This window comes from Drosophila subpulchrella, chromosome 2R (genome assembly GCF_014743375.2).
Source record: "Drosophila subpulchrella strain 33 F10 #4 breed RU33 chromosome 2R, RU_Dsub_v1.1 Primary Assembly, whole genome shotgun sequence".
Classification (NCBI taxonomy): Eukaryota; Metazoa; Arthropoda; class Insecta; order Diptera; family Drosophilidae; genus Drosophila; species Drosophila subpulchrella.
This window is the reverse complement of record NC_050611.1, coordinates 6,013,695-6,115,268: the sequence shown is the minus strand read 5'-3', so window position 1 is coordinate 6,115,268 and position 101,574 is coordinate 6,013,695. Positions and strand designations below refer to the sequence as shown.

Sequence of the window (101,574 nt, the reverse complement as noted above, 5' to 3'; positions counted from 1 at the left end):
AGCACAAACGGCGAAAGCCACATCGGCAGAAGCTTCACAAGTTGCTGTTGCGGTTTGACACTTGCTTACACAGGGAGAAAATGGGTTATGATTTAATTTAACATTTTACTTAAGTATAACATGGATTTTATATTAAACAATCATTATCCTTGACATATTTATAAAGCTTTGATAACTTTGTTAACTGCTTTGTTATTTTAATTTGTTATGGAAAAAGTATGGGACACATTAAGAATATATAGATAGGTTTTAATTTACTCGTCAAAATCTATTTACATTTACGTACCCGTTTTCCCTTTATCATCGTAAAATAGAAAAAAATACTACAATCCAAAAAGACTGACTGAAAAATACTAAAATCAAAAAAGTTTGACTGTTAATAAAAGAGCGAGAAAGACGATTTCGAACTGTCCTATTTTGAACATTACTCATTCTAATGGTATTATAATATGTATAATTTCTTATTATTTTTTCGAATGTTTAATGTTGTTTTAGCACTGTTCTAGCTTTTCAATTTAAAGTTCTTCCCAACTTAAATCCAATAAATTATAATCGAAAGTGACCTTGATTTCTTACGAATCATATCTCCTCTTAATCTGAATTGTTTCCTGTGTATGCCAGAATTGTTTATATTTAGGCACGAAGTGCTTGGCTCAGAAGGAACTGCAATGCAGCACAGACAGTTGCCAGGACATTATGATTTACTTGGCCATCGTGGCCGGATTCCTCGGCTGAATTATTAACCTAATTGGCCCCCAAAGATGTACGAGTGCACATCAAATGTCAGAGTTGAAGTAAACATCGGGCTGAATCGCGTTACACAACTGACAAAACCACATAGATGCGGTTGGGTTTGGTGGGTGGGTTCTATGTTTTGGGGAACTGCAGCGGGATGACATTGAAATGCGACGCCGCATGACGGGAAATTGGGAAATTCCATTTGAATTTGATTTTGAATTCAGTTGCATACTTCAAAGCAGCACATTGTTGATTGTTATGATTTGATTTGATTTGATTTCGGGATTATGAGGCATCATTGTTTCGAACAGCAATTTGCATGATTTTAATTAGGACTCGATTTTGTTGGGGTTTCTATTTCCGGTAAAAATGGGGCTAAAACTCAGGCGGACAATGGCGAATTTTTGTGGCTCCAGTTACCCCATTTTTATTACTCCTTTGTTGTGCTTACCTTTGGCTTACCTTTCCACTTTACCTTCTCCCAAATCCCCCCATTGTTCTTGGCAGCTTATTGCTGGTTGTGTAATTTTAAACTTTTCCACTTCCCCCGAGCGGCAATGGAATTCAATTTAAAGTTAAGCTCTTCGAGGATTAACCTTGAACCTGCAACTGCTGCACATGCTGCCATTCCTAATTCTATTTCAGTTCATTAAGCGGGATTTTCAGCACGTTATTTACGCAGCGCAGTTTCGAGGAACTCGGGGAAAAGCAGTTGGCACAATTCCCGACTATAAGTGCTTGACGACGTGCTGACATCCCCGTTTCCGCTCCCAGAGATTCATCTCATTTAACTTTGCCAAGTGGCATTTGCCGGGCAAAACGGCTCTGTGTTGCTCCATGTGTTGCAATTAGTTTGTCTGCCTTGCAGTTCAGAGCCAAGTTTTAAAGTCCCGAGTTTATTAAGTCCCGGCTCGGCGCCGCCTGAAACTCGTAAGGTGTTCGATTGCGAACCAAAGTTTGCCCTTAGATCGTGAAAGGACTTTCTAATAAACTTACCACTTGCAATAGGATAAGTTGTTGAGCGATGGAAATATAAGCTTAATTGAAATACCGAGTGAGTAGGGAAAGTGTCATTCACACAATCACATTACGGTCTAGTTGAATGGTGTGGCAGTATTACAAAGTGGTTCAATTTTCGTTAGGCAGACCAAATGCAATTTAAGGAAACTTTATGGATAAGTAATTAATATTTAACCTAATGGTAATATCAATATCCATTTGCTAGTACAAAGTGAAGATAAGCCACATGTTATGCATTAATTTAGATTTATCGCTTCAAAAGCTTACTAGCAGTTTATGAAATTATATTCCAATTATTATTTAATTATTAAGAATACTAATAACAAATATTGTTACTTTGTCGGTATCGAACCCTCCGCACAAGGGACTGTAGGTAATATTCCATCTTCCTTCTGCCAAGCCCAAATGACAAAGCGAACACAATATGTAAATTAGTCAGTCGAAAATCAACAGCATGGCCCACGTAATAATTGCCTTTGTGCTGGGTTGGCAGCCTAATGAAATTTTAACAAAGGTAAATGTAACTGAAAGTTTATCTTTCGGTTAATCGAAAACCCCAGAGCCCCGGGCTTTGAGCAAACTACACGGAGACACGCAGGGCGGTGGGTGGTCCAAAGTGGGAGTGGCAGGTAGACAGGACCCAAACACATTTGTCAAATAACAAACAGCAAACACACAAACACACATGCCGTGGCATACGTTCTCGTGCTCAATTGTTTGTGCTGACAGCTAAATGGAGGAGGCTCAGTCAAATGGATGCTACCCAGTGCCTAGTGCCATCTAAACAGGAAAAAAATATACCCCAATTACCATTAGAAATATCGCAAATCCTGAATAGGTCAAAAATTAAAGAAATAATTAGGAACGTAAAAAAATATTATTAATGATTTTTTAAGTTAATTGATTTTTAAATATAAAAATATATAAAAAAAAGTTTTTAGTCTATAAATAGTGCTTATTTCATTATTTAAAATTTATTAGGTCACACAAAAAAAGATAGTTTCTGAAGAATTCGCGGGTTCAGATGATGGGATAATTAAACACAGTTTTGATAGCAAGCTGTGTCTAACGACTAACATCATAATTTTAAATTCTTTGTGCTATACTTATATGTTAACCATTTTTAAAGAACTAATAAATCACATAATGAGATAGTTTAAAGTTTTTTTTAGCATACAGCGTCTAAGGACTAACACCATAAATTTGAATTTTTTGTGTAATACAAAGATGCTAACAATTTTTTAGAGCATTTTGTTGTGTGAACATTTTAGGTTGTAATACTCATGAAATCTTCAGTATTTTAAGATATTTAATATAAATTATGCCAATGTTTTTTATTATTAAGAGTATTTTTACTATTTTTTCCCAGCGCATTTTAGTGCTTTTCCAGCTTTTCGGGCTCCTGCTCACCGCAGAACATTAGCATGGAAATTGTTAAATTGAAATTGTCATTCACATTTCCGATGCTTGAGTGGGTTTTTTGCGCTTGGCTCTCTCTTGGATCAGGCCAATCACGGATCGATGATGGCTGGCCTGGCACGTCATCGCACCTGATTTACCCCTGTCATTTCACTTAGTCCTGATTCGGCTTAAATCCTAATTGTAGCCACCTGAAATGACCATAATTAGTGCGCTGGTTAGATGGCAGGCAACTAAAATCGATACGATTGACCAAACTGAAATGGCGGGTAGACCAAAAATAAACACAAATTACACGGACTTTGATTGAGAGCTGACTGTGTGGACTGTGGGGATTGCCAGGGGAAATAGACAGACAGGTGAGCCGCTGGGACTGCGATTACGAACCCACGAAATGGGCATTTAATTGAGCGTCTTAATAATTCTAATATCGCATCGGTGGCGGTGGCAACGCTAATTGGATTCCTAATTAAGCATACCGCCGGAAATCGGAAATCGGGCGTTGTCAGGGAAACCAAAGCTCGCAGGCCTGCAACTCGACCAATTATCGTTAACGTGGCTCTAATGGAGAAGCCTCCTTCTCCTCTTTCACCGTTGGAAACTACGTGCCACTGGAGATGCATCGCTATCGCGGTAGTGTAACAATGACAGTGGCCCCTGACCCGTAATTAAAACTCAATTATGTGGCTACAAAGTTGACAAAGTGGCCACGTCAAAGTAGATAAATTTCATTTACCGCCTGAAAGTGCAAACATTGCGCTTGGGACAACTTCGCTCTGCCCTTCCGTTCACACTTGATGGGTCAAAGTGCAGAGGTTGCAAGGGCGTCGATTGCAATTTCCCAAAGTTTCCAATCAGAAGTTTTCTCAATAATTGAGCGGACCCAAGGTGCTATATGTATGCCTGTGTGAGCCAGTCCTGCGGCGAATGCCATCCGCATCCACAATGAGGCATCCCCGGAACGTGTCCTTGTCATCCCAGCAACAAGTACGCACTTCCTGCGATACGCATCGTTAAAAAAGAAACGGAAAAGAGGCTATCTGCCGCCAACCGGAGACTAAAATGCCAGATAAACTCATATTTGGTCAAGGATACATTAGTATAGCTTCAGGAGCACGTGAATAATATTGTTCTTAATGATTACGGATATCTAAAAAATATATATTGTTAAAAATGGCTTCTAAAATTATAATTACTTCCGTCGTTGATGATTATATCATAAATAATAAATATTTGGTCAAGGATACATTCGTATAGCTTCTAGAGCTCGTAAATAATATTGTTCTTCAAGATTTCGGATATCTAAAAAATATACATTGTAAAAAATGGTTTGTAAAATTATCCGTCGATCATGATTATTCCACTAAAATTATAAAATAAATATTAAATATATAAAAATTTGGTCAAGGACTCGTATTAAATATTGTTCTTCAAGATTGCGGGCTACCTTAAAAAATATAATGTGTAAAATGGTTTGTAAAATGTTATTTACATCTGTTGGTTCATGATTTTTCCAGTAACATTATAAAATTACTTATGATTAATATCAGTTTTACTTGGATATATTTTGATATAAGTATTCGGAATTTAAGTTTTTATATTTACAATTTTAATAGCTACATTTGAAATATGACATACAAAAATGAATTGAATCAATCCTGTTTTTTCAATCCCTTTAGAATTTCTTGCAACTTAACGTTTGACATTCCTTATCTCTTTGATGTAAAGTACGTATAGAAAAATCATGTCTCTTATTGTAGAATTAATTGTTCTAACCTATTTAAATTTTTTAATACACAAACAAAGTACAATTTGAATTGGTTTACTAAGAAAAATTACGTGCAAGAATGGATTGAATCAATATTTTTATTTAAACACCTCAACCAATTCTACTAACGTAACATTTGACATACTTTTTCCGCAACTCTTTGACAACAAGTGAGTGTATCAAAGGACCACGTTTTATAGATGGAATTTGTAGCCAAGTTATTTATTTTGTTGCTGTCTCCCTTGTTGTGGTCTGCTCCTGGACGAGTTCATTTACTTGACGAATGTGGACGTGCAGGGCGAAGGTCCAACGCTTCTGGCTTCATTAATATTTATAAGTTGGCCTCTCTAGCAGGAGCTTAGCCAAAGCCGCAATAATTCCCCCGACCACGCAATCTAAATCAACCCTCTTTGGAAATTCCGTTGGCTGGAGACAGCCACTTGGTCCGCTTAACAATTTCAATTTCAATCTAATCTAAATTACATGATATGCGCACAATTTGAACGCTAATGAGCAAGGAATTTGCGGTAAGATGTTGGCTGTGTAACGCTGCGTATGCGCAACATATTGCGTGTGAATTTTAATTAAAAAGTTTTCTCACTTTCCAACCAAGATAATCTGGGGGATCCCCTTTCGCCTTCCCCCGTCCCCCAGCATTTTCCCGCTTTTCCTCTAAATCTCCCACAGCGAATCGGATGTCCTTTCGTGTTGTTGCTTCGATTGCATCGATTTTCTGCTTACTTTGAACGCCATTTGAAAGGAGCTTAAGCTTGTTTCTTTTATTTGCGCTACCTTGGGGCGAAACCTGATTCCAGAAGCGGCTAAAAGGACCTGGTTAGTTACGGAATTCTGGCAGTTATTTAACGACTAGCGGTTGGGGTAAACAACTTTTTATAATCTCTGAAAGTCGTTCAAGGGAGAAGAAGGTCCGGCTGACCATTTGTGTATCAAAGTAAACTGGGAATTACATTATTTACCAGGTTTATTAGAGTAAAACATATGGTTTCATAAAAATAATCTGAGCTGGGAAGCCTGTAATTTATAGAAAGCAAAACTTTATATGTTTACTTTTATAGTTTCAGCAAGGTGAAGTTGGGAAAATTAGTTGGTTTACTCGGTTAGTAAACGATTGTTTAGTTTTTGCTAAGCTCAAATAATAAAGTAAATATATTTTTATATTAAAGGGAAACCCTAAGATCTAGGCGAATATGTTTTTGTATAGATCAGCTAGTGGAGCCATTTAGTTTGTTTAGTGAGGTAAAAGTATTTCTTTATCTAAGAATATTATTCGTCATGCATTTTTATTTATTTACCGAACAATAAATAAATAATGAATGTATTAATATTGTAACTCGAAACCTTTCTTCAATCGTATGGAAAAGATTATTGATGGTTTCTGAATAATGGACTAAAGATGTATACATTTTCAAGTTCGATAAGTAATTTTGTTTAACGAAATATACTAATTCTCTACCAAAAGTCATGTAGTAAAACACATAAAATTTGGGATCTTAAGGTAACTAATTAGAATTACCTAATATATGGGTTCAAGAAATATAACTTGCACTCTATTTATCATTAAAAAGGACATCCACGATTCGTTGCATTCCATCTGCTCTGTGACCTGCTAAGTTGGTTTTAATTTACACTTAATTACGTGCATTGCCAGTGCGTAAAAGTGCAACAGATTGCCTCCTAGGTGTTCCATTAATTGTCCTTTGTTGTGGCCTCTGACCCCCTTTCTCGACCTTTCCCCCCCCCCCCCCCCCCCATAACACATTACCAAGTTGCTGGTGGTGGGTGCTATTTACTGTGGTCACATGTCGGGGGAGGGGAAGAGCATTAACTTATGACCTGTGAAAGGTGGCGCGTCACTTGGCTGTCCAAACAAATGGCTCCATGTCGAAGAAGTTCCATTAATCGATTATGAGGCGGTCGAATAATACATTAGTAATGCAATTAATTAGTAGAGAATTCAGAATTGCCACCGCCTTGGGCGCCAGATGATTAACTTCCAGGGCGATTGTTTTGCTTTGGCTTTGGAACCAACCACTTGCTTGATTCCTGCCACTTGGCTGCTCTTTTCTGGCCAAGAGCAGCCAAATGCTCTTTGGAATCCATGGGCCTCGTTCTCTTCGCTTTTGCCACGCAGTCGCAGCTGTGGGATTCCGAAAATAAAGCAGCCGACCTGTGGACATTGCGTATACGCAGAGTTGTCGGCGCTGCTCGTTTGGAATCACTGTGTTCAGTCGCTAGCTGGACGTGATGTTGGCCGGAAGGGCAGCACGGCAAAAAAAAGGAAACGAAAGGCAAAGAAAAAGACTTTCAGCCAAACATTTAAACTCTGGGCCGTAACAAGTGTGGCAGAAGTGAGGTGTTCGTGCCGCTGAAACAACAAGTATCCGCAGTACTTTCTCTTTCGCTCGGTTCCGTCGGTTTTTCGTCGTGTGTGTGTGTAAGTGTTGTGTGCGTGTTGGCCCTGTGAATCCGCTGTGTTTTGGATGCAAATCAAAGCGCAGCTCAGCTGAAAAGTATGCTTTAAATTTCTACTATCGCCCGCTCCGCTTTTTTTGTGCGCTTGTAACTCTGTAAACTTTTTTTATTTGACTGCCTCGGCGCATTTACATAAGTGAACTTTGGCATGCGCGCAGCCTGCTCCACATGACGACGACTTTTGCACTGAATAATTAATGCAATCAAGCCATTTGAGCCCGCTGCGCCGTGGAGTGGGCCTGTTTCGGTGCTAGAACGGTTTCAACGTGACCATAAAGCCGCCTAAATAGCCCACAAACAAAAAAACAAGCCTAAGAAAGAGATAACCTGACCAAAACTCATCCAAACCAAATATCCAAAGCCTGAGGAACAAGGAAACAAGGAGGGAAGACTATACATATTTTTCGAAAGCACTATACTATACTATACTATAACAAAGAGAGAGCCTACTATATATACTACATGTGCTAACTGACCACGCATATTCCAATCATAAATTATCGTGATAAAAATTCTTAGGCGCTGAAAGCCCATTTCAATTTTCACCCAAAAAAAGCAAGAAGAAGAACACAGAGAGAGAGAGGGAGAAAGAAAGAGTAGCACTGTCTGCAGATCCACCAATTACTAAGAATAATTTTCAAAATTTAAACGACAACAAAAGCGAGACAAACAAACATATACAACAAGATTGCGGGTATATAGCGAAAAGTAGACAGCCTGGCAAATGTATTTCGATTAAAATATAAACCAAATTGAACTGGACAGAGCTTTGACACGAAAACCAAATCGCTTGCCAAGTGTCTCTGCCAACGGATTTCGCAAACACGCACGAATTTCGCTTGATTATTGCCGCAACAACAGAGATAAGATTCGCAATCGGGAAAAGCGTTTAAGTGGCTGGGGAAAAGCAGCCAACAGGTTGTCGACGGCAGATAAGGCCGACATTCTTTCGAAATTGGTAAGTCCAAACAGTCCAGCAAAGTGTGGCGCTAATGAAAAATAATAAATCTGGCATTTGATTTTCCCCAACTAGGGAGAACCGTTTGATCTTGAAGTTTATTAATTGGTCTAAAAAGTTTTGTCAACGATAATATTTTTCTTTGAGCTTTGCTGTGAGCTAATAAATGAGCTTAATCTTTGAAAACTTAATTGAAACTGAATTTGTGTTTCCTTGAGACTCATCAATTTTGTCAAAATAAAACAATTTCTTAAATAAAAGGAGACAGTTTTCTAAGGCGGTTCTAAGCATTTAATACCATAACTGAATTTTTGTTTGACAAGCTTTTAAATTCTTTGAAAACTAAATATAATAAAATTTCTTGCAGAGGTATATTTGTGGCTTCAACTTAAATAACAATTTTAATTTTTCTTATTCAATTCAAAGAAACGTTTGGTTCTATAAGCTCTAAACCTTAAAAATATATTTATTCAGGTCAGCCACGACTGATAAATGTGATTAAAACATCGCCTTTCCTTTGAGGAATTTAAGTGCCAAGGGTGAATACCTGCACTCCTCCAAATGTCGCGTTTTTGCAAAGGTGCTGAGCATTGCTGGCCAAATCCCCCATCCATTATCCCCGTAATACCGTAATCCAACTCCTCGGGGCTTCCCATCCGTCAAATCTGATTCCCACCCAGCAGCAACATGTAAATGCTCCTGTAGTTCCGCTCGTAACATATGTGGACGGAATGAAAAGTTCCCAAGGAGTAAACTGTAAAAATACTGACCATGTCGCAAAGTGCCATAAACAATTTTACAACATTTTTGCTGTCATAAGATTAAATGTGCATAAACTGTAGGGGCAAGGACAAGGGAAGCGAAGCGAAGTCCTCGGCTGGAGGAAAAACAAAAAAAACTGAAAGTGGGAAAAGAAAGGCGAGGAGAAAGCTGGGCGATAGAGCGTTGCGATGGGTGAAAGCGAAACAAAAGCAATAACTATAAAACAAACACGACAATTCGCTTCAACTTTGGGGCTACAAAAAAATGGCTGAGCACACACACAGAAGCAAACCGACTTTATGGTAGAAAGAAAACAACACCAACGGCAGAACAGCACAACAACAGGGAAACCCAGATAGGCTTACACTGGGGGAAAACGGATGATTTAAACTACGCAATAAAGTATTGATTTAAGAGTGCTCAACTACGGTGCACTGCAAATAGTTTTGGGCAGGGTTATTTACTTAAATGCTATAAAATCCATTTTTAGATGTATTTTGAAAAACATGTTCCAATTTACAGTCAGCTTAGGGTTTATTCTAGATTTTTCTTTGAAACCCAAGATTATAATCGATAATTATCGATACCACTTTCACATTGAGACTGTAACTTCTTTTAAAGCCATTGTCATCCTTTTTTAATCTATACTAACACAATTTGATTAAATGCAATTCACTTTAATAAAATAAAAAATATACCTAAATCTGAACCCAATTTTTTCTGAATTTCAAATCTATACCTTAAATATACCTTTGTGAAAAAAAATGGTATATTTTGGTCTTAATCTGCCTAACTTGACTTCTTAAATAAGAAAATAAATTTCAAAACCGACATTTAATCAACTACAGTAAATCTATAGTAGAAGAGACCACGATTTTAAACCTTTATCTTAATTTAAAAATTTTATTCTTTTAAATAATTATGTTTATACCTCTTCAGTCCTTCCGAGCTTACCATCACAATTAACTTATTAAAAATGAGAATGAAACTGAATCTCAAGGCATATATTTCTCTTATTTTCGCAGTGCACACATACCTACACCAGCTCATATGCATTCATTCCGAGCTTCTTTTTTATAGCCGCGGGCAGTGGGTGGTCTGATACGGTATGGTATGGTATTGTTAAGGGTCGACTGTGCTATAAAGGTATGCAGCAGCCAACAGACGACAGCATCCAATTACAAAAGTGAATATTTCGAGACTGGTTGGTCTGACTCCCGCTCCTGTCGTATCTCGGTCTCCTTCCATGTTGACCTTAACATTTATTTCATCTGCCTTATTCTCGGCTTTTTGTTGCTGCCTTTAAGTGACTTTCAAGTTGTTGTTGCTGACCTGATTCTGATTTCTTCTTCAGTTGCACGAAAACGAGACCACCAAAACACCCGGGCCATTCCGAAATGAAAACATTACGTGGGTTTTCAGGGGGTTTTAGGGGGTTTTAGGGGTCTTCGGGGTCTTCGGGGTCTCTGGGGGAATAATGAGGCACGCGACCGTGCCCACTTGAGCACGTTTTACATGAACTGCCGCCCCAGCCGGCGATGATGATGGCATGCTAATAACGACCAACGACCACCTTGCTGAGTGGCCGAAAAACAACACGGAAAAAGCTGTTAAAACCACCAACGTTTTAGCATTTATGCATGGCTTGTCATTTTCACATTATTCACGCGAATATCCCCCACTGGCTATCGATGCGATGGCTATCCTATCCTGCTGTTATTTGGCTTTGGGGCTTTCCCTGAAATTCGGTGGGCCAACAAGTGTCCGCCTCAATGTTTGGCCAGCTGTGTGAAATTTAATTAGATTTGCAACGGCTTTGTGTTCCTCAAACACTGTGTTCGCTCACCCACTGCGTATACGCAATGTCCAGGAAGCAATCACCTGCTGACCAAAGGCAACAAAGAGCACATTGTCCCCGGCCTTTGTGCCATGATTTTCGGGCACTTTGTATGCCTGCCGACATGTGACAGGTGGGCTTTGTTCCACATTGGCTTATGGCATTGGCTCTTTTCGAAAAAAAAAAAAATGAAAAAAGGAAGCAGTGAAATGGCAGCACGTCCTTTGAGCCATATGACGTGTGGCAATCACAAGGCAGCTCAATAAAGGACGAATCGAATTTTTAGGCTGAGGCTGCAGTCGAGCTCTGACTATCAAAAGAGCACCATTTTTGAGTGATATGCTTCTCGGAGCCTACGGTTTTATTGTCTACTCGAAAATTTCCCCTTCCATTTGCCATCCAAGTTTTGATTAACTGCCAGGGTGGCTTAGGGAAAATTATGGTTTTCGTTCATGACGGAAAGACAAACAAAAATATTTTCACAGTAGACACTGTGCCAATAGAAGCCGGCCCGTTGTAACAGGATATGTGTCCCCGAGGATAACTAAACAAATGGGGGACAAAGGTAGTAGTTCGAATAGAGGGTATCCTGTAAATATCATTTAAACTGAATTTAAAAGAATTGAAAATTATGAATAAGCTAAGTCTTTAAAATCTTGTTTTTTAAAACTATTCTGAAATGCTTATCAAATTGAAAATATAAAGAAACTTTTTTTTTACATATTTCGAGAATGGATTTATCAAGAGTGCAGTAACATAGTTTAATCACATTTTAATTCTGATAGTGACATAATTTTCCTGAAATACCTATATAGAAATGGTATAATGGGTAGAACAAATACGCCTGGGCTATTATTTTTGTGGAATGCCTAGAGACACAATGGCATTTGTTGGTTCTGTGGCAGGAAAGCGAAGTGGCGGGCCGAAAAGGCCCGTTAAGGAAATTGCAAAGTTAATAAAAGAGTAGTCGGCGAGGCTTGTGCGGTTGGCATTTAGCTTTAAACGCGTCATTAGCTGCTTAAATAGCAACATGTGCGCCAGTGAGATGGTGTGTGTGCGGGCCCTGAGTGTGCTCATTATCACCTGTCCGCCCGGGACGCACACAAGGATACCGACAAAGCGAATATGATGCCCGGGGGTATGTGAAGGACCTCCCCAACCCCGCAGGATGCTGACATCGCACCACGCTCCTCTAAGTGCTTCATCTTGTCTGAATAACATTTGGGGCAGGACCTAAGCTGGAACAGAAGCATTTACCTCATTTCCATGCCCCCAGCTCCCAGCCTGCAGATTCCAGATCCCAGATCACAGCTCTTGGCCCCCAGATCCACCCATTTACCCCCCAGAAATGAGCTGGCGCATTTATGGCAGCCATTTTCGGGACGAGGAACTGGCATTTAGTGCTCCGCCAGAATTCCAGTCCTTCATACGTATTTAATGAACTTTGTATTCTTGTTTGGAGCCCGCCTAAATAGCTCTTGTTTCGAGCTTCGGGTTAGGTTACCTGGCCCATCAGCCCATCCCCGGAGCTTATTTATGATTGCCCCTGCAAGAGCGAAATGCATATTTACGAGGCTGCCTATTTCGGGCGGGCTTCCTTTGCATTTCGGAGCGTTCTCTGCCACTTTATTGATCCGAGTCCCTGAGTTATGGACGTACCTCAGCCTCTGCGAACTTGGCAACAATAAACCCAGAAACTCATTTTGCATGCTAAATGTATAAATTACCTTTTCCCTAGTCTTTGACGGCCATAAGAGTAATATTTCATATAATGGCTTCTAAAAGCATAACTGAGCCAAAAATATGTGGGCACAAATTAGTTGGCAAAGTGAGGTGCATTTACAAAAAGTTAAGTTGGCATTTAGTTTTTCAGCCATCGTATACTATTTCATATGGTCATTATGGTCCAAATAAAAGTTATGTTTGTGGAAACACACAAAAAATTATGAATATCCATTACCAAAATAATTAATAAAATATATTGTACAAGGCATAAGCATGGCACATGGAGCTTATCTTTCATTTGTAGCAAATTTTGTTGAACCAATTCAGGCTTTACCGTCCTATTTCTGAAATCCATTAAGCTGTCGACTCACAATTAGAATAAATCCCTTTTGTGTTTCCCAGAAATTTGCTTGTATACACGTACAATATATTTACCCAAACAAAAAAGAGCTTTATTAGATTTTATTATGAAACAATTATGCGCAACAAAAAGAACTTGGGTTTATTGACTGATAAAAGTTTGTCCATCAGCTGTCGGCAAATTGTATCGCCTGCCAGTGATTTACTTTGAAATTCGAAAACAACAAACTCTCGCCGACTTCATGATGAATATGCAAAAGATTTGCTTTCGAGTGTTGCCACACACATAATTAGAATTTATTTTTTAATGATTTCTTAGCTGTCATTCGGGCGTCAAGGCCGTATCGATTTGGCATTTTAAAAGTCCAAAAAACCCGGCGTCGTCGGGTGTTTCACCTTCGATTTGGTATCCGTTTCCTAGGAACGGTGCGAAAACATTTTCCGCCACTCTGCAGGTTGACAACTTTTCATGTTTTCAATTGAATTGCCTCCATCTGAGGCTCTTATCGGCTCGAATTCGAGTTTTCATAGTCGTGCGATTTTTCCAAAAATATTAACTTTGCCTGCTTGCGGGTGGGGTGGTGGTAGCAATATAAATATAATTTTTTTTTTGCTTGTAACTCTTGTTACGGTCGTTAGCCCCCGGGGGCGTAACTTTGGGCGGAGGGGGCGTGGCCCTTGAGTTTAGCCTGCTCAACAACGATTTGCAAGAAACATTTCAAAATGTCAGGCACAGCTACAAAATGAATGCCAAGCGAAATGGTAAAAGCAAAAGTTGAATATTCTTTTTGCACCAGCCAAGCTCAAATTTCTTAGCCTAGTTCTTGGTCGAAAAGTCGACTTTGGCTGCCATTTGCCGTCAGGGCCAACAAGAAACGGCAGTGATTGATTGACTAATGCCTCAATTTAACTCAATTTCTGCTGTCTCCCTGCTGTTTACATTCAGAATCTATTCGGCTGTTTACGCGCAAGCCAAACATTTATTTTTTAATGCCCAAACCATGAAAACGGATTAATTTTATTTGGAATTCTGTTTGATTTATTTTTGATTTATTGGCGGTGAAGAGAACATAAAGGCAATTTTCGTAAACCGATTTTGAAGGCTGAGATCAATTCAAATCGATTTGATAAACAAAACTTTTTTATGTTTACTGTTTGTCTTTCTGGTGTTTTTTTTCGTAGTTTCTGAAGCGGAAATTGCGTCAATCAATGCAGCTTTGATGGTTTTGCCAGTCAGGCGTTTTTAAAGCTTAATGAGCCGTGACTATAAGTCCTTTTTACCCCCTAAGAGTAAGCACACAAACAATAAAATGCAAGTGAAAAATTACTCAAAACGTCATCCGAGTCATTTATAAGGCAGCCCCCCTTTTATTCCAGTACCAGGCTGCTGTAGGAAAACTAACAAAGTGCTCTAATCGAGCCAAGGGGCAATTGCCGTGCTGCACCAGCCGCACTTCCCCATCCGTATCCCTGCCTTAGAAGCACACTTCCAAGTGGGTTTGTAGGTGCACTGCAAAAAGTAAAGCTTACACTTAATAACCTTTTAAATTTATAAGTCACTGAATTTGAATTTAAGCGAAGAAATACTTCTTATGAGTGAGTAATCACTCGTTAAGTTTTGAGTAATACTTTTTCCTTGGTATTAAACATAAAAAATTAATAACTTGATTGATTTTAGGTCAACTAGATGGCTTTGTTTTAAGAATTCATGGCAATTTATGAAAAAAGAGTCTACAGCTTAGCAGAATTTTTCGAAATTATATTTTATACCACATTAATGATGCATTTTTAAAATAAATTCAGTCCGTTTACGATAATCAAGCTTGTGTCATATGATCTCTGTAATTAAGATGGGATTAAAATTGATTTATTTTTGTTGGAAGATAGAATACAGAAATATTTTATTTGTGCACTATGAATTAACAGAATTTATGTATTAAACCATCTTTATGTTGCACTTTAAAGATAAATATTGTTTGCTTATCAAAAATCAAGCTAGTGTCATAAGACCTCTATCATTAAGTTGATTTGTTAAAAGGCAGGATACATAAATATGTTATATGTGCACTATGAATTAAAATACTGTCGCCATATTTTATACTACCCATATTTTATACTACTATAATAAAATTTTTAATCTTTTGATCAAAATAATAATTTTTCTAAAATACTATTGTACACACAACGAATTGTTTGCTTAAAATTGACCAATACGTATAGTTATATAATGACAGGTTAACAACTATTAAAAAGAGTGAAGTGTATTTTATTGTTGCTTTCATCACTATTTAATAGAATGTTTTGTATATTTTGTTGATGCTAGATTAACTATATCGTTGGTCAAATTTACAAATCGATGGGTTAGAACCCAATTCAATAAATTCAATATCAATTTCACCTAATTTGTTTTGTGTGTAGCTTTTGCTGATAGTTTTTTTCCAGTGCACTGCTTAGAAGGCGGAAGCTGGAGGCGGCGCTGGGCAGTGGGCGTGGCTCCGTGTTGACGCATGTTGACTTTGCCTTTGAAAGGCTGCCTTGGCTGTTTGGTCGGGTAATTTGCAATGCAGAAAAACCAGCAAGGCGCTGAAGCCGAGTGTTTTCGGAGGACGTGAGGCGGGCGGTGGATTCGCTGGGGCAACATAAATATTCAGCGAGAAACGTCATATTTACATTTAGTCTAGGCTGATAATCCCCCGGCTCCGTGGGGGCGTCCCCTTTTGGGATGGCAGTGGGATCCCCTGGCCGCAATAGGTTATCTCTGCCCCTGACATTTGGTCGTCATTCATTCGGCTGCTTATCGCAGCAGTTCAAATAAAAAGTCCCCAATCTGCGACTCGTTTGTCTGGGTCTCTCGGGCTATAAAAGCCCCGCTCCTCAGCAGCTCAAGGCATCAATCAATTCCCATCACCGAGCAAAGATGCAACTCAATCTTGGAGCGATTTTTCTGGCCCTGCTGGGAGTGATGGCCACTATGGCTCCGTCGGTGCTGTCAGAACCCCATCGGCACCAGGGACCCATTTTCGATACGAGGCCGTCGCCCTTCAATCCCAACCAACCTAGACCTAGACCTGGAGTTTACTAAAAATATGGCAAATGCATACCTTCTGATGTCGTTAACACATTGACTAAGTTAATACAATTAAAACGGAACTGAACATCAAAGCTGTGACACTGTGTAATTTAATTAATTCATTGCTGATGGTGGAAAAGGGGGGACCCAGGGCAATCAGGAATCCACTTTCACTGAACTGGAGAATTATGAGGGGGTTCCCCTGATTGCTCGCCATTTAAGGAGCCTTCAACATACATTTGAAACTATGCTTGAGCCAACATTGAGATGCAAAGCATGCCAATGCAATTTAATTTGCATTTGGCATCTGCTCGGCTCTCGGGGCGTATGAGTAATCACAGTTGCCATCGATTGCCATACACTACACACTACACTTGTGGTGCATATATATATTTAGATGCGAATAAAAATTGAGTACGCGCAAACATTTCAATGAGCTTCACACACAAAAACGACAATTTTCCTTCCTCACCCTCTGTGTGTTCATTCGATTTTTTTCTATTTTCCTTCTATTTTCTATTTTCAGCTGGCGATCCAAGAAAAGCGCTAAGAAAAACACTTGCAAAAATTAGCAGCAGCAGCTGATGAACGGCGGTTCAGCGGAGCTGCTCGGTGCGGGAGGCCTTTCGTCTATAAATATAGCTTTTGAACACTTTCTGCGCGTGACAGCTGTGACAGCAGCAGCAGCGGCAGCCATGACGTCATTGGCTGGATAAGCCACGTCACGGATGCGGTATAAACTGGTCTGGCTGAGGCCAATAAAGCGGCATATCGCGCATACGCCGCATTGACCCACCACGGCAATCAAAGCAAAGTGGGCAGCGCCATAATGGCAGCAGCATGATATTATCAACAGCAGCAACATGCGTACAGCCAGCAGCAGCAGCAACATCAACAGGAGCAACATTTGCAGCAGCAACAGCACAACCAGCAGCAACAGCAACAGCAGCAACAGCAACAGCAGCAACAGCAGCAACATCAACAGTAGAGCAGCCATGAGAATCGCGAGAAAGCACAGCAAGAAGAAAGAGCGGCAGAGCAGAAGAATCACAGAAAATTGTCAAAATATTTAAATGCTTACAGCTGCTCGAGAATCAGTCTAAATTCGTCGTCGATCGGTCGTAGTTCCTGTTGTTGTTATTATTATCATTATTATTATTTGTTGTGTGTGCTGTGTGTGCGCCAGGCGACATAAATAATTAAAGAAAATTGCAAAAAATTAAGGAAGTGCCACTGAAGCGACTCGAAACGAAACGAAACTTAACCAAAAACCCGAAAACCAGACCAAAAGTCATCCCTATAGACCACATTCATGTGCCACATATGTAAACCCAGTGAATCGGACAAGCGACAACAGTGCGTGTGTTGTGTAAACAAACAAATATTTGTGCTACATTCAAATTTAAAGCGGCATACTGAAATGTCAACCCAACGACTCGATAAGAACACAACATCGCTGTAGATTCTTAGAACGGTGAGTTGGGAATCTTGTTTATGATATAATTTATATTGAATTATTTTTGGTAGTTTAATAATATTATTATTTGGTTATTACTTGCTGCCCAATTTGTTTAGTTTAATAAAATAAGTGGGTTTGCCGTTTATTTATTTAGTATCAAGTTTATTTTTTGGTTGCCAGGCTATTAGAGAGGATTTTTCCACCTGGATTTTCGTATTCAATTTTTAATTAATACGTACCATGTTTGCCTAACGTTTTAATTATTTGTTTTTATATTTTTTTATTGAATTTGCTTGTACATCAAATGAATTTTATTTCTAGTATATAATTCGGTTGGCAAACCTTTAGGTAGATTTTTCACCTGCGATATAGACAGGTCCTGTTTAATTATCCTAATGTATATTCCATCCCCGAAACTCGTTCAGGGTCCCAAAATGTCGGGTTTGGGCTTGTGTCAGAGTGTGCATGTCAGACGGAATTTCAATTCGAGTGGGGACCCATCCCGCCAACCCATCGAGATCCCAACCCTGCTCGGGTGGCTCTGCATGGGGCCCACGTTGCGAATACGCAATTTGTGTGCCCAAGCTGAAGCCGAAGCTGCTCCATGTTTTGCCTGCCTCTTCGAGCGCTTTTCTCATAAATTGAGTTTACTCTTTTCGACGGCTTTGTTTGCCCAGCCTTCGCAGCGAAAGCCCCCATCTGCTGCACCTAATTTCCTTTTGCATAAGTATCACATGTCTATGCTACCTGTATCATTGTGACTTTGTGTATTTTTACCCGCCTGTTTTTGATGTTTGGGCCATCTCAATGTGTATGGGAGTTATGGCGAATTATGGCTCACACAAATCGGCACAAAACTTTATTGTGGCCCGTGTTTTCTCAGCTGGAGTACAAAACTGCTGGCATAGAATTGATTGAGGCATTATATGAGGGGCTTTCCTCCTGATCAAAGTTTTTTGTACTTCATAGCAAACTGAATGTCTTTAGAATTGTTTTAGAATTTTAGTTGCATATCAAATACAGTAGCTCAGTTTTAATATGCACATTGTTTTATTCATTTTTCAAATAAAATAAGAATGCCATATTCTTCCTAGAAGTTCCCAAGTTTTTATTTTATTTTCCTTGACCTTTGCTTAGGATTTCTTGTTTTCTGTTTGTGAAGAACATATTCAAGAATTTGTGTTATTTGCAAGACAAATAACTTCAAATGCCGACTCACTTAATTGTATTTGTTTAAATGTTCTTCAATTGAAGGATTAAAATAAGCCACTCAAGCAGGTTTTATGGGAAATTGAGAAGCAAGGATAAATGTTCTTAATAAACACTTTAGGTATTTTCACTCTCCATTAAAGACAAGCAGCTTAATTTACTGTGTTTCTTAAAGCTGGGTCAAAACCATATGTTATGCTGATGTGCTTATACCCAGCAAACCAAATATTTACATATATGCGGTTAAATTAAATTAAGAACATAGAAAGAAAGAAAAGAGCTTGGGTGGAATTCAAAAGCAGGGTCAAAGGCATCCAACTACGTTGCCTTGATCTTTGCTCGTTCTCGTATTTTCATAGCAAGTCGCAAGGAATTCGGTTAATTTGTGTTCTCATAGCAAGCACCGAATACCTCGGCGTGCAGACCCACTATAATACATTTGTTTATATGCTTTTAAATATAAATATGTTCTGTTCTGGGCTCACTGCCATGTAATTATGTATGTCGCTGGCCGAGAGCAAGTGCATCGCATGGGCGCCTTCACATTGCTCCTCCTAGCTGTTTTTCTATTTCTTTTTTTTCTTTGGTTTTTTTCTGGCCCGCCTTGACAATGCACTTGAGTCAAGTTTGCTTCCTCTAGCTGGCCGGCTTTTCCTGGGCATTTCCTCGGCATCTTAGCATCTCAGCATCTCAGCATCTGAGCATCTTAGGATCTCAGTGCCTCTTGCCAATATGCAGCTAGCCAAAACGAGGGGTTCGTCTGCTTGTTTATTTATAACATTTTGTTTGCTGCTTCTGCCACGGCTGGCTTCCTCGTTCTGATAAGCGAATTGCCATTGCTCTTCAGGCTTCATTGTTTTCCGTAGTTAATTAATTTTAATACTAGTAGTTGCCATTTGCCCTTTTATGGCTCCGAAGTAGGGAGCTGCTGTTTGTGCATTTTCGCAAAATTGCTTTCAGTTGGTTTTTCCCCCCGGCTGGAAAAGGTTGAAAAAGGCTTTTAAAATGCCAGTCCTTGCCGGAGGATAGAGGAATTTCCTCCTCGTTCCCTCGATGCTTTCACAACTTTGAGCCGGAGAAAGGGAGAATGGAGCCAGGAAACTGGGAAACTGGGAAACTTTCTCTTTGTCCGCCACCGCCCACTTTCACTTACTCTCACCCCGTTTGATTGATCAATGTTGACAGATTTAACGAGCTGGTAAAGTGCAGCAAAACAATTCAATTATGTGCATATAAACGTGTGCGTGTGGGTGAGTGAAAGTCGGAAGGGGGCGCGGATGAAAAGGAAATATTTGCGTACCCATTGGATAGTGTCATCGGTGTATCCCCCCGCATTTCCTTCGGCCTTCGAAACCCACAACCGCCTCGCCATCAAATGTAGGGGGAATTATTCATGCGCCCGCCCCTTTCTGGCAGCTAATAAATAATTCACATTGAATTAAATTGCGTGATTTCTTTTCGGCTCGCCTTGCCACAAGCTGTAGCCCCCCATTTATGAAATGCAATTTCTGTCTTGGCTTTGGTGTTCCTCATACTCGTGTTCGTGCCCCTGTGAATTTCCCTCCCCATCCACCATCATCATCTCATCGCATTCTTGTTGTAAGTTTTCTTTTCGGGTTTTCCTCATTTTCACATACGCACACGCAAGGCCGCCGTGCGCGATATTTATATATGAGTTTAATCTCCACCGATTTCCCGTGTCGTAATGCGATTTTAATGCCGGCCAAGGACCCGCCCTCTCTCATTCCGTGGGTGAATATTATTGGGTCAGTATCCATTATATATCAATTATGCAAATGGTAAATTTATAATGAAATTTTTAAATACGGGGTTTACCGGCTCGAGAAGCCTCGAACTAAGCCTTTAGAATTAAAAATGGAAATCAATTGTTTTCACAAAAGATTCTTAAGACCTTTGGTATTTGATAAAGCTTATAATCTGCTTAGTTTATCATTTTGATACACTTACAAATTGCTGCATTGTTGCTAAACATTTTCTTTTTAAAGTTAGATATACTTAAACGTTTTTTTTAATGCTTTCATTTTTCCATTCGTTGGGTAACCAATAGTATTATGTCTTAAAGGTGTCTTAACTCTTATATATTTTAGATCCAATTGTTATATTAATTTGTGGCCTAAATAGTAATTGATGATTCCGGAAAAACACTTAACAAACACTCTTCCTTTAATTCGTTATTAATTGCTGCAGTTTTATAGTATTCCGCGTATCTAATATCATATTGGAGAAACCGATATAATGTCCGTCATTTCCACGCCCATAAACTTCGCCCTAGAAGACAAGACAATGGCAGTCTATAATCACTCATCCAGTTAATTCTGATCCGATAATTAAAGCGCCGTGTAACCGTCGGTTATCATGAATATTTAATGCAAATTTAATTGATATGGGCCAATCGATTGGCCATAAAATGGCATAATAATAAGCCTTGCATGCGGCGAGTCCGTAATTTGCCCACCTCCCAACCCACCAGATGTTTCGACACGCACAAACTTTGAGCTCAGGCTGTCAGTGCCAATTCCTGTTAATTTGTGTTAGAGTCCCCGCCCTCCCAGTATAAAATGAGTTGACCCAGTACTTTTCTTAAGGGGTAGAATTAAACAAAGAAGGAAATGAAATCATTTATTTCGAGGTTTTCAAGTATTATCTCTTGAAATGTAATGTAGTACAAATTTATAAATGTAAAAAAAGTCTTACATTTTGTAAGTAAATTTAAGAAAACTTTGTAGACTTCGAAGCTGGAATGGAATATTTGACAAAAATATTGGGATAATAGGAACATTTAAATTTTTATCAGTTCTTTAAGTCGTTTGTTCATTTGTTTTCAAAGTGAAATTAAATATTTTTTATACATACATTTAAATATTACAAATTTAAAATTCACTATAATGATTACGGTTCCCACAGCAAAAAAGCATTATAGATTGTTCACATTAAATAAAGTCACAATCATATTAAGCTTACATCCAACTAAGGTTTAAAAAAGTTGTATCTCCCAAAGTTCTTCACTATAATAATGCTTAAAATAAACCTTTGTGAATAATGGGCACTAACGGCTTTATAACAATGACTCGTATTTACCATTAAAAATATGGTAAGTGCCTTTGTTTTTTTTTCTACCATTTTCGTACACATTTGGCACCCTGACAATTAACCACCTGGCCCCTGGGTTCTTTGGGCCTTGGCCTTGGCCATGCGAACCTGCCCAAAAATTCGCTCTCTGTCAAACTTTGTTTGCCAACTTGCGGGGAATGAGTGCCCAAAGTTTGACCTAAATCCTGACCCTGGAGCAGTAACTTCTGCTCTTCCAGGGAAACAAAACAATTTAATGAGCAAAGCGGAAAGACTCGCATGAGTGAGTGACCAGCACAAAGAAACGTTTTTAATGAGGCTGCCAAACTTTTGTTTTATGTTCTAAAAATGTAACATCCAGTAATTACGACTAATTAATCTAACGCTTGTTTTCCTTGTTCTTTCCATTTCAGTATCGTCTTCAAGCATCGACAATATGCAGCGATCCAAATGACAGCACGTCCCCGAGAAATAAAATAAAACTTAAACTCACTTTGTGATATAACCGAATAGCAGAAAGTACGTTAAGTCCTAGTTGTAGACGAACCTAGATACGCCACATATCTATATTGTTTTGGTAACTTAAAGCACTTTAGTTAGACAACCCACAAAAGACAGACAGCTGACAGCACTGCTAACAGAGAACCCCAAAAAAGACAGGACCTTACAATCCTTAAAACCCAAGAAACAGAGACCCACCGAACCCAGAACGTATGTAGTTACCCCAGAAACCAAGAGATAACCTAGCCAACAGCTGAGATCCACTTAGCACAGTGCCACCATGCCACATGGGGACCGTGAGGAATGTACGTAATATACCCCGCCGATGAGCTCATCTGTATGACCTATGGTTTCTTTGCGCCACGTGTGAAACCGCGACCCTCACTCGACTGCCTGCCCGAGCCGCTCGTGCCGCTCGAGTATCCAGCCAGAGCCACCACCAGTTGCCTCGTAGCCAGCACCACCAAGATCCCAACCACCGCCGCCGTCCACTTCGAGACAATCACCGCCAGCACTCCGCCCATTGCCATCCAGCCAGCGACCGCTCCGGCAGCACTAACCAGTTTCTATCCGGGATCACCGCCTGCCTCTCCGCCGTTTACCTATTCAGGATCACCTGTGCCCTCATCCTTCTTCAGCTTCGACGAGCCACCGCAGAGCCAATTCCAGAACCAATCCCAGAGCCTGCCGCCCACGCCCACCCGCCGCACATCGCGCGCCTCCTTGACCCACTCCAACAACTCGAATCTCTCCAACCAGGGCTCCACCAAGAGGAGCAGCCTACGGAGGAGCCAACAGCGTCCGCCCGCTGCGTCCATGTATAATGATTATAATGATGCCAGCCAGATGCAGGGAAGCAGTAGTGCCACTGGACCAGGACGAGCACCATTCCAGCGCAGCAGCGCCGCCTACGAACAGGATTCGGCAGGACTAGGAGCAGGAGGAGCAGGGCTCCCCCTGGAGTATGGAGATCCCCGCTCGAGAAGCCCCAGTATCTTTCTGGAGCCACCCACGCCGGATCCCACGCATGCCCACTTCGGACCGGGATGGGGTCGACCCATGTCGCCCATGGATCTGCCGCCGGAGAGATCCTCGGCCAGCGGATCCGGCAGCAAGTCGCCCACCGGCAAGTCGCGGCTGCGGCCCAAGCTCCACCTGCCGCTGGGGCGACTGGGCCGCTCCAGCTCCTCGGACACGAGGGAGAGCAACAGACTGCGCGAGGATGTCCATGTGCATGTGGAGAATCCGGTCTTCAGCAGCGAGAATCTGCGCCAGAACAACTTCGATGCATTCTTCGAGGCCCGCGAGCCGGTCATCAAGCTGCAGCCGCGAACCCCCCACACTGCGCCAGCGGATGGGAGTGGGAGGGGCTACTCGCCGCCCCTGGAGAACTATGCGGGTGTCTACGATTCGCCGAGGACGCGGAGTCCGGCGGGCAAGGGCGGCGGCAGCGGGGGCGGACTGTTTGCGCGGTCGCCTCGCGAGGATCGGGAGAGGATGGCCGGCGCAAGGTCACGCAGCGCGGATCAGTGCGACGGGGCGGTGGGTGGAGGAGGAGGAGGAGCAGCAGGTGGCCAGCCCAGTGGATCCAACTCAGCGGGCGGCGGCGGAGGGGGCGGGGCCAGCTCAGCTGGAGCGCACTCCAAAGGTGACAGGTGCCTTCCAAGTCTACTCTTGCACCTGCTAATCGAATCGTTTACAGTTGTTTGCCGCGCGACTCGTAGAGATCGACCTTGGGTCGATCGCCATAACATGCAGCATATGCGGAAGTGTTCGGGGTTTCCCATTCTAGGGATCTGGGGGAATTCGATTTGATATCATCTCGCCATTTTACAAATGCAAATGGAATTCTTTTAAGATCTGGAAATGAGAAAACCCAAGCATTTCTGTTAGCCACGTTTCATCTGCAGCAAGTTTGATTCGCAGTTTTGAGTTATGTTAAAGTTTGATACTGCCTTAAAACACCGCCATTATATAAGGTATCCTTGGATCATACACTTTAAATAACACTTAAGGGAACCAAAATATTTAAATTAGTTTTTTTTAAATAGTCTGCTAATGTCTGTTTTAGTACAATATACAAAATATATCGAAAGAGTTGTCTGACTCTATCAAATATCCTCTAGAACCTTGCTGTTAAAACTATATGTCTTACATAAACCTATCTTTTTATGATACGTTTTCTTTATTGAATCTAGTTTTACAGATATGATAGTCCTAAAAGGTTGATTCTTCTGAAACTTATGAAGTGCAAAATGTAATAGTTGTACCTTTGTTATTTTCTTGTTGAAAGATTAGTTGCCACTCAGACCACTAATACTATTAGTTGGTACCCAAATCAGTGAGAGTGGGCTTACTTATATAGTGTTAGCTCTAATGTAGGCCCCACATTATGTTCGTAAACCTTTTTTTTCCTATTCCCATCACTAAAACCTTTCAATTAGCTGCATTACGCACACGTTCAATTGCCAACTGGCGCACAATGAAAGCACAATCCTCACAATGGACTCTCAGATTTTGCACTCGCAGCTTGTTTTCCAAGGATACGCAACCTTTGGCCCGGCCAGAGTTCGCTTCCCCATCCTTTGTTCCGCCCTCGCTTGGCTAACTTTCGGTACTAAACACACACACAAAGGCGAGGGGTTAACTTAAAGTGCTTAGGATGCCTGACTTTCAGCCCGCCCGTTCGCCATCTGCATATCCATCGCGCCACCTTATCGCTTGGGTGGGGTCCACAGCTGCTCCTCGCATGCATAATTGGATTACCTGTGCCCGTGGATGTGGATGTTGATGTGGATGTGGATGTGGATGTGGATGCAACTGCTTCGCGTGCCCCGAGCGCATTCTACAAATGCAAGCACGCACATAATTCCTTTAAAAACTAGAAGGATCCGGTGGAGCAGGAGCTGGGGGAGCTGGAGGAGCAGCACATCCTGCTGTGACTGGCGTCCCAAAATGAATGCCAGCTTAGCAGCGCGTGAAGTGTAATCAACAACAGCGATAACGACATCCTTGCAGCTGGCACGTGAGCTGGAACCGCCTGAGATCCTGCCGAGCCACCAAGCCAAGAAAGTCAACAACCCACCACCTCAACCACCCACTCGAATTCATTTCAAAGTTCACAGCGCGGCAAATTTGATGACCAGCGGCAAAGTAAATCAAGAGCTACGTGATCGCCGGCAATCTCGGACACGCCTTGTTTGTCCCGCTTCAAATTGGACGGGATGGCTGAGCCATAAGGATGCGACAGCCGAGTCCTTTAATAATTTCCAAAGCACACTTACGTGGGCCATGCGCTGCAGCTCCTGCATATTTCATTTAGACAAACCCGTCGGACAGTAATTGAGCCTCGTGTGAGCTTGGGCAAACAAACACGGCTAAGGCCAACTCAAAGCCACCGACAGACACTTTGGACACTTGGACACTTGGTTAAGACGGGGATCCGGGTGGTGGGTGGTGGTCAGCGGCCAGTCCGAATGAAACAATCACAAGACATACCAAAACAAACGGGCCCTCGAGTCTTTTTAGCTGCGAGTGTGCTCGAAACGAAATCTCGACTCTCGCCGCGGCAATGAAATTACGCTTCATTTATTGATTGAATTTTAAATGAAGGGAGTCCCATCTGCCCCGACTTTCCGTTTGGCCACCAACCAGAGACCGAAAGAGCCAAACACCAGCTAGCCAAAGGAACCTACATACAGTTGCGCTTAAAGTTATAGGACTTGAAGTAGCCCCTGGTTATTTATCCTTCTAATGAATTACATGTTTATAAAATGAGAAAGGGCTAAAAAAACTCTCTCTTTAATGAAATTATTGTTAAGATTTTCACATAAACACTATCACATTATCAAGGGACCTTAAAGTTTTACATTTTTTAGTTAAAAAATTGATCTAAGCTTAGCGAATGTTAAAAAATGTAGGACAGTGCTCTTCTCTTTTTCTAAACAAGTATTTTAGAATCTATTTCTAAACCAACTATCGATGCAATCACTTTTTTAAGTCTTCAAAAACTTAGTTAAATTTGAAAAGATTTACCAAAACAGAAATGAAATATCTGAAATAATCTCCATTTAGGTCCGATTTCTCAATGTCATGTTTAATTCAAAGCAAAATTTAATTTTTAAATATCATGCTATGTTTCATTTGACTGGAAGCTCTTACCTAGAGGTAGTGTTCCGTTAAATTTGGCCGTCGACAGAAATAACTGACAATAAAATATGTTTTTGATTCATGTGTTAACAGAACTCGTTCGTAATAATAACATCACATTGAGAAATTGAATCTTCTTTTTTTGCAGAATTAAAAGTTAAATTTTATCATGTTTCTCTGACAGACAACAAACCAGAAATTTAACATGACATTTAGAAATCGGTTCTAGTTATTAATTTATTTATTTACACACCAACAGAAATTGAGTTTAATTGAATTTAAAATTAATAAAATAATTCCTTCATACTGAATTCCTGAACTTAAAGAGTAGGACCATCATTTTGGCCGCTCCTGTTTGGGTTCTCTTGTTGACTTTGGTAATGGGGCTCGGGTTTAGGCCCTGTCTTGGACTGAAACACTCGAATTTCCGCCTTGGCCCAGAACGAAAATAGAAGCGAAAGGAAAGTGGGTTGGATGGGCTGCCTCCCCTCATTATTTATGCATAAATACAAAAGGCAGCGATCTGTTTGATTGCCCAAAAGGGGGAACGGGGGAAAAGCGACTTGTGCATTTATCACGGCGTGGCCAAAATAATTCCTGACATTGCCCGACGGATACTTTACTCCATCCACCCCGAATCAAATCACATTTCTTTTGAAAATTCTCATTTGTTTGCTTTCAATTCGGTTTGTTTTGTTTGGAATTTGCGTTGCGTTCTGTTTGTTTCCTCTCTTTAATTCCCCTTAATTGTTTGGTTTTACGAGTTCATTAATTTTTGGTTTGAGTAAAACATTGATAGCATTTTTTGGCTAGCCCCGTAATAATATTTGAAACACATTCACAGGTTCTTCGGTAAAATCTTCAAGTGGTCGAAGAAGTCGTAGGAGGAGGATCTTCGGGTGGAGGGGACCACGCGGTGGTTCCCTTAGCCCCCCGGGCGGCAGCATGGCGTCCTACAACGGCGTGCTCAAGGATTACAGTCACAGCAGTTTGAACGAGGCTTTCAAATCCCAGAACAATGTCAACTTTAAGTTAATTAAAACAGGTGAGCGAAGCGAAAGCCAGAGCCATAGTCAGCGTCAAAGCCAATCTATTTGGCGTAGCATGTAAGTCGGATCCAATTCATATCACTGGGGACTACACATGTCGTGTGCCACCGCCACCTTTCACACCTGACACGCTCTGGCCAGGTGGCCCAAAATGACAAACGCCGGGGATTGGGTTTCAGCGTTGTTGAAGGGGGAAAAAAAAGTACAAAAAAGCAATTCTTGTGCCAGCATTTTATTTGATAAGTCTCGCCTGTTGTCACCTTTATGGCTTATTGATATCGATTGTCAATTGTCTTTGTCGGGTCGTCAGATTGAGACATAAATCTGTTCGGTCTCGTAAATTCCCCATGCTCCAGCTGCGAGTATGTTTACCCACGAGCAATCTCCGGCACAGCTGCAACTTTTCGACATAACTTTGACTTTGAATTACGACGCTGTCACTGAAAGTTGTCCCAGCGGATGCCACCTTTGGCTCTTGTGTACACAGAAGAGTTTCCAGAGTTTCCATAGTTCGTACTAGTTCCATAGAAGTTCCGTAGCATCTAAAGTTTTTAATAACATTTTCCCTGTGAACAGCATATGAAATCAAAAAACCGCAAAAAAAGCAAACTATTGATTAAATTAAATTTGCGCAGAGAAACTTTAGAGTTTCAACACATTTGGCAACCTGTTGCCTATAACACTATAACACTATAAACGCGTATCTGGCGGGTTATAAAACGTTTGGGCCATAAACTGGCAGGTTAAGAGGTTGAAAGCCCTGGGAAAGCCAAACATACATATTCATATAAGCCTGAATAATCGTAAATATGATGGATCACTCCTTTTAAAGAGCCTGGCCTTATGTGTACGTAAACTTGAAGAGCTTTTGTTGCAGGAAACAAAGTAAGAGAAATGTGAAGGGCTGACAGTGGGCAAAAAGTTGTTAAACCGTTTAATCATGAATAAATCATGCGCATTTATTGTGTAAAATTCCGAGCTTAGCCTTGAGCTGTGAGACAGAGCGAAAAGGACACAAAGACTTCAGCCGGAAGTCCTCCTTTGGCATATCCGTTTCCGGCACTCCAGCTGCGTCTAATGCAGTTTTGTGGCTCGTCACAAGGCGTGACTGCCTCTTAGTTTTATCCGTAGTGCCCACCTAGTACTCACTCAATCTAATTCAATTACAGTATCCGATTTCTCCGAAACACTCTCCCGTCTCTACGAGGAACACGCGTCTGCCCTCCAGGTTGCGGTGTCCAATTATCGCAAGAAGAATGCCGAATTACGCAAAGAAAGGTAAGTGCCCCCCCGCGATAACGATTTTCCGGCCAAACTGATGCCAAAAACCGAATGGCGTGCCCAGACCCGCCTGCCACTTGGCCATCTTTCAGGCATGGGAAACATTCCTGCAGGAGGTCGAAACCGATTCGCAGGCCTGCAACGATGTGGCCAGCGTCCTTTCCCGCCAGGTGAGTCTCTTGAATTACAGCCTTTTGCGCGCCGAAAGTTGCCGAAAGCCAAAATGGGTTAATGGCGATTACGTGTCGCGTTAAATATTCAGCTGCCTTCACTGGAAATAGATTCGAAAGGGCCTGTCATGCACCAGCCGTTAAAAGATTTTTAATTGGATTAAGGCAGCCATTCGGGCAACGGAATGATGCCCTTTGAAAACAAAAGCCAAATTTCTATTAATAATAATAAATTTATCTGTACCAGTTACCGCATTGAACGGCTGTGTAAACCACATGTGAAAATGTGTGGCCTTGAGGCCGCACAAAAAAAGGAAAACAAACAAAAAATCCCAATTTGCATTATAAAAAGCAGACTCTAATTATGGTTAATTAGTGGGGGCGTGGCGCTGCGGGGCCCTGGGAAATGACATGTGTTTTTCGAGTGCCGAATAATGTGTTCTGCCGCCGCGTTTGTTTGGCTTACGCATTTAATTTTCATTTTTCACGATGATTTGCCCTTTTTTTCTCCGGACCCTAGGCTGCGGCCTTAAAAAATAACACCATGAATAATTTATTTATTCAATTTCCCCCCCAAACCTGCAGGTGTCGCGACCAATGCTGGATAAATCCTTTCATCGCAAAGTTCAAAGCCGTAAAATATTCACACACAGGGAGTCTTTTGAGACTATTATCGCAAAGACTGAAGAGAAGCTGTCAAAGGTGAGTTTAATTAGCAAAGAGCCCTGATGAAGTAAAGGAAATCCCCGAAGTCATCTGACCGAACAGGAATTTAATTTCCCTTGAAGTTCTGTTCGAGTAGAAAACATGCACACCGAACAATACGCAATACGCATACGCAGTGTGGGCCGTGCCAATTGCCCGTCAAATGATTTTCTGTCCATTGTGCGTGTGCACATTTACCCTTTGCTGTGATTACCCATAAATTGGCCACCCTTTATGGCTCTGGTTATTTACCACTACCTTCTACCTCCGCAGTGCCGAGTGGACTACAAACAGTGCCACCTGGCCCACCGACAGAATCCCAGCCAGCATTCGCTCACCGAATACATCGACGCCCACAACGCATACGTGCAGCAGCTGCATGCCACAAATGGAATGCTGGAGGCCTACCACTCGGACACCCTGCCCCAGCAGATGCAGGAGCTGGAGGAGATCCACAACGACCTGGTCGCCATTGTGTCCGACTCGCTGATGCAGGGCGCCGAAGTAATTGCCGGCAAGGTGAGTGCCCGCGGGGCAGTGATTTATCACTGCAGCAGGTGGTTGTCGCACCCCGGCAAAAGCCCACTCTATAAAGCCTGGTAGTTGGGTCCAGTGGCCAGTGGGCAGTGGGTAGTGGCCAGTGGTTAGGGGCACCTGGAATTCGAGATAATTTCTGCACCGCCCTTTGTTTCCTGGAAAATAATTTGTACACTATTATAATAATTGCCGGAGTAGCAATTTGCTGTGGTAATTTGCCTAATGCGCGGGCAGGCTTTGGCTAATGATGGCCACACTTTTTACCTAGCCACGGTTTAGAGTAAATAAAAAAGTGTGTTTACCTCATAGGTAGGTGAAAGAAATCATTTTCGTACATTAACCAGTTCAGTACGGGCTATGATTTAAATGCTGCAAATAAAACTGAAGTAATTTTTCATTATTGTAAAACATTTCAAGAGCAATTAAACCATTTTTGCCAAAAGTAAATAATTTAATTGCTGGCATGAAATGCTGCTTTGGTGTACTTACTTTGGGCTAATGGTAAACAACGCTTGGGGGTATAGCAGCAAAAAATCAATAAACAAATCAACCTGATTTTTAAAGATATGTAAAGTGCTTTTAATTAGGAACTTAATTCATTTGTTTGTGGTATTTAGGAAATAAAAAATGTTTCCAAGTCAAGGATAATGCACTTTATATATGTTAGATACCTATGTATACCCTAAAAAAGGTATTATTTTACTTTTTTGAGGGGAACTACAACGAGTTGTTTTAGAACGTCCTAAGGAAAGTCCTAAAACCCCTTATAAAGTCTCTAAATAATACTTGGTATCTCCCCAGGCCAACGACCAAGCCAAGCGGTACAGCAGCCTGACCAATCAGTGCAGCGCTGTCTCACCTCAACAGGATCTGGTGAACTTCGTCCGTCTGCTGGCCCAGCCCTCGCAGGCCCAGAAGATTCCCCGACGGCTCTTCTCGACGCCCCAAGGAGAGGCCGGCGAGGAGGCGGGCGACCACAATGTGAGTAGTGACCAAACCAGAACTCCTGAACTGTCCTGATTCTTTTTGTGGGCATATTGCGTGTGTCCTTCGCAGGAGATGACGCCCTGCCTGCGGAACGAGCTGGTCTTCGACCGCCACTCCACCTTGTCACAACGCTCCGCGTTGGAGTCGCTGAAGCGAGAGGCCATCGAGTTGGAATTGCAAATACGTCAGCTGCAGGTGAGATAAATTGACCACAAGGTAAAAAAAACACCATGGGATACCATGAATATCTCGGTAGATTTTACTTTTTATAGGTTTCAAAACGTCTCGTAAAAGTGGTTGGTCACTCGAAATGCATGGTATAAAACATCATGTGAATACGATTAAATCCAACATATACTTGTTCTGAATTCTTGAAAAAAGAATGTTCTAAGCTTCTTCGCTGACTACAGCTCTTCGCTTTCTGAGGAGAGCACTTCGATATCTGCATTATATTCATTGGGTTTCTCGTGGAATTTACAAATTAACGACGCAACTACCACGCCAAAATAGGCTTCAAGAGCTGGAAATTCTATATTAGATATTTTTATCTCCAATTTAATTAAGGTCTGCACACTTACTGAATGATGGAAATATTAAGAGACATTGCATGAAAGTCAAGTTGCGAATCGTATTATTAATAGTCGTCATTAGAGTCGTGAAAACCGTAATGTATATCCAGAGAAAAAGGCAAACTTGCTGACCCTTGGGAAAAAATGTAAGAATTTACTATTATAGTTTAAGGTCCTTCAAAGAATTCTCACCCATTTGCATCCTATAATAAGCAGCATCGAATTAAGAACAGTGACCAAACAAAGGGCCATCAAAAAGTGGTGATTCGTATGGTAGAGAAACATCCTGTTGATAATGCCGTCTCGTTCGATTTTTGTGATCCAAAAGGGATCCGGAAGGATAACACTTGGCCTTGACTGGTTGGCCAGATGATATATGCTGCAGATCTGCATCACGCTCACCAGGGTCTCAAACAGAGCAATTATCTTGCATCCTGTTTCCAGTTCGAAAAAATAAAAGAAAGTCTTTAGTCTAGGGAAGTTCCTCAATTTGCGCAAAATGGTCTGCCAGCGAAGGGAAATCTCAGTAGAGGACATTTTCGCACGATTAATAAGTCTTTTACAGATATTTGCTCTAGGAAAAATCTATTGAATATTGGCACCTAGCCTACTTTGAACAGGTATTTGGATTGGTGCTTTTTGACGAGAAAGTGGTTATACAGGCTACCTGAAAAATACGTTAAATCGCAAATAAGACATATATGTAACTCCTAGCCTTAAATAATATTATATATAAAATAAATAGGAAAAGCAAGCAATATATTGGATAACTATCATTCACTGTTAGTCTGAACCGGATAGTTTATAAAATAATTTTCGAGCTTTGTATGTTTAAATTTAAATTTAAAATTGATATGTTGAGTTAAATTCTATGTGCCTCTGCATATTCTATCCCGCAGGACTCCATTGAGGCTTTAAATCGAACGCAGACACGCGGGATCGAGGGTCAGCTGTACAACAAGGTCAACGAGCTGCAGGAGGATTTGTCCATGAAGAAGTTTGACCTGCGGGCCAAGCAGATCCATTTGGCGGCCATAAGGGCTCAGGTGAGTTCAGATTATCCAAGATGGTGAAAAGCTCGAAAGTTTAGCGGGAAAATGCACCCAGCTTTTCGGCTGGTAGAGGGAAAAGTGGGGAAAGTAACCAGTTGGGAAAGCAAGCTTGTGCCGTGTGAAAGCGCTCACTAAGCTTTCCACGGACCTGTTGCTGGCCAGCTTTCCCCACAGGCTTTTCATGGCCGAGATCTAATGGGTTCCATTAGGCGGGGTCGGGACTGCCGACACGCCCCCCGTTTGCACGCTTGAAAGTACAGATGAACTGGCGCTCGTATGTAGGTCAAACAGCTGATTGCCGACTGCGCATGTGACCCCCAGCGTTTCGCCGTCTCTCTCCCACTCTCTTTGGGCCAAGGAAAGCCGCCAGCAGCCAGCAGCCAACTGTGGGTTAGGTTCGTCCTTCGTCCTTCGCTTAGTCCTGCGGTAGATTAGCTTGTGCGTGGTCAGTGCGGCAGTATGGCTTGATTTTCCTGCATTTTCCAGATGCGTTTTCTTCTAAATTTAAACGGGGCTGCCTAATTAAAAGTATCTTTCGTGTGCTGAGTGATTTACTTTGTTTTTTGGTGTCGAAAACAATTATTTTGTGCGGTTTTTTGGGAAAAACCAGCAGCCTTTTAACTGTAACCTCAACCTCAGAGCCCCCAAGTGAATCAGCTGTTCGCCGAAGAAGGCTCGGAAAAGCCTGAGAGAGAGTCAGAGAGAGAGAGCGCGGAAAATTGCATGCCGAGCGTTGCCAGACCTTTGCCAGCATTTTCCCGATGTCGCTGTTTATAAAAGCAGCGTGCAACGGTCGCTCCAAGTCAGTCACGTGCTTGCATCCCGACGTATAAGTAACGCGGCTCGCCAGCTCCGTTCTTGGGTGATCCATCCGTTCGACAAATTAGCCGTAGCCGTAGCCGTAGTGCCGTAGCCGTAGTTCCGTAGACGTATCCGTATCCGCATCCGCATCCGTAGACGCGTCGTCGTCGTTCTTCGTCGCGCCTGAGGTGTGATTGGCTGCCAATCGCCACTGGGCCAGCTAAACAAAAACCACGCAAACGAAAAACACAAACCTCTAAGAACCAGAAAAATAAAACGATATAATATAATATATTCCCAAAACAGACACCATTCATATATATATATATATATCCTCTATAATATATATGCATAATTTTAGAGCGCAGTTCAGGGCAGCAGGCTTTTCTAGGCGAGTTGTTCACTCTATTTTGATAGCCACACAAGATAAATTGAATTGAGTTCAGCGCGTAAGTAACCAAACGATGATCAAAATAGTAATGCAACCAACTAGTCGACAGTCCATGTCCATGTAAAATAACTTTAGCTTTATTAATCAATCACGCATACGCACCGTGCGCCCAATGATTTCGAATAAAATAAGAACGTAGCACTGCCAGAATTTCTTCGAATTTCTTTTGCCTGCCTTTTCTCAACAAAACTAACTAGCCAAGTAGTCGAAATTCGTGGCCCCAGTGCCGAACTTCACCCATCCGAAGCAACAACTCAACTAAAAAATAAAATTTAAAAAAATCTAGCTAACTCGTATGTACTGTAAATAACCAATACTCTTTGCTAATCTAGATGTAGTTTAACTTATCTTTACTCAGTAATCGCAACATCAACTATGTAAAATTCTATCTAGAGCTAGAGGCTCGGCTCGCTTTGCATTTTGTAATTTCGTGACCTTTGTGCCTGTGCAGTCGCAATAGCACCCGAACACGTACTTGTAACCACCAACCACCCACTACACACTCCGCATCTAAATTCGAATCTGAATCTGAAAACTGAAATCTGAATCCGCCTCCGATGTCGCGAGGAGTGGAAACCCGTTTGTGAACGGCCATCACTTGAGAAAATAAAAAAGAGACTAGCGAACTCGGCGACACCTCGAAATTTGAAAGTTTTTGAATAAAGAAACGAACACTTTGCGCAAATAAATAGCAACCAAATAGTAGCCGCAAGCCACACGCACACGTACACCCCCTTACATTTGATACCGAGTAAATATATATATATCTGCCCATCATGCGCGTTATCGTTCTCAAAAAGAATCGGCCTAACAAACGCGGCACGCCCACGGCAGCAGCGGCCACCTCCTCGCGAGAACCGCCCAAAAAGTCGCCGTACGCAAAAGTAAGAATTTAAACTCGATACCTCTACTCTACTCTACTCTACTATGCTACCAAATATTTGGTTTCAATTTACGCCGATGAAATACTCGTTATCGCGATAACGAGCGTTTCAGCCTTTGTTTCCTGTTCAATTTGCCAGTGCAATCAATTTTTGAGATACCCCGATACCATATATGTATATTCCGTGCACATTTCGAATTTCCCATGCAAATGTGAAAGTTTTCGCGCCGCGTGTGTGTATTTCACGAGTTTCGAATGCAAATACAATTACTTAGCCATAATAACAGCATGTTTAAGTAGCAATCTGTGCATATTTAGCTCAAAAATTGGTTGTAGTGGCCAGGCATGCTATAACTCATTGCCCAGCGAATTAATTCAATTATATTTCATAGAAATAACCATATGCTGTACCATTTATCTAAGCTACAAAACACTAGACTGCCAGCTTGTTTTAGAAATGTTTATCTGCGAATATCATACTCGAGTGAATTGTTTATTTCCTTTTAAATGTTTAGGTGGTCTTGCTTTTAAAATATAACATTATAAGTATGACCATGATATAGTACTTAAAGTAATTAAATTATCTTGTAATTACTAAGCTTCCTCGCTCTGTGTGAAAAGCACTTCCGTTTCCTGAACATTACGGCGAAGTTTATCCTGCAATTTTAAAACCAAAGAGGCAACCACTGCGCAGAAATAGATTTCGAGAACTGCAAATGGGGGAAATTAAATAATAGATAAGATATTGTAAGCTGGTTATTTTCTTTTATACTTACAAATGGAAATGGTACGAAAGAACATGTTTAGCAAATCGCAGTTTTGCAAAATATCAACGATAGTATCAATCATCGTGGTTATGACAGTAATGCAAAGCCACAGGACTAGACAGGATATGTGACTCTGAGATAAAGTATTTTGTGATATAATAGGAGTACTATTTTAAAAATCCCAGAAGACAACATACCCACTCGGCGCCTATAAAGAGCAGTAAAGACCTGAACACAGTCAAGGAGCTGAGGGCTCTGCTGAAATATACATTCGCCTCGAAAATGGGCATCATGGTGTTCGTTCCGAACATATCCCCGTCTGGTTCCCTGGTGACCATCAGCGAATCCGGAGACAACTGAGTCGTAGTCTTAACCTCCATCTCGGCCATAAAGAAGCTGCACACTTGCAGCACATTGACCAGGGCCTCGAAAACGGCTATCAACTTGCAGCCCGTTTTCAGGCCGAAGAAGTAAAAGCAACTATTTAGTCCCTTCATTTCACTGATATTTCGATTTAGTGGGGTCCAGCCATTCTGCGAGTCTAGCCAATTTCGAATAAACGACATTCTCGAACGATTTCAATGGATTAGAGCTGAGTAAATGCCCTGGAACATTTGGCTGCCAGCCTACTAATGAACTTTTCATCCACAGCCTTGTCGCTGATTGAGTTTTGGGTTCACTTCCGATTGGCTATTCCAGAGTTAAGTGCACAAGAAAATCCAATTTGATTTATACGCTTCGCCAAGGAGAGCCCAAAAATGGAGGAAAATCTAAAACAATTCAATTTTCCAAGTGTGGCAGCTCCGGACTTTCCCCACTTTCGCTGCCTGTTCAACTTGTTCCGCCCGATTCGATGGCACAATCACAATCAGTTGCCCATAAGCGAAATTCCTTTGCTGATTTCCTTTTAAAAGCATTTTTCGAATTGTCTTGACTGCGAAGGAGCCACTTGAGTTAAACCCTCGTCGCCCCCTGTCCTTTGCCGCCTTTTGGCCCATTTCAGTGTTTTATTCGCCCTTCTTTTCGGCCCTGTTTCAAAAGCCTGCGGGCCAAGTCGTGTTTCCCATTTATTTATTATTGTTTGGCGTGCTGTTCTGTTCTGCCGCAGTGACAACTCGGTATATCCTTTATCGGTTGCCAGCCAATATGCTGGGAATTATTTCATTTCGATTGAGAGCCAAAACCCATTCAATTAATTAATCGCTCGAAATGGAATTATTTTTACCGATTTAAAATGCACAAATGGGCCACCTGCAAAGGCGATTAATTTCGCAGCCCTTGAGGAAATTGGCTGCTTTCTCTGTCGTTTTGGGACTGCGAATGGCCAGGATTTATTGTAAGGCCTGTCGCCTCTGTGGGCGCCAACTGAAGGTCAAATGTTGTGCTCCTAAAGGGTTAATTTTAAATTTATGGCCCTGCCCTTCTATGGAATAAGTTCTGCCAGCCTGCCTGGGAATCCTTTTCCTAGGCCAAATCCGCAGGACAATCCTGAGGAGGGGAAGCAACAAATTTGCACGTTAACCGCAACCAAAGCAACAATGGCTCCCTCAATTTATGTAAGTGTGTGTGTGTGTGGGGTGTCCCTGATCCTGTTCCTGTCTCTGTGTGAGTGTGACGTGTGCGTGTGTGGGTGACACAGTGATATTTCTCTGGGTCCTGGGTCCTGACACGTTATCTGGGCAACAACTCTCGTGCCGGAAAGGCCCGTGTTGGTTCCTACTTTATTTTATTGCTTTAATAAATATGAAATGCGCTCACTTTTTTCGAAGCATTCGCATTCGCATTCGGCATAGTTTTGTTTTTCCGCTTTTCCGCCTTTCTCCGCCTTTCCCCTCGAGTGCCTTCAATTAGTTGGCCCAAATTGGGTTCTTCTTTATGACAATCCTCTTAATCTTAATCACCCAACTTGATGGCCACAAGGAATTGATGCCTGCCCTTTGAATAGGAATATTTATACGCATACGGTCTTTGGGAGTGAAAGCATAATTTGCTCGGGCATAAATTTTAATTAATCATAAAAACGCTGGCATAAAAATGCCAACAGGTCCTGGCAGCGTTTTCTTTTTCTCAGCCCACGACTCGCAGTACCAGTCCCAATCCCAATCCCAAACCCAATCCCCTCCAGCCCTTGCAGAAGGTTTCGCCTAGCAGATTCCATCCAGGAATTCATATTCATGTTTAATAATAAATCACAAGATGCCGCGCTGTTCGTCGGAGTTGGAGCTGCCCGAGGGCAACTGCGGTTGCATCCTTGGAATCCGCTCGGAAAAAACACAGCCCGGGAAAGTCAAATGCCAAAGGGAAGCCCCAGTAAAATGGCGCCGGCATAAAAGGATTTGCGGCTAAAGGCAAATTTAATTAAAGACATCAGCGCCGCCTCACACACACACACACACACACACACACAATGGCCCTGAATCAGGAGTAAATCCTTGCCTCAGCCCGTTTTAATTGCCCACTACCTGTTCCTGTTCGCCAGAATCCACCAGAGACCATCAGAAACCGCCAAAAGGACGGATCCTGCGATACTGGGTGAAAGGCGAACCATGAACAATGGGAATTCATTTGCGAATTTTGGTATCAATTAACCGACCGCTCATTCATCATCGGAATCGTATCTAACGGATGTATGCTTCAACTAATTTACTGAATGAACACGCCGCGCAAATGTTTTGCAGTTCTGCATTTCACGCTGACGGTTTTCGTTGTCCACTGATAAATATTTAAGTGCTGGGGTCACAGCTAGAGATACATAAGCTGGAAAAAGTGATAGGGTCATCAAACGACTAGGGCAAACGACAAAAACAGTCGCTTCATAAATGTCTGTACGTTACACTAATAAATATCATTCTACGAAAGTATTATACGTTCGAAAAACATTTTAGATGTAATATGTTGATTTAGTTTTCTTATTTTTTAAAACCATTGGGCTTAAACAGAGAGTGCCTAGAATAAATCAATATTAAATATGTTTTATGTAGTACTTTAAATACAACAGATAAATATTATAATTTTTGGAGTCACTTATACAAGTACATATATTTATCAGTTCCATCAAAATAATATTTAAAAATATCAATGTTAATTATTTATTTATTTATTTATTTAATGAGAAAGTCCTGGGCTACAAGTTTCTAAAAGAAAACTTTAATTTAAGGCACTAGATACAACAGGGTGGAAGAGATAATTTTAACATATTAGGAAAAACAATTTAACCGGTTTTTAAAAATAGATTTTTAAAGTTCTTATACAATGCTATCCAGTTTCTTCACAGGCTTAAAAATATTTCCTTTTTCTGCTTGAACTCCCCGAGTTCTCAGCAGCTGTAGATACATTTACTGAGGGCCAAGTGGGAGTGCCTTTGGGGTCGCTTGACCGAAAATAGATAGACACTTGCACAGACGAAAGGCTGTTTGGCGCTCTAGAGATTTAGCATTTCGTTGACGCACGAATGACACAAAAAACAGTTTTCAGCTCCGATTCCTGGCACTTGCCATGGGTATCTAGGATTTCTAGGATATCTGCATGTGGGTGGTGTGTCTGTGTGTGTGTGCATTCATTAAAATTTCATTTGAAAATCAGCAGAAATGCTGCTATAATCTCTTCTAGTCATTTGTTTTGCCAGCCACGAGAACTTGCCATTGTATTCCCCGTCGGTTCGCTGCTCCTTGGAAGGGAAACATTCGCCTGTCAGCAGGAGCCAAGTTGATGGGAATCTGTGAAATTGGTAGAAAAAGTGCAAGGGCAGGCAAATCGTAAGTTGATATGCTTGTGTCTTGAATATTTTATTGCCGGAGAGATAAATCTGGTCGAGAACTGAATGGATGTGCCGAGTTTAGCAGTAAGCACGAACTAAGTTTCACTCGCATACGAGCATTCCTCCTAAATTAAATATTAGTATACGATTAGGGTTCTTATAAGAACATGATTTTGAGCCAAAACAGGGGACACCTTCGTGTTTTAAGGACACCATAACTTATTTACAAAGCAAAGCGTTTGAATAAAATGAACTGTTAGGCGTTTTATACATTTATAGTTTCAATGGAGCATAAATCTATGCGCTTTACAAGCCCGCAAATTGGTTGAAAAGTGATGGTTTCCGATATTGAGTTTCAACTTTTATTTAATGTAAAACTCAATGAAATTTTTATGCTTATCCGCTCTTAAAATTCCTATCATTTTATTGAAATTGAACTAGATGACAGTCTCGGATTTCCTTATTAATTTCACCAGAAAATTGTTTGATCCCCCTTGCTGTCGTAGCAAATCGAATAACATTTTTATTTCTCCCCCGACGATTTCAGGAATGTTTACGATTGCGTCAAAAAGTATGCCATGCTGGCCAGGCCAATAAAGTCCGCTCTTTATGGAGGACCGAAGTCCAAAGAAGGATTTGGCGGAAAAGCGGAGAAGACCTAATGGTTTTAAAATACGCTCACCCACTAATGCGAACCCTTCAGATCCTTTTTTTCCAGCGCCCCATGCGAAACTGACGGCTGTTTATCTGACATTCATAGTTTATGCCCCATGTTCTGCTCACCTTACTCAACAAGATAAACGCAGTCGAATTTCCCTGGGAAAATGGGATAAAGGAAAATGAGGGAAAATAAGGCTGCCTGGGGTGGGGTATAGAAGGGAAGTCCTCGAAGGGAGAGGAGCCAGGAGCAATGATAAAACTAGTAAAGCATACAACATTGTTTGACTTTGTGGATTTGGTGAGCCATGGAGCAATTCCACTCCACTTCGCCTGTACTGCCACCCAGTTTGCACCGCCTCAAAGCATTTTTGGCAGTTAACCCGTAAAGATGATAAATGCGAATGTCTTTGCCGTTTGAGTTTGAGTTGTTGCAGTGCCTACTCAAGGAATTTATGGCCACCCGAAATGGGCTGGCTGGCTGGCATGGCCAACAAAACGAGGGGGAAAACAATCAGAGAAAATGGAAAAAGCGAGGCCAAGCTGCTTGAGTTTTCTTCTCCTTGAGAGATTGACAGGTCAGATGGTCGGATGGTCAGATGGTCAGAGGGCCAGATGGCCAGCTGGCCGAGTGCCATCGGCTTCACTGCATCCTCTCTTGTTCCTCGTGGCTCCTTCTTGTTTCCCTGGCCAAACAGAAAGTCACATTAATCAACACTTAAACGTTTAATTGCCGTACATTAATCTTGAGGTTAAGCCGCCTCCGCTTGGCCCCCGACTGTCAATTTGGGCATGGGCGTGTGGGCGTGTTCCTGCGGCCTTTTTCCGACTGCTCCGGCATTAATTGTGTCATTTGGCAATTAACTTTCCAGCCCCGAAAACGTTGGGGTGACAAATTCGGGGCTCGCCGCTTGTAAATATTGATGAGCCGCGCAACGCGAGGTGGCAAGCTGGCCAGGAGGCAAACAGGCAAATCTGGCCCAAACCAAACAGTTGATGGACCGTTGCCAAAATTATGTTCGAGCTTATGCCGCTGGCTTGCAGCTGTCGCAGTTTTGATTGAAATATGAGCATGGAACTGCCAGCGCTGTGATGCGACCTCACTGGGAGTCGAGATTCTGGGAGTCCGGGGTCAGGGGTCAGGGGTCTGTGGTCCGGAGTCCTGGCTTTCGCGACGAGTTAATTAATTTCCACGTTGACATTTCACTCTGCTGTATATTTAATGAGCGGGCTTTGGCCACGGCTGCGGTTTCACTCACCACAGCCTTCCCTATATTTGTCTGAATCAACGTATATTTTACGGACTGGCAAACAAATAAATATTGTGGCGAAAGCTGATACCAAGATCTTGATAGGTGTCTAAATAAATTTAATAAAATCGTTTAGAACAAGGCTTGTATTTTTACCAATTAGCGAGTATTTGTTTCCCCATATCTACCATTATTTTCAATTTATTTTAGACTACTAATTTTTCCTCTTTTGATGCAGATTTTTGTCATAAATTTATTATGGCTTTAGTCGCTGTCTAATATATTTCAAACTTTTATCGGCACCTGTATAATAAAAAGTGTATTTATATTTTTATAAAATAATATTCTCTCTTTATTGGAATTAAAACATTCAACAAACATTGTTCAACTCAATTCATAATGAAAATATTGAAGTAAAAACAATTATCTGAAAGACACCGAAAGTTCTCCTGATTCCAGCCTTGCCCCAATTTTTTGAGTAATTTATGCTTAAAGTTTTCCCAACCCGGTTTTACTATGCCCTCGTTGTACTTATCCGCATCAACATATATATTTCCTGGTATAGACGTGGCGAAAGTTGATCCTAAGAGCCAAATAGATGTCTAAATAAATTCCATAATTTCATTTGGCCGCTGCATATTCAATAAGCAAAACTTTGGCCGCAAGGAAAATAAAATAATAGCGTTTACCAGCCGCATAATCTATAGCCGTCTCTTTTTCCGGTCTGGCCTGCATCTCTATCCGTCTCTTTCTGCGGTCCCAGTACGAGTGTGTGAGTGTATTTGCCTTTGCCAGCTGCATTTCGCCTTCAAAAGGAAAAGTTTGCACTATTTGCTTGGCACTTGTCTTTTATTTTGCCTTACACTTACTCGGGGGAGGGACTATCCCCTGTTTTCCCCACATTTTCCACACTTTTCTTCGCTTTTTATTTTCCGCCTTTTCAATTTTTATTTATGCAAATAAGTTTCGCCTGGCATTGTTGCTTGTTATCGCATAAGGATGTTGTTACAAGTTTACTACCCATTCCCCACTTCTGTTCGGGCCCGCCCTACTCGTTGTCTTGTCTATATACAATATGTACATTTTTTTTTCACTTTATTGTACTTTCCTTTTGGCCAGGCCAACAGCAGCCGCATGTAGATGTTGGCCACGGCTGGCCGCCCACGACAAGTGTTACGAGTGTCAGTAAAATAGTTGAATAATGGCAAATGCCATCGCAAAGGCAAAGGCAGCAGAAGTGATACTGTCTGCTCTTCGTTGTCGAAAGTTTAATTATCACTGTGTTTTCCCTCTGTGTGCCATGTGAGCTTTAGTTTGCTGTTTGAATTTTAAACTTTTCCAGCCCCCTCCTCATTTTTCTGACTGGCATTTCTGTGGTCTGAACTGCGAACTTTGTGCATTTGAACTTTTTCCCCTGCCGTCTGCCAGTTTTTTTCTTGTTTTTTGATTTACAGCAGTCCATTCTGTGTGGTCAATGGCCATTGCATACTTTGAGGCAAATTCGAAGAAATCACGCATACGCCATGTGCCCGGCAATTAACTCGAGCGCCTGAGCATTTTGTAATGCCTGTGCCAGCCAGCCAGGCAGTCATGCCCAAAAATTTCCATATTCATGTGCACACACTCACGCATTTTATCGCAGTTGCAATTTTTTTGCCGGCCTCCAGCCCAGCCTCATGCATTTTTATTACTGCTGTCGTTAGTGCTTTGCATATATTATTAGGAGGCGGTTGTGCAGCTGCAAAATGTGTCCTGCGAATGTGAATCTGAATGTGCCTGTTCGTGTGGGCCGCCCGCACATTCCCCATCAAGGGGACGTGTGCCGCACTCATTTGCAGCGTTTGAAATATGCCAAGGAGCTGCCACAAATTTGTGTGCCGAGAAATCAATGAATAGCTGCACAGCGAGAAAGGGGGGAAAGTTTCGAGAACGAAGGTATAAATCACGTTATATTCAATTTTTGACATGGGATTTTTGAATAATGGAAAACTACTAGGATAAGTAGACTGGTGTGAACAGCCTTAATTTGGTATATACTGATATACAGATAGTGTGGACAAACCTCTTTGGCTAGTGTTACCAGATGCGTTTAGGAAGCAAAGCACATAGCATCAGAGGAAAACGTGGGCAGAGGTACATAAATCAATTTGTTTTCAATGTAAAAATATCCAACTCAATATACCTAAATAAAATTGCGATATGGTAATTCTTATCAGACAACTTATTGCTTGAACGAAAAATTATTTCTTGATTTTATATTTACTTTTTAGTTGCTGTTTTAGACAGAACACATTGACACCAAGCATGTAGTTTGAATTTATTTTAAAACTGGCTAACAATATAAAGTTTGTCGGATACTCGAGGCACTTGTTTCTTATTATTTAAATTAAATGTTATTATTATTTACCGAGTCAACAACACAAACTTTCTAAAGCAAACATTAAGCTAACCATTTGCTTTTTCATTTGACTAAAATGCAATTTTTCTCCACCCTTGCGCAACTTTGGGTTACATTCCATATAAAGTTATAACAAGTAAACTATTTAAAATACTGGTATATATACTTTTCTGCAAGTGCAGGGAATGGGTTTTCCCCTAACGAAGTACTCCCATCAGTGCTATTACTCCCATTTCACTTCCTCTCGGCCTGAAGTGCCTTATAGAGCGGGCACTTCATTACACTACCCTCAGCATTTCTCAGGACTCGGCGAGTCGGGCTTCTTTAGGTGAATGGTAAACGATGCCACGTGATGTGCATAGACAAGCGGATTTGCATTGATCGTGGCTGCAAATGAAAAAAGCGACAGCCAATTCAGTGACACCATCAATTTGCGATAAATCAATGCGCCACGGGGTAAAATGGTAAAATGGGTGAGCTGCAAGTATGCATGTCATTTAATCTCTGCTTTCGCTGACGTCGTGACAACTTGATTGCGAATCCCTCCCAGGATTGTTCGGTGCATGGTGCACGGTGCAATTTGATTCGGTTGGGTTCGCAGCTCCATTCCTCGCCACTCCGCTCCACTTCGATGCCTGGGGTTTGCCGAATAAGTTCCTGGCACGTTTCTGGGCTTCAATTAAAGCCTCGTTTGGGGGAAACTTTACGGCGACCAAGTGCCCGGCACTAGTCTCATTTGAAATCCCATTTTCCAGCTCCTATCGCACATGGAAATATGCTGCAAATACAATAAATGAGGCGGAGGCAGTGCGAGTAAGTGCAACTGGTACAAGGCCGAAAGTTTTTGCAGCACATCGAGCCACAAAGCGCAGAACGTGGCGCTTTCTTTTATACATTTGGCTCAGTTCAGGTACATGCATGTATATAGGGTGGTATGGTATAGTATAGCATAGCACTTTCAATGGCGAAATGTTCGGAAATGTGCGGGTATAGAACTCGTATCTGTGTGGGTTTTTGCGTGGGCGTGTCGCATTTAAGCCGCAGAAATCGCCCTCGGGTCTACCATCTACCATCTTATGTGGCTTTAATGGAAAACGAGCGGAAAATCGCTTATTATGCCAAAAGGAAATAGTTGCTCTTCCCCTTCCCTTTCCCTTGCTTTTACTTTCTTCTACTTTCGCTAGAAATGTGCCACCGACAGCGGCCGTAATTTGACTTTATATATTTCTCGGTCTTAGCCATGAACGGACTTTCATGCAAGATTTGGCTTGCCAGCAAATTTAGGCCAAGGCAAGTGGGGATTTCCAAAGAGAAACTGCCTAATTGCACAGGGACTTCGAGTTGTCCGGGTGGATAGTGCAAACTTATTGTTTTCAGTGGCTTTAATTGGATTCAAATCGTCATCGATTTGTATAGATCAGCAAAGGAACAGTTTACGTGTCTGGCATAGTTATCGTTTCATTTCCCTTTCATTCTGCTGCTCATTTGCCTGTGAAGGCAAACAGTACACTGAGGAAAATGTAGACCATTCTGGGCAGGCAGATAAAAAAATGATAATGATGATGAAATTCTGTAGGGACTAATATTGTGGAACTTTAAATATGTAAGAAGAGATATAAATCGAAAAATTACATTTTTCGGTATCTATTTATCATTGTTTAGAGCTGAGTGTTATTGATTCATATACATCGACTTACTACAATAACTATGAATCAAAACCTGATTAAAAAGGTTATATGTACATATATTTGATTATCATTTAAAACAGCTTTTCTCGATGTGCACACAATGGCCAAGGGGTGGCAAAAGTGGGTGGCTGATGCAGCTGGTTGGTGTTAGCGAAAATATTTTCAAAGAAAACATTGTTCGTGCTTTCCCCTGACTCCGCTTTCAGCTCAATTTATAAACGATTCGTGCGGCAAATGCATTGGCATGGAATTTTAATTGGATGATTTTTGGCCGTTGCCACGTGTTGTCGACCAAAAAGGGAAAAACTATGCCATAAACATATGTAGTCGCCAGGCGAGCGAGAGCTGCTGAGTTTAAGCAGCTTTTGCTAGCCGACAAATATTTCAATGTTGTTCCAGACGCTCGACTGGCGAAGATAATCCCCCAGCTCGACACATATTTTATGGGGGCGTGGTCGTGGGCGTTTTGGGTCCAGGCACGAACAACTTCCATTTCCACATTGGCAGGCCATAAACGAGCTTGGGACGTGGACGTGGGTCCTGGGATCATGGCGAGTGTCCTGCCATTTACTCGTTCATACATACTATATCTGTGCGTATGTTTGTATGTATAATGATGTGGTCTTCCAGTCGCTCCTGCCAAGCGTGAAATGTATGACAAAAGGAGCAAAACAAAGCTGGCGAGTGTTAAGCTAAAAATACATGCACATATCGCACACGCAGGCGAACAATGGCCAAAGCCAGCAAAATCAACACCCAAGACCCGGGACACGAGGACAACCAGGACACCCGGACTTGGGGAGCAGCTGCTCAAATCCAATAACAAATTATATGCACTAGACAATTGGTCCTTTATTGCGACAGCGGCAGCGGCAGCGACGACAAGGACGACAAGGACGAGAACGACGACGGCGAAGGCGAAGGCGACTTTTATGCGAAAAGTGCAAAATGATTTACGATTATGTTGATAAAATGGCTTAAATAGTATTTTCATTTCTTGATGCTCGAGTGCACTTTGTGGCATCATCCCACACACACACACATATCCTTTCACCCACACACTTTCAATTGTCTGCTGCGGCAAAAGTGCCGTATGATTTGTTTGCGCTTAAGCAGCGACGACAGCGAAGGAGCTTTTCCTGCTGCATACTTTTCAGCGCCAAGATTATACACATGTGTGGGTGGCTGCTCCACTCATGTGTGCCTTTGCCCGTGTGTGTGTGAGTTTTGGATGGCTTGAAATATTCATGGACCAGGGAGCGTCCCTACCATTTATTCAGCTTTTTCCTTGGCTACGCTTCACTTTAAGTTTGCCTGCCAAATGTCTTGACTTTAAAAAGTTTTCCCCCTTTGCATATGAAATCTGTTCCGAGATGCGAGCTCGGATCACTGGCCACATGCAGCCGGCATTGGTTTCGTTTATGCCAGCTCGGGCTGAATAATGAATGCCCAGGACGGGGCGAACCTCGATTTTTCGTGTTGGCTTTCATCCGCAACTTTTCACTGCATTGCTAGAAATATGGTATTTCAGGAAATATTATAAAGGGGAGCTTACAGCTTAGTATATCAAACTAAATTTGTTGTATTAAACATTTTATTTTACTTTTTACCATGTTTTCTATTATAGTAATATGTAAAAATATTGGGTTAAGTATTATAAACGTTATGATGTAACATAGATTTATGGGGCCTTGTTGGCTTTCATCCGCAGCTTTTTACTGCATTGCTTGTAATATGGGATTTCTGGAAATATTGTAAAGGGGAAGCTTAAAACTTAATATTTCAACAAAAATTTAGGTGTTTTTATATTTTTTTTAAAGTTTTATTCTCATTTCTATTATAATAATAGGTAGAAATGTTAGGATTAATATTTTAAATATTATAATTAATAGGAACCTTTGGGTGCTCGCAACCAAAAATTCTTTGCTAGATTAAATTCACTGAGGTGGGGTTAAATTTAACTCACATTCGATTGGTTGCCATGACCTATTTTAAATTTGGCAACATGTAGGAGTAGGTAATGAAACTAATAAAACGATTTTATTGGTATAACAACCCCCAACATAATGTCCTCATGAAGTCGCTTTAAACCGAAATTAAAGCAAACAGTGGACCATAGATTCCCAGAAAAATACAAATTTCTTCTATTAAAGATTTATTGTTTAGGGGCGGTTTTTCATCAGAGTAATGGTACAAAATTTAGGAGCTTAAACTTTTTAGTCAAATTCAAAAGACATGGGCTATGGTTCAAGAAAAATATTTAAGATATGTCAAATTATATAGGCCACATAGTTCAAAATGTCGGTAGACATCGGTTTTTTGTATTCATAGCTATACCGCGGAACCCGCAGGTGATGAAACATAAGTTTGTATGACTTTTACTTTTACTTTTACTCAGGAGGATTCAATTATCATAAAAAACTTGAAATGATTCTTCGTTTTACAAAAAATTCGTTATTTTTCTGACCAAAATAATATTTTATCTTCAATTCTTGCTTATCATAGAAACAAAAAATATATCTATGATTTTCAATCAGAATATATTTCTCTCTCTGTACACTATCTCCATATGCGTGTGCAGCTGCATCGGTCTTATTGATTAAGCCACTCTGGAAAATGAGAGCAAGAAGCTCTGGAGTCTGGATGCAGAAGCGATGAATAAAATATTAATGCACTCGCATGGCATAATTGAATGAAACCGCAAACATGTCGCCGAGGAGTTCATTTCATTTGGCAGCTGTTCGTTGGGGTTAAAACGTGTTGAGACCTGCTAAGGCTTTTGACATTAGTCTTTACCCAATCTTCCTTAAGACCTGCCTTAACCTTATATAAGAGACAAAACCCATAAAGCTAAATCCAATTACTTTACACACCCCCTGTCCTAACGCGCAATTGACTTTGTATGGCCGGCTAAAGGCAAATTGCCCGTGAAATTATGGCAAATACTCGAAATTTCAAGGCCGAAAAGGCGCTTGCAGAGAACATAAATCACATCTGCCCAAGGCCTCGAAATCCAATTGTTGCTTATTTACTATTATTTATTATTATGATTATATGCGAGTGCTGCCTAAGTGGGGTTGATATCCGAAAGTAGGGCCCATAAGTGGTATCTAACCTTAAGCCCCCCCGAATGTGAATTAATGATGAGCCTACGAGGTGCAATCGGACCTGAAATCGGTCTATATTCCCAGCAAATACATGTCAACCGGCTGACTGAATGACCAACTGAATGAATGACTGACCGATGGACTGGCTTTAATTGGATTTTCGATTTTCTACTTGTTTCACGCACGCAAGTCGCCCCGTTGACGTTGTTTTTGCTCTCGTCGCCGCTCATGGCGATTAACTTAATTAATGTCACACACTAATGACAACTCAATGCGATTATGCTGACATCTGCATTGGCTTGGCCGGAGTGGCGGGGCGGACTAAATTAAATTGAGAAATTAACAATGAGGCGGCACGAGTCGAGCGGCGAATAAATTGGAATTTCGTTCGGCCATCGAGCTCGAATCGAGTGGCGAATGCGATTAATAAATGAATAGCTAATGAGTGCTCCGCCCGCATTCCGCCCCATAATCGCACGAGTTTTATCAGTGGGATTGACTTTTTAAGCCTCTAATTAGTCCGTTATGAATTGCTGCGCCAACAGCAGCAATCGAATGCTTAAACAAACTAATTGAGTTTGGGTTTGCCAGTCAATGGCAGGGCCAAATGACTCGCCTCTAATATTGGCAGGGCCCTGATCAGGTCTCTTGTCAGTCGCACTTGATCCATTTTCCGCATTCCACAATCCGGTAGGAGCAGAAGCAGCAGCTGCAGTAGCAAAAACAAACAGGCTGTCGGCCCTTCAGTGGTCCAATTGAGAATGCAAATCTGTTCGCCAGCTACACTCGAAGAAAAATATATTCAGATGCCAAATTTGACTTTGAAGGTGTGGTAAATTATTTTGAAATTTTAAAGATCTTTATTATAAAACCAAAGAGTATAAACACATGTCTATCCATACTCTTTGATAAAACGTTTTTAAAATTTTAACATCAAGCTACAAGTTCTATGGACATATTGTTAAAATCATTTTTAAATATTTAAAACATTTTAAAGTTGATATTTTTTTAAACATAAGTAGGTGATGTTTTTTTTTTTAAGTCAGAACTGTTTAAGCCAAATTTTAAATGTTGTTTATTATAGTAAACTTAATGTTTTAACTATTTTTTAGACAAGAACTACCACAATATTACCAATTTACGAAAATCACAGATATGCTGTTTTGAATTTTCAAAAAATATTTAATTTAGTATTTTAATTAGGTATTGTTTTGATATGTTTTACAAAAATCCATCCAAGCCATGTTATTAAAACAATCTAGAAATGTCGATGCATTTTTGGAAATAACGCAGACATTTCGTTCAAATGAGAGTACAGACCCATGTTAATCAAAAGGAAGTTCAATGATTTAGGCACACTTTATGTATATGAAGGGCTGATAGATCTTGATACCTTAGTTTTCAGTGTACGAAGGCTGCTGTTGCTCAATCATCGGCTAGGCGGGCTGAGGCCTCGTCATCGCCAGCTACACTAACAGCCTATAATCGCAACTTAACATGCTAACGGCGGAGGGCCAAAAGTGGCATGCAGCAAGGGGATGGGGGGATCCAAGGAGCAGAGGCTGAAGCATCAGTGCAAACATCCTTCACATGCCGGATATCGCACAATCTCAAAAAAACGAAAGGCAGAAAAAAAAGGAAAATAGTGAAACCAGCTTGACAGGCTGCCATCCTGCTGCTAGTCCTGCCAACCTCAACCTCGTCGCTTCCGAGTGCCCCATGTTGCACTAAATGACTCACCCACAGCCACGCCCACATATGACAGGGGGGGGGGGGGCGGGGTAAGAACGGATGTGTCGAGTGCGTTGCACTGAATTTTACAGCTTTTGTTTCGCCGCTCGAGCTGCTCTTTCTCTCCCGGCTGAGCTTGTGTTTTATATGCGTTTATCTCTTGGCTGCCGCCTCTTGGTATTGTGCCCCATCCGATCCCTTTCCTTTTCCCTGCCCCTTGATGCACTGCATCTGGTGGCAGCCAGGCCTCCTTTTCGCCTACTGCCTGCTGCTTACTGCTCATCCTTATTGGCAGAGAGGTCCTTGGTCCTTGTGCCTGAGCAACGTTTACAAACATCCAGTTGAGTGGCTCTGAGTGTCATTGTTCTTGAACATTTGAACATGTGTTGTCAGTGCGAGACCTGCACGGCTGAATGCGCCCAGGGAAGGCATAGCTATAGGTATCTCCATCCATCCCCCTGCACGGTGAAAAATAACAAGCCATTCACCGCCAGACTTCCATAACTCAAAGCCGCAAGGTTCTTGGCTTTACGAGCCAATAAAAGTCGCTGTAATCCGGTTTCATTATCATAACTTTTGCCATCTCCCCATAAATTTCCACCCCTTAACTTTTTTCAACTTTTACAAACTGTAGTGCACTTCTCAATTTTGAAATATTTTGTTGTGCATACATTAATCAATCGTACTACTTTGTCAGTTTGCTAAACTCATAATTGATATTTTATTTCACTGTCATTTTGCTTATGATTTATCTTTTGATATTCAAATTATTTGTGCTTTTCTGACAGCTCAAATATATATGTACAATTGATACTTTATTTGGTGCTTACTTTATTGATGGCCTTTCAATTATTTATATTTTTTTCCTTTCTCTATTCAATAAGCATCACAATTCATGAATTCTTTAAAGCCTCAAATTAAAGCCTTTAATAGTTTTAATTTTATTTCTTATGTTCTTAAGTCAGCCATTATTATTCTCAGTTTCTTTTCAACTCATCCCCTCCTGACCGTCTCGAAATCATCTCATCACGCTCGAGCGCCTGATTGCCTTGAGCCAGAAGACGATTTGATTATGAAAACGATTTTGGCCAAGTTTTAATTCGATGTTTCGCGGCGGAACTTCCGGCGGGGAGCACTCAGGCCGCCGAGCGGAAAACTTTGGTGGAAAACGCTGTCACCTTGTCGCCTCGCTGCCTTGCCAATATCTGGCCAAATCCAATATAGCTGCAGCTGGCGAGGAGATCTGAAGGAGGAGAAGTGCAACTACAACCATTAGCATTTGACAGAAGAATGGAATAGAAGTCAACAGAAGTGCGGGCCAAGTGAGCCTCTTGAAGTGCGAAAAGGCGAAATGGGAAAAAATATTTGCCCAGCCAGAAATTGACAACTGTTTGCTTAGTAGAGAGTGTTTGCACCCCCGGCCAAAAACCAGAAACACCCCGAAAACCCCCCCGAAGCAACCGATGCAGCTGGCTCTGAAAGCGGAAATTTGACACTCTCGTTCCCACTTTCACTTTCGCTTTCACCCGCAGGGCCATAAACAGGGGAATAGGATAGAAATAGTGTTGTAATGGGTGGGGAAAGTTAGGAGGGGCGCTGGGGGAAAGTGCGAGAGTGGCAGTGAGGAAGATGAAAACATTCCATTTGCTAGAATGTTGCGCGTTATATCAGCTTACGTTTTAATGGCAATGCTGCCGGCGGTTCTTGGCAGTCAATGATATAGTTTCGTTAGCCATTCGCCGGAGCAGAATGTGCCATTACAACGTGGCAGCAGAGACAAAGGGAGGAATCGGAGGATCCTGCCGCATGGATGGAGACATCCATGGCCAAACTATTTGATTACCAATTGCTGCTGGAGCAAAGTGGGAGTGCCGGGGATATCTGATGATGGCTTTTAATTGCCGCATCCATTTCAAAGGAGCGCTAATGCTGCAAGTTGCTCGATGTAAAAGGAGAAAGAAAATGGCAGTGGGCAAAGCGAAACATAGAACAGAGTCCGAGTGGAACAATATGCTTAAGGGTACTCAGTGTCGTAGTACTTAACCTCTTTAAAATTAAAAGAAATAGTGCAAATGGCCTTATTTCCCTTTGACAGTAGACAGTAAATTGTACATTTATACGGAGGTGAAGTCTTTATAAGCATTATTCACTAAGATCTAAAGACTAAAGGAAATATATTAAGAGATTTGTTATAGTAACCTAAAACATTTTCATATTTCCAGCTGGCATACCAAAAATATCAAGTCAATTTCGCATACAAAACCACAAAAAACTTATAGTAAAATCGAGAAATCCTTGACACCAAAGATAAAAGATCTTAAAGCGTGGACTGCATCGCGCCTGACCTTCTAGAAATTTAATCAATCAACTTAAGTTCCCGGATTTCTATTTCCAAATTGCTTTCAGAGCCACGAAATCGATTAAGAACTCGACCGAGAAAGTTTGCCAGCCACTATCTCTCCAAAATCAGACTAGTCCGAAAAGTCTATTTTCTTGTCCATAAATTTGTAATTCGTATTTCCCAGTTCCAGCCACAAAAACTTTGGGGGAAAACAAACTTGCAAGTGGCAGGAGCTACCAGGCAGCGACGAATCGATAAAAAGAAATGACTGGCAGAAAGTGTAAATAGAACTATTTGACCCTGGACAACATCATAAATATGTCAGGCGAAGACCAAAAACAATTTGTCAGCAGGGGACGGGACTGGGTTAACATATAATAATATTATGTCGTGCCTCGAACGAAAGTCCCTCGCCCAGAACCCGAAAATCGCCTTGGCCAGCCCAACTTTAATCAATAAATTGTACTATTATTAAACCCACGCTCCAAATCGCCTGCAGTCCTTTGCTGCATGTTGGATGTTGTATGTTGTATGTTGTACGTTGGCGGCCCGCAAATATTTGTGAGCTGCTTGTGGCAGACTCGTAACGATGCTCCCAAAATATGAGTTTGGGTCCGACAAGGACGTATTTGCCGGGCCCACAGGCCAAGATGCCCGTGGAACCCAAAGTCGGGCACATGCGGGTGTGTTCCAGCCACGTCCACATCTTGGCCGGAATGTGTGTGTTTGCCCGGGCTCCTCCTTTGGCATCGTTACGCTAACAAGCTGCAGCTGCAGCCCAAAAACACTCAGCGAACAAGCCCTGAAATTTAGAAACTTCCTCCAGTTTACCATCGCACTTAAAGAGTTTCTTTTAATGAGCTTCTTTAGCCAGGCGAAAATTTTAAGTTGGCTAGAATACTCTCTGTTTTGGTAGATTTTATGGCTTTTGAATAACGAGTGTAGTGTCTTTAATTTTTATTACGATAAACGTGTTTTTTCTTCGAAAGCTTTAAAATAAAATTAGTATCTAAGTTTTATAAGAAGTTTTTTATGTCAAACATGACATGCAATTTCAAGGCCACCTCTCAAAAAAATACTAGATAATCTTTTTTCGATAGGAAAGCGAAATAAAAGAAGTGTGTTTCAAATTGTTTTCTTCAAAAAAATAGCGGATACAAGTTATTATACTTGGTTCTTCTATAAAAAAAGGGATTTTGAAATTTTCAAAAAGGTGTCCCATAAGTAATATACGTAGTCTTACAAGAAATTTGATATTTGGTTTTCTCCAATAAGCTAATTTAATAAAATAATTAGTATTCTTAGATATCACTTATTTTACATTTTTAAATGGAACTAGTATCAATTATTTCGTGATTAGTTGAGGGTTTAGTACTTTTTTCATTCATTTTAATTTTTTTTAAGTAGGGACTTTAAGTTGTTTTAATATTTTCCATCGCAAATGCACTATTTTCTTTTAGTGTAAGGACCCTCTGATCCTTTTCCGCACATTCTACTCCCTTGAATGGGGCCAAAAGACGAGCACAATGTATGAAGGATGCCAGTGAGTCCTTGCTAGCAATTTGCCGGTGCCGGGGCGTCGGAGCTGAAGACGGTGTGTCCTGGCCGCTTGCTTAATTTTACATCAAATTTATAACTGACTTATTGGCACTTGGCACTGGGATTATGCCTTCCAGGCCAGCACCCACCGACTGCACTTGCATTGCGGAGGAGTTGAGAGCTCCAGCAGCCATTACGTATACGCAGTGTGTGTGTGCCTGTGCGGCTGACAGGGAATAGGGAAAGTTTTTGCTACGCCGGCGGGGTCCAAGTTGGGAAACCAGAGAGATCAGGTAGTCGGAAATTCAAATAGTGTGGCTGGGGGGAGTGGGTGAAAGCAGCAGCAGAGCCGGAGCCCCAGACCAAAAATACTTCATTTATGCAATTTGCAATATTGGCAACTCAGCAACACGAGTGGGCGCATCGCATCCCCTGGATCCCCTGAATCCTCCAGTTACCGAATCCCCGATTCACCGCTGGCAGCTGTCGTCGGTTTCGTTCTCGCTTTTTTATCAAAAGCAATTTTGCACTTTCTTTGGCTTGGCCTTTTAATAAATTCCGCCAAGCTTTGCATTTTCAGCAGTTTTTCCCGGCAGCATTTCCCCGCCCGGCTATTCCACAGCCACCACCTCGTTTTTTCAGCTGCTCTTTGTGCTGATTTTAACACTTTTCGAAATTTCCGAGTAGGCCACGAAATTGGCAGAGGGCAAAGGGCACAGGAACAGGAACGGGAACGGGAACAGTAAAACAGGCCCAGCCAACGAACTGTATCCGGGTTGAGTTTTGGCAGCAGCATCTTCTTCTCCTGTCTCACCTTCATTTTTTGCTCTGGCGTTTTAATGAAAATTTAAATAATTGAAAACCATGTTGCAAGTGCGACAGGCGGCGGAGTCCGCTGATAGTGTTGCATATTAATGAGAGCATCTTTCGTTCGCCAAACGCTTAAAGGGCTCTCGGTTAAAGCGATTTGGCAGGTGACCAAAAGGTGAGGTGTTTTTCCTGGGTTTTCACGATTTCCACGGCAGCTCCTTGGCTGCAGCTTGCACAGCGTTTGACAATGACAAATGATTACTTTTATGGCCGCGACCCCGCCGGCTGAGCGGGCACAGGCATTAAAAGTTTCTACTCTTGGACGAACTGACACCCCGGGCGGGTATTTAGGAACACGGAAAGAAATCTATGGTCAATACATTTTCAATCCTTTGATTTGCTTTATTGCCTTTTAAAGGTATATATATCTGAATGAGGAAAATGATTTTGAGTAGTTAAGAAATATGCAATTTGAATATTACTTGTCATAGTTGCCATCAAAACAGTGATATTTCCCCATAAAATAATGAATTTGAAAAATAAATATGTTTTTTGACGGATTTAAATATGCAACCGTTTTAAATCAGAAAAAAAATATTCTTCTTAATGATTATTATATGCATAGTATATATATATAATATGCATTTTAAGTAGTTCCTTCTTCAGTTGCTTTCAAAATAGTATTATTTTGTCAAAAATGATTTAATTATAATAAGGAATATGATTTTTGATTGATTAAAAATATGAAATTTAAAAATTACCATTTTTATTTCAAGCCATTTAACTTTTTATCAAACATGACAAATATGTGTCAACTACTTTGCATCCCAGAGTAAATCAGTCACATATATATAATTCAAATATTAAATGGTACACAGAGAAAAAATATTAATGTAAAAAGAGCAACTGCTGAAATATTTATTTATTTTATATTTATATATTATTATCCTTAACAATTATATACTAAAATATCATATGTTTTTCATCTTGAAGATGACCTACCATAAAAGTAATATGCCCTCATACCATTTTCCAAGCACTTAAGGTAGATTTACTTAATGGTTGGATATTAATGAGATGCTAATAGCGTTTCCATAATATTAGCCTAAAGTAACAGAATGCCACAGATAGGATTTCAAAGACCATCTAGCATTTTTCCCTGTGCAGGGTCACAGGTAAACAGGCAGGCGGAATCAGGAGGATGCCGGCGTTATAAGCAAGGTGCGACATCCCGTGAATAAGTGTGTGTGGCTGGTGGAGCTAAGGCTTTGGCTTACGTCCTGACAGGAAGTGGTCTCGGCTACTTACCACGCAGTCGGGTCCAACACTTGCCTCTATTTATACAGACAGGTCCCGGCTGCCTCCCGCCATCACGAACGGCACTACTTCTTCTATCCGGCCGTGTCCTGTTTACCAAACGAATTAAATTGTTCGCCTCGAGTGTATTTTGTGTTTTGACGCACCAACATGGGGCAACAACTGCGATTGTTGTTTGTTGTTTGCCGCCACGGCCTCCAGGCTCCGAATTTGTTAATCTGTGCCACTCAATCAGCGAGAGCTGCGGGGCGGAGCTGGGTGCCAGCCATTTTTGCTCCTTGCCAACACACTAATTATGCACGTGTCGGGAAACAGTGGGGATAAACCGAAAATAAGTGGAGCACAAGTCGCACTTAATAACAGGGAAGAGAAAAGGCCACTTGATTTATTGGCAATGATAATGAAATAAAACATTCTAATGAAATTAGTTACTTTTTAAACTTATCTTTGCTGCATTATTTATAAAAATTAAATTTTCCGAACCACAACTAATTGTTAAATAAATAAAACCAAAGCTTGTGCATGAGAAGATACTTCTTTATTTATTTGCTTACTTTATTAGCCAGCTTTTCGAATTTCGTTAACCCACATTCAGATTGCAAGCCGCTTTCCATTACTGGCCACAAGCATTTAAAGCCTGCAATTTATCTGTGCATTCTTAATGGGCTTTCAATAAACTTAACGAATATATTTAAGTCGCATTTAATCCAACTAAAGGCCATGGTACTGACGTGGCACGTCTCTATCTCTGTCAGAAATTGTGCTTATTAAGTTTCCCCGTCGATTGGCATTCACCTGGGTCGTTTTTCCGAGTCCGCCCACCCTGGGCGCCTATATGATTAACGACTGCATTCGCACACACACGCTCGCAGTGAGACAAATGTGACGAGCATTTGACATCAATTATCGCGCCTGGGTTTAGCCAAAGCTATGGCCGTACCTCCCCATCCACCTCTATAAATCCACAGAGGGGTATACTTAGTACGTGAGCCGGGGCCATCGATTTTCATCCGTGAAGTTGGCTTAGGCCTGTCATTGAGTAACGCGACTCGTGTGCAGGCAGGCAGGAAGCTCGCAACACGAGCCAAGGCCAAGTTAATTGATTTTTTATTAGCAACCAGCCCGGGCTAACCAAACACTCGGTATACACACACACACACACAGCCCACTCACCTGGAGGCCGCCACAGTTGAAGTTCTGTAGCTTGAAATTCCATAAATCGAAGCCCTGTAGGTCATGCGAGCTCAAGGGTTGATATGTATGCATTGGAAATTCCCAAAGTCCTTTTAACTGAATGCCAAACATGTTACAAAGGGCTTAACAATTTTACAGAGGAAAATTTTAAAAAGGTAATAAACAAGCTAGGGAAAACCTCAATAATTCTAATAACCACTGGCTTCTGTACAGTTTCCAATAATTTCTTAAATCGTTCAAACCTTACAGTCATTTTCAATACTTCCATAAACGATTGATTTTGTTTGCAGATAGTGGTTTCGGTTATGGAATTGCGACTGTGTTTGGAGTGGGAAAGTGACAGGGCTTTTCGTTTTGATGAAAAACCACAACGAGATAAAAAATGGACAATTTTCAATTTGAGTTGCGGAAATATTTTGATTTCCTTTCTGGTGGCGCACAAAAAACGTGGGAAATTCGCTTGGCACATATGCTGGTTTGGTGGAATTGCAGGAGGGGTGTGTGTGCACTGGCTTGTCCCGCTTGTCGCAAATATTTTCCGCTCCATTTCCCGCAGATGAAAAAGGAGGAGTGGGTGGATCAGGCGGAGTCCCGCTCCTGTGGAGCAAAAAAAAACCACAGCGGGCGGCACTTTGTCAGTGCAATAAAAGTTTGCGTGTGAATTGTGCTGCCCAGAAGACAGAAACGGAGAGTTTTCATCTGCCGGCGGCTTAATCAGCTGGGAAAGGAGTCAGCGGGTGGGAAAACCGGGGGGCGGGGGGAGGGCTGGGGGAATGGACTCTGCGGGGCCTTGGGAAAAGCATGCACTTTAAATTATGCATATAATTCGCCCGCTCGCCCCACCAAGTAATTAAGTAGATAGCAGCCAATGTGGGCCCTCACTGCGTATACGTGATACGTACATAATGTACATTTGCACATACGCTGCATGTGTGGGTATGAGCCAGCCTCAAATGAGTATTTACGAGTGTGTGCTGGCGGCGTTTTAATTAGAAATTCATGCGCCTAGTTGAGCAGCCCCAGTAAACTTTTGTAAGCCCCGCTTGACTGCCTCACTTGACTTAAAAAGCGCCTTGTAAAAAGAGTTTTACCCCCTCCCAAATTTCCTAGTTCCTCTTGTTTTCCCCTTTTCTTTTTGCATATTGATTGATAAGCAGCCCGGTAGGAAGCGAAAATATACTCAGAATTTCGGGGGCTGCCTTTGATAAATCGCTTTTGGGCCTGACACGTTCTGCCCATTTATCAGCAGGCCAATAAAAACAGATTCGATAGATTGGCAAGGTCAGAGTGGTGATTCATTTTGCACATTCCGCATGCAAATTGAATTAAAGCAATCTTAATTACATCGGAGTGAATTAAGCTGTGCTCAGGAAACCGAACCGAAACTTTTCTCAACCGCAAAGCAGACGGACCCTGACAGGACGAACAGAACGAGCAGGACGAACAGTCCGAAACCGACGAGCACGTGGCCGGTACTACTCTTCTAGGGGCTTCGGGAGTAAGCCGAGTATGTCATTTTATTGAATCAAAAACCACTCAGCTATTGAAAATCAATTTGTGCTGCAACAGCTGCGGAAGTCAGTCACATTCACAGGATATTTCCCACACGATGGGGGCCACACCCACCCACATTTTCCGCCCCTACACTTGCAATAATAATAAAAGTACATAAAAAGCGGAACTCAGCATTCCCATTTGCAACAAGCATCATTCTGAGGTGTGTGGCCTGATCAGCAGTCGTCGCACATAACGCCTTTTAAAGCATTTCAAAATCGAGTTAAGGGGACAAGGACGACCATCCTGCAAAAGGGGCAGTGCCAGTGGGTTTCATTCATCTGTTTGTATGCAAAATGATGCGGCAGGGCCACTGAAAATTGATGGCAGTCACGTAGAAGTTGGAGGAGGGAAACCAGGCAAACGGAAAATCCCCAGCACAGGTGGAAAACTCGATGGGATTTTACCCGGCGCTCTCTCGTTTTGTTTTCAGCAATAAAAATAAAGTGTAAAAAGGGACAGGGGGCAGCAAATGCAAATTACATTCGGAGGTGGCAAGGATGTGAGGATGCAAGTGTCATTACAGGAAGAATCAGAGGGCATTTCACGCAGCTTAACCGACGCCCTTGGGGATTTTCCCCCTGCACCTCCTGCACACGCGGCTTAATGAAAGCCCTCTTTTTGGGCCCTCTTATTTTCGGTAAGAGCAGCTTAGAGAGCTGGTCGTAAAACAAAATGGGGCATGGCTCACGCACTACCATGTAAGACCACGCACCGCGAATAAGAGGTTCTGAGAAATGGCTAAGGAATGGCCTCCAAATTCCAGTCCGGAAAAAAAGCCGATTAAGCTTATCGGCCAAACCAGCTCGAGTTGCACTGTGTGTGAGGCCAAAGCAAACAGCATTCTGCAATTTTAATAGCGGCCAATAAATTTCACATCAGTCAGATTTCCACACAGACTCAGGAATGCGCCTTTTGCATATTTATTAAGTGCTGGCAGGACGGCACGAATTGCGGTTAACCCGGCCGCAGGACACTGGACAACTGGACGCAGGACGAGCGACCGAAAACCGGACAGGTTTGACTTGCCTCTGTCAACCGACTGCATTCAATCCTTGCTCTCTCAATCGCAGTGGCATTTGTTATGGTTGGGGCTGGAATGGCTGCTCTGCTGCGGCTGTTGTTCATTGTCAAATGAAAACTGTGCCGCCTCAGAATATGTGACTCCATCCATAGCTAGCAGATGAAGATACATTGGGTGTACTGCATTCTTTTGATTTTAGTTCAAGAGATAAAGAGCTAAAAACGCGTAAAGCATTCCGATTATTCTGTGAATTTCTGATTATATTTGTAAAAAGTCTTAGAAAATATTAAATGGTTGTATTTATATTGTCATTACTAGCAGACATTTAAAATGTAATACCAAAATTTTCTAAGGGATCTTTAAGGCCAATGTACTCCCGTAAAGTATGCAACATATTTTCAGCTGTCTTAATAGAACTTGTAGAATTTCGGTTTTTACAATATATTAAAATATCAGGATTTCAATTCGGATGATGTTATATCATTGTTCCTTTGGGAAGTGTACTTTAATATTTAAAAGTAATACCCATATTTACCTACAGAACACTTATACCAGGATAATCCCTTGAACTATGCAGCATATTTATCAGAAGCCTTAATACTACCAGATTTGCTGTATCTATCTGAAGTATTTGGGTTTAATAATTACCTTGTTCAAGACTTATGCAAAATTAGACTAATAACAAACAATAACCTTTAAAGTACTAGGTATCCTTTAGTCGCTCAAAGGACTTCACCATCCTTTCAGCTGTTGTGAGTGTCAGTTGCTGTTGCAGATGACACAAGCAATTTGGTCCAGCAGTTAATGAAAATTGAAAAGTGTTCGTTCGCATTACGCATACGCCAAGGGGTCCACAGAGTCCTGTGAGTCCTGTGCTGCTGCACTGCGTCCTGAATTGGATCGATGGGGCATATGCATTGTGAGAGCGAGGTGGTTGCATAATCGCTGCTCCACATTGCGCGCTGCACTGATCACACAGACGCGCACCAACACAATGAGGCAGCAGGAGCTGCAACAAGCAAACCCATTAGAAGTTGCAACAGTTTTACAGACCCCCTCCCGCATCCCTCGCCTCTCCGTCCATGTCCTGTTTTTGTGTCGAGTCATTTTTGCGCTGAGAAGCACTCACTAAAACAAATAAACACTTTGCGCATTGTTTCGTTTTGACAAATGCGTGTAATTTACGGAAATGTTGTGTTTGTCCATCCACCTTCCCCATCTAGCTATCTAGCTACATATCTAGCTACATTCTGGCTACATCCCCGTGCTCCTGATGGGCCAAATTGTCTTGGGCATGTTTGCAGAGCTCTTGGACTCCTTGGCCAGACTCTACACAACGGCAATTAGTTGGAGCCGGGAAAAGGTGGGTGGCATACCCACCCATCCATGACCACCCCCACCGCCTGCCCACACATTTACACTTACTCTAGATTACAAAGGCTGCAGCGGGCTAGAAAAATATAGGTTAAAACTGAATGTTCGCTGCTTTTGCCAACCATCCAGCCATCCAACCATCCAACCATCCAGCTGCTCATCAAAGTGGCAATAAAATATGCTTTCATATTGCCAGTGCTCGAATGGGCCATCGTGGGCCAATTGAAATGCTTATTACAGGGAGGAGTATCTGGCATCGGGCTGTGGTTAAGCAGATCAGGCATGGAATCACAAAGGATCCGGCTCCTTTTGTCCAGCCAGCGCGCTTTGTTGCGGCCTTAATGAGGAAATTTCCATTGGCCGGGCAAAACCGAGCCGGCCAGCTCGGCCGAGTTGGCAATTTACGATACCTTTGTGGTTTCAATCTAGCAATGGGCAACATAATTAAAAATTGTGACAGCCATAAATTTTGTTTTGGGTTCCTCCTCCGAGACGAGAGATGGCGATAGCAGATAATTAAAGTGGCCGGAAAAGCGGGGAGAAAAGCTGGCAGCTTGTAGGTACACTTTCCTTCCACTTTGGGAAGTAGCTTAAAAAGCCAAGTGAAATCAATTAGGTCGCAATTTATGTCACACAGAAAGGGGGGATGGGGTTGGTTTGGTTTTCGGATGGCAGCACTTTAAGCCTTTTTAGTCCTGGCCAAGGCAACATTTGATTTCAGTCTAGCTGAGCTGCAGCAGCTGCTCCTGATTGCACTGGGGGATGCCCACATCTCACAACCCAGGGACGGGGTCCCCAAAGCAGTCCGCCCCCATCTACGCCCCTGTCCATTTGCCAGCTGGCTGCGGGCTTTGACGTCCCCTTTTTGGATGGGACTTGGCCTGTTGTAAAGTGTCAAAACGTGTACTTGTCGCTGGCAGAATGTGCTGCTGCCGCTGCCGCTGCTGCTGCAGCTCCTTTAATTTGAATTTTATGCACTGCATGCATAAATTTATGGCCCCCGGAACCGCCCCCTAAATGGCGACGACAATGACAAAGGCAACATGACAGGCACATGTCCATTATGGCCAGACGCTTTGGCCGCCACTCAGGCGTCCTTCGCATCCTTGCCGCTCCTCCATTTAAATGTGCTGGTTGCCACAGACGTCAAGAAAAGAGCACTCCCTTCCAGACTGGGCCACGCTTATCTTGGCCACGTCTTTAATCGCCCGTCCGCCTGCATAGTGGGCCATATCGCCGCTAACCGTATTTCCATTTCCGTTTCCGGCCTGTGGCTCCACAATTGCGTGAAAATTAATTACTCATTAAATATGGGCTCTTTGAGCTGTGTGAAAAAATTAATTTTTAATTGCAATCGCTGTGAGTGAATTAATTTGTATCAGCGAATCCTTCGCCATCGCCAAATGGCCTTCCGCCGAATTGCATCCTTTGTTGTCGGTGGCGTCGATACATTGATTTTGATATCGTGCTGCACCATATGGCAGCCTTAATATCCTGCCTGTCAGCTGGTCGCCCAGCCACCCACTGAATGCACCATGGAACACCCATTTACCACCCATTCACCACCCACCTGACCTCGCCCCAACTTCTGTCGGGCTGTCAAAGTGCTAAAAATAACATGTCGAAAACGAGGGGGACTTTCGGTGGAAAAACAAGGAGGCAAACCTGCCGAAATCAGAAACCGAGAATCGCGCCAACCAAAGCGAACTGCATCGAACGCGTTCTGCTGCATTATAAATACCGCAATTGCATTGAGTGCAATGATTTTTAACTTGTTTTGACGTTCTGACATCATGAAATCACCTCTGTCTCCCGGAATTCGGTGCGAAAAGAGGGAATATTTCCGAGATATTGCGATTGATGAGGCAGCCGAAACCAAAAAGTTAATGGTATTGGCTGACAGTCAGGAAATTTGGGTTTGTTTGCGATATATGTAGGTGCAAAGGTGTTGTGTGGCCATCTAGTTTCAAGATTTATTAATGGGAGTAGGCATTAAATAATACTTTAAATCAATACGACGCTGCACATTCATTTTAAATCTGGCCTCTTGTGGCAAATAATTTATGGATACAAAGCTGCAACACAAAGCATACATCTTTCCATACACATTTTATGAGCCATATTTCACCTTGGTTTAATTAATAACACTCTTTAAGCGTTATAAGAAAGAAGTTATAAAAAGATATGGTGAATATTTAGCATAAATATTCTTTCCATCCGGAACAACCTGTTAGTAATCCCCCTCAACGATATGCTATTTCATGTGGTAAAAAAGCAAATTAAGTGCACTGCAAAGCTCATCTAATTATGCAACGCTCGTGACAGATAGCAACCAAACAGGCTGCAACATGATAGCAACAAGGATGGCAAGGACAACTGGGCTTACTAAACTGTGACCTCATGTCACACGTGGTTTTAATTATTGTTGCAGGATGTGTGTGCGAGTGTGCGTGTGTGAGTGCGACCATCCGAGCCTTGCAACTTGTGTGCGACTGTGTGTGTGCTTGGGCCGGGCGTAATTACATTTTGTGGCATTCGGCAAAGTGTTGATTATTAATTAAAATGGCTTTATTCAACGCCTGGCAGCAGACACAAATGCGTTGCCCATCATAGCATCAGTTAAATATTTAAGCATTTCTTGCCTAAATACTGTCCCAGTAATCATGGCTCCATTATGGGATAACGAGTGTTTAGAAAAACACACTGAAAGAATAAGGGATTTGGGAACCCTTAGATTTTCTAAGGAAATATAATATTTCAGTATAATGTTCTAGGATATTCGCTGGCATATCAATAAAAAATGTTACAGGATTTTTAGTTAATATGTATCTACTTGTATCGCTAGTAACTCAGTAATGCTATGAACATAATATCGATTGGGGTAAACAAATATCTTTTATTAAAAGAGAATACTTAAATTGAGTTAATTGAGTTACATTAGAAATCAACATACTTATCGCTAGTCTTTTATAAATAAAATTTATACAATATCGATTGGGGCACACAAATACCTTTAATTAAAAGAAAATATTTAGAAATGTTGAGTTAGGTTATAAATCTACTCAGAAAATATTTAGAAATGTTGAGTTAGGTTATAAATCTACTCATATCGCTTGTAATTCAGAATGTTATGAAAGTAATATTGATTGAAGTAATCAAATTTCTTTTATTAAAAGAAAATGTTTAAAAATTTTTGACTTAAGTTGTAAGTCTACTTTTATTGCTAGTACTTTACAAATATTATGAATGCCATTTTGATTGGGGTGCTAATATCTTTTGGACCTACGATAATTTTCTCCATCTGCATGTAATGTGTGCATGTGGCACAAACTGAAATCAAAATGGTTTGCAAATAGCTGCAGACAAAGTTGCAACGGAATGCAACGAGTTGCGAGTGTTAATGGCCTGTAATTAAACTGCAACGTGAGACGTTTAAGTGGAAATTGCATTTTGGCTAATGCACTTTCTCCCCCTTCGCAAACCCCTTCTCATTCCCCTTCTCCTTCCATGTGTTTTGCAGAAGGATCTGTTCGTGAGCAAAGTTGAGCCGACGTCGCCGCGAAACGAACGCAAATTCTCCGCTGCCACAGCGCCATCGATGAAAACAAAGTGGCTGAAAGCATTTAAGAGCCTAAAGCCTGCTGGTTCTGGTTCAGCACAACAAGCAGATAGGTGAGTAAGGCACTATATTTACCATCCACACCGCCCTTCTTTTTTTTGTTGCCCACACCACCCATTTTCCCGCCGTTACACAACATTATCGGGCATAGAGAGCAGGGCCCATTAAGTCGAATACAAACCGCAGCAGAGTGTCTAGAACTATGGAAAGGGTGGAGCAGATGGAGAAACCCATCCAGATACAAAATGAAATAGTGCTGCGAATACCAGTGGAGGGCGGAAAAATCGGGAGCGGGGCCGCCCGCACATTAATATGACTAAAAGCTTGTGGAAAACGCGAAAAATTATTCAGGCATTCGGGCAACCAAGCATCCAAGGGTAGAACACCCTCACCCTCCAACCTCCACCCTCCATTCCCATCCGCAATAAAATAAACTAGAATGCTCTGAAGGAATCCGTAATATTTGCACAATCCGGATTATGCAATGCAATGCAGCAATTGCACTCGCAATTTACAAGATAATTCCGTTCAGGTGCATCAGCCAGGCAATCCACCATAGTTTAAGCTAAGCTAAGTTATACTTGCCATAATAATAATCTCTCCACTTCTTCTCTATACAAATTTACGTATATATTACCATCTCCATTCGAACACTAAATGCATTCAATATGCTTTGCCCAACCAACCAAAAAAAAAATACAATGTCTCGATATATAATCGATATATAATCGCGAACTATTAGCCAACCACCCCGACAAAATCAAATGTACCACGCTGTATCAACCGTATTGACTTTGAGGTAACCGAAATTCACCAAGAACCACAACAAAACCCAATCACCCAGCATCTAACTATAGTCTAATTTAGTCCCAACCCACATAACCGTGTACAGACGTACTATATAGCATATACCATATAATCGATACGAAAGGTTGCTGTAATGTTGCACGCAAATGTAGAATTAGCTGAGAAAATAAACCCCGCTTGGATCCCGAATACCGAATACCGAATACCGAACAACCGGCTAATTGGTTTCAAATAACGCATCAACTGCAGCACACAACACTGTTTTATTTGCCTATGTTTGTGAATCGATTTAAATTTCAATTTAACACGTACTCAGAGCACATTTAATTTGTCTTCGGGCGCCGTAAATGCCACCTGCGCCCAATCGAGTGTCATCAATCAATGGTGGGCATGCAATTAAGGCGTTGGTAAAAATATAGTAAAATGGCAAAATCCATAGCTAGTGCAACTGGCCCAAAGACAATGCAGTTTCTGGAACTGGTCCAAGTGCAGTAACAAAGTTTTCCCCATTCGATAACTACGGATAAATGTGTCGCTATATGTCCGTCCGTCTGGCTTCAGCTTTTTTTTTGTGTTCCATATGTTCCGGACAAGTTTCCGGCTGCTCTCCCAGTAAATTCCACTCGGCGCCATTCAAGCATTGAAAAATATGCGAAAAATTGAAAAACTATAAATTCTGCAGCCTTTTCCACCCACATGGACACACGCAGACTAGGGGAACTGCGAACTGCGAACTGCAAACGTTGCAGCATCCAGTGGCAACAATACTTAATTCCGTGCCGGCAGCCTGCCCTGCCAATGATGATAAATCGGAAAATGGGAAAATCTTCTCGGCTTAGTGAATGCCCACTGGCCATTGGGAGTGGAAGTGCAAGTGAAAGGGGGTGCTTAAGTGGGCTCTATCTCTTCAAACTTCATTTCGAAATATTCGCCACTCTTGAGGCACAAATGCACACGGCATAAATACCACTCGTATATATATATTTGCAAACGTGACAAGAAAATCGCAGCTAAAAGTTGGCCTGTGTTATATTGCAAAAGTTTCGACTGGAATTACGGAAAGCCCGAAACTAAACCACAGTCGTTGCTCCCTCGAAAAAAGCGAGGCAGTTACTCATTACGCTCTGCTTTTTATGGTTTATTTTTTTTGTTTTTATTTTTCCTATTTTCCTGCAAATAATCCCAGACCAATGAAAGTTTTAAGTTGCATACAAACCAACTAATGAATATGTTATGGAAATTATTATAATTAAACCATTACTCATGCTGCCCATACAAACGCAAAGTATTTCCGTTTTGTTTTTAGCATTTTGCCATAGCTGCACCCGAAATCAACCACACGAAACTTGTCCAAATAACCAGTGTACCTATTATTAATTAAACCGAGTCCCACTAAACACCCAACTTGATAATCCCTTTAAGTATACCAATTAATCGTAATTACCCCAGTATAAACCAGCTGAATGCTGTGCATACCAATTGTACACACCTGTAAATTGTACATGGCCTAGATAATTGACACCTCGGGTATTATTTGTTAGCTAAGTCTATCAGTTAGTTTGATCAATATTTAGTTTAAGAATTTACAAATATATTTTTATCTATAAAATGTCATCGTGTCAGTGTTCATTTGTAGCTGCCAATCACAATGTTGCACTTTCTCCTGGGGGCCGCCACGCCCTGCTCCGAATATAAAGTGGCCCAGAAATCTGGCAATTTTTGTATACTCTACGCATTTGCAACAAACAACTTTATAAATATTGTGCCAATGTGCTCAACTGAATTTATTTGTTCATCTGTGTGCATAAGCCACTTACAAACAATCAAGGCCTCTGAGCCTGGTTCTGCCTCAACAATTGCCCCATTGTGAGGCAAGTAGAGTCGAGTCGAGTCGAGTCCTTCTGCCACTGCCACCTCTCTCCACCATTCACTGCTTTTTGGGGTTCTTTTTCTGGCAAATAAAACAAAAGTGCCACGGGGGCAGGAAGCGAGGAGGAAGCTCTTGCAAATTGGCTGTATCTCTCTGTATAAATATGAAACGAAATTGCTGAAATGATTTCGATGCGCACACAATATAAATAACACAATAATTTGCATAAGCACTGTGGATTGAGAGATCTGGCCAAAGCACGAGATCACGAGATTGTAAAATAGTCGGGGCAGTGATTAATCGACCAATTTCCTGTAAATCCAATTAGGTTGAGTACGCGCACAAAGTGTGTGTGTCTGTGTGTGTTTATTTTAAATACAATTCTTTTTAATGCGTTTCTTGTCCAAACATTTACGCACCATCGCCCTGATTAATGTGCATTGTCCTGCGTCCTGTGTCCAGTGTCCGGTGTCCTTTTTGTCCATTGTCCACACGCCATTGTTCATTCGCCATTGTTTGCCGTTGTCACTGTGCACATAGCGTATAGATATACAAAAACATAAAGTAGCATAAGAGCAGCCTTCAAATGCAATATATGCTCGCAGATTTATGAACATATGTTTAGCCATTTGGGCCGCTTTCGGCCAATTGGCGTTTGGGTTTTTGGGGGCCTGAGGGAAAAGTGCAACATTCTCGACTCCACCCCATTTAGCGGTCCACCCACTAACGCCGCCCCTTCGTCTCCCTCACAGGCGCAATGGAGCCTCCAGCACAGCCTCCGAGCCGCTGCGTCCCAACCTGGATGGCAGCCACCACCTGCAGGAGTACACCTACAAGAAGATAACGGCCTGCGACGTCTGCTCCCAGATCCTGAGAGGTGGGTGTGCCCAAAGTCCTTGGGTTATCTTGCTCTCTGGCTAAAAAGGGGTCTGCTATCTTTGCCGAGCAGCTGTTAAGGGGTGCAAAAAGAGAGGAGGACTTTTTAAGTACAAAGTAAAACCCACTTTCAAAGTTAGACAACAAAAACTGGGGACCTAAATACAAAATTGGTATGAATTTGTATAGTGTTTTATTTAATCTATAGCAAATTTGCAATATCTTTATGCTTTCATAAACTTGTTAAACAATTAACTACTACTAACTATTAGTATTGTTATTACATTTTGTTTGGCTGTAAAAAAAAATTCATGTATAGCTGCAGGGCCGTAAACTAAAACTGAATAACATTGTTCATACTACTAGGGTTTTTGGCTTACATGTTCACCAAAATGAATTAGTTAGAAATTGTGAGGGGTTCTTAAATTAAAATTGGGACCCAAATATCTTTTTTGGTTTTAAATTTTTTATTTAAATTTAAACTTAATAAACATAAAAAACATGTAAATTTCATTAAGGAGCTTGTTATATTTGTTACATTGATACAAGATTGGATCTCTTTAAATCAGGAAAGTTTAACAAGCTGGAAAAATAATATATAAATGTAGCTTGTAATGGGCGCTTTGGGAGCTATAAAATTCGTGGTAGTATGGGATTTTTATTTAAATTCATTTATAGGTATTCCACAATATTTTATTTAATTTGTTAAAACCAAGAGTCTACCAAAACTAAGCCTAAGTATAGCAGTCACTACGATTTTAATGGGTATTCCGGGTAGTGTGCCCTCGACTGTGGCACTTCTAATCCCTATAAACAACATTCTCAACCCCTCCGCTTGCAGGCCACACACGCCAGGGATTGCGGTGCCGCATCTGCAAGCTGAACGCCCATGGAGACTGCGCCCCCAATCTGCCGCGCTGCCAGCCGAAGCAGAAGCTGCTGCGCCGCCAGAAGAGCACCTCGGAGCTGGAGAATCGCGTTGATATCGAGGAAGAAAGTGAGTATCTGGCACGCACCTGCATCACAGAGCCATGGCCCCAGAAAACAGAAACAGAACCAGAAACATACAGCTTAAAACAGAAACAGAAACAGGCTAAACACATTCGCATACTAACCGCTTGAGGCTGGCTAACGAGTTGCATGGGAAATGCGATGTGCTGGCAGGCGAAATTCCCCAACAATTTGTTCGACTGGCCGTGCCCGAACCGTGTTTGCAACGAGGCATTAGCATGTCCTGCTGCAGGACCCACCTTGAAAAGCCTCTGCTGGAGCCTCTGCTCCACATTCCACTTTCAACTTTCCACTTTCCACTTACCTATCCACTTGCCACATTTTGTTTGCCGCTCGGCAAACATTTATTGATTCGAGCTGCTGGCCCGGCCAAAAGAGAATGCCGAGTGGGAGTGGCTGGTACTGTTTGGTATCAGTTGATTTCACAATGGATTTATGGCACTCGTGGGGCATACAGATTGTGGCACTTGTGATTTGTGTCGCAATTCTCCAGACCTCAGCGAGCAAGAACCTTAGCAATTTCCCTGGCTCCCTCGGTTATCCACACAAGCACCACACAACCACACACGCATTGTGAAACATCCTTGGAGTTCCGCAGAAGATGGCTACGATGATATCCTGCTCAGTGAACTGTAAACAATTGTCAGGAGGACAGAATAGAATCTGTTGCATACCTTGCGGGTGTGCGACTGTGCCATTCATGCTGCTCATCTATCTATCAACCACACACAAATTCCAAATTGCCGACTCTCGACATTTATTTGATTAAATCAATATGCAAACCTCTTCCCTCCCCTCAAAAAAACAAATCTAAAACCACACTGAAACGATACATAGCCTCGCCACAGGAGTCGCTTGTTGCAGCTGCAGCAGATCAGGCGGATGATCCCAATCTGAATTCCAATCTGAATCCGAATGCGAATGCGAATCCGAATCCGAGCGCAAATCAGTTGAATGTGCCAAATGCGAAGTTCCGTCAAAAGACGCCCTTCATGCATCGCATTGCGCAACTAGGTATTTCCCGATTTAGTATGTGCCACAAACGTACATCCAACATCTATTTCAATATATTATAAATACTCGTATAGTATGCGCCAGATACTCGATTGAAATGCGCTTGACCTTTTGATTTTATTTTCGTACTTTGTGTTTGACTGTTGCGCTTTGACCCACTTAATTAGCGAGATATTCAGCGAATGACAACCAGCTCAAAGTAAATCCAAAACACACTCAAGACACTCTACACCCTCACTTCACACAAATATCTTAAGACCACAAAGGTTGCCTTTCTTGGCCAATCAAAGACCCTGAAAAAGCGCTGGGGGTCCACTCAACGAAAGTTCAGTTCAAGTAGTGGAGCATGTTATAGCCGCAATACTCAGTACTCAGTAATCAGTTATCAGTATTCCGCATTCAGTAAATATCGAAACAGCTCACTAGAAATTGCCTCACGTCTCATACCGCATAAGTGTTGTTGGCTACTGTTTTGGATCGGTTTTTGGGTACCACATCTTAGACATCTGGCTCATCGCGACGATTTGGCCGCCAGTGGGCCTAGAGTAAAGTAACATCGAGCTTAGCTGATCGTTATTATATTTATATATACCCACCACCTTTCTCTCACACACTCTACCTATATATTTAATTCAAAGTCATGACAAGTGCCCAAAAAAAAAACAAAGAGAACCCACTCCCCGCATCAATCTCTCATACCCAATTATCGAATCGCCCCGAAAACCACTTGCAATTTGTACTAATGCACTTCAACAATGCATCAACAACATCATCATCCCAATCCGACAATTGAAAACGATATCGAATCGAATCCGAATATATAAAAATTTGCAAAAATGGCCCTCCATCAACCGTACCAACTTGTCAATGTCAACTCTCCTACTTCGGCACCAAAAAAAAAAAAACCAAAAATATAAAGAAATAACCGAAATCGATCAAATTTACCGCGTGCTGAAACAAGCCGGCGAACTCAAATCCGGGCATCTTGCAGCAGGCGCCGACAAATCCGTCCAGGGCAAGCCAATGGATGGCGTCGCGGGAGGATCGGCGCTTCCGGTTCCGGTTCTGACCGAGCGGGAAATGGGCAGGGCCCCGCCGCCGGACATACCGATTGTCAGTGTCTCGGAGTTGGTCCTGCAGGAGCAGCAGCAGCAGCAGCAGCAACAACACCAGCAGCAGCAACACCAGCAGCAGCAGCAGCAGCTACAGCTACAGCAGCAACACCAGCAGCAGCAGCGCAGTCTGGCATCGGTGGCGCAGGCGGCGGCGGTACGGGCGGGACGAGGGGTCCGTCCGCCGCCCGTGGCCATGCCCATTCTGGGCGTACAGCTGCAGCAACAGGAGCTGCAGCAGCAGCGCGGCGGCCTGCCGGTGCCCAGCCAAGATATATCTAGTAGCTCAGGTCCGAAAAAGTCGCCAAAATGCAGCCCAAGTAGTTTGTGTTATTCTCTACCTTCTGTCTCTCTCTCTCTCTATCTCTGCATTTTTTCGCTCATTTAACATTTTCGCAATTATTTTTGAAGAATTCTTGGTTGTAGTTTTGGTTTTTCGGTTTTTCGGTTACCCACCACTCCTTTTATGTATCTCGAGCCCCGGATCCCGTCTCAGTGCCTCAGCTTAACCATCAAACATAAAAGTAATGTCCAAAAACCAAAAAGTCACCAGCCATTCGTTGCCATAACGTTGCTCATCCTTGTAGTTTTCGGGCGTCCTGTCTCTCTCATTTTCTGCACCCGACTCGTAGAGCAGACAGTAGTAGTTCATCTCTATCCACATATATAGCCGCATTAGTCACACACAATTGCATTCCCTTTGCGAACATATTTAGATTTGGCAAAACAATTTCAATTTCACTCACATAGCGCTAACCAAATAATTGCTCATACGCCCCATTGCTTCGCTTTGGAGTTGCTGGATTTTTTGGCCGTTTTTGGCTTTATAGAACACATCATACACACACACAAACCACACCCAAACTAATAACTCACAAACTATAAATATGCATTTTGTGTATACTCGTAAATAATTTATTCTAGAGTTGAATTTGGATTTGAAACGCTATTATTGACTGAAGCAACTGCCGAAATATAGTATTTTGTAGCTTAGCCAACATCAATTATAGCTTACGCAAACACATGTAGCATCTACGTATCATATTTAGTTGAACGTAATTAATTTGTGTATGCCAAACACTTTGTTTTCCTTTAAACATCCTGATTTCCCAAGCCGTCTCTATTCAAACAGGGAATGGAGTGGCCTCGCAATCACAATGAACAGCAGGGAGTGAATGGGGGCGTGTGTTTGTCTACGCGAATGAGGCTCAATTAAAATACATGGTCTACTCGGTTCGTGTCGCCTCCCCGAGAGCAATCACTTGGCAACATGACATTGCCTTTTTGTCGCCCTCTTAGGGACCCCGCCCCTTTGGCCGCAAAGTGCCCTAAATCTTGGCAAGTGCGCACATAATTAGCGCCACAACTCTTGCTGACTGAACACTGGCAACCAGCAACTGGCAACTGGCAACTAGCAACCAGCAACCAGCAACATGCAACTGGCAACTTGCAACCTGGCCTAGTACGACTGCAACATTCCCTGCGGTCTGCAGTTGCATTATTCCAATTAGAATGGTGTAAATGCAGCACTGCACTGATTGATTGAGGATTGCCTTTTGCGGTTGCCAGTGCGCCTGCAGCAACCACATCCATCTTGGCCTGACCCTATTTACATAGCCTTAAGTACAGTTCCATGTTCCATTCGAAAGTCCCTAAAACACAGAACTCACATCTTAGATAAGCAAACTGACTTAACTACGCCTTAAATGAAAACACATATATATCTATATATTCTTTCGTGTCCATATCTTTTTTGCCAATTTTCGTTTCGCTTGCCAAACTCAAATTAACCAACCAATAACCCAACCAACCAACCAACCAACCACATCAAACCAAAAATAAAAACACACCAAGAACCACCGGGGCGATATGGCCAGTTCTTTGCCCCCGTATCGAATATGTCCAGCTCGGCGTACATCAGCAATGGTTTTGGCATCAACTACTATACGGGGAATAGCCAGCAGACGGGGTACATGCAACAGGTTCCTGGCCCCGGTCCCACGACATCCTCCACCTCGGCAGGAGCTTCGCCAGCCCACCAGGCGATACCACTACAATCCGGGAGCAGCACCAGCGGAAGCAGTGGAATCAACTATCCGACCAGCGATCCGGGACTCCGGAGGCGACTGTTCGCCGGAATCAGGCCATTGTCCGTCTTCGGGCGGCTGAGACAGCGATCCTCGCAGCACCGATCCATCTCGTTGCCAGAAAGTAATTACGTGACACTGAAGCAGCCAGAAAAACACCATCACTTAGGAGGCAACCGAGGGGACAGCAACTACAGTCACCACCACAGACCGATCCCAATGCAGAAATCGTTCCATCTCCCAGCCAGCACTAGCAGCACCACCACATCATCATCATCCTATCTCGGGGATGCCTATAACATTATGGGCCACCCCATCATAGCCATGCGTTCTCGTTGGAACAGTACTGCATTTGATTCCCACTACTCGACATCGATGTTTAGATTGTGTTTCCGTGTTCTGTGTATCTTTTTGAATTTCAATTTGAATTTGAATTTATTTCCGGTGTAGCGTGGGCCACAGAGATTGTATCTGTCTGTCGTATGTTTGTGTGTCTGTTGCGTGTTTGTTGCCCACTGCCAAAAGATATGGATATGTGGGTGGTATGGCAAGATGCGTTTTAATTATTTCAATTTGGAGTCTGCGAATCGCAAGTGGCTCAGCCGGGCTCAGCATGGCCACAGAGGCCCTAGAACAATGGTCGGATTAAATGCCAATTAGTCTTAACCCAGTTTACACTTCAGGCAAATGGCTCATTTCCGTTGCAACAGCAGCAGCGGCGGCGAAAGCAACTGCAACGCCATCATTTGTATACATGGCCGAGTTCCTTTCTCGCTGAAAGCAGCTTCATCATTCTTCAGCTTGGCAGGAGTCGAAAGGAAACTTGCTCCGAGGAGTGAGTCTCCATCCTCCATCTACACTTGAAAAGGTACGAATTTGGGGAAATAAATCTCGACTTTATCTCTCAAATTTAAAGCGGTGGTAATGGCAATCGTAACTCTTTCAAGAATCAGCCAAATATTGTAAAAGGGAAATAGAATATTAATTTACACCGGCAGATTTCTAAAGTTTTAACGCTAAGAGCATAAAATTCATTAAAAATTATGGAAAAACCTTTTATCATTCTCAGTGTAATAAAGTCTAGTATACTTTACAATGGGAAAACTTAATTACTTCTTGAGAAACACTAAGTCAAAGTTATACCTTTTTTTTCAGTACAGCCAAAGCTGATTTGATCTTTAATAGCCAGTTGTGGATTTTGGTTCTTGCTTATACCACTTTAAATCCCTTTTTAATGGAAGCTAAGGACCAAGGCTTTCGAATGCTAGACCCTTTTCTTCCAGATTTTGTTTTCTCTGTATATCCTTGCTTCGAGGACCTCCCTTCCCGCCACTGTTTATGCCGCAGCTTCAGGACTACTGTTGCTGTTGGTGCTGCCGTGTAAATTACAAGCCATTGTCAACTTTTGTGCAAAAATTCAGCCGCACAACTTGCCAGTGGGGTTGGGTGGCCAAAGACTGGCTGCTTTCCGCTGGATGCTGCATACAAATGTTGCAGACGGGCCAAAACTTTTTCGCCAAGGCGCGAGTTCATTTGTGCTTAATGTTTGCTGCATTTTTAATGCCACTCGCACACAGAGGCGACGCAAGTTTAAAGTCCCGCTGCCAACTTTTTGTCTTAGGCCAAGCTAACTTCTTGTCGACGGGGGGGTAAGGGGTTCAGATGGGAGATGGGGGGCTCAGAGGGTTGGCTGGGGGCCGAGGTCGGTCCCAGGCCGAACATAATTATGCTAAAAATTGTTATGACACACAATCTTTTTGCGCTCCTTATTTTTCTTTCCGTTTTGGGTCTGCCTTTTCCACCACCCAACCCAACCTCCCAACCACCCAACCCCCTTTTTCCCACCCGCAACCCCGCATGCCGCCAGTCTCGACTTCCTTGTGGCAGAAGTTCCTTCCTAGCGAAGGCTCTGCACTTATTTTCCCAGGATTATGATTCTGCTCTATTACTCGGGCCAGGCTCCTCGTCCTGGCTATGGTCGTCCTCCTCGTTCCGGCGCTCTCCTCTGGGCTTCCGCCGGCTTGTTTTGGTTTGCTTTATGCATGAACGCTGTCTTAATGTTTAATATTTTCTTTCGGGCTTCTTGTCTTCATTTAACTTAATTAGTTTTAATTCACATTTCTCTGCGATTCAGTCGGAGAGCGAAGGTTGCCTTCCTCTCCCCGGAGCAGTTAATCGATCGAAAAGCTACTAACCCCACTAAAAGAAAGAAATACTGGCCCCCCCAAACTACAAGCCTTGTGTATGGTATATACTTGATACAGCCTCAGCGACTCCGAAGTCCGAAACAACGCGACCCTTTGGCGAACCCCTGATGCTCCTCAAGAACCCGGAATCCAATCCGGATGAGTCCAAGGGCAATCGACGAGTGCGCTAAGCACACGGATCTATAAGGATAACGATGAGAACGGGCGGAGGAACACTTAACCGTTTAATTTACTACAGTTCTAATGCGATTTATGGTTTAAGTTCTTGATTTTATTACACCCTAGACACCTAGCCCAATTGATGTTCTAAATGCAGCACAGTAATTATTATAAAATACTCCACATAGTTAAATTTACCCCCTACTTCTATATATCTACCGTATGTATATCTTAGTTAATTTCGATTCTGCGAATGTGCGTGAGCCAGAGAGCAATGTTAAATGTATATTACGATTAAAGTATTAAGTCACTTCTGATTACACCACGATTATATTCTAAATGTTGTATGATTGTTGTAAATATCGCACAAAAACCCACACATCACCCACAAACGAATGACTATAATAACACACGAATAAAATGCAAAACGATATCTGGCCTTCCTTCACTTTCCTCCAGAGGATAAACACACGATCACCTTCATCTGGCACAGGGCGATGGAAACGAGTTTTCTATGATTTTCTATATATATTTTGTATAGTCAAAATCCAAATTGGAAAACACCGATACACACAGTATTCTTGCGTTGGCTTTTGATTTTTGCGGCAACTGAAACGGGATGATTAGAACTAATACACTGAACAAAACACTCGCTGTCTCTTCCTGAACGTGTCGAATGTTGCTCTGTTGCAAGCAAAAAAACAAAAAAATAAGAAAAACAAAATTCTTTGATTGCATTGATTAAGCTATAATCTTTCTATCTATGTCCTTGCCAAAGGCCACTAAGTGTTCAACGTCTTTTCAGTTCATATTTTCTAGTTCTTTTCGGTTTTTGTTTAGATTTGTAGACGCATAGATTACAATTTGGACTTACCAAATGCTTAACAAACGAAATTAAAATCAACATATTTTTATTCCACATCTTATTGCCATTTTTTTGCCAACTGTGTTTTGTCCGACACACGACAACAACAACAAATAATATAACCATGTACCAATCCAAAAATTGAAAAATAAACAAAAATAACAGCACCGCACTCACCGCGCCGCCAAAAGTTGAACTTACGCATGAAATCCCTGAGCCTGGACTCGCCCGAATCCTCGGAGCTGCACGGCCAGTTCCGTCGAAGGGCCCAAATGCCCGGCACGGGGGCCTCCACGTCGGCCGGCTCCGGGCACTATCATGGTGGGTCCGGAGGCCACCTGGAGCACAGCACTCCTCCGTCGAACAACAGCCGCCTGCACTGTAAGTAGCAACCCAGTAAACGGATCCGTTTCCGGTTCCGCCGATCCCCGGTCCCCAAAACCGTTACCGTTTACGAACCCGATTCCAATTTCGGACACCGACGTACGCTGCACCACTAACCACTGTACCAGTCCAACTAGCCCACCACCACCACCCTATATCTATCCACAGCGGGCACCTCTAACCAATTTCAGCTCCCTAAGATCTAATTTCCTAAGCTATATAGTATGTATTGAACACCTACATAAACACGCCATCTTAACTTTTCTTAAGTGCTTACTACTAAACTATACTATTACTATGTAAATACGTTGCCAAAGTAAAAGTCGAGTAAAGTAAAGTTTTGTTGAGTAGTTCGATTTCGTTTACATCTTATCTAAGTAGTTAATAGCAGCTTTGAGATACATGCCAGCTGTAGACTTACTAACTTCATCTGCCAACACACATCTTCAACCTCAAATCTAATCGATCTACCCCCCTTTGAACCGTATATGTGTATAATTTATCTGTACAATGTCTATATCTTCTTTTTCCATGGATATTCTTCTTATTTTTCGTTCATCCACTTGCATTCGATTAACCAAACCGTAACCATTGAGCCTGTCCTGGAGCAGGGACTAACGCATCCAAAACCATTACAGCCCCATCGAGCCCCTCGCATCCGGGCCGCAAGCTGCTCTACGCCACCCGTGGAATGCGTGGTGGCAGCGTCGATCTGCCGGATGAGATGGAGAAGTCGCAGTCCTCGGCCAGCACATCGCCGTGCCTCTCACCCGTAAGACATCCCCAGGTAGACCCCACTCCACTCCTCCAACTCCTAATTTGTTAATGAGTTCATATTGCCTGCTCCGTTCGATTGATTGAGACCTTAACCGCCCACTAATCCATTCCCAAACACTCGTAACATTTTTATTTTCAAGAAAACACATCGTCTGCTGCCCACGAATCTGTATGTCATCATCTACAACTTCAAGGCGCGACATGCCGACGAACTGGACCTCAAGGCTGGTTACAAGGTGAGCTAATCCTACTGTCCCTATCTACTCCATAAATATCCCCACCAAATCCCAGTCCCATTCCCATTCCACGCGTAAATAAATGAGAGTATGAATAATAAACAATGCGCTTTGTTTAATCCGCTAAGCGGTGCGCTTAGTGCGCACAATGGAAATGCCAGGGAAATTGGTTAACTAAATCAGAAACATATACTCGTACTCGCATTCACATGTTTGTACTGCGCTCTTTATTCAATATTAAAAACGAACAATGCCAACAGAAACTTGTTTATTTATCATACAGCCGAGCATATGGAGGAAGCTCTTTTTCCACTGCGTAAACAGGGCGAAACAAACAGTGAATAAGAAGAAATAATAATAGTTACCGACTTTTTGTGTACATTCTCTGATTGCGAGTGCCTGCCCGCCGCCGGCAAAGTGTTCAATATTTACAGATTAGCTTTTGTTTGGACTGCGTCCTTGTTCGCGAAATGGCTTCCTTCCATTGCCATGGGTGCGGGATATAGTCGAACTTTTACTGCTTTATGGCAGGCTTCTGGGAGTTTACTACCCAGATCGATAAGAGCTCTTCTCAGCCGCGTTTCTACTTAAGCACCGAACGAGAGGAAAACAATATCTTTATGGGCTTGCGAATATCATATGCTAGCCATTCTACCAAACTTTTTTAAGTACTTTTTAGGAAGGGGAGGACTTGCTTACGGAATACTACAAGTATATTTTATTTCTTTGCAAACTAGCCTTTCATTTAACTATTATATTGGTTCTGAAACAATTTTATGTAATTACTTAATCTAGTAAAATGATTGTCTATTTGTTTCTGTCTAAACTAGGCTTTTAGACTATTGACTACAATTTTCCCCAGCCCACTATAATGATCCAATGATAATAACAAGCTTTAAAAAAGAAATGCTGAAGAATTCACGTTTTTTTATGATGATACGTAATGGTGCTTTTATGAAAACTTCTCAGGTGACTGTCATTGACAATTCGGATCCGGACTGGTGGAAGGGTAAAGTGCTGGGACGCGTTGGCTACTTCCCATCCAAGTACTGTGTGCGCTTGAATGCCAATGAGAAGCCCCTGCAGGTGACCCACAATCTCCAGGTGTCGGACAGTGAACGTGGCGAGAACCTCACCCTGCTGAGGGACCAGATTGTCATACAGGTGAGAGCTTAAGCCCCCATCCCCCTATATCATCTTGTTGCAACCTCTTACGTTTCCCAAACAAGACCGGCGACGAGGTCAACGGCATGGTGATGATCCGCGCCGCCGAGCACGGGCAGGGCTACTGCCCGATCAAGTATCTGCAGGAGGTGTGACAGCCAGAAGAGGACGAGCCGCCCTCCGACGAGCGGGACAGACCCCACAAGTCGTCCATGCAGACGTCGTCGTCGCGGACAACGGACAAGACCAAGCGTAGGATTAGAATCGTAGTGTCCGAGAACCACAGCCTAGCTGCTAGTAGTGTTGCCACCGCACCACCCGCTTTCTCCTCCGCTCCATCCGCCCCATCCGCCTACACATCATCCATTCATCACACCCATCACCACCAAATCCCGAGGGAGTCCGACGTCGAGACGAAGCGGCTGAACATCGACTACGGCGACGAGGGTAGCGCCGACTGGGATAAGGATCGCGAGGTGCTTATCCTGTCCGGCAGGCGGAACAAGAACGACAAGAACTGGGAGAACTGGGAGCGCATCCGGGAGCAGAAGCTGGAGAAGATGAAGGGCATCTGCTTCGAGAGCTACCGCCAGTCAAAGCGGGACAAGTTGCTGCAGGCAAAGCCGCGTCCCAAGCAACTGGATCCCACCTGGTACACGGACAACATCTACTCGAACCGCTCCGACGACATGGACGAGGACTACGTGCCGGATTGCCTCAAATACGGACCGTTCCGCACGCTGCGGGACATCCACGAGCTGGACGAGAAGAGTGGCGGCACGGAGGAGCGTCGAGTGGACGGCGAGGGATCACCCGGCTATGGGCTGCACCGCTCCAAGAGCTGCAAGGAGTTCCAGTACCCCAAATCGCAGAGTTGGTGCTTCGAGGGCAACGTCTTTGAGGCGGGTGGCGGTGTGGCCAGTGGGAGTGGCAGTTCCGGCGGTGGTGCAGCAGCCCCAGCAGCCACCACCTCCATCCTGAAGAACCGGGCGGGTGTTCCAAAGTCGTACTCCTTCAGTGCCACCACCAAGACCATGCCCTTCGATATCATCGACTATGAGCTGCCGCCTGCCTCGAATACGCGGCGGGAGAAGAGGGAGGCCCTGAGAAGGAACATGAATGCCCTGTGCAGCAGCAGTCTGGACCGTTGCTGCGCCCGGGATCAGTGCACCAGTGCCCGCTGCCTGCTGGAGGACATCTATCCGGGATCGGGAAGGGTGCGACCAGCCCGGTCGGGCAGCAATCGGAACCTGAGTGCCGCGGACTGGCTCTTCGAGGAGCGCCGAAGGACGCCGGCTGCTCCAACGGTCATCTGCTGCTGCTCGGCGGCTGAGGAGTGCTGTTGCCAGCGCCAGCGTCAGCAGCTGCAGCAGCCGCCCCTTCCCGCTCGCCCCAGGTCACAAGCCCTCTGTCCCGGCCATCATCCCGCCGCCGAGGAGGAGGAGCACATGCACTGCCGCTACGACACCGACCTGGAGCACTTCATACGCGCCGAGCGGGAGCGCCTGATGCTGCAGGACAAGTTCCTGGACGAGGATGAGCGGTATCTCACTGCCGCTCCGCCTCCACGAAGTCCTGGCCGGCGGTATCCAGCGGGAAACTCCAGCTATCACAGACCACCGCGCAGCAAGTCGCTGCTGGAGATGCAGCCGCCCACCAGCCTGTTCGACGAGGACACCTGCTCGGACACCACCGAGATCGATCTGGAGGACTTCAACATCGACCTGGAGAAGTACTGGGAGCAGTTGGACAAGCCACCCAGTCCCATCAACATGGACATGCGGCGCAACATGCACAGCAGTCTCAAGGTGAAGAACGTGAATGTGCGGTGCTACAACAATGGGCAGCCCATCGATCTCCATGACCGAGAGCACGAGCGGCTGATGATCAAGAAGTCGCTGCTCGAGGGGATGCCCTCGCCGCCACAGCTGGACTCCAGCGAGTCCTCGACCAATGCGGGTGGCTATCCTTTTTTTGACCCAGCTCCCGCTGCAGTTGCTCCCGCTCCCGCCTTCCATCACCGCTCGGTGTACGGACAACCAACGCAGGGCTATGGCCACAAGGTCTACCCCACAGTGGACACCCTGCCCTCGTACCAGTACAACAACTTCTATCCGGAGCAGAGCCACCACCCGACCGTGGGCAGTGTGCTGACCCAGCAGCCGACGGCCGGAATCCACCATCCATCCGCCGGTGGTCACTCGGCGCTCAGCCTGATCAACAACATCTTCTCGATCTACAAGCCCAACAAGTACTCGCCGGAGAACTGCCAGATGAACTATGAGAGCAAACCGGAGCCGTGCAAGAAGATGAATGTGCCCAGCACCCATAGGCCCCTGGGGGCAGCCACCGTGCATCCGTATCCGCCACATGACTACATGCACTCCTCGATGAAGCGGCCTCTGCTGGTGAGTGCCGATCAGCCGCACTTCAAGATCATCCCCGAGAAGACGGGCCTGAAGATCTCGCCCCTGATGAGCTACGAGGACTACGGCGGAGGTGGAGTGGGTGGCTGTGGAGCAGGCGGAGGAGAGAAGGCCCACCACCACAGACTGAGTAGCACGGCCAGGCCTCTGATGCTTCCGCACTGATGGTGCTGGACCTTTCCGTGGTATGGCAATGGCAATGGCAACTATTGTTAGTTGGGCTCCCACCCATCCAACTATCCCAAAAGACTCGCGAGCAGCGAAAAGCAACCCAAGCGCACAAGAAACTGGGTCCAGCCAAAACGAAAACGAAAACAGGAAACCATCGGAGGATCATCGGAAAAAGGATCAGTATTCTTGATCCTGCTGAAACCACTCCACTCCTCCACTCCAACTCAACTCGCCGTCTTCGTCGTCGTCGTCGTCGTCCATCCGCACAATTTGCTTTTGGTTTAGCCGGGCAGGTGTTCCATGTTCCAGTTCCATCGAAGCATCCTCGACACTCCAGCGACCAGCAGGAAACCACTTGAACAACAGCAACTACAGCCATACCATTGGAAAACAGCACTACAGACAAAGACAACATCAAACTATCGGAACGCGGAAGCTTAAGTGCAAGTAGTAGGATTAGTAATGTAACGATTTGATCAGCGGATCGATTAGGATCTCCCCAAGAAAACACAAGACACAGTCACACACATATGTATACAATCAATGTGCTTTTAATTCGCTTAAAATCGCTAGAGAAATCGCATTGCAGTTCGATTAACCACTAAAAACAACAGATTCACTAATTTTCGAGCAACTTTTAAGCAATCAAGAGCGTATTCAATAGAACAAAGAGTAGACCTAAGAATCGGAAGAATTAAGTATTAAGCCGTTCATATCGTGCGTTTCATATTTCCGTATGAACATGTATTGTATACCCTAACTCTGTAGAAAGCTAAACGGATTTTATTAGCTCGGAAAACGATTCGGGAGAATATCTACGGGACTTATTTTGGCCTCAATATATATATATGTATATCGCGATAATTTTGAGATGCAATACGAAAACAAAAACTATGGAGAACCGTTTTTATTGTCACCAAATTTTTTCTATTTTTTATACCAAATAACTTTGAATCAACTAAACGGGAGGGGTTATTGAAATTGCTAGGATCGATAGGGCTAGAAGCTTTCCCCATAAGTTGCGGCTACTAGGAGCGATTATACGAATGCATGCTTATGCTATTTATATATATGATTAGATGCGGTTCGGATAGGTGTGCTAGGTGGTGAGGACTCGATAGAAGCGCTTTTTATAAACTAACTAGATTTGTATCGAAATGTGAAACATTGAATATGATAACATGAATTGTACTTTTATGATGTATGCGTATCCACTGGCCTTATTTATTGAGAAGTAACCAAACAATGAGCTGAACCCTCACACAAACACACACGCTCGCAGGAGCACACAGATACACACACAGACTTTCCAGAAAAACAACTTGAGAATTACAATTGAATTTTTTCAGAAAGATTCAGGCTTAGGGCTTTGCGTCACTTTTGTTAATTGTTTTTTGGCGTCCAATTTTACATGATAACTAATGTAGGACTCTAGACGAAACAAATCGAAACTATCGAGCATAGATTAACTATCGAGTATTTTGTAGTGCGTAAGCTAACTAAAACCTAAACCAAACCAAATGAAGATAACTTTTTAGCGCGAGACTCCTTGTGCGAGAAGATTTTGAATTTGAATTTATTTTTAATGACTTTTGAATACGAGACGAAACAATGGAGGCGAGACATTTTATCAGAGATCTTTTTTTATCTATTTAACATTTTCTTGAACCACATACAACAAATATTTGCTAAGTGTACCCTATGGCCTATGAGTTAGTTGTAAGTAGGTGTTTTTCCAAGCCCCCGCTTAGACCACAAAACCAAATCGGAAGTCAGGAGATAGGAGACAGAAGAACAGGGGGAATTCTGCACAAAACCCAATCTAAGAAATATCCAAACACTGCACCCAATTAATTGTACGATATATATCTATCGAGTAACGAGTATTCACGGTCACACGTCTAGCAACTAAGGGAGAATTGTATTGTAAAATGAATGGAATCGACGAACACGAAAACGCCCAAATCTTATGAGTATGTAAGCAAAGCCGAAAACTTGAATTCAAACAGGATAACCGCTCCCCGCGGTCATCTAAACTGCTGAAATTGGCACTTAAGTATATAGGTATACACACCGCATATGTATGTACAACGTAGTAGAATTTTCGACTCAACTAAACTGAACTTGCAAGCGTAGCGCGACATTTGTGCAAGTCCAAGGTCCCCGAGAGCCCATCGACCAACCCATCGATGGGCTGCGAAATCGAATGGGGCGGGGGCCAACTTCGCGGAAGACAGCTTCTCGTTTTTAGCGTAAATTTTGTTTCACATATGTACGATTAGGCGACCAGCATGACGATGCACCTGGCGCACCAGAAAATACATGTAAGCAGTAACTAGAAAATGGAACAATATAATATCAGTGCAACGTAATATATCAGTTAAAATAACAGAGGCAAACAGAACTCGAACTCAACTCATTTAGCACTACCTACCTGCAATTTGAATGTGAAAACAACAACACTCTCCCCTCATCCCACAACCGCTTCTCCGACGCGACCCCATTAATTTACCTGAATTGCAAATAAAAAAGATGTTCAATTCGATGTGAAAAAACAACAGACTGTGTTTGTGTTTCTCTGTGTGGGTTAGTTTATTTATTCACTGTCGCCCCGAAAGTAGGCAGTAATCGGTGCCCTTTCCCGGAAGAACACTGGAAAAAATGGGGACTATGTGTTGTAAAAAAAATGTTTTAATTTTATAATGATTTTGGGTTCAGTTATGGGTCTTTAAAATAAATGTTCATTTAATGTTTAGCCAATCTACAAGTTTTAACGGTCTAGAGCTTAAGATCTTAGGATCAGTTCATATTTTTGTTTACCCCGCTAAAACATTTAGTTTTTTACTATATTAATATGTTCTTTATTAGTCCCATATTAAAGATATTATTTTCCTTTCAATTTAAACCTTTTCCCCCCTCTCTAAATCTGTTATATCCCAAGTACATCCTTCACAATAACTAAGATAATATCATATTTAAGATAATATTTTCCTTCAAGTTTAACCTTTTTTCCCTTCCTATATATTTGTTTTATCCCCAGAACATCCTGCACAATAACTACTTAAACACTTTGCTTTTTATTCAGTTTTAAATTTATATCACATTAAAGTTTAAATTAACAGAATTACAAAAGTTAGTCGATTCGTCAGTTGGTTCTGCTGCAGCTGCAGTTTTCCCTTTACAATCATCATTATTATTACATTTTCAATTATCGGAAGCTAATTGGGTCTGCCGTCTGCCAAAGGCGACAGCGGCGTTGACAGGACGGCCGGGTCTGGTTATTCATTAATCCATTAATCGTTAGCATATATAGTCAAACATTTAACATAGAGTCACACTTAAAGCTATCACTAAATTGGTTTTAAGCTAATTGCATCAGAGTCAGTCAGAGAGATGTTGGGACCTTAATATCTACGTGCTTTCCAGGTGCGACACCTTCTTGTCAGGCTTACAAGCTAGTTCGTTGGCTGTTCCTGCTGATGTTGCTGCGGGGCATCGCTGGGTGTTGCTGCTGTTGCAGTTGCTGTTGCAGCTGCAGTTAGTGTTGCTGCTGCTGCTGTTGCTGCTGCCGCTGCTGCAGCAGCTGCTGTTGTGCTGGCCGCCGCGGCATCCAGGTTCAGTGTGGTGCTGCTGGCGGCCTTCTGGTTGGGAAAGAGCACCGAGTAGGCCGGCGGGGGATCCAGCTCCTCGTAGTTGGGCGGCGCGGTGGCCCCCAGGTGGTCCTGGCCACCACCTCCTCCTCCATTGGCGGCGGCCAGCGCCGCCTCGCGCTCATTGTTGACCGCATGCTGCGACGCGGAGGCTGCAAGGGAACGGATGGATTCAATGTGAGAGTTCAAGCGACAACACAGAACTGGGGAGTGGGATGGATGGGTAGTGGTTTTAGTGGGTTATTGATTTGCAGAAAAGTTAGACACGGTCATGGCACAGCAAGTGAGTCGTAGGTCGTTTTATGATGTGCGAAAAGAGAACAAATCGGGGAAACTCGTGTAAATGACAGTGCCTTACTTGGACTAGACTATGGTGCAATTTAACGTACCCCAGAGGCCGCAGATGAGCAGGGCTCCGCCGCACAGGAGCATGCCGAGCATCAGGTAGCCCCACGGGCCGTACTTCGATAGGTCCGAGTGCAGGCCGGATCGCGTCGAATTCCGGCGTGTGAATCCGCTGCCGGCTCCAGTGCCCGCTCCCATTTCGGCCGTATCGTTTTCCGGCCTCTGCTGCTCCCCCTCGGTGGCCAAACTGGGCCCAATCGAGTTGGGCGAACCATCCGGTCCCACCGGCTTCTTCATGTCTTTGGTGTGCACTTTGCGCAGCGTGGTCGTCGAGCTGGCCGTCGAGTTATCCAAACCGGCAGCGCCGTCATCGCTATCACTGCCGTTGCGCGGCGAGTCCTCCGGTGCCGAGGGGGCATCGTTGGCCAGCAGGTTGCGGAACACTTCCAGGGCGAACTGCTCGAAGAGCTCCGACTCCATGCCGGCGGCCAGGTGGCCGGCACCAGGGCGATGCCGCTTCGAGCACAGCTCGTAGTCCTCATCGCCGTCGTACTCGTTGCTATACGGACAGTGGCGGATCCCGTCGCAGGCCAGCTCCTTGGAGATGCACAGAATGGGCTCATCGCTGCAACAGAATAAGCCATTAATACAAGATCTGGTCGGGAAAGAAAATAAAAACCTACAAAGTACTCTTTACTTTATGTCTAGCATTAGCAATTATTAACTTTTTATAAACATTTTATAAAATAAAATTATACAATTTGGGTTTGATTCAAATAAATGGACTTATCGCAGCACCTTTGTATTTATATATGAACTGGTTGATTGAGGTAAGAAATAAAAAATGTGCTAAGTAGCACATCATGAAAATTGATATGAGGAGTGCTTACTAAAAATAACGTGCACAATTTACGACTTAAATGATTATACCTTAAACAGAAATTTACATTGTTACTTAAATTTTGGTAAAGACATTTTATATGGTTTCTAAATTGTACTGCCTACTTTCAGGCTCTCTACGTTTAAAATTCCAAGCCACACCTGTTCGAAGGTGCAATACTTAAGTGCTTTCCTAATAAAAATGCATTTTATTACTTCCAAGAACGAAATACTTTGTAGATTTGTAGAATAACTACGATGTATTAGATTGAATAATAGCTTCATTGAAAATTCAGAGATTAAGTGTATGATACACAAAAGAGGAGGGTTGAATCTAGATAATTTCAAGGTTTTAAAAGTGCGTCTGTCTATCCAACTCACCCGATCTTCAGGCACTGGTGCTTGCTGCCATCCTTGCACTGCTCTCCTTTCCCGAGCACCGTGACCATCAGCTTGGACCGCAGCGACTGCTGACCATGTTCCCAGACGATCTTGACGCGGCCGTGGAAGAGCCTCACCGGATCCTCCATCTCCGAGGCGGTGTCCTCCAGCTGGCAGGGATCCACTCGCCACTGGGCCGTGTGCGGGTCCAGAGAGCTGAACTGTTGGGGTGAAGGCAAATAGAACCTTTTAATTATGGGGGACTGGCTAAAAGCGTGGCCTAAGTGCGTACTGAATACTGGCTGCGAAACGTGCGAGCAAACAGTTTACACGATCAAAATGCTAATCGCTTAAATTCTCAATCGCCCCCGCCCCCTTGACCACGACCACGCCCACAAACGCCAATCGTTGACGTGACGTGAATGGCCAAGTTCAACAAAACGATCAAGAATCAACGATCAAAAAACTGCGAGTGCAAACACACATAATGCAAAATTAAATATTTACGCTGGAAAAATACGAAACAAAAAGCTGTGAAAGCCAAGCCAGAATCGAGAACTACGCTGGGTAGCTATAGGTATATAAAAATAAATCCATTAATATCGGAGCTGTTTCACGTGCAGATGATATGTAGAAAAAATAAGCAATGGATACGGGTTCGGCCAGCTTTGTGCCATCTCAGGTTCAATAACTGCGACGAGTTGGTTGGTTGGTTGGTTGGCAGACCCCATCCCCATTGTAAGTACACACTCGTAGTAAACAACAATTAGCTAGGGAGTGTCCCCAACGGTTAAACCAGTTCTCGAGACTCGAGTGATAAAAAACACGCTGCGATCGCAGCCATGCAACGTGATATCTACTACATTTTTCTAGCCAGCTCATTAGGAAGACGATACAGTGCTGTAATTATGCGACGCATCAATTTGCACTTCTCACCGAAACGGTGACGGAACAAAGAAGCTCCTCTGTTCTGGGCATGCAAATGTGGATATGTGCCTCCAGCAAAATGTTCGAAATTCGCGCGCTTATGCAAATACCAACGCTTTTCTGACTGCGAAGCGGAGTTTTTGGCCCGCAGAAAGTGAAACTTAAACAGCTGGAGTTCAATGTCAATGGCCAAATGGAAAGTTTCTTATTTAATCGAGAACACCTTGGCAATGTCAATGATCAGCTGACGAATTACGTTTGCCTCGCATGAGAACTGCCGGTAATTGGAGACAATTTCAGATGTCAAACTGTCTCATCGGAAAGCCACAAAAAAGTAACAATGTCAATCGAGAACTTAGACTGGTGCGCTCGATAAGTCTGCTTATGAGAACATATAATGCAGCCTGCAAACTTAATCTATTTGACAATGGAAGTTCTCAGCAATTTGGAAAACACTCATAGCATTGGTTTTCATATGTTGTGGAAAAAATTATAAATAGACAGGTATCAAAAAGATTACCGATGAAGTCATAACAAAATTCTGATTTCATTTGTCATACTTTTTTAGGTGTAGGAGAATCCTGAGCTGCGGAAAATCACTGGCTACTTGTTCTTGAACTCTCAGCTTTTTGAACTTCTCGATCCGATTCTCACACTTGAACGCTGCGCATGCGCAGTCAAGTGGTGTATCTTAAAGTAAAGATGAATGGGATCAAAGAAACTGGAAAATAATTCGAGCGGAAGGTGCAGAAAATGGCAACCTCGCACTAATCAGCGAAAAATAAATACACTATGGAAAATACTATTAAAGTATAAATAGAGTGGAATTCTTGATTTAGGAAACCACTTAGTAGCAATGTAAACAACACAGATTCTAGGCTGAACAAATATAACTAACTATATAATATAACTAAATAACTAAGACCATTAGAATTTGGTCTATAGTTTTATGATCTCTAAGTCCATTAGAATCTGATCTATATTTGTATGATCTTCGATTTTGATTGGTTTTATTTTCTCCTTTTTAACCTAAAGAAATCTTGGTGGTGCCAAAAACCCACGTATTTTCTAATCTACAAGGAATGTTAAATGACTTGTTTCGCTAACTATCAGAATTCTTCAAAACATAGAATATTTTCAAGATATTCTACTAGTTTTCCCAAGTGTGATCAATCAAAAGGCAACCTTGTCGCCAGAAATGGGGGCTAAGGTGAGTTCACTTACGATGTTCAGAGGGCAGGTGCGTCCCATCACCCGGGAGGCCTTCGTGGAGTTCAGGGAGGCGGAGGACTCCATGATTGCCCCAGACTTGGCAGTGCGCCGGAGCTTGGAGGAGTTGCTGGCACCGGCCAGAGCGGCCATGATGTTGGTGGCCGGACTCCTGGTCGTGGCCACATCCAGGGGCTGCCGGTGCTGCAACTTGGGCAGGATGAGGCGCACTATGAAGCCGTAGTTGGGCGGGGCACTCAGAATGCGGGCGCAGGAGGCGTGCTCCGCCCCATAGGAACCCGGCTTCAGTTCGATGATGAGACTAGATTCTTTGCCCTCGCTCTCGATGAAGTGCTCGTGCTGGGGGCTGCAAAGCGGCTTGAAGGTGGGATGGGACAGCAGATCACCTGAAATGGAGAGTTTCGTATCGAATTTCATTAATAGAGCGCAGATGCCTTGAGTTCAAATTTACATTGGTCTGTTAATTCCTACAACAAACTGATGGATGGTCGCTGATTTGGGGCCATTTGTATGCCAAATCCATCAAAACCAACTAAACGCATCGCATGCAGACGAAATACGCAAGTTGTCAATCAATAAATAACTCACAGCTTGACGAAAATAAAGATAAATCAAGAAAAAAGCTGCGGTGTGACAACGCTAAAAATAGGAATTTTGTGTGAATTGGCAGGGAAATGGAAATGGATGGGTCTCCAGTTTCGGGTGACGAAACCAAACCAAACACAGTTCGAAAATTTCATTAATTCGAATGGATGCGATGATAATTGAATTACCGCGTTTACCTAAACACGGCTAGGCAAGTGGGAGAGCTCCTCCAATTCAATTATTTTGCACTCGATCTCGAACTTTGCGCCGCCAAAGGTTAAAGATTCGCACAAGCACTATTAAGTACTTCAATTAATAAAGTACAACTACAAGCACGCGAGCGTACGGCTGTGTAGGAAAACTACTTTTGCATTGTGCCCCAGAGGTAGTCACACATCTATATTCTTCTGGGTCACTGACTGCACCACATATACGGCGATATGTGTGTACCATTATACCATTATTATATTATTACCCGAGCCGTTGCTGTTGCAACCGACTTATTGTTTGTGTTTTTGCAGCCGCCCTCGCTCTTTTTTCCGCTGAACAATTGCCACACAGCTTTGGCGAACTATTAAACATTTTATTAAACAATTTGCATTTGCTCCGTGCAGCCAAGTTTTGAGTGCGAGTACTCATACCCGCACTCGAGCAATTTAGCAGCTAATTCCCATTTCGAACTTGACATTAATAGCCAAGGGGTTCGAGCTATCCACACGTGCTGGAGTTTCAATCATCATCTCGGCAAATGCACCCATTACATTCAGCTTAATGACAGGCTCTCGTCAGTTTTATACTCCGTTTATGGCAGATTTGGGTAATCGATTCAGATGTTGTTCTAGGGAAAGCCGAACAAATGACACCCATTCAGTTTCCCCACAATATCTTCAATTAGTCGCAATTGTTACAGAATGAAAAGCCATTAGCACTGTAATACAATGAATTCCATACAGTTAAGTAATGATTAAGGCCTATTTGAGGGCCAACAGAGTGGGGCTCTAAAGTACCAGCGTCATTGCTAATTGGGTTAAAAGCGCACAAGCACTCCCGGCCAAATAAACACATGCATCCGCAAGTTAACTCGGGTTGGTTGCGACTTAATGTTTATGCGGGGAGTTCATAGAGAAATGGGTTTACGATTCACAATGCGGGCAGCCAGCCAAGCGGGCCAGAAAGAAAGGGCCAGCAGCAGCACCAGTTCCACCCAATTTTTTAACTAAATAAGCCGTTCATAATTTGTCTTCGTTTTCAGAGCAGAACCGAGTGATACTGCTTTTTTGTAGGGAAATCAGTACGCTTTCCCGGGGAAAGTCAAATCCCAGATAAGCTAAGGTGCTAGCCAAACAAGGCTGGAACCTGTATCCACAGCATAATGTCTCCAACATTTTCGTTTTGGGCAAGGTCAGGTTAAGAGACACGATTACACAGATAAACATCAAGACAAACAGCTAACAAACCAACGAGCAAACTCACAGACAAACATTGAAAACAATTTACTGTCAACTTTTGAGCACTGAAAAAAAGCAGGTACTTAGGTTTCTGATATTATGATCTTCTATTACGGTTTTTTTAAATTATGCTGTGTATTTCTAAGTTTTTTTTGGTTAATATATCATATTCAGTACTCCTGGAAATTTTTAGGAAATTATTAATATCACTTTTTTCTGATAATAGAAAGTACTGTATGGTTTTTATCCAGATTTTAATATTTTTTGTGAGGGGGAATACAAAAAAAGTAGATACTTAGGTTTTTGATATTCTGAACTTCTATTACGGTTTTAGTTTAATTTTACAGTGTGTTTTTAGCGCTTTTTGATAAATATGTCTACAGAACTCCTGGTAATATTAATTCTTTTTAGGAGAGTGTTAATATTATTTTGTTTCTGATAATAGGAAGAATTATATGGTTAGAATCCAGATTTTAATATTTGTTGTGAGGGGGAATACAGCAAAAAGTTATGGTTAAATACAAATCAAAATTTGGGAAAAAATACATATAACATTAACTTTTCAACCCCAGTGGGGGGATCTATCCCCCATATCCCCCGTGGATCCGCGCATGCAATCTGTACCTAATATTTACAAAAAATGGTCCCGTCTCTTAAAGAAGTAGTACAAGTATAGAGGGCCTTGCCACACCCCTAAGAAATACCATGAATTCTCTCAGTGCACTGCAATATATCTGCCAATATCTCGCGATGTGTATCTTTGGCTTCTGGTGTGCGTGCGTATCTGTGTGTAGGTCAAGCATCAGCAGCCACTTGAATTTGAAAAGGGCACATTAAAATGCGTAGTCAATGCCGATCCACAAGTTATAGTGCTACCCACAGTCCACCCATCCCCCCATTTCGAGTGGGCCAGTTTCGAGCTGCTGTTGTTTGGTCTCGGATTCAAATTCAGATTTAGACAAAAACGGAACTTGGCCGAGAGCAAACTGCAACTGCTCGTGCAGAGATTGTCAAGCGGTTGGAGGGTTTTCATTTTTTGAGTTTTTGAGTTCTGCTTCTCGAGTGGCGACTGGGCATAATAAATTCTGTGGCTGCCACGCGATGCGGACGCGTGTTGCATGCTGGATGGATGGATGTGTGTGGATGCTGGATGCTGGATGCTGGATGCTCGTCATAATTACGCCCGGCTGCCTGCGGAAAGGGGGCGGTGGCAAGGGGCGGGGCGGAACAGTAAAAGCGCACGATGAAGAGACACTCGAAAAAAAGTTGTTGTTAAAAATTACACAACACTCGCACACACAAACGGCAGGCAAACACACACACACACGGAGTGAGCGCCACTCGACGCACAAACAGAAACAAACAAAAACAGTCTGCAAGTGCAGTTTGTTATACTCTTCTCCGCAGAGGGAATGCCATAAACCCGTAAGCCCTTAAAACCCCCATCAAACTTGTTAAGTTACACAATCGAATTACGGAATCGATAGGTTATCTGCAAGTCAAGTGGATGGATTTTATTTTTCCTAGACTTCCCATGTAATATTTATCAAAAAACCCCCTCCTCTTGAAAAGCATCAATCGGAGTAGCGCTTTTGGGTTAATTTACTGAATTAAAATATCAGTCTTTATACTTATTAGGTTTTGTTTAAAACTTGCCATTGAGAAAAACTAAACAAAAATGTGTTTATTCATAATTGCTTTGACTTAATTTGTCACCCATTTTGAACTCGCTTTTAAGAGAATGTGTGCTTTGTAACTGGGTTTATGTACTGTTTTATTAGAAACTAAAAATGTTATACTCCATATATCATTCTAAGTCACTGCCATTTTTTTGCTTCTCTAAAATCACTTTCAAAATAATTATTTTAAAATTTTATTAGGATCATTTCCATTATATAGAGCATAAGATCTTCCGCTATCGCCACTCATCATGATGTTTGCTTTATTTTTATTTGTGTAACTGCTGAAATTGGGTCAACTATCAAAGTCAGAATGGCAAGGGTTAAGTGCTTGTCCCTCCTTCTCTTTCTCTGTGGCTGTCGCTGTCCCTGTCTCCTTATCTGTCCCTGTCTCTTTCTCTGTCTATGCCTCTCTATCTGGCCTTGCACCTTTCCCGCTTTCCCGCTTTCCCGCTCTCCAGCTTTCTGCTCCCGCTTTTCCCGCCAGAAGCCCGCACCCGCTTTCACATCCCATCTTCATGGCTTTGGACAGCGCGCTACATTTCCCGTTGGCCAATTTTCCTAATAGGTCAAGCGAATGTGTCATCATGTTGCTGCTTTTGCTGCTGCTGTTGGCCACTGTCGTTGTTGTCGTTGTAATTTGTCTGTTTGCCCAGCTAAAGAACGACAAAATAAATAAATTGTACAATAAACAAGAGTTCAGGCAACGCGAAAGGCAAGGAACTGGTCATTTGTTGCTGCAGCTGCTGTGGAAGTTGCTGCTGTTGCTGTTGCTGTTGCTGCTGTAGATGTTGCGTGCAACACATTGGCAACTAACGGCAACTGTTGCTGCTTAACTGGCCAAGCAGTCAGCGGAATGGCGGCGAGTCGAGGCGGAAGCCAGTCGAACATGGCTTCTAATGGCCCCATACATAAATCAAAGCGAAAAACAGTATTGCAAAGGCGGAGAAAAAATTCACAAACGCCCAAAATTGCCTTTGCTACTCAAGCAGAATGCCAGCTATTTTCTATTGCCATTTATTTTTGTTTTTTATGAACAATTTGCATTTTAATTAAGCGATTGAAAACGCTTTGTCGCCGTCTCGCTCGCAAAAAGTTTGAATTGGAATTGAAAAACGGGTGTGTGTGTGTGCCACCTAATTGAACCCAGATGACTTTTCGAGTCGCATAGCAGGCAGCTTCTCGCCACAGCAGCCATATAAAACCAGACTCCCGGGGAACTTCTCCAATCCAAGCCAATCCAATCCACAGATGGCTGCTGGCAACATATGTTAATTCTACTTGATATTCAGCGGCAGCAACGGCAAAACAGAGCTCGAAACCAGTTTGCAAACATGTACATGGCTAAATATACATATGAATGCTTATGGCTGGATAAATAACGCTCTTCGACTCGACTGTTTGTTGTGCTAGCCAAAAAGTTCGGATAGAGTAAACACTATCCCAGATCGAGATTCGGTGTTAGATTTCGATTAAGATTCGGGGAGAAACTTGTGTCTGCGCACTTGGCAAAAATATGGGTACTGTTTGGGGACCCATGAATTTCCATTTATACTTGATAGGAAACAAATTAGTTCGGAAGAGTCTTAGTTCTTATCAACACCTATCTAAAAAGGTAAACAAACTAGTAATTTAAGAAAAACATCATATATCATTCTAAATCACTGGCATTCTTTTGATTTTGTAAATTCACTTGCAAGATCATTTGGAAATGATGGTAAAATTCAAAATATCATTTGAAAACATGGTTGCTGATTGTATCCTTTAGTACGTTAGAGTTTTACTTAGAACGTAGATTTAATAACTATCAGTTTCCATTAGAACTAATTTGTATTCCAGTCGATATTATGTTATAGATCGTTTCACCTTAATTTCATATAGTTAATTTCGTTTCTACTTGGATTTTCTTCTTCAAATGGTAGCTAGATCTGTTGTTAGGTGATATTTCACGATTTAAGATCAAAATAAGATATAAAAAAAATAAGATCAGAATAAGATATAGTATGATCTTAGATCCGACTTATAAGACCCGACCTATAGGATCTAAGATCATACTATATAATATCCTTGTTTGATCTTAAATCGTGAAACATCACCTAACAACTTATCTAGTCCTATAGGTCGGATCTAAAATCATACTATATAATACCTTGGATTGATCTTAAATCGTGTGGTATCACCCAACAACTGATCTAGTTCTGTACGGATGCAAAACTTTCCAAATGGAGGGGTCAATGGAGCGCTGGCCCTCGTCGGGGTTTCTTTGATGCTGCCTTTAACGTTAACCCCTTGTTGCAACGCAGGAGTTCCAGACGCGAAGTTTGCCAATCTGACTCTTTGTTCGGGCCATAACTGTATTTCAATGACAATGAGGTCGTCTGGCGGTTGGGTTGCGTTTTCTTATTTTCTGTTCTCCGCTTTGTGTTTTTTCAGTTTTCTGTTTCAAGTTTCACTAAAAAAAGAGTATTTTCTTTTATTTGCATTACATTGTTTTTTTTGTTTTCAATTTCATGCCGCAGAACTTCCGCGTGATATATTTACGGGTTCTAGCCGCTTTTAATAGCCACCCGTGCCGAAAATGATTCACGAATCTTGACGCTTATCAGTTTGGGTGACTAGCAACCGGGATTTGGCCTTTCGGCAGAAATTAAAGCCAAATCATTTACGAGACCATGTGCACGGCGGGATCGGTCAAATGCGGTTAAGATCGAGTGAGTGGGGGAACCGCCAACCGGTTTTCCAAACAGAAACAGCACAAATAATCGGTGATAAAATTAAAAGCACACACAACAAATGACAGTGGTTCACAATGCGTGTATTCTATGGCCACGGATATGGGATGGGTGACTAAAAAATAGGCTATAATGGCGGAGATTAGAAAGGCAGCGGTTAACTACAGTCAATACTCGAGAACCCACACTACCAACTGCGTGTTTTAAACTTCTTTTCTAAGCACACATACAAAGTTTACTTATTGTGCTGGTTTAGTTGTTTATTCTGTGCCAACTAGTGTAACCAAAATTCTGGTTTCAAACTGCTTAAAAAGTTGTTACCTTTTGGATAGGATTCAAGTAAATACAGTATAGCCAAGGTACCGTTAATTTGGGTTAAAAAGAAATTTATAAGCATATGTGAATACTAAAATAATAATGTATTGCGACTTTAAATAATTTTTAGAATAAATTTCGATGCCTAAGGCGATAAAAAAGACGAGTTATAGAATTCCAGAAATTCTAGTTCTGCCTATTTTTGGAAGTACAAGAAAATATGCCAGTATTGCTTTGTTAAATACTTGGTTTCAATGTATGGGGGTATTTTGATCTTTAGTGGGATACCAAATAAACCTATTAACTTTCTCGAAATTACCGTTAATTCATCTTGGGAAAGTCCCAGCTATAGAAGTTCGACTGTCTGAAGCAAAGTGAAATCCAAGTCTTGAACTTGTGTGTGGGGGAAGTACCTCTTTTGGCCAGATCTTGTGACCCGATACTTTGCACCGATTCCCCGAATCCGGCAATTATAAAAGCCGCGAGCACTTGGGGCGCCTCAATTACCAGGTTTTCCCCATCCTGCCATCCTCCCACTCCCACTTCCACTCCCACCCTTTCACCATTTCTTCTGCACTTCACTCCGTTTGCACACAATGCAGTGATAAAACGCGAAACCCAAAACCCCACCCCACTAACACCCCACATTTTCCCAGACACACAATTTTTTCTTCATTTTCGCAACTAACCAAAGACTGCTGCACTTTGGACCATGGCAACACTGGCGGCCAAGAGAGTGATCGACGCCCACGCGCAGTAAATGTGCAGAATCCGCCTGAAGTTGTTGTTGCGTCGCTGCTGCTGCGCATGCGCCCCATGCTGTTGTTGTTGTTGTTGGGCGCAGCGTACGCAGGCGGTGGTCGCCATGTTGCTCTGTTGTTTTTGTATTTAAACAGTTTTTCTTGCAGTGTTTTTCTGTTTTGTTTTAAAACGGCTTTTCAGAGCTTTGCTTTTGCCTTTGCTATCGAATTTCACTCGTCGACGCGCGCACTTAAACAGTTGCTTTTCGCGATTTTCGCTTTAAAATTGCGCAATCTAAAACTAGTTCGTCTATAGATCGAGATCCGTTATTTGCGGATCTCCACTCGCGCGCCCTTTTCTCCTGCGAAAATGGACAGAAAAGGAGCCAAGTTTTCTGAGCCGCCCTCGGCGTCAGCGACTGGGGGCGAAGACTTGGAACGCTACTCTTTTTTCTCGCTGTGCGCCGCTGCTCGAACTCGCGAACTTGCTGCGCCGACCGTTGGGATTGGACTGAGCGCAGCTTTGGCCGTCCCGCGGCTACGTCGACGCCTCTGCCGCCGCAGAGCCCGGCGATCTCTTCCACACAGAGAGAGATGTATATTTTCGCAGAGAGACCCAGCGCGGAAGCCCCAGCTTACTCTCTTTTTCGCTCTCTTTGGGGAGGGCCCCAAGTAGTGACAAGACCAAAACAGCCATACTAAGAAATTATTTTAGATGCCCATCAAACTCAATCAAATTCGTATATATTTTCCTTTCAAATATCAAATGATTAAATATATTTCCAATTTTTTATATAATTTAATATGTTGAATACTCACATTTTTATTGTTTGTATATTGTTTGTATACTTAAAAAATTTCCTTAAGCAGATGTTTTTTTAAATGCCCATCAAACTCAATCAAATTCATATCTATTTTCCTTTCAAATATCAAATGATTAAATATATTTTTAGTTTTTTATATAATTTAATAACACTTTTATTATAATCAAATCTAAAATTGTTTGTATATTTTAAAAATTTCTTTAAGCAGAAATTATTTTAGATGCCCTTAAAACTCAATCAAATTAACTTCTAATTTTCTTTCAAATATCAAACGATTAAACGTATTTACGATTTCTTATATAATTTAATATATTGATTATTAACAATTTTATTATAATCAAAGCTAATATTGTTTTTTCTAAAACATATATTGATGACTTCACCAATCCAGCTTTCATTATCAACATGGCGAATGAGTGATTTATCCATAAACTTTCGTCATATTTTAAAATGCAAAGAGTCCCAGGGGCATCCCAATCTCAAATCGAGGAAAAATTTAATTTTTTAGTGAGAAACACATTTAAAGATTATTTTTTGTTTATTTAATTATCAATGTTTTCTGCACTCTTTTAGAAATATTTTGCAACGAGGTAAGTATTAAAGAAATATAGAAATCCATTTGATTAAACTAAGCTTGAAATCTTTATATATATTTAATTTAAAGAAAAAGATCGACTGAAGATCAGATATTAAATATATGAAACCTTGGGATATTATTGTACTTACTTTACTGGATGTGAACATTATTATTTTCTTTGTAAACATTGCATTTGTGTAATGTAGGAGGTGTTATTGGTACTTAAGTGTTTGTTGTCTAATAAAATTAAAAGTTGTAAAACCTTAAAACAATATTTACATTTTAAAGGTTTTATTTAAGTATCATTACTTTTGTTTTGATAGTTGATACATTGTAAGACAATAGATCTTTTGGTTGACTTACAACCCATTTCTTCCTGTGCAAAGCTCGTAAACAACTGTAACTCTGCAATTTAGCTAACAAAGCGGACGGACGCTAAAGATGGGGAGACACGAGTCAAGGAAGCAGGCAAAAGAGAAATCGTGAAGGAGGGGGAGGGAGAGGGAAGAGGTTCTCCTTCATCTGCCACCTACAACAACAACAACAACAACAACAACAACAACAGCAACAACAGTAACATAAGGCATGAGCAATCAGTGCAGCAATTCTCCTGCTGCTCTCTTCTGACTCATGGAGCTTACGGCGTCAAACGGATTTTTGCATTTGCATGTTTTTGCCTTAGTCTTTGTTGTTGTGGCCGTGTGCTATATTTTTTGCGGGCCCTCCTGTTGTTGTTCTCTTACTCTTTTTTTTTTTGAGCGGGGGTCTGTAACCCAATTTTGAAACGAGTCAAGTCGATATGAGAGGAGAATCAAATGGTGGAGGGGGGGGAAGAATCGCAAAATCAGTAAGACGCATTGGATGTGGGAGACAGAATGCGAAAATTACAGCAAAAGACATTCGTTCGTTCGTTCGAGTGAGGCAAAAATCGAAAGCAGTTCAAACAACATGTGTCAAAAGGGATGAGCACGAAATACATCTTCAACGAGATGAATGCATTCATGCCACATGGTCCCCGTGGGTGTGTGCTTCCCTGTGTGTATCAGTGTGTGTGTGTTTGCGCCAAATTGGAGTTTACCTTAAGCCCATCCAGATGACAGGACTCGCTCCCAAGGCCAACCAGCTGGGAAAGTGGGTTAAAGCCCCGTTGATCCCCGTAAATTTTACAAGCCAGCGCAACAAGATACACGTTTTGGGTCACGGGATTTCAGGAACCACGCATTGATCTCTTGGCCCTGTTATGCAAAGTCGATACAAATTTGCTTATTTTTCGTCATATCCTTCCAAATCTTGGTACCCCTTGGAAACATACAAACTATAAATGAAGTTAGAACCAGTTAATTGCATTTTATACTTCCTAAATTTTATAATGATGTAACACTTAAATATAGTGATTGGCAAAAGTCTTTAGTATTTTATTGGCGATTGTCTCATCAGCCCTTAGTTTATCACCAAAATTACACAATTTATTGATTAAGTCCTACCTTTACCTGATAATACGATACATAACAAAACGTATTGGTACTTAATATTAACTTTAAACCTTATTATAAAGAGTTTTAACTTTTAAATCAAACATAACTAACATATAATGATAAGGTCCCTTCTACTTGTACTTTATATTATTAAATGTCCGTATTTCTAAAATAATTGTAGAATATATGATATGATAAGGATAGTTTCTACAACACTGTGGCAGTAATTTTGGGGTTACTTTTCTTAATGGCGGATCCAAAATTTGGTTGTGGGGGTGATATAAGAAAAATGTGTTGAGTAGAATCAAACATTTGGAATAAAAAACATATTACACATACTTTTTAACTAGAGTGGGGGAATATATCTCCGTAACCTCCTCCCCCCGTGGATCCGAGAATGCTTTTCCTTTAACTTATGTTTTCACAAAGGCGCAGCTCTCTACCTAGAAATCTCTCGAACTTTTAGCAAATTTCGCATCGTTAGCAAAGTCTTAAGCTTTGTTTGTCTCACAACGAAAATGTTTTCAAAAACGCTCGTACATTGCATAAGTCAAATAAACATTCAAAACGGATGGCCCGACCCGTCGTATCTCCCCATATCTCAGACAACTCACTCTTGGCAACAGCAGCGCCAATTTAGCCGGTACATGTACTAGTATGTATGTACTATATGTTTATACATACAGATGGCCAACGTGAAAAACCTGGCTTCGTTTTACGAGTATGTACTGCAGTTTTTGTGCTGTTATCGCTGCATTTGGCCGTTTGCCAGTCTACGCGAGTTGCGAGTTGCTGCTTTTGGTTGCTTGTTGCTAGTTGCCAGTTGCAAGTTGCTGCCGGGGCAGCTGTTGTTGTTGCTGGCGTGCGTAGTGGCGGAGCTAAAAATAAACTGCATGTAATTATAGTCGCAGCGACTTGTTGCGCCTACCAAAAAAAGCCGTCAAAACAACCAGCCAACTCGAGGCAGACAAACTGAGAGAGATCGCCTAAGAGAAACCTTCTTTTGGCCAACTCTCTTTGGCGACTTCTAGTCACGTCTACCGTCGTAGACCAGATCCGATATCGTTATATAGTATATAGCCGGGTCACGTATGCGTGTGATTTGTGGGCTCTGCGAAATCTTGTCCTGTTATCGAGACACGTTTAACTTCTTGCTGGCCAGCACTGCAGTGGCCACCGGCTAACCTTGGCCCAAATTAAGGGGTCTGATTCGACTGATATTGCCCTCGAATCGCAGCCTGGTCTGAACAACATGGTAAACTACGAAATCTGGGTTAGATTTACATGGCAATTATAGCCTAGAATATAATAATTGAGCTTTTTTTAAGAAGTCTGTTCTTAATCTTATGACTATTATTCTTTGATATGATGTCGGTTCTATTACTTGAGAAAATAAATATAAGTATCACTTTACATTGACTTTACTTGAGTATTACATGCACAGTGGCTTT

At 42.4% G+C, this 101,574-nt stretch overlaps 5 protein-coding genes across 5 annotated transcripts; 2 read left to right on the top strand and 3 right to left on the bottom strand.

Annotated features, from left to right (window-relative positions):
• The first annotated feature begins 15,963 nt into the window (after window positions 1-15,963).
• LOC119549944 (metchnikowin) lies at window positions 15,964-16,242 on the top strand. Its single transcript, XM_037858326.1, has one exon. It carries the CDS (start codon window positions 15,998-16,000, stop codon window positions 16,160-16,162), a length of 165 nt encoding a protein of 54 aa, XP_037714254.1. The 5' UTR covers window positions 15,964-15,997; the 3' UTR covers window positions 16,163-16,242.
• A 6,982-nt stretch (window positions 16,243-23,224) lies between these two features.
• LOC119549941 lies at window positions 23,225-84,894 on the top strand. The gene is given in 19 exon segments (XM_037858323.1): window positions 23,225-24,064; window positions 27,403-27,603; window positions 28,777-28,885; window positions 28,953-29,058; window positions 29,644-29,760; window positions 30,037-30,282; window positions 31,102-31,281; window positions 31,357-31,482; window positions 32,756-32,902; window positions 65,072-65,223; window positions 65,913-65,969; window positions 68,600-68,724; window positions 69,565-69,720; window positions 71,740-72,150; window positions 77,344-77,559; window positions 78,201-78,334; window positions 78,480-78,575; window positions 79,545-79,739; window positions 79,805-84,894. Coding segments are annotated over 19 exon segments (6,042 nt in total). The 5' UTR covers window positions 23,225-23,373; the 3' UTR covers window positions 82,382-84,894.
• On the bottom strand, window positions 31,470-32,461 carry LOC119549943. The gene is made up of 3 exons (XM_037858325.1): window positions 32,049-32,461; window positions 31,866-31,989; window positions 31,470-31,807 (listed from the first exon to the last, which is right to left on the bottom strand). The coding sequence occupies exons 1-3, from the start codon at window positions 32,391-32,393 to the stop codon at window positions 31,692-31,694; spliced, it is 585 nt and encodes a 194-aa protein (XP_037714253.1). The 5' UTR covers window positions 32,394-32,461; the 3' UTR covers window positions 31,470-31,691.
• LOC119549942 lies at window positions 35,517-36,427 on the bottom strand. The gene is made up of 3 exons (XM_037858324.1): window positions 36,008-36,427; window positions 35,820-35,943; window positions 35,517-35,753 (listed from the first exon to the last, which is right to left on the bottom strand). The coding sequence occupies exons 1-3, from the start codon at window positions 36,374-36,376 to the stop codon at window positions 35,638-35,640; spliced, it is 609 nt and encodes a 202-aa protein (XP_037714252.1). The 5' UTR covers window positions 36,377-36,427; the 3' UTR covers window positions 35,517-35,637.
• Window positions 84,895-85,633: 739 nt separating the features above from the next.
• LOC119551075 lies at window positions 85,634-97,747 on the bottom strand. Its single transcript, XM_037860204.1, has 5 exons — window positions 97,197-97,747; window positions 89,743-90,134; window positions 87,592-87,812; window positions 86,376-86,956; window positions 85,634-86,138 (listed from the first exon to the last, which is right to left on the bottom strand). Exons 1-5 carry the CDS (start codon window positions 97,372-97,374, stop codon window positions 85,792-85,794), a joined length of 1,719 nt encoding a protein of 572 aa, XP_037716132.1. The 5' UTR covers window positions 97,375-97,747; the 3' UTR covers window positions 85,634-85,791.
• Window positions 97,748-101,574: the final 3,827 nt, after the last annotated feature.

Excerpts from the sequence above, each read along its gene's own strand:
- LOC119549942 (XM_037858324.1), bottom strand. The coding sequence starts at position 36,376 with ATGTCGTTTATTCGAAATTGGCTAGACTCGCAGAATGGCTGGACCCCA. Across the intron at positions 35,944-36,007 it reads TCTTTATAGGCGCCGAGTGG|AGTCACATATCCTGTCTAGT; the intron begins GTATGTTGTCTT and ends ACTTTATCTCAG. Across the intron at positions 35,754-35,819 it reads CTTTCGTACCATTTCCATTT|TTCTCGAAATCTATTTCTGC; the intron begins GTAAGTATAAAA and ends CCCCATTTGCAG.
- LOC119549944 (XM_037858326.1), top strand. The coding sequence starts at position 15,998 with ATGCAACTCAATCTTGGAGCGATTTTTCTGGCCCTGCTGGGAGTGATG.
- LOC119551075 (XM_037860204.1), bottom strand. The coding sequence starts at position 97,374 with ATGGCGACCACCGCCTGCGTACGCTGCGCCCAACAACAACAACAACAG. Across the intron at positions 87,813-89,742 it reads GCACCTGCCCTCTGAACATC|TTCAGCTCTCTGGACCCGCA; the intron begins GTAAGTGAACTC and ends TCACCCCAACAG. Across the intron at positions 86,957-87,591 it reads CACCAGTGCCTGAAGATCGG|CGATGAGCCCATTCTGTGCA; the intron begins GTGAGTTGGATA and ends ATTCTGTTGCAG.
- LOC119549943 (XM_037858325.1), bottom strand. The coding sequence starts at position 32,393 with ATGTCCTCTACTGAGATTTCCCTTCGCTGGCAGACCATTTTGCGCAAA. Across the intron at positions 31,990-32,048 it reads TTATTATAGGATGCAAATGG|GGTCAGCAAGTTTGCCTTTT; the intron begins GTGAGAATTCTT and ends TTTTTTCCCAAG. Across the intron at positions 31,808-31,865 it reads CTTAATATTTCCATCATTCA|CTCTTGAAGCCTATTTTGGC; the intron begins GTAAGTGTGCAG and ends TAGAATTTCCAG.